At 40.0% G+C, this 144,179-nt stretch overlaps 1 protein-coding gene across 2 annotated transcripts; it reads left to right on the top strand.

The window, feature by feature from the left end:
• The first annotated feature begins 24,091 nt into the window (after positions 1-24,091).
• Positions 24,092-127,605, top strand: LOC139628092 (protein unc-13 homolog C). 2 transcript variants are annotated; one of them, XM_071489452.1, is made up of 33 exons: positions 24,092-25,027; positions 32,029-36,271; positions 44,436-44,458; positions 45,119-45,165; positions 46,328-46,406; positions 49,181-49,234; positions 53,116-53,335; positions 54,415-54,642; positions 58,613-58,754; positions 60,731-60,900; positions 63,463-63,578; positions 63,860-64,023; positions 69,855-70,011; positions 70,460-70,528; positions 77,983-78,072; positions 79,240-79,368; positions 87,378-87,511; positions 89,703-89,788; positions 102,767-102,893; positions 104,364-104,460; positions 104,958-105,101; positions 105,337-105,414; positions 107,900-107,977; positions 108,692-108,718; positions 111,705-111,793; positions 112,159-112,296; positions 113,747-113,870; positions 114,392-114,451; positions 116,549-116,629; positions 119,815-119,962; positions 123,053-123,145; positions 124,948-125,107; positions 125,947-127,605. In XM_071489452.1, the coding sequence occupies exons 2-33, from the start codon at positions 32,197-32,199 to the stop codon at positions 126,230-126,232; spliced, it is 7,713 nt and encodes a 2,570-aa protein (XP_071345553.1). In that variant the 5' UTR covers positions 24,092-25,027; positions 32,029-32,196; the 3' UTR covers positions 126,233-127,605. The 2 variants fall into 2 exon arrangements, with proteins under 2 accessions (XP_071345553.1, XP_071345555.1); XM_071489454.1 differs by lacking the exon at positions 108,692-108,718 and having other exon boundaries at positions 32,027-36,271.
• Positions 127,606-144,179: the final 16,574 nt, after the last annotated feature.

The following is a 144,179-nucleotide window of genomic DNA, read 5'->3' as shown; positions in this document are numbered from 1 at the left end:
AGCAATGTATATCTGTAATTCACATTAATTGTGATATTATTCAGGATTCTAATTGTTCCCCCTCCTCTAGTCAGGACATCTAGGAAAAAATGCTGCAACTTTTGGGGTGCAATGTACATAATATACTTAATACTAAAATTGCATATAAAATTGGAAAAAAACAAGGAAATAACATTTACTTACCAAAAAATAAAATAAATAAATAGGGTACTGGGCTTCTTGGAGAGTCTGTTAGCACAACTAAATGAAGACCATGCCCTAGTTACGTTAAACCACAAATGCCTATTCCAATGAAAACTACAGAAAAATGACAATAAGTACAGAATCAAAACAATGTAAGGTACTCAAGTTCACCAGTGAATGACAATCCAGTATCGTCCAAACAGTCTTAACCAGACCAGTGTTATGTTGAAGTCTGTCTCCTGTCAGTATTTTTCCACTAACCTTATGTGTAATCTTATCCTAACCCTAATCATAACAGGAAACACTGTTGTAATGAGGGGGAAACACTAGACACTGAATAGACAGGTATGGCATGATGTGTATGATGTTGCAGGCCAACTGTCTGTAACGGCAAACCAGTCATTCTCCCGTAGTAGACAGTTGGGCTGCAACAGAGGGAGTGTTGAGATAGAGTCTACGTGATGCCACAACCATCCCTTCAATCATTGCTGCTTAAAGTCCCACTACCCAATAGGGTAACAGACTTCAGCACAACACACAATACAGTCGCTGTCTGCTCAGCAGCTCACAGGTAGCCTAACCGATGGAGCTGCATTATTTGTACATATTGGCCTCAGTGGAGATTATCAGAACCCTGTCAAATGCGACAACAATAGGGTAGCAACCGATTGTTGCAACTCCAAGTATGCATGTTTCTTGCTGCTATGTTCAGATATGATCCTGGTAATAGGAATGTCAATAACCTATTAGAATCATTTTATACATGCTTTTGTTTTTGTTTAATGCAAAGTCAAACTTCTCCTTTAACAGCTGGTCTGATACATGTAGTGGCAACTTGATACCGTTAACACATGTTGGCCAAATGAAACATGTAGAGTAGAAGTCAATATCTTCTTTATGTATGAACTGGACTGAAGAAAAGTCACTTCCAAGTCAAGCTGGAGCTCTGACCAGTATTGACTCCATGGTCAGACTGGGAGGGAAATTCTGCCTTGGAATGGGACCAGGCCACATGAATGATAGTGATGGAGCTGGTAAAAATGTTTATAATTGTATTGATAGGCCAACGGGATTTGAGCTGGTACTCTTCGTGGCCTGTCTGCCTGTGATCTTGTCTTATCTCTTTCTTTGAGACCTTTTTGAATTAAAGTTTGGTTTCTTCAGTGGAAGAAATTTAGGAAGGTCACTTTCACGGGAACACTGCCTACTGCACTGTGCCATATCATCTGTGGGCGGTCACTCTAGCTGTGTCCCAGTCCAGGGCCTGATCCTTCAAAGGATGTGGTCCACAATGTGTGGCCTTTGTAGCTGTTGTATACCACGAAGGCCGAACCAAAATGAGACGGTCAGACAGATTTTTGCTTTGTGTTACCAGCTGTGCCCAATCTTTCCAAACACTCTTCCTGTCAAGCAACCTTGACAACACATAACTTTTTTTTTTTTTTAACAAAAATTTGAGGTTTTAAAGCTCTGTTTTTTTTTTAATAGTTGTGTTGTTAGCTATTCAACTGAGCTGATACTCAGTACTTACTTTTTAAAAGTATAATAATCAGGCTCTCTGTCAACATTGTTTGCTGCCATATTGCTTTCATTACCAGTGCGTTACAATTCTTGGGATAGGACTAGCTATGTGGGATCCAGCCACTGGAGCCATTACTGCCCTCAGAAAGAACCCTACATTTATAAGCTACATTTGAAGAAGCCTTCGAAATGGGACAGTCTATTTGCACCACCATGATGCAATTGGTTCTCAAAATCAGCCTTGTAGGATGCAGTCCCTGAAATTGGGACACAGCTTTTGTGTGTATAAATGTGGGGAGGCGGTTTAACAAGGAGGGACTCACATGCAGTGACACACATACGTGCACTAATTGAATGTGCTGTCAGACTGGATACCAAAACAAAGAACAGAAAAACTCAGATTACAATACACATAGCAGAGGTGTGACTTCATTCTGTCCTCAGGACACCATTACTCTACTATATCTGTACATAGAAAATAGTTGTTCACTGTTATATTACTGTTTCAAATCTTGTGTACAGAACCTTTAAGTAATAAAAAAAAAAACTCACTAAAAGGGTTCTTGATGGTCTCACATACAGGGCTTTGGTTTTATAAACCTTATGGATGATTCAGCTCCTGACCTTCTTTAAGCTTAGGGGACACCAGTTTACAACCACAATCCATCAGAAACTGGAGGCCACAAAGAAGATGGGATATTACAACACAAAAAATACTTTTAGGCTACAAGATGTAGCTTAAAATATGTTATACACTACTGTGTGTGTGTGTTTGTGTGTGTCCATCTCCATGGTTTATTGACTCTTCGAGATGTGTTACTGAATCACATGCTGTACACATATTATCATGATTGATTGCTCAGGAACACTTCTGAAAACCATTGTCTGTGAACACAGTCCATTGCTTCATCCACAAATGCACGTTGAAACTTTACCATGCAAAGAAGAAACTATATCTAAACATGATCAATAAATGTCACCGACTTCTCTGGGCCCGAGCTCATTTAAGATGGTCTGAGGCGAAATGGAAAACTGTCCTGTGGTCTGAAGAATCAAAATTTCAAATCATGGACACCATGTCCTCTGGGCTACAGAGGAGAGGAACCATCCAGCTTGTTATCAGCACACAGTTCAAAAGCCAGCATCCATGATGGTGTGGGGGTGCATTAGAGCCCATGGCTTGGGTAGAATGCACCATTAATGCTGAATGAAACATACAGGTTTTGGAGCAACATATGCTGCCATCCAGACAACGTCTTTTTCAGAGAAGCCTTGCATATTTCAGCAAGACATTGCCAAATCGCATTCGTTGCGTACAACAGCATGGCTCCGTAGTAGAAGTGTCCGGTACACTAAACTTGCCTTCCTGCAGTCCAGACCTCTCGCCTATTGAAAACATTTGGTGTCCTGTCATCATAAATATTACATCGATACAATACATAACCTAAGCTTGTGTTATTAAACAGCCAAGTAAAAATTTGGCATCCATCAAGTCTTTTGTTTGTTAAGACTTACAACCAGCTAATTAAACAAGAAATTTAAATCTTTCAACACATCTTCCACTGTAAAACAATACTCCAAACTCTCTCCATGTCTCTGTTCCAATAATGTGCCTGGGTTGGGTGGGCAAAAGCGTTGTTGATGATTAATCTTTAGGCTATCTGTGCACTGTTTTCTCTTGTTAACCCAACAACCTGTCTACACACAAGTTTTGTTCGCTGTTTATACCTGTCAGAAACATCCAAAGGCATTCCATAAATACAATGAATTAATCTGACAGCTTATTTTATCACACCCAAAAGTAAAAAAAAAGCAAAAACACCCCAACATAATTCTCCACATTGCCGACTCCAGAGTGTTAAACTTGAACACAGCAATGTGGAGGTTAATTCCAAATTACAATTACCAGCAATTACCTTTCCCTCCTTGTGCCTGATGTCCATGTACTGAAGCACTTCTGCACTTGATGATGTGTTTTAGCTGTGGTACGGCGCTACGCTGGCGGAACAGAAAGAGTGATGCTAGGTGACTGTCCAACATGTCCACACTTGGAGTTGCAACAATCTGTTGCTACCCGATGGTTGTCACATTTGACAGGATTCTGATGGTCTCTGCTCAGACCAATATATTGTTAAGTAACATAGCTGCTTTGGTTAGGTTACCTGCAGACTGCTGAGCAGACATTAGTGTAGCATCTGTACTGTGAAATTTTCAACCACCTTCTGGTTCAGTTGCATCGTCTTCAGTTTTAACTGACGTTCTCTTGCCTGATCACAGTATTATGAGGAAGCACTTTATGACTGTGTGAGGTTGTCACTTGTGTATGTGAGAGTGTTTCAGTTCTTTTCACTTATATGTCTGAGGTTTTTTAGTGTAGTATGTGAAGGAGTTTGATTTCATACATGTGTCAGAGACAAACTTTTGCAGCTGTATATCTGAGAGCATTATACTACAGCATTTTCAGTAATATATGTAAATGAGTTCACTAGGTTTTATGAGACCATTTCAGTTGTGTATTTGAGTGCGTCATATTTCAATTATTTGTTGTGTTTGAAACACCATTCCACTTGTATGTGTGTTTTTTAGTATACTCTACTATGTGAAGGAGTTTGGTTTCATATGTGTATACACATGGAAATTCTAGATGCTCCCTCATACATATGCCCCCCTCTCACCACACACTCAATCTTCCACTCGCATCTGAACCAAATTGACAAATTGTGTGCCTCAGCAGACAGGGTTTGTGCTTAGAAACAGAGTGAACCCCCGCTGTCACCCACACAATCAACACACACTCGGTGGGATTTCCTCAAAGTTCAGCAGAGAAATAGCAAGCAGTCAAATTGCTGTTGTTGCTAAAATCTGTTGGCATAAAGGGTGCTGCATGTTAAGTATATTAAGTAAGAACCCACAAATGACTGTGTTTGAGCAATTGTGGTTTGATAGCTTGTGATTTTCAGTCTTCAGCAGATCTGCTTGGAGATATGTTGCGATGAGGGACCTCAGTGAAGGGCTGCAATCCATCCATGCGATCCATCATTTCTCTGGATGCAATCTGACTGCACTCACCCCCAGAGGGGACAAGCGCCATAAATAAGAGAAGATATTGTTTTGTGCATTTAGCAAGACATTAACGAGTCTGCAGTGGAAAATGCCCCCTGCTTTATTTTACTTTTATAAGAGAATTCATTGTTTTGTTGTGAGTAGCCAAGCATGCCAGGAATTCAAAGAAGATAAGGTTTCGCCCGTGGAGTTGTTGTGACAAGGAGAATAATTGCATCATGACCAGTATGACGTGCAGTTCAGTCAAAGAATGCATGTATTAAAATTCACAAGGTTGGATGGTCAGTACTGGTCTCACAGACAACATGCTCAGCAATGCTGAAGAAGCATCAACAAACATGACAGTCAGTGGGCACAACTGAGCCACTGAACAAGAGCATTGTGTGTTTTATCTCACAGAAGAAGACTCTGAATGAGTGCTTTGGATTTTTGGATGGTCTGGTAAAGGTCAAAGTGTAAATGACTTAACACTCTCCGCATCTCTCAACAACTGAGTATGATCCCTGATGATGTAAACAGGTCTGACAATGCCGTTCTTTTCTCAGTATCCTGCATGAGTGGCAGCTTGATCTTTACATGTTAATTTCTTTACAGCTTTTTTTTTTTTTTTTGCAGCATTTTTGTGGATGTTAAGAGGATCCACATTGTCAAGGCAGACTACCTCAACCCTGAATAACACATGTAAATCTGCACACACTCATCTTTCTGTGGGTCTAACAGTTACACATAACTTCTTAAGAAATAATTTAGGAACCTCATGTTTCCTATTGGGAAAGCATCTGTGTTCTAATGATCCCACCCAGTTCATTCTCCACTTCATTATCTCTCTTTCTGTCTAATGAGTCTCATCAATTAATGCATCAATTGTCTCCTTCCTTTAACAGGGTTATGCTAGACACTAACGTTCAGAGTGGGAAACTTATTAATGATGTTTATAATTTTTGAGTAAAGAAAATGTAAAGAAAACATTAATTGTGGCTGGGCAGCCATATACAGTATGTCTCCATTTAGAAGAAAGGAATGCATGATTTTAAAATACAGATATTTTACATAACCAAGAATATGGAAACATAAGAAAGAAACCGTTTATTTATTCAGCATCCCCATCTAATTCACACAAACAGATGAAGAGCAGATTTTTGATGGTAGACTGTCTCTAATTCAGCAAGTGCTGCTTGACTCAGTACTGTGGGAGGCTTACTGACATTGGTTACTTTGAATGCTAATTCTGTTCATCAAGACTAGACTCACAGGTCAGATGTTCTTTAACCCAAGTCACTCTTTCCTCACTCTTAAAGACCACTACAGGCCTTGTCTACTCCAATTGAGAATCAACAAGCTTTCTGCAAGAGCGGATCCTTGTGCTTATTTATGTGCCTGCATGCACCTTCATCAGATTGCAGAGCTTACTTTGTAAATCAAGAGATGTTAAGGTTGTGTAAGGCACAGAGTGGAGGGTAACTGGTGGACTGATGGCCTTGGAAACTGAGGAGTGTTAGAACCTGAAACCAGCAGTAAAATGCCCCAGATGGAGTAATCTGTACAAATGCTAAAGCATGGATTATCCCCTCATATCTAAGACCCAACGATCTTGCAAATATATAGTTATGGGGCTTAGAAAATATGATTTTAATGTAATATTTAATACAACATTGCATTTGAACCTCCATAGGCTCAATGAGCAACAACCTTGTTTAATATATGCAAGCAAGCATGAAAATGAATACAAGAGCAATGCATTAAAAGTAAAGTTTATTTTTCAAATATTATTCAATGTATAATTATCAGGGTTATTATTACATTAATGGGTTATAAAGTCAACACTGTATGTCTTCTACATAATGGAATAGTCTTAATCTATTAATGAAAAACTGATTGGAAAAACTGTGATATGTGATTTTCTACATAACCCATGGTTTTGCCTTCAGGGCTGATAACTAAGAATATATGTGGAGTAGAACTAAATCATGTAGTGAAATAGGCCAAAAAGTCTTTGTAGTTAAATATTGGAAAAAAAAATAATGAGTGTCCAGTGCAATGAGATTCCTGAATAAAGCGACTAATATATATTTCTGAATGTAACTGACGTGCATGAGTCTCCTGTCAGGCCAATTAAAATGAAATGATGAAGAGAGACCTTCAGCTAAAACCGCCTGTGGGGAAAATCAATCAAAATATAAGTAACAGACAGTTTTGGCTGGATTATCTATTTATGGTGCTGATTATTGTTGCTTTGCAGGCATTCTGGACTTTATGATAGCTGAGCTACTAAAACCACCTCTAGAGCTGATCAGGGACAAGTTTGGCACAGACATGTGTCAGTGCAAGGACTTTCAAACCAAATTGAGGAAATTTGTACACACATTAATGTCCACATATGAGGCAGCTCTGATATGTCTTTTGAAAAGCTAATGTTAATCTAAGTTAAGGTAAATTGGTCATTGACATGTATAGAAGATGCTTTTTTTTAGTGAACCTGAGGCACTGGTACAGTACAGAGGTGGAAACTTCATAACTGTGATTGATTGCTCCATGTTCCATTGCTCCATCAAATACCATAACACCAGGGTATTAAGGGAATGGGAATTAAAGAATCTGACTGAGTGCAGGTTGAAGGTCAGTGTACAGGCCACAGTGCACACATGCTCATCATATCCATATAAATCCATCTAGCATATTGTTGCAGAAAACATTTGTTAGCTGTATCCATTGGCCCCCAGCCACTGGAATGGACTCAACCAAGTTTATATTGATAATATTGATTTTTGATTTTGCTTGATAAATGGAGGCCATTGTGATGATTGGAATTGGCTGTTAACTCCTGAATTCCTAAAGCAGCATGTGTACACACACTAATCAAATGTCTTGGTATTGTGTTGATTTTATTCATTGCAGCTGTCGAAGTGGCAGAGGAGTCTGTGTAGTGGCTATCTGAAACAGAACAGAAGGAACCAAACTGAAGCAACAAACAATGGTCCTCCATGAAACAAGTAAAAGTGTTGTGGAGAGCTGAATGCAAGAATACAATATTTTTTTTCCTCCAAAATGCACTGAACTTGGTACAATGAAATGATAAAAAAAGTGCATGTGACAAAGTAAAAGTAAGTTATTGCCATGCGACTCTGGAGATGATGGATGTGTTGGTAATTATTATATTATAAAAAGTTATTTGTCAGAAAAATTGCATGGTAAATTTGTTTCTTTTTAAGATAATGATTACAAATTTCTTTGGGTGAAAACAAGTTTGGTTGTGGCCTCATGCTTCATTGGTTTTAATTAAAATGCAAAGACATTCTGAAATGATTAATCATAATTTAGAGTGTTCCCTTTAGCTTTGCTCCTTCATAAAGTCACTAACTGGAGTTAGTCTGGAGTTAGAGCTTTAGCAGGCACCTTTGTTGTGATCTCACAACCTCAAAAATATAAAACATACAGCGTTCTATTTACTTCTTTTTATTTCTGTAACAATTCACGAGAGCTTTAAGACAAGGCCTACAATTAGTTTATGTTAACAAGGGGAGGTTACACGTTCAGTGAACAAGCTAATTGCTTTTTTACTCTTATGGGGAATGCTTTACATCTCTTGTTTTATTTTCTCTTGCAAATAAAAAAGCTGCTCAAAGGCAGAATGATGACAACAGAACACAGTCTGACTGGTTAGAACTAGTCACCTTTAGCTAAGAGTGAGTTAGACGGATGAACATAATGGGTAGGTTGGAAAATTGCTATTGTTAAGATTAATGTTGGAACAAGGTACTAAGTGTTAAAATTATTTCTTTACTTGATATATATATATTTTTTTTTTTAACTTGTAATGTGAATAATAAGCAAAAACAATTTTATAAAAGGAAGGAACAGCAGAGCAATGTCTCTGTTTCCTAGTTGCAAACAAACAAGAGGCTTAATATCCTGGTCATCTGTGTTTCTCCAAGAAGCACCAGAGTACTGGCTGTGAATATGTGTTTGTGTGTGTGTGTTCATGAAGCCTATGGAGAAAGTCCAGGGAAAGGCCATCTGTTACGATCTCATCTCACCCCTGTTGTTTACCCTCCCACGGCCGCCTCCTCCCTCTACCCTTCAATAACCTGACTAACTACTGCCTGCAAAAAGTAATGGAAATCACAAGCTCTCCATATTGACATAACTTTGTTATATTGTGTCCTTATATACTATTTGGTTAGCATTTATGTTAATTCAAAGGCAACTGCATTTGTTCTTGTAGTCTTGAATGTGTTTTTGCCAATTAGAAGATTTATCAGTTCTACAAATGATCCACTGATCCCGTCTTTGAGACTAAAACAGCTAATCCAGTTGCCTTTGACTTTGTGTAGTTATAGAAATGCTGTGACCCGGATGTAGTGTGTACGTGAATATAGTGTGTTTACACGATGGCTGTGCTGTGGAGAATGCATAGGTTTTTAGTTTTTTGCATTCACTGCTTCTTACCAAAACCCAATATGTGTATTCTGGAAGTCTAACAAATGCTTGAAAGCGTTTCATTCTTCATAAAACATTTGTGAAACCAATATTGGGAATGTTAATGTTATGAGCATGTGTATCCTGGTGTGTAATACAAACACCAACTAGCACTAAACGTAGTATTTATCTTTGACATTGCATAATGATTTTCTGTGCTTTCATAAAACGGAACTAGTTTGACAAAGCAAAACAAATGCTTTGTCAGCCATACCTCTGGTCTCCTTTTGGAAAAACCCTCTTTGCCCTCCCTCCAAATCAGCAAGATGTTACGATGCCCAGAGAAAGCAGCCACTGAACACACAACAAGTACAAATGAATAAAGATAGCCTGTGTACATGAGAGCCAACAAAAAACAATCCAACCACAACCATTAGCCCATACTCATATATTGTTATTGTTATATGTTCCACAGCAATGTTGGCCAGCTAGTGATAGCAAAATTTGCCAAACAAATTCATAATATGTTATCCCACCTACTATAGCCAGTCACTAATGAAAACAGATATGCAACATGTAGCCATCAAGTTACTTACACATCAAGAACAAGAAAAGCCAGTTCTGAAACAAGCTGGAGCCCTTTCGCCATTGGTAGGGTTCAGTGAAGCAGAACAGTATTTGCTGCACAGTTGGTAAGAAATGTAAGAAATTCAGCCTTGGACTTATCTGCTGGGACTGTGCAAGACACGGAGCCGGTGAAACTTTATGGACTTCATGTTTTGAGGGGTCACCAGTCGACTGGGATTTGAGCCGGTAGTCGCATGGCCAGTCTGCCTGTGCTCTTGTCTCATCTCTTTCCTTGTTGGAGACCTTTTTAGCTGAAAAATGCACTAACATGCACATGTACATGCACTAATGTGCACAGTCCCCGACCATTTACCAAAACAAAGAACAGCAAAACTCAGATTACAACGCATACAGTGGGGGGTTGACTTTGTTCTCTGCTAAGGATGCTATTACTCCACTATATCTTTACATAGAAAATAGTTTTTTACTGCTATATTATTGTTTGGAAACTTGTTTACATAACATTTAACAATGTAACATTTACCTCTGTGAATGAATGAATGAATGACAGTGGTCACATGTAGTAATGAAACCAGAAAATATTATCAAGAGATTGTCCTCTGCCCTTTGTTTTAGTCTTCCAGCAACTTCACTGTTTCGATTCACTCACTGCTTTCATCAGCTTTCTTCTCAGCCACAACTAGTAGCTGTTTTCAGGTAAAAGCTCCAAAACTACACTGTATGCTAAATACCTGCCCAGCACAAAATAGCAGACAAAGTTTGCATCTAGCTGGTGAATATAGTGGAGCATTTATCAACTGAATAGCCAGTTATGGCTTTGTTCTTCAGGCAAGTTCTTACATACAGTATATGCAAATACTGTATATATATATGTATATAATATGTTCCTCTTACATGTAGTAATGTGATTGACTGTAACAGCTAGCTAAGGCACTCCACTGGTTCTCCATGTCAATGAGTTGAATCATCCCCCCAACTCTCCACCCCACCTGCACCAGTAGCAAGCTAACACACACTTTGAGCTGCTGGGATTCTTTACGTCAGCTTATTTGTGCCAGTAATTACAGGCTGCAGTAAAACCTATTGGCCGGGAATTGTTCTGTAAATAACCGCAGAAAGTGCTGCATTGTCACAGCAAAGTCAGTGAAGAGATTAATAACACGAGTACATACTGTAGAACTCCATGATAATTGCTCTCAGGGGGAATTCAACTTGGTGTACATGTGTGCATAAATGTGTGTGTGTGTGTGTGTGAGAGAGGGAGAGAGATGGCAAAGCTATGCTATGAATACAGTGAAGGCAGCTGCGAGTAAATCAAAGCTGAGCCACATTTATCACTGGGGCTGAAATGTAATTAGCCTGTTGTAGCGAGGGCAGGCATATTCTCCAATGACAGACATATGCACAGACATTTACAGCTAAATTCTAGCCAGGAACCATCCAGGAGGTTATACTATTAAACAGCACATCCTTCATCTACTGGGTGCCAGGTGTACTTGTATGTGTTTGGTTCGTAAGGTACACAGTATGTGTCTTTCTGTGCACTTGTGCATGCTTGCAGTACCATGTGTGGTAACAGGACTTCTGCATTTACACCAGACTGGGGACATCTTTGCAAAGCCAGGACATTAGATTGGTGTAAATATTGTTCAGATTGGTGCAAATATTGCACATTGGGTATGCAGCACTGATGCTTAAGGTTAGAGTTATGGCACAGGCATGGATGTCAGTGGAGGGATCTCACAAGGACAAAAGTACATCTACTGTATGTATACCTAAGTTTGCACTCACTTGTAATGAATCCGTTCCCGTGGGTGCAATGATGCTTCCCAGTGGAGGCTTTTCTCAGTGTGGGTGGTCCAGGTTAGAAGGAATATATGTTTGCACTCACTCCTAATGAATCCGGTCCCATGGGTGCAGTGATGCTTCCCAATGGAGGCTTTTCACAGTGCAGATAGTACAGGTTAGAATGGCCTCTCTGCTGCTGTTGCGCTCTGTGAAAATTGCAGTTGAACTCTAACGAAGGAAGCAACAGAGAACCCATCCATCAAAAACTGTTCTTTTTTTGAGGAATGGTTGTGACCTTTTAATGGTCTTCTCCAAACAAGTATGCATGTGAACTATGTAAAAATACTCCACATCTACTCTTACTTTCTCATTGAAGATTCTGGATCAGGCCGGTTGTCCTGCCCACCAGTGCTGCTTGCGCTAGGTTGCAGGTGAGTAATGGGTATCAATGTGATGAGCGAAACGTCAGAGAGACTGAGCTACATGTTTGAGCCTCGGTCAGACCCAGCCTCAGATGTGTGTTGTGCGCCAAAATTGGCGACTAACGGACATATCAGAACGGTTAGCGCAGTGTTAGTGGTTGTGCTAATGCAAACTCTAGCTTACTGTACTGACAAGGTTTCAGGTTTATTTTGCCCTCCCTTTGCCCCTGAAAGTTGACAGGATCGGTTACTTAGTTATGTTGCTTATGCCTTCCCATGGATTTCGGGATGGTTGGTCCATCACTTTGGTCCAGATAGAAATATCTCTACTGAAATATCTCAGGACCAAAGATGATGGATTGCCATTAAAGATACTCATGGTCCCCAAAGACTGATTGGCAGTAACTTCGTTCCCCTGGTCATCAGCAGGTAAAAATTTCAGTTTGTCAAGTGCTTACGTGTATCATCAAATACCTACAAAACTGTTGATATTCCCACTAGCCTCAGCTGTACTTTTTCCTTTGTGCAAATGTTAGCATGCTAACATGCAAAACTGATGGCATGCCTACACAGAATGCATTTCAGTTGCGTTTATCAGTTATCAGTCCTTCCTGTACAGATACAGTATGTTTCTATTTTAATCAGCCCAGCTGTCTACACAGGTTGTGTGCCAGCTTGCATTTCACTCATGCTATACGCTCATAACTGTAGCCCTGGGGGTATCTTTACACTTGAAGTCTATTTTCCTCCATTTTATGTGCGTAACTGCAGGGATAGTGTATTGGGTTATGAGTGCTGCCAAAATATGGGTCACCTACAACTCAGTACTGTACCCGAACACATCCCATACTGAAGCAGCTGTTGCTGCTAATGTGTTATTATTTATAGGTTTTGTGCAGTTGAGCACATCTCCTTACGGTTTTGACTGTGCTAGGCTAGCTACACAATAATCAGCATCTTTGCACTGTCATTGCGAGCATGTTCTGATGCTCATGTAAGCGTTTAGCTCAAACACTGCAGTGCAGCTTCACTGACCTACTAGCGTGGCTGTAGACTCTAAGTCTTGTTAATTTATACCTCTTCACAGAGAAAGCGCTAGGAATAGCTTGTACTAGCAGGTTAAGATTCGCAAAAATAGATTGTAAATCATACATTACTGTTTTTAAGTTTTAGTTGTGAATGGATAATCAAAACTGGCTTTCAGCTCTAAAGATGTTTGAAGACATGTTTGGGTGAACAAAGTAGGAATTGTAGCCCTCCTACAGTTTTAGGACAACAATCCTAAAAATACAGAGAAGGAAAGCACAGAGCTTTTAAGCCACCTGCTGCCATGTGGTCATTTGCTGATGACCTGACTAAAGGCAAAAAGCTCAAAAACAATCTTAATTAAAAACGGTAGCAACACAGACCAGTCAGCGCATCACCAGCGTCAGCACAAGCTTCAGCCAGTCACTGACAACAAAGACTTTGAATTCAAGAAACTGAACATAGCGGAAGCACAAGTCCACCTTCAAATTGAAACTGAGAGTCGGCACTTTAAGCTCCTGGTCATTGTTTCATTTCAAATCCACCATACTGGAGTACAGGGCCATCACAATGAAAAATGTCTATCTATTCTAGTACCTCTTGGATGCACACTGTGTATAAGTGTATACACTACAAAGCCCAGAGGAAGAGGACATTTCTTTTATTTTCTTTCCTTTGTGTATATCTAGTTTAGAAATACCATAACCCTTTTGTTTCTCTTAAACACCATACCAAATACATTTTCATGGCATTCAGGACTTCCAAAATGAAATATGGCCACAAAGCTACAACAAACCTGATTCTGTGGTTTGCTATTTAGGGAGCCCACCTCCCTCTCTGGCCTTGGGCCTGCTGTTATTCTTACATCCTTTGGTTTCAGGCAAAACTCCTTATCATCGAAATGTGATCATTCAACCACAAACATGGATCACAATATAAATTTGATGAGTAGCCAAATGCAAGATGAGATAAAAAGGCTAAAACTACTGTAGTTTTTGTGTTTGGTGTATGTTTAACCGGACTGTATGTTGACTGTATTACACACCCACTCATCTCTCTCCCCACTTTCTCCACTATTCCCTCTTTCTCTGTTTAAGAGGGAGTACCATTCTCAGCAGTAATATTGACTGATGCCACATCAGGCAACGACAGTCGCTATGGGGGCCCCAGCACATTTTGTAGCGCTTTTATCTCCCAGCATGCTTTGTGCTGTTGTTATCTGGTGTCTGCAGCCTGCACTGGGACTAAATAGTAAACAGGAAGTGCTGTGCTGACACAGCCATGCCGCTAACGCAGTGGAGAGCCATTGCAGTGCTCAGAGCTAATTTTTATGATAATCAGCTATGCTCTCTCTCATTGTTGGAGCATCAGGCATCCACACCTGAGCAACTCTGTGTTGTGTGTGTGTCTGTATGTGCGTAAGAGAGAGAGAGAGAGAGTGAGTCTGAGATAGAGAGAGACAATAAAAGAAGAAATAGAACATAGCAGCTCTATTGCTGTCTAAATACTGGTATGTGCTTATTTGGCTCTTGGTTACCTTAATGCCAGTGATTTCATGAATCAAATGTCATTCTTGATGACTTATAATTGATGGTTTCTCTTAACCTTGTGTTATGAGACTGTTGAGTGTTCAGAGTGTTGGCATGTGTGTCAGTTACAGTATATTTATGTGTAGTTTCCTTGTTAGTTCCATGCCATTCTTACAGGAGCTGAGAAATCCTGGGTGAAATATTTCACTCTAGTTGTTTATGGTTGAGAACCATGTATTGTGATATTGGGGGTGTGTGTGGGGTCCAGGTATTATTGATGGGGACCTAAATCTGTTTTTCACAGTCACATTATGGGGCCTTGAAAGCAAGTAACATAAAGTTAGGGTTAGAGTTAGACAAGCAGTAGTTAGGGTTAAGATTGGAGTAAGTCTCAAGGAAATTAATGTAAGTCAGTGTAATGTCTTTGGTTAATGGAGACACGACTGTGTGTGTGTGTGTGTGTGTGTGTGTGTGTGTGTGTGTGTGTGTGTGTGTGTGTGTGTGTCTGTTGTAATGACTCAGCTGCAACTAAAGAAGTTAGATGAGCTGAGGACAGGAATAGAAATCAACAGGTTGTCACCTCTGGGCTACTCTATGTTCCCTGATAATTGTGTGTGTGTGTGTGTGTGTGTGTGTGTGTGAGAGAGAGAGAGAGAGAGAGAGAGACATATTGACAGAAAGAGGGGGAAAGAGAGAGAGAACGATGGGCAGGTCGAAGCTCAGGGTGAGGCTGAATCATTCAGCGATACCACTACCCTGTGGTGAGTCACAGTCACCCTCACTGGTAACAAGTTCTCAAATTTTTGGCCAATCTCAAATTGAGGATTAGGTCCTCATTATGAAGTCACATCCAGCCAAATCAAGCCCCCCACTTCACTATTTTTAAAAGAATAATTAGATATTAATCTCCAGACAGCAGTCGGTTAGTTTAGCTTAGCACAAAGACTGGATGCAGGGAAACCAGGATAATGATAGCTGAACATTTAGTTCTTTCACCACTCATCAGCATGATATTATGTCTTACATGCAAGTAAGACTATAAAATTATTGACAAAATGTTTCAGACAGTTTTACATGGTGAAAATATCATTAAGAGGGAAACGTCAAAAGTCAAAACATTATACAACACTGTATGTAATATTTTTTAAATATGCCAACTATGTCCATATCACAGCTAGAGGTCAGACTGTGGAAGTGACAGGTGTCAAACGACACCTCAACCTGCTTCCTATTTGTAACAATCAAGAAAACAACTGTGAAGCTGTGTGGAGTTACCATCATTCATTTACCATTGTGCATTACAGTCTGACAAATCACCTCCAACTCCACACTGACGGCTAATCACAGTTAGGGTGTAAACAGCAGAAGTAATTGAGACAATTTTGCTGTGAGGCCATGTGAGCAGAAAGAATAATTACTGTGATCGTAGCTGTGAAATATTCCACTGAAAAAAGCCAGGGGTTTAAGAGAAGCACAACAGTTTGTTGTTTGCGGCCCGACATGCTGTTTTTCAAGGATAAGCTCTCAGCCCATTAAGGTTTTAAGTGTTGAACCACACTCACTCTCTTGAAACATTCTGGTTTACCTACCACAATCAACGGAAAAGATGATAATTAGCTTAGTGAAGCTGCACAAAGGTACTGCACTGTATGTAAGTGGAGACCAATTACTTTCCTGTGTCTGAATTCTGATGGTATATTCCTAATTTAAACATGAGGCTAAAAATTCTCTACACGCGCAGTATGTGAGGTTTTAATTATCAAATGGCAGTTTCGACAAACCACATCTTATCATTATGGAACCCAAGGGCAATAAACCCAAAGGCTTACATTGTGTTGCATCATTGTTTTTATGCTTCCAGCCCTGGCATTTTTTTTGGGTTGCCGATCCGTACATCTGTCCCATTCTTGTGGATGCGATATCTCAATAACGCCTTGATGGACCTTCTTCAAATTTGGCATAAACATTCACTTGGACTCAAGGATAAAGTGACAGGATTTTGATGGTCAAAGGTCAAGGTCTTGGTCACCTCACAAAACACAGTTTTGGCCTGGTGAATGCAATATCTCAGTAACACCTTGAGGGATTTTCTTCAAATTTGGCATAAACATCCACTTGAACTCAAGGATGAACTGATTCAATTTTTTTGTGGTCAAAGGTCAAGGTCACAGTGACCTCCTAATTCGGTTTTGGCCTTGTGAATGCGATATATCAGTAATACCTTGAGAGAACCTCTTCAAATTTGGCACAAACATTCATTAGGACTCAAGGATGAACTAATTAGAAAGTCAAAGGTCACTCTTACCTCACAAAACACATTATTTTTGCCGTACTGTGATTGTGACACAAATTAATACAAATTTCTAATAGCATAAATTGATGACATTCTATATTCAAATGGTCAAAGGTCAACTTCACTATTAAAACATAATGTTCTGCAAAAACACCTCTGCCTGTTATTCAACCCTGTAACCCAAGGAACAGAAGAAGGGGAGACTGTGACCATGTTTCTTGCAACTTGACCAGTTGGCAGAGTTTCTTTAATGAATTCATTTATTTTACCAGTGTCATGTTGCATTATCATCATCATCATTGTTGTTATTACTATCATTTGTAGTAGTCCTTGTAATAGCAGTTGTAGTTCGGTGTTTTCTTATATCCCAGTCATATCTCAAAACCACATTACCCTGGCATTTTAAATTGTATAAAATCTTTATGTAGATTAAAAATGGTAATCAGCAACTAACAGTTGTTAACTATTTTGGATGTAAACTACTGTATATCAGGCTTCTTCAGCTATGACCTGAATGCAGCATTAAACAAGTAAGGGAGCAACACTAAATAAGCACCAAACTGATTGCTTTAGTGAAAATGTTTAGAGAATTATGTCTTTATTATGTTAATAGAAAAAACATTTATGCCAATGTGTAGTTTTTAGCTGCTGTATGGCTAATGGCTGACAAGCTTAAAAATAACCACAATAATTTCTATATAGAATCCCCATCTCAGTGACATATATAGATGTGTTGTTTCCGATAAAACCAGAGATAGATTACTACTATAACTTCTAGCATGAAAAATTACAGCCCATGTTTTGTAATTTATGATGCTAAATAGACAGTTAAGTCGAGAGCTAGCCTGGTGTTTATTCTGAACTGTACATTTGCCAGATCTCTTACAATTTCATATGATTAAAAAAAACTGATATAAACCTCTGATTTGAGTTTAGGGGGTTAGCTGGTCTCTGATGTGTGTAAAAGGTGTCTAGCAGAGGAGGGTTTTTATCTGCAATGCAGCAGTTGGGCGGATTGAAGAGAGGACTCTGACTCTGCCAGGGACTTAAACACCCTCTGATTGATCCGTGGCATTTCTCTCGACGTCTTGTGAACCCAAACACCACTCTCCCTCTCAAACTGTTGGCTGAAATCCAAACATGTTGATGGTGTTTTATGATCATGCCTGGCAAAAAAAAGAGTAATCATGGGGGTGCAAGAAATCCATATTTGTTTTATAAACTGAAAATGATATCTGAACACAACCATCTTCATCTACTTTATCTTAAATTTGGCACCTTAAACTCACTTGTATCAAAGACCCATTCATGCCCCTTTTTAATACCTTGTATTGTGATACCTTATCTTTTGGTTTTTCACTCACATTGAATTGATCTGATCAGTTGTGAGCTGTCAGGACTGACAGCTCACAACTGACAGACTGACTTGTTACTTGAATGATTAGATACTGTTCATGAGGGATTGTGATGAAGATCATTTTACATTGATTATGTTCTTCTATGAGCATTTTATGTTGTCTCAAAAAATATTCACATTCTGTTGGGAATCTCTCTGGAAATGTGTTTTCTTCGTTCTGCCTGAAGCAACAATAAGACCAAATCCTTCAGATTAAAAGAGCCATGTCCACAATTACAAACTGACTCAAAAAAGCTTACCTTTAGGACAAAAACTACAGAAATTGTATGTCAAATCAGTCCTGCTGTAATGCAATTTTTCACACTATCCTTTAATCGTTTGTTGGTTCCCACACAATGTATCTCTATGGCTTTGGTGATCCCCTAACTTTTACTTTAGTTGCATTTTTTTACCTATCCAATGAAATATATCAACATCTACTGGATGGATTAAAACTCAATTTTGTACAGATATTCCTGGTTCCAAATGGAAGAACCATCAAGTTCAAGGTTGACATTTTTCATGACATTTAGAACATGCATCCATCAGGATGACTAGTGATCCCTTCAGTTTCCATCTAGCACCATCATCAAGTCAATTTTTTTTTTTTTCAGCTCTCATGACCTAATGCCTGCAAAGTGAATGATACTGACACATTTTGTTTAAGGCTAATTAGTAAATGTAATCATACTAAAATACTAAACCAAGAGGTTAAACATTATGCCTGCTAAATCAACATCAACATGTTAGCATTTAGCTCAAAGCACCACTGAAGGAGACAATAGTATAGCCTCACAGAGCTGCTAGCATAGCTATAGACTCTTAGTTTTGTTTCAATGGCGAAATATTTGAGAAAAAAATGGAAACTGTGAGGGCTATGGTCAACAGAACTGGACATATACATTAAGATTTTAAAGTACCTCTGGAAACAAGTTCATTGAATTGCTTCAGGTGTGAATTTACTTGATCTTCAGACATCGTCAGGTTTACATTGATGGGTGCAAAATTTATTCCACTACGACCATTACTCTCTGAGATCCTCCTCATCCTAATTCACAACCATGTTTCTATATTATTCTCTCGACCCTCAGCTACAATATTAAACCCTCTCTGGTTCACCAGGTGCTAATATGATGAATGTTAATCCTGTCCTATAATGCTGAAGGCAGCATGAGTTGATGGCTGTGTGATCTGAATACAGTCATTTAATGTGCTCTCTTTTTTCTCGAGATAAACGAAAATATATTTTTCTTCAAGCTGATGCTCATGTGCTAGATTTAATGTTACATCAGCCCATGGCTATCCCTTTATGCTTCAATGGAATGATTTCAACCACTAACGGGCTATATAAAGGCCATCTGCCTGTCTCATTAGTGCCAACTTTCCTGTGTTTCTGCCTCCAGAGAATAAAGGTCTGTCATTTGAGATGGTTGTGCCATATTTCTGACTCTTCTGGGTTAAGATGAAAGCTTCAACTCTTGTACCATGACCTTTCTTACGCATACAAATCTAGTGTCTGCAAAAGTCAGTGGCACACAGCAGCTCAGCATTTAGCCTCACTTCTGCAGGTCAGAAAACAAAGCAACACGCATACATACACACAAACAAGTGTATACACTGACAAGACTACTCACAGGTATGGTGCTCTGGCTCAGTTTTCTGCAGAGCAGTGATCGCAGCCAAGAGATTAGAAGGGAGGAGGCAACCCTTTACAGAAAAAGAGACATGCTTCACAGACAGAGTCAAAAGACATTCCAGGAGCATACCAATGACAACAAGTGCAATTTAAGATGCTTTTCCAAAACATTGTACTGATTGAGCCTCTCTGAGACTTTTAGTGTTTAAATGTTTCTATGATGATAAGCAGTGATGGGAAAGACACCTCAAATCACATCTAGATTTCAGCCTTGACCCAGAAACAACAAACAGTTCTTGAGAACCTCGCACTCTGTCCATCATTGAGGGCACAACCAACATATGGAGGGGCACCAATGTTAGATGCTGTGACTGTAGCAGGCCAAAATTTGAGTTTTTAACATCTATGAATCACAGCCATGGGTGTTTGAAGGACTGTGCTGTGGTTCACAGTACATCCATAAATTCATCCACAGGTGACTGCAATGAACCCTGACAATGGGCCAGCTTTTATTATATTTATGCAGGGCAGGCTATAGGACACACTATGTATCCTAGCTCATAAGAAAATAAATTACAGGTAAATATTTTTGTGACACAGCCCATAACAAACAAAACTTGAGGATAACTGGACAAAAAAATGAACAAAATTTACGTACTTTGGCTGCATTGTGGATGTCAGCAGAGAACATTATTGACATGGCTAGTATACAATGAAGAATCAGACTGTTTCCAAATCAGCTCTGTATCATTTCACTATTGCGGAAACAAGTATGAAACTATATGCTATGTCAAAATCATTGTACATTTAGGGACATTAAAAGAGACCAGACCAGACCATGTCATGCCAAAAGTAAAGTTTTGAAATAGATCCTAAAGGTGATGGGGAGCCAATGAAGAGACGCTAAACCTGTGTTAACCTAAAATGTGGAGCCTATGCATCTCATTTTTAATAGAGACTGGCTGAAGCAGTGGTGCCAATGCCAATGGTGTGATGGATGACTTTTTCCAATTCTGTAGGTTCAAGCAGGCAGGACTGAATCAATTTGGCATATGACTCAAACTCTAGATGGAGTCAGTTATAATGAAAATATAGTGGGTGTAACATTTTGGCTAGTTAAGTTTGTGTGTTACCAAATCTAGACCAATAAATCCAATATTTTTTCTGTCAGTTTGGTTCCAGAAAATTGTGAGGCATCCATCGTTTATCACACTAGGGCAGTTTAGAATTATATCTAGCTTCATAGAATCAGTAAATTACATTTGCAGTATAGGTGCGTATCATCAGCGTAACAATGGTAAGGGAGCTCAAAAGAGCAAATTATGCGCTTTAAGGGGAGCAACAAGATTATACCAAAGATTGGTCCCTGGGATACATTGAAGAGGCGGACAAAGAATCACAACCATTTTTGGAGGCAGATATTCAAACTATGCATGTCCCTTTTGTATCTCTCAGCCCATCCAACAGGATCAATACTGTCAAATGCAGCACCGATAATGAGAAGAAGCAGCTTGGAGTCTGTCCAAAAAAAATGTCATGAATGACAAAAAGGATGGTAGTTTCTATTGAGTTGTATTTTGCAGAAACCAGATAAGAGTTCACCAAAAATATTGTTGTTTTCCAGAATATACAAGAACTACACAGATGTTATTCTATCTAAGATGGCTGAACAGAAATGGTAGTATGGAGATAGGTCTACAATTCTGTGGGACCAAGGGATCGAAATGGGTTTTTTCAATGAAGGTGCAAACTATACATTGCTTGCTCAAAACGACTCCAAACAAAAGGCAGCATATTGTCAAATTGGCTAGAAGATGGATTGAAATGTTAAAAAATTATGATGATATAGAAAAGGAGAGTTGAATAATTAAAAAGAAAAACAGTCATAGATTTAGTGACGTTTAAAAACCTATTTGATTTCTGGAGAAGAATCCTGGGTTGTTTGTTTTTTTTTTTTGGTCATTTGTGATCGTTCACAGACATAAGCAGATCACACATCCTTAACTTAATGGATGTCCATAGACAGGAGCTATTTGAGAAACAACAGATGTATATCTAGTTTGTTTCTCTTCTATCAGCACTTGGTCTGTCTGAATTTGAACTATGTTGTGGTGTCCTCACAGAGAATGATTGACAACTGGAACAGACCTTGTTTTTAACGGCACACTGGAGTTTTAAGGCTGAGAAGCAATGCTCATTAAATCTGTTTACCAGGTCACTGGGGTGTACAGAGGTTGTTGTGGGTTTCTATTTGCCAAATCAGAATGTTTTGCTGAAAATTTCTGAGTAGATTCACTCTAAATGAGAGCAAATTCTCAGTTTATTTCCCTTTTCCCAGGTGAATCAACAGCAATGACAAAACATTAATAATCAGAGATATGTTTTTCTTTAATGAGTTCAATTTGAAATAAAAAATAAGAAATTCTGAGTGATCATGGTCAGAGACAGAGAACCAGAGAAAGAAATGCATAATATTTGTTGCACGAGCTTGGAAAAGGCGAGGACTGGAGAGAGGAGAGGAGAGTGGGGGATGGAGGTGGAGAGGACCTCGGGAGTCTTGGCTGGCTGTCCCTAGGCAGCTGAAGGCACACACAGGAGCAAGGGTCTGTGTTTCCAGAGAAGACTGAAAGTGGCAGAGTGAAAAACATGAGAGAAAAGGGACGGCTTATGACACTGAAATAGAGAGACAGTAGAATGGGAGAGTAAGGAACCAAACAGTGTGGTGTTAGGCACTGTTTTTTTCCCATTTACAGAAATGGATGTCTGAACTGATATGCATTAACCGTGAGAGGCAGCACTAAATGTTTTACAATTGAAATCCTCCATAATATTATTAACATCTGAATTGCTCATTTAGATTAGTCTAAGATCACATTATACTTGAACTGAACCATGTCAAGTGCTGAAATAAAACAGCATTGCTTTGCTATCTTTGGCTAAACAGAAGTGCGCTGCATTAATTTGGGGGGGGAGGGGGGTCATTTGGGTCAGATTGGCTCAGACACAGCTGAGCTTCCAGGATGCTGACACTCTTATCACCAGCAGGGGGCGAGCAGGAGCCATAGCCTACACATGGAGCGGACTGTCTGCGGACTCTTTAGCTACACATGCATCCTCCCACCACCACCACCACCACCACCATCCCCCCAACTCCCCACTGCGTCCCTACGCGCCTGCGCACACAACCACACACATCTCCCAACACCCTGCCTGCTTCCCATGTGACAGCGAAAGACAGAGAGAGAGAGAGAGAGACAGAGAGACAGAGAGAGAGAGAGAGAGAGAGAGAGGACGGGGGGGGGGGGGGGGATGTGATTTTGCTAGAAGGCCAGACAATTAGTGGCTGTTGGAGGGACGCATGACACACATCTCAGCTGAGAGAGGAGAGCAAGGCTGACAGAGGGAGCAGAGCTGAGAGAGAGAGAGAAAGAGAGAGAGAGAGAGAGAGAGAGAGAGATGTGTTTTATTTGAATGCTTAATCACCACCGTGGCGGGGGGAGTCGGTGAAGATGATGTGGAGTATCATGTGACACTCTACCTGCGATGTTTTCATCTCGCTGTGTCCGTCTTCATTTGTCCATGTCAACTTGAAATTAAAGCCTCAATTAGCGAAATGTCACACAAGGACAAATTAAAGCAATTGGCTACAATTGCCTCTCCTCCCTTGCCCTCCTATTTTGTCGCGGGGTTAGGACTGCGTGTGTTTTTTATTCCAAATAACCTAATTGATTTTTTCCCCCCCACAGCTGTGAAATTCAGCCACATGCATTTCAGGACACTGATGGTGTTTTAATTCACTGGAGAGCATCGATGACTGATCTGCGACGCCAATGAGCGATCATGTATGACGACATCTCCAGTGAGAGACGTCATGAGATGATGAATGTGTGACACAGATGGGATTTGTCTTCTATAGAAACTGGAAGTTGACTCTCATCATATAGTGTGTGTGTGTGTGCGCGCGTGTGTGCCCTCGTGCCCCTCAGGCATGCCCGTGAACGCAGAAGTGGCGCGCGTGCACGTCACATGACGAAAAATGAAAGCAACGTCCCTGAAGCCTGACGTCACTCCTCGGCGTCTGACTGTGGTTTCCGAGGTTTATTGACCTATTACATCAGTCTGTTTCCATCGGAGTGTGTCGCTTTTACAGATCATAGGTTACAGTTGTATTGCCCAATAGAATTTACAAACACACACACGCACACACACACACACACGCACGCACACGCGCGCACACACGCACACACGCACGCACGCACGCACACACACACACACACACACACACAAACACACACGCTCCTTTATCCATTTCATCCTCACGTCTCCTTCCCTCCTTTACTTCTTGCTTCCCCCTCACTCAAGGCATCTCGATCAAGCCTGAGTGTGTGTTTAGCAGTGTCTTGAGCGTGTGTGTGTGTGTGTGTGTGTGTGTGTGTGTGTCTGTGGGCTCAATTCTCTCAGCCCGGCTCAGTGAGCAGAGTGAGAGAGAGAGAGTGAGAGAGAGAGAGAGAGAGAGAGAGAGAGAGAGAGAGAGAGAGAGAGAGAGAGAGAGACTTTTGTACAGGGGAGGGACAGGCATTCTTCAGCCGGGTAGCAGAGTCTCAGTCCAGGCAGTCAGGAACAGCCGCAGCGCTGTCTGCCTCCCCATCAGCACCACCACCACCACCACCACCACCCGTCCGCATCCCGTTTTGGACTAGACACCCCGTGCTGTGACACTGTCTACGGACAGGGTGTGTGTGTGTGTGTGTTTGTGTGTGCGCGTTTGCATGTGTGTGTCAGTCGTGGGGGAAATAAAACCCAGAAGCTTGCGGCATTAAAAGGCAGCATCTTCGGTCCCCCCCCCCCAACCATAACGCGAACACGGGAGCGCAGCAGAGGCGTGAGAGAGGGGGTCCAGAAGGTGGCATGGAGGGGAGGTGTGTGCGTGTGTCTTCGCGGAGGCAGGGCTGTAGGATGTGGTGTCTGATGGACGCGGAGAGATGCTCTGAGCTCTGGTATTAGCAGGCAGCTGCGCACCGAGCCGCTCTCTCCCCTCCCTCCCTGCCCTCTTCAGCATCGCTGGTCTCCTCGCACCGACCATTCGCTGAAACCGGGGGATCGGCTCCACACGGCTGGCTGTGCTCACTGTCGCTGGTGTCCTGCACAGGGATTTGACACAACCAGGTATGTGCAGCGGCGTAGCCTCGTTTTGGCGCCGGATGCGTGTTTGCATGGTGTGGGGATGTTGATTGTTTGACTTCGTCCTAAATCTTCTTGTTGCTTCCCTCCCTCCCTCTGTGGCCCTGTCAGTGGATTAATGAGACGTTATTTGAGACTGATGTGGATAGATGGCATTATCTATCGATGCAGCCGAGGTGAGAAATACAAAGAAATGTGGTGTTAATGGCATTCAATCGCTTTGCTGATTATTCTAAAATCCAGATCTGATAGAAACACTGTCGAGCACACAAATGTCCCATTGCTCTAATTCTCACCTTTCCCCATGTTGTTATGCATAACACTCAACATGCTGTTGTTTCACACTGAACAAATGCGATGAGACTGATTCTCCTCATGCCAGCCAAAGAAATTGTAATATTTTGATTTATGAGGGGAGACAGTCTGTTGTGATGTTGGCTAGTTTCCTAAGGCTGCAGGCAGATATTTCACTGTTGGGAAATACACAGGTTAGGAGAAGGGAGGCAGAATGTAGCTGAGGATGGGCGTGAGGGCAATATGATCTGAGGATGCACACACCCTCCCTCACACTCATCCCCCACTGGTATGATTCCCTTTTCTCTCAGAGCAGCAAATGCATGCTTAAAAGCAACCATGCACGGAGGCATGCACATGTGCACGCACGGCTGCACACACACACACACACACACACACACAGACACATACAGATGCACAGGCATGCACACACACCCACATGTACACTAATCCACACTCATAATCCACAGTCATGTGTTCTGGAGACATGACGTAACACATGAGCATTTCTCATCTATATGCATCCGCTTCTAAAGGTTTGCACAAAAATATTACCCAATCTCACTCGGAGTGATAAGACAATGAACATCACATCACAGCATGCAGTATAATTACTTGCAGCATAATAACCTTAAATTGGAGTACTTGGCTTTTCATCAGGAGAGAAGAGCAGATTGTACTATTGTGAGAAATAGGTTAGCATGCCTCCAACTGACAGTCATTGTCATTAGAAGTAAAGTGGCAGAGATTGTAGGACTGTGAGAAATGGAGTGTTTTAGAGTGCTCTGCTAATCAGATGCATTAGGAAAAATGGGGGGAAGTAGGTCCCTGGACATAAATGCAGACCCTTGGGTAGCAGTGCCTCAGAGCTATAGAGAGTGGGTGTGGCTGAGGTGCTCCCCTTTTCTCTGGAGGTTTCTCTAGTCTGACTCACAAATGGGAGGGGCTCTACCTCAGGACCACAGGAATTCCCAGATTTTGTTTTGTCACAGTTGCTGGCAACTGATATCCGGGAGTTCTTATGTGATCAAGCAAGTTGATTAAAGAACAAGTTATTTTATAACATACTAAGCATGTAGTTGGGGAGTAAGTTGCATACTAACACATCTCCATTGCTACAAATGGAGGTTCAGTGCTTTACTTAAAGGCGCAGAGCCTCTGAATTGTAAAGGGTAATCATGAGGGTAGAAAAACACAAAAAACCTACATATTCATATGCATTTCACAGGCCTATGGAACATGTAACGTTGCTTGAACACATCTTGTTTATATCATAAACCAAAGTATATTATGTACCACGTCCAAAGTATATTATGTACCACCTTATGATGTTAAAACACAGTGGCTACCTAATGTAGGGACTGTACGCACCAGAGAACACCTCATTTGATGGTGGAAGGTGTGTGTGCTATATGCTACTTCCATAAATTTACTGTCTGTGACTCATCTTATTATTAAAACCAATTGCTACTGTCCACTTATCTCTACTTATGTGATACAGAATGAGTCCTACTACGATGTAGCTGCTTGTATTATGCTACTAACTGCCGTCAGAGTGAACAATAGCACAGATTCTGTGCAGATAGATAACCCAAGATAACCCAACATGCAATTTCCTTCTCACATGTGCTTGTCATGATGGCTCTGAATAAATGGTAACATTTCATTTGTGGCCCATTTGCTGCTGAGTGTGCACGTGGAGCCATGTGGAGCCAAATTGATAACACATGCGAGTGGGATAAGGTGATCTAGTAATCTGTCATCCTTTTCTCCTAATTCTTGCATCATTACACTCTAATGGGACGATACAGGCGATACCTCGTGGGCATTATCAAGTCATTTGCGTATCAACTCTAGCTCTGGAAGAGGGTGAATGCTTCATTTGTCAAACCTTAACATGCAGATGTCAGGATGTTGGCTCTGTAAAGAGAAAGGCAGCTCCCTAATTGGTAATCAGCACTCATTAAACACTAGAACTCTTTTAGTGTGATTCGTCTGGACAGAGGGCAGCCACAGTGCAGCACAGTGCTTTATACAATTGATGTCCCAGTGTCTGCTACAGTAAACGGTGACACACTCCAGACGCCATCAGATATGATTGGGGCTGTAGCTCTTTAGTACATCAAGTATGTCACAAAATTGCATTACAGATGCATTGAAATAATTAGTCAGTATTAACCAGCAGTGATCGTTAGGTGTATTTTGTGTGGAGCGCTGTATGATAATAGTCCATAATGGCTGAGTTATTGAATTAGGTATAGCTTTAAGAAAAAAAAAAAAAAGAAGAAACATTAATGTTGAATATACTTTCTAAAATGGGCCATCAATTTTAAAAATTGAAGGGGTAGCATGTAAAATGTTATTCAAAACCTGCTTTGCGGAAGACAGATATATTTTCATGTAATGATGACCAGAAGAAGGAATAGAAAACGGAATCTGGACTTATAAGTGGACTCTATGTGCATTCAAACTCGACAGAATAGTGTTGAGGATCAGTGTGTCCTGCAATTCACAGTAGTTCTTGCAGTTAGCCAGGGTCTTCAAAGAGCTGAGTGATCCACCGCTAAGGGTTGTCACTGTTTGATTTCTTACCAGGGAAGGCCACAGCTCAGTGACAAGAAAGGGTTTAAGAGTGGGAGGCAAACCTGGCAGTCGCTCTATCCTGTTTTTTGGATTTGCAATTCCAGTAAAATAATTATTATAAGTAACAACTGGGCCATGTACTTCAAATATAATATTCACAAAAAAATTCTAAATATTCCTCCTGATCAGATAGCATCCTTTGAAGACTGGGTCCATAAAAATCTGCCATCAACAAACCACACCAAGTATGAAAAATATTTCAGCTTTTTGTCTTAGCACTTGAAGCTATTAATAATGCAATGCGTTTCCTTTCTTTTTTAAACCACACCAAAACCACTGCTTGGCTCAAAGCTAGCTTCAAAGTTACCCTACATTCTGCTTAAGCTGCAACATATTGTATTTTTCCCATGATTAGGTTCATACTTTTTGCTTTGTTGAAATCTATTCCCTTTTCCAGCCACTTTAGAATTTGAAATTCTTTTGCATAGTGTAAAAGATAATGAGGTAATGTTCAAGTATAGCTGGAAGTCATATCTAAACAGTCTCCACCACTCTGCCAATGCCAACAACCACAGAGCAAAATATCCTCAGCCTGGGCCTATGTTCACCCAGAGACAACAACCCCTGTTATGCATGTATCACATGCACCTCTGCAGTCTCTGCAAAGGAAAAACAGAAGTTTGTTTGATCAGGCGAAAAAGCAGCCAAACCTGGGGAAGACTCAGCATTGCTGATACACTGGGTCTGTATCAGAGCCAAGCAAGAACTGCTTAGTCTCAGTAGCCATGACAAACAAACAAATTGAAAAGGCCAACACCAAGTTCTCAGCTCCACATAATATTGAAGGAGACAATACAATATGTTGCCAAAGTTGATGTTAATCTATTATTTGCTCCTTTTGGCTACAAAAGGTCGGCTGTTGTTATAATCATCCACCATAGTCAACTATCTTTTTCACAACCAGCTGATTTAGTTTCTATAATCTGATAATACTGGCATATTACTTTTGCAGTCACTTCATTTAGCTGATTTTAATTCACTATATTCCAGGCATAATTTACTGTATACCTTATACTTATTTCATGCCCTTATTTCATTCTGCTAATTTTTTCCTTTTTTTGTGTGTTTTTCTTTTTGCACGCTAAGAAATCTCTGAAAAGAAAAATAACTCACTAATTTCAGATTGATAGATAATAAATAAAGACCATTTTTCCAATTGTAAAATCAGGCCTCTTACAGTTATATTATTTTTTCCTGTCACAGATATTTTGTATAATCCTGCTGAAAAAATATTTAGCCTCTGTACTTATCAATCAGCAAAGCACTGAACCTAACAGATTGTTGCTCTATTAGAGATAACCATTAACATGCACACAGCAGCATGACTGTTTCATGACTCTTTCCTTAAACAGGGTGTTTATATTTTTATTTGCCTTCCTGTGGTAGAAAGCATCCACCACAGTATTAAAATCCAGGTGTCTTACTACATCTGATTAAATGGCATCAGTGACTCCTCTGGGTCATCTTGTTTCTTAATTCATTCCTCAGTCCTAAGAGAACCATAGCCCACCGACACAGATATTTTCACTTATACTGCCTGATTAAACCTCTGAACTGCATTCACTTCGTTCACAGCATTAGCTCCACCCAACTTCTGCCTGTGCAGAGGTTTAATCAGCCAGAGTAACTGGAAACACCTGTGTGTGTCCCTCCCTCATAGAAAGCTTATTGCTTACTTGTTTTACAGTAGGGGTCCTCCAGGAGGCAGTAGCAGAGAAGCTGCCATCATAATTGTACTACTGATGTGTTCCTCAAACTCAGAAACTTCTTCAAAATGAGTAAATGAGTACGTCTCCATCCACCAGCGATCCACCAATGGTGAAAACCGAGAAAAAATTGAAATATTGAAGAAAATATTGAGAAAAACAAAACAAACAAACAAATAAACGCAAACAGATTTAACTAATAAACTATACTGTACATGAAGCGTGTGACTTACAGTAAATGCCACACTGAGGACATCATAGAAAATATAGAAAAATGGTAGCAGACATTAAACAGTAGACCTGTGAGGGACAATGAAGAGACTGTATCATTCCTCTAATTAATACACTAAACAAATTTCCTGAAAATTTTTTAAATTAATTTTTTTTAAATAAAAATGGTAACAGTGTATGTTTTCCCACCAGCATTACAGATACAACACAGTTAACATGAGCGTGAGGGGGATGTTAATTAAGTACTGTCTGTACATGTCCACAGAGGTGGTCTGATCAGACAACATTAGTGACAGCGCCTGTGTAAGTGTGTAGTGGCTTAAATATTTAACTTAACTGCAAGTGCAATCATTCCTCAAGGATGTTCTCTTGTATCGCAATACCATACTTTATCATTGACAAAACAATCATCTAATATCAAAATGGCCAATTCCCTTTATGGAGTGAGTCAGTAAACCATATTCTCTCCTCCCCTTGAGCAAGGCTCTCGGCTGCTTACTGATTGACACAAGTTGACTTGTGCTGTGACACCTCTCAGTTTTTGAATGGAAGAAGGGGGGGACTTTTGGGTTGTGACCCATCAGTTACAAAAGGCTGCTCTTGGCTTCACCCCAGTCTCCAAGAGAGCTGAGTCATGAACCTCCTCATACCATAAAATATACTGTAATCTTTTTCACCTCATCCTGTTGTCATTCCATTTCTGTAATGCAAAAGAGTGTTTGCTTTGAACAAAGACTCCAGCCTCAGGCCTGCCTCAAACTCTACCCCATGAGGCTAACAAATAGTCAGGCTCCAGGATTCATTCCATCATACAGCGCTGGCAGAAACACATCTATGCTGGCAACCTAGTCTTGAGCTCTATTTGCTAATGCCTGGTCCTTCTTCAGAGCCCAGCAATAAAAGCTAACCGTGATGCTGTGTTTCACAGCTCATTTGAAGTGAGCATGTCTCTGTGGTCATGAGACTGGAGACACATCGAGCTCTAAACCCCAGAACTAATGTGGAGCAGCTGTCAGATCCTCTGCACAACAAACATCCCTCTTTCGACTCAGTTGGCCAGTTCCACTCTATAGAAAACACTCACCTATCAGAGCCACTTCAGGCTGTAAAAGGTTTAATACTATGCAGCATGATTCAAGCAGTCTCTGGTCTTTTTTTCACAGGCCTGAGATGACCATTTTGTCCTCTCTATAACCATACACAGTAGTCTGCTGCACATGTGGTTCAGGTACTGACATCAAATATATGACACAGGTCACTTCATTATTTAAATTAGTGAAAATGTCCGCATCATCCTCGTCATTATAATAGATATATGGAAAATATAGCCAAAAATAAAATTTAGTCTTAATGTTGAACATGATTTCAGAAAATTGATGTGTTGAAAACAAAAAAATAATAATAACTAACTAGCTAACTAAATAAATAAATAATAAAAATAAATTTTATTAAGACCAAATATCAAGTTCTTTATCTCCAGTATTTTTCGTCATTATGATAAACCACACTCTAAAAGCATGATTATGGTTTAGTTTGTTGCTCCTTGTTTCCTGCAAGACTATTGACAGGAGTATTGTAGCACTAAGGCAATTAGAATAATTGGCTATCTCCTGCTTTAGAAGACGGATATATCAATGTAGCCAGTGGGTCTATTGACCTTGACTGACATATACACACATACATTAATGCACACACAGTCATATGTGCAAATGATCTCTCTCTCTCTCTCTCTCTCTCTCTCTCTCTCTCTCTCTCTTTGTCAACACTTCTGGCATATAGTTAAATTGACGTCTAAGTAGGATGTTTGACAGTGTAAGGGTCATGTAGATAAATGGGAGTAGTCCATAAAATAAGAATGAAAAATTATCCCTTGTTGGAATGTTCAAAGGGAGATCTGTTTTTCTTCATGTAAATCATCAGTTTCCTGTATGTAAAGTTTAGAGATTACATAGAGACTTCTGATATTATGCATGTTAAGATTTAAATGATTGGATTAAGCAGGAGAATGGGGTAATAAGTAATAACTTGTATGTCCTTCCTGCCTGTGTTTAAGTGTGATCCAAGAATCTGTAACAAAATTAAAAATAAATATTCTTTTTTTGTCTTTCAGAGAGAGATGATCCTTTTCTGGAGGAAAACCAGTGGATTTAAAAGTATTACTGAGTCTCTACGTGGCCTGTGGTTTTAGTGATTGTGAGCTGGACTCTCACTGTCAAGCACAGGTTGATTGTGCTTGGCTCATCACCTCTGTATAAAAAACAGTCCACAGGATTGCCATCCATGGTTTCTGCCCTAATCAAGACTATATCATCCTACATTGAAAAGATTTGCAAAGGAATGTTTACAAAGAAATTGGCAAACCCAATAAAGAAGAAAGAGAGAAGCGAAAATAAAGAGCCTAAATTGACCACTGATTTGCAAGCACACAATCTAACTCTCTCTACTACACTGAAGACTACAGTGAAAAAGATTTCCAAATGCTCTTCGGCACGTAACATATCGCTTGAAGAAGACGACGGAAAGAACGACTGCTCATCCTTGTCACCCACTTTCAGTTATCGTGTAGCTATAGCAAATGGACTCCCAAAAAACTCTCTTTTTTTGAATAATAATGAAAGCATCTTTCCTGAGGTTCTTTCAATTGATAGTAGTTACTCTGACTCCTTGAGTGAGACAAAACCTGTCAGGAGACTGGATGAGCATAAATCACACACTATGCCTGTAAGAAGAAACAGGAAGAGCCTCATCAGTTTGGCTCCCTCTGATGGCAGTTCTGAGGGTGAACGAGTGGAACGCTCCAGTCTACACACACTTAGACTGGGTGCCCTCCGCAAGTTACGAAAATGGAAAAAGAGTCAGGAATGTGTCTCCTCAGACTCTGAGGTGAGCAATTGGAGGAAAACCCTGGGTATCCGGAGCAAGTCCTTGGACCGTGCTGGACGGCAGCAAAAGAGTTCAACCCTTGAGCCTGGCTCCTCCTCCACAGGTTGCATCAGTCAGACCCAGGATGTTATGGAGATGATCTTTAAGGAGCTTCAAGGGATCAGTCAGATAGAGACAGAACTGTCTGAGCTACGTGGCCATGTCAATGCTCTAAAAAGCTCCATTGATGAGATCTCCAGCAGTGTGGAAGTAGTTCAGAGTGAGATTGAGCAGCTTCGCTCAGGATTTGTCCAGTCTAGAAGGGAAACACGTGATATACATGACTACATAAAACAAATTAGCCACCAGGCCAATAATTCAACCTTGCGGTTCCTCAATGTTCCTGAAGAAAGGTCAGAGAAAACAGACAGTCTAATATATAAAATACTAAAAGACAAAATGGGTTTCATTGATGCCAATAAAACATTAAAAATTGAACTTGCTCATAGGTTAGGGCAACAAAGAGAATGTTCTAATGCAAAACCTCGCCCTATTATTGTCATTTTTGCCACAACCCAAGATAGGGATTTAGTCTTGAAAAAATGCTATAAACTTAAAGGAACAGGCATCACAGTCTCTACTGATAGCTTAACTCACGATGGAAAGGAGAGAAAAGACAAAACCATGTCTTCCTCACAAACATATGAAAGCATGGATCTAAAGGTCTCAGGAAAGGATAAAGTAGTGGAGAGTGATGACTGGGACTCGATGGACAGCGATAAAGAATTAGATGAATTAAGCAGAAATAAATATGCAATGGTGATTTCAAAGCCTGTTCACAAGAGCAAATCAGAGAAGAGGCGATCCCATGACCATAGCCGATCAGGAGAAGAAGCAGGCTACTCAGGCACAGTTCACTATGCTGATGACTCTTACTATGACCCAGACAAGCATGCCAAGGCTTACTACTCTGATTTGACCCCTGGTTGGCTTTCCCAGAGTGACTACTCCACCCCTAAACTCAGCCGCTCTGAGTCTGACTGTTCAAAACTTTGCCAGTCATACTCAGAAGACTTTTCAGAGAGCCAGTACTTTACACGGGCTAATGGCTGCTCCTTGCTGTCCTCCTCAGATCAGGAGCTTTGGCAGAGAAAACAAGAAGACATGGCCTCCTCCTGGTATGCTAGTCCCAGTCACCCACTCAGCCATGAAAATCAAACCTATGAACACAATGAGGTTGAGACAACAGAAACTATTGACAGTGGGGTGAGCAATGGACTTGTCTGCATGTCTGGGGACAGAAGCCACTATAGTGGCTCCCAGCTCTCTCTGCAAGGTGATCTATCACCATGGAAAGACTGGCATCATCTGGAGCAGGGTGCTGACTCTGGCTTGGAAGCCTCCATAGAGGTCAGCAGTCCCTTTGACCCATCAACCATCCCTGGTTTTCCAGAGAACATCACTAAATGTCAAGAGGTTGATTTACAATTTGAAGGAGATGAAGAATTTATGATGCTTGACAGAGAATCTTCTCTGCCACCTATAACCACCCACATCATTCCTCCTATCACCGAGCGGGAGTCTGTCATCAAGACATCCTCTCGGCAGTCTAAAGAGGGCTGTAAGCTTATCGCAAAAGAAAACCCGAAAGTATTACCTAAAGATGCCCCTAAAGCTGCTGCTAAAGTGACACATAAACAAACAAAATTGACTCCTAAAGAAGAAACCACCAAAACACTGCCAAAGGAAAGTCCCAAGGTAACTGCTAAGGTTTCACCCAAAGTGACACCTAAAGCAGCTCCTAAAGAGTCACCTAAAGAGATTCAGAAATCAGCAGCTAAAGAATCATCTCAAACCCTCCCAAAAGAAAGTACTAAACTAACACCTAAAGATGTCACAAAGCCGACTGTCAAAGAGGCATCTAAAACGACATCTAAGGTGACTTCTAGTGAGGCTGTGAAAATAACTCCTAAAGTGGCCCCAAAAGATAGCCCAATAATGACTCCTAAGGAAAGTCCTAAAGAGTCACCTAAGGACAGCCCTAAAATAACCCCAATTGAGAGCCCTGTCTCAACCCCTAAAGAATCCCCCAAAGACTCTCCTAAAGAGTCCCCTAAAGTCATTGCCAAGGAGCCCCCTCAAGTCACATCTAAAGAAGGTCTGAAAGTTGCTGCTAAAGAGGTGACCAAAGAAGCTGCAAAAATACCCCCAAAAGAGGCCCCAAAAGAGATGCCGAAAGCAGCATCCAAGGAAACTGGTAAAGTACCCACTAAAGAAGTTTCTAAAATTCCACCTAAAGAAGCTCCAAAGGTAGCCCCAAAAGAGAGTCCTAAGGTGCCCCCAAAAGACACCTCTAAACCAGCTCCAACAGAAGCCCCTAAAGTAGCACCCAAAGTAGCCTCTAAAGATGCCCCTAAGGAAACCCCCAAAGTAGTACATAAAGACAAATTCCCTGAACTGGATGTCAATCACAGCTTTCACCAGCCCCAGGGTAAGTCTACAACTATGTACCGCAGTCAGAGTGAGATTCGAACAGAGAAAGTTGAGGAGGTTCCCAAGTCTTGGAGCAGCAGGCTCAGCATAGATCTCAGTGAGAAGTCTTTTGGTTTTGGTTTTGGCTCTACACTGCAGAGGGCTAAGTCAGCTCTGGAGGTTGTTTGGAAGTCTGGCTCTCAGACTACACCTGCTCCTCCTGAGGAGCCAACCAACTCCTCTTCATCGTTTATGGGGCGTTTCCGCACTCTGTCCACCTCCACTGTAAATAACTCTAGTACTACAGTGGACTCAGATGCCTACACGGAGCCTGTCTTCTACAAAGCAGAGGAAGAGACAGCAGGTGCAGAAGCAGAAGCTGGTGAACAACCAGTAGACAATGAGACCCACTATGTTGAAGTGATGGAGCAGGTTCTAGCGAACTTGGAGAACAGAACTAATGCTAATGAGGCAGAGGAGACAGATGAGCCTGCACATGAGTGTGAGACTTCTCAGGACTATGATGTGTCTGATGACATTAAGGCATCTCAAGATAATGCCTCTCAGGATTTTGAGGCTTCTCAAGATTTTGAAGTTACAGAGGACTATGAGGCAAATAAGGAGGCACGTGTTCTGGAATATGATTGCAGTTTGGATGAGCAGTATGACGAAGAGTACAGTGAGGAATATGAGACCCAACTCACTGAGGACACTGCTGAATATGATGCAATGGTGGAGTATGTTGACGTAGAAGAACCAGATGAGACTGAGGACAATGATGTGACAGAGGAGATGGAAGAAGGTGATGAGGAGTTAGAGGAGGTAGATGAGATAATCGAAGAGGACGCTGAGGCATCTGAAAAAATGGAGCAACAGCAGGAGGATGAAAACAAAAATGTTCCTGAGGAGAAGCCCACAGAGGCCCCACCCAAGAAGCGTGTTCGACCCACATTCAAAGAAGCGGCACTCAGGGCCTACAGGAAACAGATGGCTGAACTGGAGCAGCAAATTCTGGCAGGGGGTATGACTCTTCATTCCTTTTTGCTTGTCATTTCATATTGTTTTATATAGCTTTACTTTGCCAGTGTATGGCAGTTTTTTTTCTATAGCACACATAAATTACAGTAACTACTCATCAAAAATAAAACTCCTGGGACTTCAATGATTAATTCAGTTTTGTGTGACTATACATCAACTACAAATTGTGATTATTTAACATTAATTTACAGAAATACCCAACATCTCCATAGCAGCTGTTTTGGAAACTCTTTGTTGGCACATTCAAGTTTACTCTCTGATATTTGTCAGAAAAGACAAACAAACAAGTAAAAATGGACATTAGGGAAAGTAAAGTAATGTAAATTTATAATGTCATGTGTAGCATTGAGAAGGTACACCGCTGAACCTTGAACGCAGTTGACAGCAGCATCCTTGAACACAGCAAAAAGAAACTGGCTATGGTTGCAGCTGTACTAAAACATGTTATAAGCAACATTGGCAAAAAAAAAGATAAATCAATAACAAGACAAAGCAAGAAGGAAAATGTGTGGTCGATTTCATAGACCTAACAGATTTTATGTTTTAATGCAGAGAATACATTATTATAATTAGTTAGCTAAAACATACAAAACCATCGGTATGGTCTGTGAGGTTTGTACATCCAGTAGGTCCTTGTAGCAGTTAGTTGATGTCTAAATAATAGTGTACAAATTTAATTTATGTGGCTGAGATAAGCCCAAGACTTTAAACTTGGTGGTTTAATGTTGTTGAATTTATGAGAGCCTTCCACTTTGATCCACTTTAAGGATGACTCTTTGAATCAATAATTTGTTTTAAGATGAAAAACTGAAGAGGGAACTCTCTCTAAAGGTGGATAGCAGTGTTATTTGTGGTATTGTGTCTGTATTTGTATGCTCATTGCGTAGCTTTAGATTCTTTTGTGGTGGACTGTGGCGTTGTGATAAGACTGTCAAACAGGTTTTCTGGAGGTTTGTCATTTATCATCAAAATTTAATACACTCTAAAAGCTACAGTGGGGCTGGACTCCAGCACTACCATCAGTTTTTCAAAATGAATGAAAACATGACTACAGTCTATTATTGGGTGACATTGTGGTGGCAGACAGCTAAAGCTAGTGTGAACATGAAGTCTGCAGATATTGACTTACCACCCAGAATGTTTTGCATGTTACTGATTTTTGCACCATGTTTTGAGTTTGAGATATTGTATTCCCTACATGTAGCACAATATGGGGCCAACTGAATCAAAAATATTGTCTGAATGATGGGTCAAGATTTACTTAACAAGTATGTGTTTTAAAATCAATCATGGCTGTACAAATGGTTGAGATTGATTCAGTTTGAAGGAAGAGATGTTCCTCTACTGGTCTGAAAAAAGAGACTAGGGAATTTCCACCCTTACTTAAAATGAAAAAGCTCTTGACCTACATATGTAACTGCAACTGTGGTGCTCATGGTGAGATAGGCACTGTAGTTCGGGGAATACAGGCTGCACCTAAAGACTGTAACACTGTGTGACAGATGTGTGCACAAACACTTTCAGTTGCCACATTCACCAAACATCCTGCAGAGAATAAATTCAGGACTGTTATTACCTGAAACTCTTAAATTAGGAGATCCTCCTCCTCAGTTATACAGCTGCAAGTGACCAGGCCTACCAGCCTTTTTAAGACCAACAAACTACAGCTAATATGAGATATTACAAGGCAAGATAGAAATGAAAGTACACTATACGTTATCATCTAAATTATTACCATAGTCCTACATATATAATACACCATTATTTAAAATATTCCATTGAATTGAATTTAAATGTAGCACCACAGTTTTAGTGACACATTAATACCTGAGTATCCCCTCAGGGCAACATATATGAGCATGAACATAGGAAGAAGGGATGCATCAATAATTTGTGTAGAAATTAAGGCCCTACTGATAACAGATTTAAAAGCTTATTCAGATAAAAAAATCTGTGAGCCTACATTTGTTATTAACATTACAAATAACAAGCATAGTTATTTAAAAAATGCAAACAATATGTGCTCATTTTAAACAAACTTGTCACACTCTCTTTATTTATGTAATGGCAACATATATCTAAACTAGAGACCATCTTGCGATGAGGTCACACCAGCCGCGATGTGCATCAGCATGTTGAATTCCAACCCATTATTACTACATTATTACACTGATATTCAGTCATTATCTACTACATTATTAGTACTAAGTACTCATGGCTCAGACCACACCCATATTCAAACTTGCCCTTCATTTTCATTTCAACCACACACCTGTAAAGTTTTGTGACTGTATCTTGTACTGTTTCAGCTACAGTAGGTGTCTCCAGGACTACTGCCATGATGACACACACACACACACACACTGATTCACAAGTTGAAAATGGTACCAGACTTGCTGTTGCAGCTGGTACTCATCTCAAGCATTCCTGTACTTCATTGCTGTGAATAGTGTTGCTGCTTTTGTAAGACTACCAGGCAAGAGTTAAAAGTTCATCTGACTCATCGACTGTTCAACTTACTTACTTTTCACCTTACCTCGTTGCCAGGTGAGGTGACCATTCGACTTCACATTTTTATGCACATCATTTATGTAGTAGAAAAGCTTAAAGGTTTGACTATGATGTTTCCACTGTCATCCAAAATAGCCTTGTAAAACATTTTGTTTGTCTACATAAAATATGGTCAATTTTATGTGAAGTCAAAGAACAGTCAGCCCAGTTTTAAACAGTCCTAGAAACTGACATTACTGTCACCTATCTAAACCTTTACTCAAACTCTTCCACTTTCTCTAACAGAGTTGATGGAAACCCATCCAAATGTGTTTTTGTGAAATTGGGGAATTGTTTCAAATTCATGATACTACTGATGGAGATGTAGCTGTAGATGGAAGGACACACATGCACACCCTATACTCCCCCTCATTAGCTTCATGCCTTCATCTCTTGTAGCTGATGTGTGCTCACCATGCTCACGCTCTGAAGCGTGCTGGCTGGTCGGTGTGGGAGCTGTGAGGAGAGTCTCAGCAGTGCTGCCACTCCTGCCAGGCCTGTCTTCAACTGGCTACAGCAGCGTCTGTATTCAGATGCTAATTCACACTCCCAAGGGCATTCTGTAACCAGGTCAGCCTTGCTTGGAATATTTATAGAGGTCTACTGCTAGTGAAGTTTGCTGCTTGCACCTGAGGGAGTAAAGGAGGTAGACCCTCTTTATGCTTAGTGTGCCATTTCCAGAGAAAGTGTTGATATGTAAAATGCAGATGCAGGGAATGAAGAGTCTCTGTTGTTGTTTTAGGAGACACCACCAATTCATGGCACTTACTGATTTTATGTTGCTGTTTTCTCCTGACTGTTGTAAACAGGGAAATCCCTTTCTCCACAGTTTACGCTCACATTTTGGAAGAGCTATTACTCCAGGTTGGAATACATTACCACTGGGTTTCAGGCGCTTAAACACTGCACCCCTTCTCCTATTACAGTGTTGCCAAATCATTCTCATTATCATCATGGTTGTACTTTTCCCCCTAAACTTGGACTAGGATAATTCATTGATAACTCTCATTAAGGCCATAGTTTTGCCTTTATCTGCACAATTCAAATCTCAGTATATAAAACAAGCATATTTCTTTGATCAGATAAGGGGCTATTCCTGGCTCATACTTACAGGGATTCTATTTTTCCACTTAAATTGAACCACGTTAACAGGATTAGGGCAAAACCTAGCATATGGTCAGACTGTGTCCTATTTGCATTCTGCCTAGTGTCAGCTGGCTTGAGCCCTTTACCTGTTTGCTTCGCTTCTACTCAGTGTGCTCGCATATACACAATTCTCATTCAGCCAATACAATTCCAATAAACTGTTTTCATTTACATCTGTTTCACGTGTGAAATAGTGAAATGCAGCCCATTCAGACTACATGTTAACCAGCGGTCACTTCCAAGCTCCTGCCCTGCACCTCTAAAATCCTGATGAAACCTGACAACCACAACAACATCACACAAAATTACCATACACATAAGTTAAAGACAACGGCTGTGCTGTGATTTCAGCTATATTGTAAAACTAACACTCAGAAAAGAAGTAAGAAGCTCATTCACGTCAGCTGCTGCATGGTCAATATAGAGAGGTTTGAGTTTGGAGGGAAATTCCATTAGAATATTCGATATTTTAGAGAACTGAAACACATATAGTGTTAGCCTATTTATCAGTTTCAAACACTGTTGAATTCCTCCAAAAACATCGAGATTATTACATAATGAAAAGAAAAAATACAATTGTCAGTGCCTTCCAGAGAGTATCTGGCAGTTTGGCAGCATGATAAGGTGTAAAGGGTTATAGGTAGAATTTCAAGTTCAGGAAATAGCCATACAGTCAAGATACAGACTTTATCTCAGCAGGTGCATGTGTTCGCTGTCTGGTCTTATCCAGAGCTAGGTAGGGGGTCTTGAGTTTTGACATACCATTGCCATCTCTGTGCATCCAGTGGAGTTGCTGGGCTGAAACATGCTATCTTACATTGCCTGTTCCTGGATCTGAAGTAACTAAAAGGAGTTCAGCTATTCAAAATGCCATGAATAACACCTGTGTCTTTTCTACCATACCATGTCAAAATGTAGGGTGTGAAAAAGTGATTCAGATTTTTTTTTTTTTTTTTTTGTGAATGTAGTAATTTGTTACATAGTTAATTGATTGCTTTCATTGATTGAAGATTCAGAAACCCAGAAGTAGAATACTTTTTGTCAGGCAACTGAAATTGCTTGTTTGAAGTCAGGAAATTAGTGTCCTAAAAGAAGCCAATATTTATTGTTGTTTACAGAAGAAGAAACAGAGTCTGATTCCCAGTTAGAAGCGTTGAATCACATGTACAGAATCACAAATTCATGTCCTGACACTAAATGGAAATGTGGGCTGTTATAAACTCTCTGTAATCCCATGGTAAGGTGAACACTGATCATATGTCATGTCATAAATTTTGACCTAAAGTGCCATTTGTCAGACAGCAGCAGGGATAGAAACATGAAATAGCAGCTTTACAGTACCAGTTAAAAGTTTCCCATGAGAAAGTGTGTCCAAACTTTTCCCTGGGTTGGGGGATTCTGACCCCCCTGGTTAAGACTAAGACTGCCCCAGAAGAGTTAAAAACAACAGTTCAGGGGGGTTGAAACATTTATATATCACACTTATCTGTAATTGTAAATATTACAATATATTTCCCATATTCATGCTTGGGAGACTCTTGTACTACGCTCTCAGGCACCCCTCAAATGGACCATACCATTTCTTTACCTTGATGTTGGCTGAATGTCACGTCTACCTGCCTCACTCCAGTGGTTAGGGTCCGCCAGGTACCCCTCCAGTGCCTCATGTGGACACTGTAGGTAAATGTGAGTAGCAGTGGCTCACTACCTAACTTGTTGAGTGCACTTTACTTTTTACCTACTGAGTATTTGAATTAGACTATCAAGTATCTGTGGATGGACGCTAATATTAGCTAGTTTCTAACTTTACACAAACGTTACAGATAACTAACTAATGTTAGCTTGCTGATAGCGTGGCTTTTCATTTCCAATGATGACTCAGCGTTTCATTACCATTATAAAATATCCAATATTTTATATTTTAGCAAACACCGATGCTCAGTCATGAGCAGTGAGACAAATTAATCAATATTGAGTTTGTTCCATTTGAATAGTCTTTTGTGTGGCTGTAGTGGTTTGGTGAGTCTTTTACTTTTTTATATTAGCCTTTTAAGTGACACCCTGTTTGTTTTCACTTAGGAATTCAGGAGTCTTACCTGGTTGGGTAACTGAACAATATTAAAATCCGTGTCTACTGAAGGCTAGGTAATTGTATTGGTGGTGCTGGACCGTAATTAAGCACATTTAAGTACTGTGCTTAAGTACAATTTTGAGGACCTTGCACTTAAGGATTTCCATTTTATGCTACTCTTTATACTTCTACTCCACTACATTTCAAAGGGAAATATTGTACTTTCATTACATTTGATCGCTTTAGTTCAGCAAGCAAGATAAAATTTTATTATTTTATTTTATTTTTTCGCACTCTACACACACATGTCCTCTCTGCTGAATAGACTTTGTGCACAACGGGCCAAACACAACTTGTGCTCTGATCTGGTGTGTCCAGTTAGAAAAACTGCAGTGAATATACGGCAAAACCTAAAGCAGTGACTAAAACTATATGTTTTACTACTGAGTACAGGCTCATGTTTCAAGCCTATACTGATATGACAATGTGTGATAACAATAGGGATCTGTTACAATTACAATTAAACATTTCCCAAATCTTCTCCAGTGCACCGTGCTTTAAAAGAGCTATTAGAAAGTTTTGGACTTGTATTGAAACTCTGCACCTCAGAGTACCGTTTGTGTGTATGTTTGTGTGCCTCTGTGTAAATGTGTGCTTGACTGTGACCACATAAGAACACGTGTTCCTGTGTGTGTTGGAGCCGGGGTCAGTCTTTTTTGTACTATCGGCCACATGCAGGCTTTTCTGCTCCGATGATCTCTGATCTATGTACAGGGCGACCATGTGTGTCGCATTGAAATTCAGGATTTACTGCTGCTGTTGCTACCTCAACACTTTTGCCAGACACACACACACAGAGGTTTTCAACCAATCAATGACAATTTTGTTCCACAGATTTAAGGTACCTGTAAAATGAGGTTTATATCAGAGCTCTACAGACTGCCTTGTGGTCTGGCTTTATTTAGTGACTTGCTGGTGGAGGAGATGATTCTATCTTGCACAGCCATGCTGAAAGTAGCTGAGCTGATTGCTGTCCATGGTACCCACTTGAAGCTCAGCTCCTCTTTGAGTGCTGTGTTTCTGTGTGCTGCTTTTGGTGTCACCTTACCCATTGACAATGGACTGTTAAGGTTGTACTAAAAATGTAGTGACTTTACAAAAATCTGCCTTTTTAAGAATATTTAAAACCTAATTATCTGTGGAGACTCTCAGTCATCCAGGCCATGGTATTTGTAAGTGAGATTTCATGAAGACGTTTTAACCTCTGATCCATAAGGCTTCTTCAGTTCTAACTGACTGGTGGGGAGTGCCAGGCAGTGAGAGCTGAAGAAGCCTTTCGGATGAGAGGTGAAACAGTTTCAAGAATCTCAGCCAAGTCCAATTTCCTTCATATCACACTTAGAGAGATATACAACCTAATTGTTTCCATGTTGACTAGAATGCACTTTTAATGTTTTTAAAATATCAGTGCCTCCATGAGGACCACTCATCATGAAAAGATGTGCACTTGTGGTGAACACTAATGGCTGTATAAAGCACTTAGGGTAATACCATCCACCAAATACTCAGCACTGTGTTCTCAATCAATGTGCAGGTCCAGAGTTATTGCTGTTGTAATTGTTATCAATTATCAATTAATATTTTTATGATGCAATTTTGTTTTGTTTTTTTTGTCAACTTTCAAGTAAACAGACAAAACAAAGTGAAATAGATACCAGGAAAATTAAAAAAAGAAACAAATTTACCCAGCCTTATACAGTATTAGTAAACAACAAACAGTGTATGATGTCCTTTTAACCAGATCAGTAATTTGATCTTTGTCTTGTAAACAGCTGTTTTCTGTTGTAGCACATTAGATCACGATCATGCTGCCATTTATCACCCATAGATCGATAGCACAGAAATTACACCTCTGCAGTCTTGCATATACAAAGGGCTTGCCATCTCACAGTTCATCTCTGAAATGGCAATATGATCCTGACCGCTTGTGCTTACCTAATGTCCCATGTCTCCATAGCTATGAGTGTTAACACAGGTAACGTTATCGATCAAAGGCATCATTTTTTAATTTGTGCTGCGTTGATGTGAATTATTCTATGTTCCAGGACTGTCATATTTCAACCTTTAGTTGATAACCATTTGTTGTGTAACAGCTTTCTACTGGTTCTACTGTATCCGGTATTCCTCTGTTCATAGCCATTCTCCCTGGGGCACATGTTGACTCTGTCTCCATTTATGCATAAACTGTTTGGCAAAACAGAATTGTGTCATCAGGCGGTAATAGTAGATTAGTGTCCTAAGTGTCCTGACTAAGTGTATGTATTTTCTAGTGAATTGCTCCTGTCTAACTCTCCACCCTCCTGTCATTTTCTCCTTTCAGACACCAGTGCTTTGGATACACAGGTTTTAAGTCATTGTTTATCAGTTATCATATATAAATACTTAGACACTTGTGATTTCCTTGCATGTGCATGTCTGTGTGTATGTTTTTTAATGTGTCTTTGTGTTTTTGTGGTAAATGGTCATATGCTGTATTAGTGTCACATCCACCTGTTTTGTATCTGTGTGTGGTGTGTTTGTTTTACAGTAGATAGATTGAAGTAATATGTGTAGGTATGAAAGGATGAGTGCAGCCTGTGCCTTTGAGCCATCTTGCTGTCACTTTGTGCTGGTTATCCTTTTATTCCTCTCTTTTCAGAAAATGATTTGTGTTTCAAACTGGACATTTTGGTCAGTGAGGAGGGAGCATTACACAATAGGCAAATCTGGCCTGAAGCACCAAGAGCGGCAAAACTCTCTGTCTTGAGCCCACAAATTACATTGATGTGGAATAATTGGGTTTTTTGCCTGTGGTGCTTCCCTCCCTTCTCCCTGTGCTGTACTCCTCCTCGCCTATCATTTATCTTATCCTGGATTGACCTCCAAATGTACTGTATTTTCCCAAGTACATTTTGTCAGACTGTGTTTCTTTTGTTTTAACATTACTGCAATGTGCTTTGTGTTTCGTTGTGTGTGCCTACCTTGTATTTCTAGTCTTACTCTTTGTGTCTCTTCTCTCTACAGTCACGGAGTCTTTTGGATCCCAAATTGCTCGGCTTGCAGTCTGGAGGGTGAGTGGTGACTCATATCCTGATCTGATCACTTCACAGTTACACAAATCTGAGCCACTTTCTACCCCAGTGCTGAGGCAGAAATGTTAATGAAACACGGTGATTCTCTGGCATGCAGCCCTAACTAAGGTATCATGCACCTTGTTTTGTGACATACTACAGAGAGAAGATGAATATACAAGATGTCTGATGCCTTCATAACATCTGTAAAGGAATTTATTCCCCCTTTGGCTTCACATATGTGATTGATTTATGAATGGTTATGAAAGTGTACATGAAAGATGAGTGATCTGAGATCAGTGATGAAGTGTAGACATATGTCGAGATAGAATAATAATCATATTTACCCCAGCCCATGCCATGACTATGTAGCCATCTGCAGCACGCATTGTGCATGAAGGCAGCAAGAGGCAGGGGCCCTCGGGTGATGCAAGGGGCGGTGCAGCTCGTCACGTTGTGTATCTCTCGGCTCATACCACTGATGTTGCTGAGAGGGCTGACGGAAGAGCTTGAGGACCTTTGGTGTGGAGGCATTGGGCCTTGATGTCATGTTGAGGTCATTAGAGAGGCTTTGAGTGACAGTTGAGGTGATGCCACTGAGAGCCTCACGGGAAAGGAAGTAAGGTTGGTGGGAAAGCAGTGAGAAAGCCGTGGATTGTTCACAAGTGAAGTTGGAAGCTGGAGAGAGCAAGATAATAGGAACTGTAGTGTTGTGGAGACAGAGAAATTTTCATCTTAAAATGTCAATTTTTGATGTGTGGAGTCAGTTGTTTGCATAGTTTTTGCTGCTCTGGGCCTTCACTATTTTGTGAAGAACATCTTCAGCATTCACAGTGTGTAATATAAATCCAAGGATAGGTATAATATGTATGAGTAATTGCCATGTCTGCAGAACGACTCTGTACAAATTGAGATAACATGGAAGAGGGGGAGTCTCTGTGAACAACAGAGGGTGAGAGGGATTACAGGGCGCTCCAGTGTGGGTGCTGTGCACCATGCAAAGTGAAGAGGAAGGGGTGAGACAGGTTAGGCAGGAGGCATGATCCATGGTGTTTGCCAGCTGTGTAAATCAAGACCCCCTCCCCTTTTCACCGTAGTAATGTCTCCCCCAGCATGGCATTATTATGATATTAATACACCTTAAATCTGTCTGCTTCTCCAGGGCTGGCAGTATTCTTTATGGTATTGACAGCATGCCAGATTTACGCCGCAAGAGGACAGTGCCTCTTGTCCGAGACCTGGTGAGTCATCTGCTTCAACAAGGTTATGTGTGATTTATGTCAAATCTATCTGAGTGACCCTTACATTATACCACTCTGGTGAAGTCCTGTCCTGTGTGAGTATGGACCCTTGCTGAGGACAATAATAACTTTACTGGCAACCTGATAAAATGTGATTGAGCCTTAGAGTGACACTGATTGTTTCTTGTTTCTTAATATCCTTAGGACTTAAAAAAAATAACCTTGATATTCTTTGAGCTGAAGTCTGTAAAAATAATGATGATTAAAATATAGCTCAGTGTTTGTGATTTTAATTACAAATTTGTTACAGCACACGATGAGGATGATTGAGAATACTTACTTCTCATATGTTAACCTGCTATGCAAAATTAAATAGGTTTTAAAAAAATCACATAAACTTTAATTGTGATTTAAAAAAAAAAAAAAAGAACAAGCCAGTGCCAGTGAAGAGTTGATTGGTGATAAAAGCAACCCCTTAAAACTCTGGGTATTAAGTGTAGAGCACTGCCTTTAGGGAATGTTAAATGTAACCTTAGCCATAACTCTATGGCTTTATTAATTAGCCTAGAGTGGGTGTTTAAGAAATTGCATCAGAGTGATGCTACGTCATTTGTTTTTATTGTGACATAATGTGTTATAACATATCCCACAGAGAGGCCTGTTGTAAGGCAGTCCATTTTAGCACTGTGGCACATGGTTAGTCTTTCTGAAAGACAACAGGCTGTTTTGACGCCAGTAGTATTCATGTCTGTTTGTAACTGTTCATTATGTTCTGCATTAGTATCTGTCTGTCTTGTGTATGCTTGTTTCTCATCTTCATGTATTTTAGCCAGAACAATGGAAATATTATCACACTTTATTAAATTAAGTCTCTTAAGAACAACCTGTTTAATACATTTTACCCTTTAAAGAATTCGATTTTATTGTGAAATAATACAAATAGCATTTTATGCAAATGATAATAGAGCTTGATGTCATACACATAGATGCTGATGAATGTTTATATCACAGTGAACAACATGAGTTGATGCTGTATTTGTCCATATCTCTCATGAAATTAATAACCAACAATGTCTTGGTAAGTATGGGTTGTCGTTTTTTATTTTTTATTTTTTTGGATTTTGCGTGTATATTTGCCATTCAGACATAGACCCATAACAGCTATGGGTGATATTTTTCAGTGAGTTGTCAGATTTCACCCTTGCCGTTGTTTGGCTATTTTCCTTCCATTTTTCCTCTTGTTTTTGTTTTTTGTTTTTCCTTGTTTTTTTTTTTTGTTTTTTTGTTTTGTTTTTTGTTCCTCGGCAGGTGTCGAAAAAATTTGATTCAACTTGAAATGTTGACAACTCAACCCAAAAATATATCTGAGAGACTTCATTGACTTCTGATTTAACTGTGTCTTTTAAAGGCTTTTAAATCATGTAAAAGTGACACTGAGCAAGCCTTTTACACTTGGGATGAAGTCACTAGTCAGCAAACTAATTGGTCCCCTTTCATACCTCTCCTTTGTCAATGTCCCACATTTGCTGTGTGATTGCTTCAGGGCAGCAACAGCGTTTGATTGGAACGGACAGCAGGGTTCCCCCCATATTATGGCGGGATGCAAAAACATAAACGAACCAAAAACTAAAAAATTAAAAAGAAAGTTGAAAATCAATTCACAAAGCACTGGATGCTATATTGTAGCTGGATATATAACATCTGGACAGAGGGTCATATTGTATTGCCTGCAGCAACCTCAGCAGTGCTGGTGCATGTTGATAAACTTACATCAACACTCACAGTTCATGTAGAGGTCACGTTCCCTCCTACATTCTCCATGGCTTCCATGGATCTTTACCATAGCTGGGCTGTACAGACAAGAGGGTCGTGGTAAAGACTGATCCAATATTGTCAGCTGTCCATGTCTGCATTCCTCTGTTACATAATTTCCTCCAGTGTGGGATACATGTTTATCAATTTCTGGTCACCCAGACTCAATGGATATTATTACAAGAGCTAATTTTCATGTGTGTATCCGTGTGCGTCTGTGCGCGTGTGTTACCTGTGTCTGTTTGTGAGAATGCCTTGTGTAGGCGTGCAATGTTTTATGTCACATGTACGTTTGTGAATGTCTGAACAAGATGTGTGTGTGTGCGCGTGTGTGAGTGCAAGTCGGTGTTGTGTAGTACAGCTGGCTTCACCCATACATATGTGTGTGTGTGTGTGTGTCTTGTGTTTCTCTGTTTGTGTCAAACTAATGTGCAGAGCAGACAGCAGAAAATATGATCAAAGCTTCATCCAACAGAGAAGTGAATATAAATGCCAAGCATGACTGCAGTTTAGTAGCCTCCAATGCATGAGTGGATAAAGAATCATGCAACAGCTGTATAGTCTTTCCTGATGAATAGTTGAATCTTTCTAGAGCTCTGTGCCCTAACCAGCAGTCCTGCATGGCAGTTGAGACACCAATGCGCTCAGTATGGATAAATAGCACAGATTCCTCTGCTGTTTGTGCTTTCAGAATTCACCCTCCCACCCCTTGTCTAATTAAATGTCTTTATTTCTTTCATTCTCTATTCATGGCCTCCCCGGAAATCACAGGCTTTGGTAAGCTATACTTTCTGTGTGCACTTTGATCACCCATTCACAAGCCATTTATATAGATGTGTGTTTTTAAATGCCACTATGTATAAATTCACTGAGATGCAGAAAGGTAAAACAGGTCGGTAAATTTATCCCTTTTCATCATCTCTCTTCTCCTCTTCTTCTCTCAGACCCTAACTGCTCGAAAGGCAGGCATCTCGTTTGCTCTGGTGAACCGGTCCACCCTGAATAATGAGGACCTGGTGAGTACTAGCGTGCTTGCATTGCCTGCATGAAAATCAGTGACTGGTTATTGTGGAGTCTTGGTGGGGAATAGAGGATTCTTCAGGGACATGGGATGCTAGTGTTTGGTGTTTGGAGGGCAGGGTGTTGGAAGTCTGACAAATATTTTATAGCTGTGCCGTTTGCTGCAGCCATTGTACTTCAGGGCCGAGATCACGTTGCCAGGAACACAGGGTTCCAAGATGAAAATGAGATGGACTGCATTAGTTACTGGCCTGATTTCTTGAGATGTAGATGCAGCGTGCCATCAACTGTCCGTCCGCCTGTCTCCCTGTCTATGATACCTACCGCAGTTTATTAAAATGGTCTCTGTGGCCAGCTACTCACTCTTTCTCCTGTGGTCCTTCTGTCAGATCATTTGGCTGAGCTCAGAAATGAAGAGATGGTCCCATCCTTTCATCTATACAATCCCCTGCCATTAATGATAAGCACTGTGCATTGAGGAAGACGCAGCTACAGAGAAAGGGCAGAATGCTTCAGTCGATGGTGACAGACACTTTTGTGTTGACCTCCAAAGCTTGCTCTGCATTAATTGATTGCAATTCTTCCCTCCCGGAGGGAAAACGGAGGAGGAGGCAAACAGCAGGAGAAAGCAGTTTCTCAGCAAGACAAACAAGCAGACAATTTCATATCCACTTGTGTGCAACACGGGGCTGCCTAAGCCTACAAGATTACGGGATTCAAATGTGCTCTGTACATCATGCACAAATATTTTATCCTCTCAAACAAGAGGCGTAGCCCACAATTTGTGCACACTGATTTGTGTACTGTTCATATCTCTTATCTATTTCACACACTTGACTTAGTCCTCATGGTACACATGCCCAGTTGCCCTAAAGTGAGAGGGGCTTGGTTGTGTACCAATAGTCATGGGTTTGATTAAAGGGGCTTTAGAGATGAACAGCTCATGTCCCAGATGAGGAAGAAATGATGCGAGTGTTAATTGGTGTATGAATGGAGCTGATTCTTGGGCTGCAGTGGTAAGGAAGGCTTGAACTTTAGGAATAGATGTCCGGTGTTCTGATTCGCAGCAAAGAAGGAAGAGTTTAGTAATTGGTGGTTGAGGGGAGCTGACTTCCGAGCAAATGCAGATTGTGCAGTCTTGGTAAGTAGGACGAACAGATGTCAGAGCTTTATCTGCTGCATTAAGTCCAGGAGAGTGCTTCCCTGTGAGGACTGCGAGAATACTCAGTAAACGACCATATGCAGTTGAAGAGTGTAGAGGAGTTAAGCAGAGGAAAGGAGCGAGAGGAAAGGAAGGAAGTGAGCACTGAATAAGAGATCAGAGCATAGAGTGACAAGTTGTCACCATGATCCCCTGGCCTTGATTTCACTTATCAGGCAGCCATGTCGAACAAAATCCCCTATGGTCCCTGGACAGATGTTTAAAATCTATTTAGAGCGCTTCCTTCTTGCATCCTCGTTTTTTTTTTTTTTTTTTTTTTGTTCCTCTTTCAACTTGATATATTTTAATTAGATTAAAATGTCTTACCCTGCCTCTGGTTTAGCTCTGGATGTATAGACCTCACTCTCAATGCCCTTCTCTTTCTGAGTCATGTTTCCCATGTATCTGCTTTTTAGAGCAGAAAGGAACATTATGTGTGGGCCGGCTAACGGCCCATGTGTCCGCTCAGTGATCTGAGCACCAGAGACTTGTAACTGTGACTGTCAACTTAAACTGGGTCCATGCTTACCTGCTGAGACAAAGGCAGGGACTCACTTGTACAAAGGAAGAAGGAAGCAGCGATCTGACACAGGTCAAAGAGTATCTGGAAATGAAATGTGATGTGTTGCTGTAAGTCAGTTCCGATATCATCAGGCTGGTTGTTACACAGATTTTAAAATACTTGCCTGTGTGATTTTGTTAGGTCTGTGAATCTTGCCGGGGATAAAATTTAGGTAATGTGGATTCTTTGTTCAGACTGAAATTGTACTGTAGTTAACACAAAAGATTACATGCATAGAGGGTTGGTAAACGATGAGGAGGATGGCACTGTCAATGAAGTGGCTGACAAGGACAATAGGTGGTGAAATTGGAAAGGAGGAGGAGAGATTAGATTCTTCTGTGTCACGTTGCTCTCAGGCTGCGGCTGTCAATCAAATCTAGCAGTGTCTTGCACAAAATCACCAGGGTTACCTCACAGTGTAACACATGAGAGTCACACATGCAGCGCTCTTCCCACACATGCAGCACTGTGTGACATGTAGTGTCAGGACTGAGAGTGAGGACACGGAGAGAGGGAGGGAAATTTCAAAAGACCGAAATAGACTGTGGAAATGAAATCAGTGGTAAAATATTATTCACATAGTGGTCAAAGAATGCCGAGGCAGAAAATTAGTTCTACATTTCACATGGGGAGGAGCTTTTAAAATGTTTAGTTGGCTGGTAAAATATAGGCTCAAGTCAGTCAAGTCAATTTACTGATAAAAACAGAGACTGAAAAACAGAGGCTTTGTCAGAATTAGACAATTCAGTATTACATTTGATGAGGAGAAGGTCTCTGGTTTAGCTCATGGGTAAGTTGTGGATAAATCTCAGGCATCTGCTTCATCTCATCGTCCTCAGATTAAAAGCGAATTCTCTGTCTCCCTGTGAGTGTCATTAAAGGTCCCCCAGGGTTCAGCAGCCTCTCTGTTGCATCAGCAAAGTCTCACAATGTTAGATAGCCTTGCTGTCCTGTCATCTGGTGTCATTTAATCATCTCTGCACTTGTGTGTATTCGTGTCTGTATGTGTGTCTGAGTGGGCCGTGCTGTAGTCTGAGTGGTAAAGTGCACAGCTGCTGTTCAGGTGTTAAAGCACATTGTCAACACACTGGGAGCTGACAGCAAAGGGGAGGGGTGGAGGAGAAGGGGTGAGGATCGGAGCGCAGTAGAAGTGGAGTGCAAGTACCTCTCTAGATTTATTTTAACTGCCATACATCTCCTTCTCTTTGTCTGTCACTTTCCCTCCCACTTGCCCTCTCTCTCTCAATCTGGATAATGCTCACTTTTAAAAACCTTATTTACAGCATCCATTGATTCTGCCTTCAAGAATTGGCAAGTCCTGGCGCTTTTTCCGGTCCTTGTGGATAGAAGGGCTGCTGCAGTAAAGCATTCAATTTGAAGAGGCTTCTGTTACACAGCAATCAGCCTAGACAGGCCTGTAGTCGACTTCAGTATTTGGTCTGAAGGAGATTTTGTCAGTAAACCACTCTATGTGAGCAAAGCCTCTGGGCTAACGATGCTGTTAATCTAAGTTTAATGAGATGCAAGTCTGATTTATTCTCATACGGCTGACTTCTCCATTGATGATAAGGTAGTCAGAAAAGGATCAACAAAGCCTCCTTCATGTTATCTCTTGGAATAATGTAATCTGTTGGATCCCTTTCTCCAAGGAAGCTTGAAAAATGCTGCAGTACTGATGAATGATAGCTGCAGTATAGAAAAGTTATACTGTGTAATTGACAAGATTAATGCAGAAGTGTGTTGTTGATTTCATCCAGCTCAGATTGCAGAATAGTTTGCATTAAGCCTGCTGCACCCATGTTTCTGTGGCTCTTATAAACTTTGACTAAAACATATTATATCTGCCCATCGTCGTCCCTCGGCAGGTGGAAAAATATTTCTCTTGATCTCAACATGTATTGAATGTTTGTAAAAAGCAATTTATGTACAAATGTTTTTTTTTAATTAACTTTTGAAGTTGTTATTAAATCTTATTTTTACCAGCTCATGGTGCCATGAGAGTTTAACAACATCAGTCATACCTCCTCTGTTTTTCTCATCCTGACAGCTTTTCCATCATTATCTTTATACCCCAGTAATTCTTGCACTTTCTCAATGCCTTTTCTTTTTTTCAGAAACTACATGTCTTTAAGAAGACTCTCCAGGCCTTGATCTACCCGATTTCATCTACAACACCCCATAACTTTGAGGTGTGGACAGCGACTGCCCCCACCTACTGCCATGAGTGTGAGGGGCTGCTTTGGGGCATTGCCCGTCAGGGCATGCGCTGCTCAGAGTGTGGTGTTAAATGCCATGAGAAGTGCCAGGACCTGCTCAATGCAGATTGTTTACAAAGTAAGGAAGTATGTGAGAGAGAATGAGAGTGTGAGAGAGAGAGCAAGTATGTTTTGTGGTGTAAATGGCATTTTATTAAAAAAATAATTCTTAATAAGCTACATAGATTTAATTCTCATGCTTAATGTTAATTTTCAATTACAATGGATTATTTTTGAATAATTAACAGATAAATCAAAAATCTGTTAAATCTGATAACATATGGTTTGTCTTACCAAACACTGCTGGTGTGGTACTTCAGATAGAAAGATTTTTTCTCCCCTTTACTTTTCCATAAATATCAACAGTACACTGTACAGCCTAGAGCACACATATTATTATGAGGATGTATATAATACATATTGCATACCCCTGCACACTCATTGCTACAAATGACATGGTGTATTCACTCTGCTCAGTCAGTCACTTGCGCTCATTCCAGTCTCCAATCAATGCTTTTTCAATCAAGCTCACCCCTGTTGTTATAATGTAGATTAATAGGAATAACATGGCATGCAGGCTTCAGGATGATCCCCACGGCAATCCTCACACACCTTAAGTGGATTAGCTACACTCTGGCCGTCGTAAAAGTCAGCGTTTTATAACAGTTTGAGACTAGCATAACAATGTTTTATAGTTCAAACTGGATTCATCTTTATCACGTTTCAATCTGCACTCCTGAAAGCACTGCAGATACATGACACTGATACAGGTACAGAGAATTAACCTTTACATGTTCCTCTTTTGTCTCAGAGACACATTCACACAAATGAAGACACGAGATTTCTCATCTTCTGCACACGCTCTCACAGTCACAGTGTGTAGAGTCATAGTGACACACATTAGATCTGATTAGGTGCAGGATGCTTTAACACTGTATTGGACACTCTTCACCCACAAATAAAGATGTACTATGTAAGGAAAAGAAGAAAGTGAGTTACCCTTAGTTATTTAAAAAATGAAACTGTAGGTAAATGTGATGAATACATGTGATGAGTGCCCTGGCACTGGGATGCATCACACCTTTTTATTCAAATTCCTGAGTATCAAATATTCAGACTAGTGGGCCTAGTCACTCTGTCATCCTTGGCTTGTTTCAGGGGCTGTGGAGAAGAGCTCCAAACATGGGGCAGAGGACAAGACCCAGAATATCATCATGGCTATGAAGGAGCGCATGAAGATAAGGGAGAAGAACCGCCCTGAAGTGTTCGAGGTGATCCAGGAGATGTTCCACATCTCCAAAGAGGACTTCACCAGTCACCTGAAGACGGCCAAGCAGGCTGTGCTTGATGGGACCTCCAAGTGGTCTGCCAAAATCAGCATCACAGGCGAGTCTGGTTCCTGTGATTACATCAGAAAGTTCCTTCAAATCATTTAAAATGTGACTGATGCCATAATAGAATCTATCATTTATGATATGACTTTGTTTTTATCAGCTTTAATTGCACATTAATCAGTCAGCCAGAAAGTGACAAATGCCTTGTAACTTGCCCTGACACTGCTGCAGGTGACCCTTGACCTTTGGAGCATGACCTTTAACCCTTTACTCAATCCTCCAATGCCAAAATCAACAAAACTGTCATTACAAGTCAAGCTCATCTGGAATGACAAACACTGTTATTCTGATTAGTATTTACTTGTTATTAACCTTAAGGTCTTGGTCATTAACCTCTGACATGGAGCCACAAACAGAAATGCACATTTAATTAGAAATAGAAACAGAATTTGATCAAGTGGTTTTTAGGAGAAGTAATTTCTTTATAATAATAATAACCATGATCATTGTTTTGTGGGCAGTAATTAATAATTCTTTTGGTGGTCATATAGTTGTGAACTCAGGACACAAATTATTATACTCATCTACTATGCAGTTGACTAATCCACAAAGACAATTACCTGTTTTTAATAACACATGAATTTTAAATTGGACCTCAGTCTGTGACATGTAGTTGTAATGAAAACAAGATACAAGCTGAGCAGTGGCAGAGCTTATCAGGTTGCAATGATGCTTGCCAAATGTTAAACAGTGGCACAGTAAATACAGAGCACCTGAGAGGCTGGTGTAAAGAGGCTATGATGACTTATTATTATAGTTGAAGTACTTGATGCAGCTGACAGAGATCTTTATGTCTTTTTTACAGCTCACTAGCATGCCAAAACAGATATATGGTTATACAGATATGCTGAAAGAACTTTGTTCAGTGTAGTTTGGAAATCAGCCCTTCAGAGTTGCACCGTAAGTTCTCTCTGAGGTGCCAATCAAAATGTCATACCCCCGAGTGCAGTTTGACAGCACAGTGCTTCACAGCAACGATCAGAAGAAATGGGATTTTTTTATTTCTTGAGACATACGTTTTGCTTTTTTAGGGGGGGACTATTAGTTCTTTGGGTTACATAACGATTAATCCAAATTAATGAGTCAGACTGAACATTTTCACTTTTCAGTCTTCTAAAAGGAAAATTGATTAGAACCAAAGTTCTTCCTTTTCTTACCTAACCTTTTTTTGTATTTGTTTACCAGCCCTGTTAGTAAAAGAGAATAAAACTGACCCCATGTACATATTTAAGTCTTATTTTGGTGTTGTTGTGATAACCATTTTGATTCCATAACCTCCTTTGTTTATCCCTATTCCTGTTTTATTTTTCTTTGCTGCCCCACAACCTATTTTTCCAGTGTTCATATTAGTATCATTAGCATTAGCATGTATTTAAAAAAAAACATCAACTTAAGAGGCATTTACACACACACACACACACACACACACACACACACACACACACACACACACAGATGGGCAAAAGGTTATGTTGTCTATAACCTCAAACCTGGACTCTAATCTATCTGTGTGCTATCAGTGCCAGGCCCAACTCGTTTATTGCCCACCGTTTCTTGCTGTGCACAGTGGAGAGAAATAGAAACAGAGCGGAAGGGAGACAAATAGAGATGGAGAAGAAAAGAATTGGATAGGAAATGGAAAAGAGGAAGAGTAGAAGAAAGAAGATAGAGTAAAAAGAGAGGTACATGAGAGTGATAGAGATGTGAGAGAGATCCAGGGTTGCCTTGGTCAATTTCCCTGGGGGGTTATTGAACGCCCCATTTTAGACTGTAGTTATTGAGTTGTTATTTATTTATCATTCATTAGATAAACAAAAACTGGCATTAGCTCTGACAGTGACCATGAGCTCTTGCATATCTGGTGGATGTGCACGCTACAAGGCCTGGCAGTAAATATCAACCTTCAGATCAGAGACACTATAATAAGCTACTATAAAATCTCTGCTAATCACGAATTTTGTTACTGTACCGTAAACACACTAATCACCACATTATCAAACATACAATGAGGAAAGTCTAGTACAATAGTGCATATGCTATGCACTGTGTTTTCATTTACTTACATTATCTGACATTGTCCCATGACATTGTTGCATTTTCTTTTGAATTATATTTTTAAGTATGCAATATAAATATAATATATTTTATACTTAAAGCCTAGCACAGACGCACCCCAAGGTCATTGTATCAATTAGGAAAACATGCACCCAGTCTCCTTTGTCGAGTGACAGTCTTCACACCATAACAATACTTTATCTGTTTATGCCTCTGGATATGCCCTCTTTCTTACTCTGCTCGTTCTCAATCAATAGAAAGTTTTTCACTTTTGTTGTCTCGCCTTTTGTACTTAAGTATAGTTCTTTTATTATAATATACTGTATTGTGTGCTTAACATATGCAGAAGAAGCAATGACATATGTATATTTTTAATTAAAAGAGGATAATAAAAATTCATTTGGTTTTAGGTTTGCAAAAAACTGTCCCCCAGGCCCAGTAAATCTTAAGTTATTAATCTTTTCTCTGTTTTTAGCTGGCAAAAAGCTATGTATAAACCTTTCAACATGCAAAACTTAGTTAGAATGCTTTTAATTATGAATACTTAAATCCAGTTGCATTCAGTAAAGGATCAGAGGCATTTGAATTGGATAAATAGATTCAGCACTGCGTTAGCATACTATCAAATCTCAACTCTGCTGCCACTGTACTTAAGGTGGGGGTATGCTCAACATTTACCCACACTTGAAGTTGGGGAGAAAACCCAGCCTTCATAACGAGTGGTAAGATGTGATAATTCTCATATGGGAATAATGGCTCAGACATTTCAATCTTCACTTGTCTGTACACGGGAAATGTGAATTTGCAGAGTATAAACAGAGAGTGTGAGAGAGAAGGACAACCACGATTACTTTCTCACCACTGTGCATGTAGCGATTCTCGACATTAAGTAGGTGTTTGTGGTGTTGGATTGTCGGTTTTTTAGACAAAATACTGGATGCAGCCACCACAGTTCCTTTATGAAAAGGTGGGCTGAAGGGGGCTTCAGACACTGCTGGATGATCCAATAAGCGCTTCGTTTTAAGCTGACTGAACCCTTTATATATACATGTGACTCTGTCAGACCCCTCCTTTACTACAGGAGGCATTTGATTTTTAGCACTCCTGGAGCAAGCAGGCCATAGCCCTTGAAACCTCTATATCCTGCCCACCAACTCCAGTCAGCATTGAATTGAAGGATATATATGTACCCTGAATTATTTAGCCTGTCACTTATGCATATTTAATGCCCCAGTGTCCTTTTTCCCTTTTATGGCGCTGTGAAATACTACTGTCTCTCCTTCTCTGCACCTTACTCTCTGTGCGTGGAAATAAGATTCTGAATCGCTGATATTTCTTTGAAGCCAAGTATTAGCTCAGCATGGTCATTTTAAAGCAGAGGGCATACATATGGGGGTGTAATCTGCCTATAGCCTGGTTGTAAGAATAGATAAATAATAGATATACTGAGCATATCCAAAAAAGATGAATAATGGCCACTGTCATTGAACCAAAGAGCAGCTTTGTTGCCTCAGCTTTTGGCAAGTGTACAATGTTGTTGTCGGCAGTGTGACAGGGCCTTGATTTTTAGATTGGGACCAAGCAACCAACCAAATAAAGAAAATTCAGGCAACTGACAAGTAAACACAAAAATAAAATATAGGGTCAGATTCATGACTGGATGTGAGGGACTCACTAAAACCTCACCCACCCGCCCAGTGCTTCCTGTTTTTGCCTTCCAAAATAAAATACCCCTGAGAACTGAGTGAATTAAATCATAGGTCAGTTATGTTATAATTAAGTTTGGGACAAGTGACCTTCCATATATGAAATCAAATTTTCTAAACTTTAAGATGATCAGATACTCTGTGCTGCCTGTGGTACTTATTATGACTCTTCACTCTTCTCCAACCCTGTCTTGTTTCCAGTCATGAGCGCACAGGGCTTACAGGCCAAGGATAAAACTGGCTCCAGCGACCCTTACGTAACCGTCCAGGTGGGAAAAACCAAACGCAGGACAAAGACCATCTTTGGCAACCTCAACCCAGTCTGGGATGAGAAGTTCTACTTGTGAGTGCTCTTTATACATTTGACCTCTATCTGACCAGATTATCCCCACTGAGCATAAAGATCATCTGTTCAAGGGAATCTTAAAGATTTTTTTTAATTAAAAGACTCTGGAAATTACTATCAGTTATGACATTGTATATACCAGCTGCACTGCAGAGATTTTGTAGATCCAGACTCTGCTTAACACGGCTTTATGATGGTATCTATCAATGTGGACAACACAGGTCTTAACCCTGTTGTTTCAACAAGAGAATAAATCCTTCTGAGCTTTAGTGCTTAAGAGGCACTTCTCATTCTTTATGGTTTCTTCAGTGTGTGTAGGGTTTTGGCCTTTCATTTTTTAAAAAAATTTTTTTAGCACAGATTGTTCTCCTTGGTCCATATAGGTATGCAATTATCACATGATACTTGCCACTCAGTCTGCTAGTTAATTTTTTTCCCCACACAGCGTCAAATAAAACTGTTGGGCACTAATGAATCAGTTTATAGGTTATCCAGCAGCTCTAACATTAAGTAGTTTGTAATGAATGATTTTGAGTGAGTTTCTAGGAAACTACTTGGAACATTTACTTGACATCCAAAAATGATGAAAATTGGAGCCTTTGCGAGACATGCTCTGCCTACCCCACACAAATAATGTAGACATACAATTTGTCCCAGGTCTGGCTCCTGCCCACAGGGCATCAGCAGAGCATTTGCAATGTTTATTATTCATTCATTTTTGGTTCTTTTTGGTTTCTTTTTTTCCGTTTTTTCCTTTCTTTTAAACTGTCTGTAGGCAGGATCAAAGAGGGTTTGACATGTTGACTTCAACCAAATAGAAAGCAGCTAATGGCTTTTTTTGATTCATACAAGCACTGAGCTTCCCAGGATCACTCCTCTGGAGGTTTCAGGCTATAACTGATATCCATGTGAGAAACTATATTTTATTAAAATGTCAGAGTATTTTTACGTTATAAATGATGAAGAGTACTATTTTGTATGCATATGTCTCAACTCAAAATGTAGACCCTGAATTTATGCTTTAACTGTTATTAATAATATATTTCTTTTATAATTTTAGAAAACTCATAGGGACATGTGTGTACTACTGAGATTTTTTTTTTGTGTGTGTGTCCTACGCCAGTTAAGAGACAAGGCTGAACACCTGTAATGAGACTCCAGTGATGGTTATAATGAAACTCTTTCCCATTACTACAGGGATGTAGATTAATAGAGCGGTACATTGCTGTGTGCTTGGCCTAGAGTAAAGTCCCAGACTAGTGCATCTGCAGCAGCAACCAGTGCTTCCCACAGAAAAGGATTATTAAAAAAATAAATAAATACTGCAGACGCCGTTTCTCTGTTTGTCGCAACCAAGATGTCGTTAAAACAAATGCAATCTGTTGGTTTCAGTTCCAGAGCCAATCAGTCTGACCCCTTCTGAAGCTACAGTAAGAGCTTTGGCCACGTCTGTTCTGTTCAGCAGTATCATCATCGTGGAACACATGGAGGACCAGAGAGATGGACACGAAGCTTTCACAAATACAAAAATCCTTGCTGTGAATGCTACACAGTCATTCTTGTGAAACATTCAGCTCTTCCTTGATGATCTTAGCAGCACTGGGAGAGAATAAACATACAAAGAGGCACAGTAAAGGTCATGCAGTGTCTTGGGGTAATTCTTCCTGCCAGGCAGAGAGCCTTTCTCCACAGTCACACTGTAGGCATGCACACTCACTCCTACCCATCCATGTGTGCACACAAATACACACAATCTCTCATTTGAATCCAGGCAAGAATTATTCTCTCTTACTCTGAAAAGGGTTGGGAAATGTGTCTCTGAACTTATATTTATGCTTGAATTGTGCATTTGAGTGTCACTCTGCTCCACTAACAACCCCAACCCAACGAGCTGCCACTGAATAAGCTGTTGATGTTGTTGTTTGTGTTTTTGTGATTGTTTTAACCGGGTATAATCCTCTTCCAACTTGCAGTGAATGTCACAACGCCACTGACCGCATCAAGGTTCGCGTGTGGGACGAAGACGATGACATCAAATCACGGGTGAAGCAGCACTTCAAGCGCGAGTCAGATGATTTCCTGGGCCAGACCATCATTGAGGTTCGCACTCTCAGTGGAGAGATGGATGTTTGGTACAATCTAGGTATGTTACCTATTTTAGCTGCTTTTTTACTAATAAGACACTGACTAATTTACATGGTGGCAGTTATTATGGCACTTATTCAGATAAAATTATGGTTTTGAAATAAGGGATCTCTCTGTTAGTAATATTTAGTAATAGTTTCAAATTGTTCAATACTAATGCCTATACTATCAACATTTGGTACTGTTACAAAACAAAAAAAAGTTTCAGTACCTTACTGTGAGGAAAAAAAGGTTTTCTACAAAATCCTTTTTATCCATGTAGCAAAAATAACACAACTTCTCAATTGTTGAAAATTGTTTTAACAGACACCCAAGAATTATTCACTTAGCCTAGGAAAACAGATGTGTAATCTCTTCCATGCCTCTGAAAGAACTTTGTCAAGTCTGAGGAAATAACCCTGATCATGTCACAACTCTGTCATCAGGGTTATCTCATCTTGGGATAGCAGACTTGAAATTTGTAATAGAAATCCTATGTTACAAACTGGGTTGTGAAAATTGAAAGTTGTGGATGTTTACCAGGTGATGAGTTAACTGTAATGGCAAATATAGGATCCTGCACTCTCTGAGATTGGCCCATAGTGACCAGACATTCAATTCAAACTTAGAGTACTACAGTTGTCTCCTCTTCTACATATTCCCATTACTCTGACAGGATATGAGGATGAATGTTTGGTCTAGTGTGGAAGTGTGGTCTAGTTGAGGTCATCATTATTGTCCATGTACCAAGAAGCCACAGAGACCTGTGGTTCAGTCTGGGTACTGATTGTGTTGATGCAGGGTTTTTCACTGTTTCTGCTTTCATCCATCACTGGTTTCACCAAACTGCATGAGGTTGAATGGCAGCATAATGGGAGCTCCCACTTCTGTTGAAGTATTATGACTGGCGGGTGCTGTCTCTGTTTGCCTCTCTAGCTAAAAGGAAGCAATTTGTGGTAATAGTGACCCCTGCCCACTGCTGCTGCTCTGTTCCTTTTTAAATGTCCACAATGAATGTCTAAACAGGCCTTTGCTGGTGTGGGTGCCCCCCCTCCCTACAGCTGCTCTCCTCTCTAAGCCTCTTCAGCTGCTCTTCAAGCTTGGCTTTTGCATTTACAGTGCTAGTCTCTGTTGCTTTGTCACGTTATTGTTTTTCAGCTGCCTGTCTCTTGACCAACTTACTGTGGCAGAAATTGTCCCTCATTTGACTCAGAGGAGATGAATTGTGTAGAATATAAGAGCACAGTCGGGGGGCATTTAAGGTCTGTAACAAACCCCTGCAGCTGTGTAGTCATAAGATATCTGGCCTTTCAGCATTCTGTATACCTGCATTTGTGTTTCTTTGTGGCTATGTATGTGTTAATGGTGATATTTTTATTGCAAGCATTTTTTGTACATAGAGATACTGGATGGCTGGGTGCATTTATATGATGTGATTCATGTTTTCTAGCACATGATGCCATGCCACTAATGTCTCTTGTCATTAATGTGTTGTGTTTCAGATGATGTCATTAATGTCTTTTATTTTTAATCTCTTAGAGTTTTATATGTCATGCTGCCATGACGAGGTCAAGGACAGAGTTTTACTGAGGTGGACAATAATGTTGTTTATTGAATTGTACATTGTTTCACTGAGTGGGGTCACTTCTTATGTGCTTGAGCTGAATGTTGTAAATCTTTCACTTGCTGTCGATCACCAATATTGTGAGAACATTTTGAACTCAAACCCTGTGACACACTATTTAGAAAGCTGAGCAGAGAACTAACCAGTCTGGTCTTTCTAGTGTAGCCACTGTACTGCATCATCAGGATGATGAAAACAGAGGGGCAACTCTTTATCTGTTTATCTGTGCTCACGTGTAGAGGATTTTAATATGGCCGAATTTCTCATTTACATGTTTTTCTGTTGTGAGACAACAGAACAGATATGAAATACTGAATGTAACACAGCCCATTAAGACTACATGATAACTTCCAAGCCATTTCCAATCTGCACTGCTAAAATCCTGATTTTACAACTGTGACGTCGCCTGACAAAATCACCAAACACATAAATTAAAGGACGAGGACTCTTGTGTGATTTTTGCTCTATTTACTTGTAAAATGAGCACAGAGAGGTGTGCCAGTGGAGGGAAAGCCCAACCTTGTGTTCGTGGTGCAATTCTGGTGACTGTGAAAGTAGCTAAGGTTAATCCAAAAAGTCACAAGATTAGTTGCCAGGTGCTTTGTTGAAAGAAAAAAAAAAAAGAGGCGCTAAAGGGGTCTGAAAAGTCAGGAAATCTATCTTTGAAGGCACTACGCTGACAACAGTGCTTTTTCACACCAAATCATTTTGAGTAACTAGTGAGGAAACTAAAACACATGGTGGGCTGACCTCTAACTTCATCAGTCAGTCAGTCAGTAAGCGACAGACATTCATGTTCATAGTGCTGGCCCCACTGTTAGGGTACTGCCAAAAATGTTACTTTAACATTGTATTATTGTTTTGTGGATTTAAGAACATTAGCTAACATGTGCCTACCGAGGATGTTTCTTGATGTGGCGATTACCAGTTGTGACTAATTCAGGTTGTGTGTTACAGATAAGAGGACAGACAAGTCTGCTGTGTCTGGTGCCATTAGACTCAAGATCAGCGTGGAGATGAAAGGGGAGGAGAATGTGGTTCCTCCTCATGGCCAGTACACCTGTTTACATGAGGTAATGTGATTCAGCATGATGCAAAATTCCAGCCATCACCTTCGAGGACATAAGCATTAAGTTTGCAAAGACAGTTACTGAAGAAATCATAAATTGTTGTGATTGCACTGGAAAGCAAACAGGGTGATAGTTACTGCACTGCACGAACTTGTGTCCAGCTGTGATAAAGGTCTTTATTTGCTGCCATACATCGCACAAAGAAACGTCTCTTTTATTACTTGTTGTGACACCGTGCTCCATCACAGTAACCTGTTGTGTCTTATCTCTCGTGCCACTCACAGAACCTGTTCCACTACCTGACCGAGGTGAAGAACAGCGGGGTAGTGAAGATCCCGCAGGTGAAAGGGGACGAGGCGTGGAAGGTCTACTTTGACGACGTGTCTCAGGAGATAGTGGATGAGTTCGCCATGAGATACGGAGTGGAGTCCATCTATCAGGCTATGACGTAAGTACCACCCTGATCTATGGCCTTTTACCTCACCGATCTGTCACTGTCTCATTCAGCAGAGTGGAGGAGAGAAGGAGATGAGAGGGGGAGAGCAGAAGAAGAACAGGAGTAGTAAAGATGTCTCCTCAGCAGAATCAGAGCTTGGAGGACTATTGAGCTCCTAAGTTTGAATGATTAATTGCTGGTTCCCTGGAAAAAAGTCCTAACCTGCCTTGGTCACATTGATTATGGATACATATAAACAATCTAATTTCCCCCTCTTTCTGTCTCTCTGATCCTCTGTGACCCTGTCCATCCATAAGTTTCTCTCTCTTTTCCACTTGTTTCCCACACACATTGGCATATGCGAGGACCCACCACTTGAAACATTAAAATCATTAAATATTGATCAAGGTCACACACTGTGCAGTGTTGATGTGTTGGTTACCAGTGCAGAAGTCTGCATCATGTATCTAACCTTACATATATCTATTTGCCAGTGCATTAGTAGCCGCTGCAGCTTTTCTTGTCCTTATGCAGCAAATATTGTCCTCAAATTTAGTATGCCATTTCAGATACAGTATTTCCCACATGTTTGAGTTTTTAATGCAGCCCACTTAAATACGTGCACTTTAGAAACTGATATGATTGGAAAGTCCGCTTAACGTTGCAATTACAGTATCTGACCATTGCACATCACTGGACAAAGAGCATTCAGGGAGTTGTGGCTTGATGGTCATTATATGTGAACTTTAAAATGATGTTCACTAAACTGAACAAGAACTATTGTAGTTGCACTGAGTTACATGGCTGCTGCTACTTGAGAGTCACTGGAGACATCATCCATCTGCTCCGGTCTGAGCTTCCATTGGGGTCACCTCTTTCTCTTTTCGTAGTTTATCACTGGTTGCACAGCTTTTTTAATTTTTTTTTTATTAGCTATATTTTCTGGTTAGCAGCTTAGCATGTCATTGTGTTATGTCTTCTAGCAATACCTACTACTTTGGACAGATTAAAAACCAGAAAATTAATTCAGGTAATAATCTGACTGAACACATACCTGTTCTCTTCAACTTGCTGTTATGCTACTCAATTCTATGTTTGTTTGAGCTTTCATTTTGAGTTGGCTTCAAGCCTTTTATTCTAAAGTTTTTCTTCAAAAAGCAGACTTTCAAATTAGTGTTGCAGAAGATAATCCACTCCAGCCGCTCTCCTCTTAAAGAGAAATGCCAACTTCTGGCAACTGAGTAAATGATGACAACACTACTTGGCAAATAACTAATGAAATTGCAGTGGTTCAATAAGCAATCAAGCTCACTTGACTTTAGATCTGTGCCACAGGCTTTGGGCATGTAAATTGTTGCTTTCCCACACTTGGGGCACTCCACATTGCAACAATGGGGCTGTCCCTAGATAGTGGTTTCTCTGGTCAAGCACAATTTATACACCACTTAAAAACAATTCTGTCCAGTCATTGGTGTTAAATTATGCACTTAATTAAGGACAAGATCAGAATTTTTGCAGTAATTATTGTTGACCCCTTTTACAGCAAACAGATTAGCTGAAGTTGTGGACCATCTCAAAACTGCATGCAAAATGGCAAAGAGAGATTTTAAGATTTGTGGTATTGGCTTTCTCATTTTTGTTATAGACACCTCAGACCAACTTTACATTGATCTGGACCTCCCCAATTGTACAGTATTCAACTTAACTGAGTACACTCAGCTTGGTCAGTATCACCAAAAAAGCAATTACAAATGCTGCCCTTTTGATACATTTTCATTCAATTTTTCAATTAATCTGAAACCAGAAATGTTTTGACTTATTAAACTATAACGAAAGGCCCTAAACTGTTAATATTTTGTACACCTTTATTTTTGAAGACAGATTTGATCCTCCTGTACATGAATGATAACTGCCTTGCACAAATCTGTGAAGAGGTGTTCTGTTATTCTTCACAGATAATTATTTTCAGCTGCTTTTTGGTGAACTTTTGGTTTTTATTTTTTTCTTCTTTAGAAACTCAGTTGGAAAATTCCTCTCCCATCCTCCAGCCTCTTGAGACTGGGAGTCATTTCTTCATTCAGTATTTGAGCATACAGACTTGCATTCATAGCATCATCTATAAATGTCTATTGTACTCATGCAGCCCCATATCAGCACACTCACACCTGACCACGCTCACTCCCACTCCCCATATGACCAAACAATGTGCTGGCAATATTCATCAGGCCTCTTTTCATTAGCAAAGTTTACTTCTGCAGTTTTGTGAGTAATGGTTTTCTTCTTGGATACCTCATCACCACTGCTGCAATTATGTTTCGGCTCATGTTCAGTTGGCTACTGATGCTCTTGTAACCTCTGAAGTCTTACAATCTGGTTTCTTACTTGCAATTCATTATCATGTGGTCCTTGTTGCATCAGAAACAACTCAGGCCAAATCTGAGAAAGCTGTGGTTCACAGCTTCTTTTATGACCTTGTCCATGGAGTTAGCCTTTGGGGCCTGTATTTTCACCATAATTTATCTTACCAGTATGTAGTTCATTATACATAAAATCAAATACCCTACATTGCAATTTAAGAATAATAAAGTATTTGCATTTTTTAACATGGGTGTACTCAGTTTTGCATTATACAACCTGCTTGTTTTTAAAAGACACAATATGTTCAAATGCAAACAAAATATTAAAATCAGTTTTTATTTTTGATTCAGTTTAGATTATAGAAATGTCTGAAGAATAAACAGATACAGATAGCAGCTTTGTGTTACACTCTTCAGCTCTTGTTCATTGTTTGCTTCTGACTGATATAACATTTCACCAATTGAGTGAGTAATAATGAGTTAAGGAGTATCTCTTGCAGCAACACCACATTGTGAATTGAGTCTGTGCTGCTGTTTTAAATCTTAAATCACCTTTTAAGCTCTCTGTCCTTTGCAGAATGCACTTGTTGGGCAGTCCCAGTGGCTGACTATGTAATTAGCTTCTGCCTTAGTAAATCAGACTCTAATTACACACAGATTGTGTTGGTGAAGTGCAGTTCAAATTTGTGCTTTCATGTTTGGAAATCTGGCCACGTGTACAGCTGAGATGAAGCAACACTCTGAAATTCTTTTGCTTTTGCAACTGCTACAACAACACATATAGTGAAAGCGTCTTTGACATGATTGTTTTGGTGCTGCACACTGGCATGAAGCTGCCAGGTGATGGACTGTTGTTTCAGTGTGGCGGGATATACTGCAGCATATGAGGGATTGCAGGGTTATTTAAGTGCAGGCGAGTGAAGCAGTAAGTGGCCTTATTACCAGCTCTCTCAGGTGGAGTTAATGCTTCAGGCTTGAACCTTGTTTAAGTCTGGTGTTTCTCATATCTGCACTTATTATGCTTCATCAGGAATTTATGGAAGGCCCTACCTTTCCGTTTTCTTCATCATAGAACCTTGACTCCCAGTCACTCCCGACATGATGGCTGCATAAATCACAGCAGCTATGGATGCACACCCACCCTCCTGTGCCAACCCCCCCACCACAAGAACCCCCAACATACCCCTCCCTTGTGGTCGTTTTTCTTCATCTCACTCTATCAGCACTCCATACCGCCCCCCTCACCTCCCACCCCTCTGTTTCTCATCATCTTTTCCTCATTTCTCACAGCTATCTGGAACCATGAAATGATATGGGGGAGTGTGCGTGTGTATTGGGTGTAGTATGTCTCATCCTCTGGTAAAAACCAAGGCAGGGTAACGATAGGAGGAGCAACGTCTCCCTCTTGAAAACTGGCTCTTGAGATTCAGCTCTAAAAGCGCCATGGGAATTCAGCGGATGCCATCATCACTCTCTTTGCATCACTCTCTTGCTTGCCTAACCCCAAGTGCTCCTGGGTAATTTGGAGGCTGAAAGCAAAGTAATTAAATAGGCCTCCCGATGAGAGTATGTTTGTGCTTCTATTTGTGCGTGTGTGTGCACACGCATGGGTTTGCACTTACAGGGCGGGGGAGTAAATCTGTAATCATTACTCCACATAACTCTGTGCCTTTTCTAACACTTTGGCTTTATGAAGCAATGACTCACTGAGCAAGATGATCTTAGTATCAAAATCTTTGTACTCCGAGCTCAACATCCAGTGTCATGATACTTGTTGTCACCTGCTCCTTGTAATATACAAAAATATTCATGCAAAAAGATGCTAATTACATACATTTCCCATAATATTACCTGCATAATTCTAAAATGAATACCAGTTTATATTATCCAACCACTAATTTCTGTCCATAGCATCTGAAATTTAAGTTGCAAAAAATATAAACGCTCTTCTTCTCAGCTCAAAGTTCATGGACAACTCAGTTAGTTTTTTCATAGGTTTAAGAGGGATCATTAAACAAATGTTATATTTTTAGATCCCAGCCTACTTTTTCTTGCTTCAAGCTCTCAGGCATCTTTACTGTAAAAAGCATCCAGTGCATCCAGATGTTTGCTTGCTATGGGATATGCTGGCGGATGAGAAGGAAGCCCCTGTGTATATAATTGTCTGCTGCATTAAAGTAAACATACAGAATACTGAGCATATGTGGTATACTATCTAGAATAGCATGATCCTTTATGTGCTATGTGAATGAGGATGGAGCTGGAAGCCTGTCTCTATGTCCACTATAGGCACTGGTGAATAATAACGTAGGAGGCTTTCCATGTGCCTTGTGAAGCTGCAGTATGAGGTGTTAAAATGAGCATATGCTCTTGACTCAGGCAGAGAGCCCTGCTCAAACCAGGTCTCTCAGGCTCCCGCACTTAATTACTGCTGGGTAGTGCTGCTGCTGGTGTGTGTGTGGAGAGAGAGAGAGAGGGAGAGGGAGAGAGAGAGAGAGTGATCATGGCTAATCTGAAGTGACAATGCATGTGCATTTGTTGCTTGTTTAAAGTTTAAAGTTCAGGGAGTTAAAAAGGTGCTGGACAGAGGAGAAAAGGAAATAAGATTTCTTTAAACAGAGGACATCAAGTTTGCAACAGTGAAAGACCCCTGTTTCAGTCCCTCCTTTGGGAAAGGTGACTTGAATAATTTTAGCACACTGCAGTGTACTAAGGTATAGTTTGTGCTGGGCTGCCATATGTGGATTCACCTCAGTAGAAAACATTTACATTGGCAAGTGCACACACTGTGCTCAAGATTGTCTCAGTGGTATTTGTTAAAGAATGAAACAAACAAATAAGTTTAAAGTGACAAAGTAAAATTTATGTTCCTCTCTTCTGCTCCTCTGGATATGATGATATTTCAGCTCCCACAGGAACCCCTGATCTACTGGCTCTACCTTTCTTCATCTATTACTTTGCAGGCTCATGTTGTTATATATATATAGGTTATTCAGCTTAGATTCATGACATCATTTGCTACAGAGAATCACTGAAGACACTTTTTTACTACACTAGCAGAGTTCACCAGAACAGTGAACTTCCAGCAGAAGTAATTGTTTTGGAACATGGAAAATATGCTCTCTCATCAGGAATCAGAAGGTGAAAATAATGAAGAAATACTGCAGTACGTCTGCTCTCCTTTTGTTTTTTACTGCTGTGGTTACTGCAGTGCAGAGCAATGTATAGATAGACAGGATATGACATCTTTCTACTGTATATTTGAAGGGAGTTTTCTGAAGGGCACTTTGATTGCTTAATCATTTTCTCTGTCTATTTCAGTTGTCCAGTTGATATCAGGTCTCATATTGTTGGATCTCATATTGTTTTCTTCATGTGTTTGTTTACTGATCCTCGTTGAAGAAATGATGTCTATGTCGCCCTTAAATGGGCACAGCACTGTCCCTTATACAACGTAAACTAATAGCTGTTTATTTTCCCCTGCAGGCATTTCTCCTGTCTGTCCGCAAAATACATGTGTCCTGGTGTTCCAGCAGTGATGAGCAACCTGCTTGCCAATATCAATGCCTACTTCGCCCACACCACCACCACCACCACAACCACTGCCTCCGCTTCTGACCGATTTGCTGCCTCTAACTTTGGAGTAAGTGCACCTATTCTTGTCTTGTGGTCTAATACTAAATAAAAGTGCGTGGTGTCCTCTTAGACTTAAATAGTATCTGTTGCTGTCATATATTCTGTCTTATATATATTTTTGACATCATTGCTTTTTTCCCTTAATTCATCATCATTCAGTTTATCTGATTATCTATTTATCTAAAAAAAAAAGTTGTGAACTTGAAATCAACAAAATCTCAGAGCCAGGCAGCCCTTTCTGATTCAACTTTTAATAAGATGATGTTGCAAGGCATTAAATAATATTTGATAGAGTCTGGCACAAAGCTAAATCACTACATTTTGTTCTAGGAAGTACAAATGAATCACTGTAGGCAAAGCAATGCTACAGTCCACGCGGTGTTATATATTTTTGGGCTCAGTGCTTTGGGTGCAGTGACACTCTGAACTGAACTATGTCATTCTTATCCTGACAGAGAGAGAAATTTGTCAAATTACTGGATCAGCTGCATAATTCACTGAGGATCGATCTCTCTAAATATCGGGTATGTATGAACTTTTTGCATATGGAGTGTTTACTGAAACCACCTTTATGTTTGTCTGTGGGACTCTGTGGGTCACTTCAATATAAGGATCTTTTTTCTTTTGACGCTTATCTCATGTCCACATTGATAATATCTTGAGAGTCTGCATTCTCACTGGACATTAAAATGTGTTTCTATTTTACACATTACAAGGACAGTTTTCCTTTTCTATGAAAATGCAGGTTGCCGTTTTGACAGAAGTGTCACCATTTAAGCCACCTGCCATCTGCTTGATCTGATATAGGCCTCTAGTTGGATTCAACTCTGTTTACCGTACACTGTGCGCTTTCTTATCTGGCATGAAACAGCAATCCATTTACACTTTGCTGTTAATGCCAAATGTGCGTATGTTGCCCTCCAAACGTGGTTATTGACTGGATCCTCCTCCTTCCTGGATACAGTTCAATCTGTATTTTCTGCCCCATTTGAATCCCACAGTGCTATCACACTAGGTGCACATTAATGCCAGGTGTTAAGGTGTTCTGTCAAATATTGGGATTATGCCGAAGTGTCATTATGTGCTAGTGCCATACCTAGAATGACATTGGGTAATGTCACATGTGCTCCACTCATGTTAAGATTAAGTGCATTCATGAAGTATATGGCTTTTTCGTCCACTGCTCTGGATACATGCTGGGAAGTATAGTAACATTTCATGCCCCAGTGGAGTCGGTCACACTTGTAGGCCTGTTTGTTGTATGAGATAGCATCATTCTTCACGGTCATTCGTTTTGTGATTTTCAGTGAATGATGAGCATAAGCAACATTAGGAAGCCTGACTGTTCTGCTGTATATAGAGAATTTTATGGTTGACCTGTTAAAGACGCATCATGTATGTGCTTGATGTAAACTGCCGACTGTCACTGTTTGACGCATTATTAGGCTAGATGCGACCTGTGTCCATGAATCTCTTTGTGATGTACCATTTAACACAGTCTTGCCTGACATGTTGTCTTGCACTTTTTGCCGTCTATTCACTGCTGGAAATACTGTATCTGCTCATTTGGGAGGTGAACTGGATTAAAATATTAGAATTATATTTTGAATAAAATGACATATTTAGTAAACTAAGATAAAATACATTTAAATTAATTGCTAAATTAGAATGAACAAAAATACATGAAGTTACATACAAGTTTTTGTGCTACCCTGCACTCATTATCAAATTACCCTAATAAAGAGGTGAATGATTTAAAGGATCAATCAAAAGCACTGTTACTCTACCTTTACCCAAAATATATGATAAAAGGTTCCAATCAAACAAATGGTTTAGATTAAATGAGCTACTTTATAAGTTTTCCATTGCTCCATAGCCAGCGTCAGAATAAGATCTGTTTACTTACAAGTCTTGCCAAGAGGTTCAGCTATCGTTGCATTTACAAGACAAGAAATTATAGTAAGCAGCCCACAGTGACGCTACAGTGACTCAGTATCAGAGAGTGATGAGATGGTCTGACTGGGCCAGAGCTAGCTGGTTAGCATGCTAACTTCAGTAGAAGAGAATAAGTGATAGAAATAGAAGCAAAACAAAGCTGCACTTTCCACTGCTGGAGACAGCTCTTGGTGAGTAAAGAAATCCAGTGATGATGCTGAACTCACGATGTTTGTTCTAGACTCATAAGAAAACAGCTGTTAATGCTAACATTGGCTTTGTAGCAATGAGCAATGACAACACTTACAAACAGCTCCTTTAAATAGTCCCAAAAATGGACAAATGATGAAACTGTAATCTTACAACCATAAATTCATGTCTGCCAGAAATCTGCTGCTCTCAGGCCAGTAAGGGTGTCGCTGTATGTTACTCAGGCAGATTGAAATCCTGACATACAGCACATAATCTTCCAGAACAATTCCAGAGGAGGGTAATCCTGTTAGACACCACACACCACCACACACCACCACACACACAAACACAGTCACACACAAATTTGCCTGACCCTGTATACGCACATGTGCATCCATGCACATAAGCGCAGGAACGTAATACAAATGTGCACAGAGCTGCAAATATGCACACATGCTTCTCTCTCTGGCCTCCGCTGTCTCTCTCTCATTCACACATACACACACAGACAAAGCCACGTGTCTCGCACACACTCTCCCAAAGGTGCAGGCGTCCACACTGCTGCTCACTGACTCACACACAGGTATGCACCTGAGCAGCCACACACATCCTCACAGTCCTACCCAGCTGGTGGCATTACACACTGAACTGTAACTGAAAGATGACCCTCTCACCTTTCATGTGACACAAAAGGCAACGTGTCATTGAGTGGGTGATTGCTTTAGTTCCCCTGCTCTTTGTCACGGCTCACTTTGTGAAGCCACTTGTGATTACAGAGACACACCCTGATAGCGGCAGATCCTGCTGTCTGCTTTCAAAGGCAAAAAAAAGACAGGATGAGAGAAGGGACAGCAAGTACATAGTGAGAGAGAGAAAGGACTTGAGTGGGACACAGAATTAAGTTGCAAATAGTGAGGGAGGGAGGAAGAGGATTTGGAAAGGGAGTTGGAAGAGAAGAGACTTGGATAAAGAGTTGGAGGGAAGAAGAGATGAATTTGGAAAGAGGAAGAGAGTAGAGACAGATGAGGAATGAAAGGAAGCATGCTGGGTGGGTGACAGAGAAGGAGAGAGAGGGTTAAGTGAAGGAGAGATGGCCCTCTTGTATTTTCAGATGGCCTGGCTGTGTGGTGATAAAACGTTCACCGAGACCAGTCACAGAATATCACATTGGCTTCACCTGCCAGCACTGCCCCACTGCTCTCTTGTCAAGTCTGCCACAGACCAGTGGTCCATGCACACACACACACACACACACACACACACACAGACAGTTCATACTTTCTGAAGCTGTCCCATAGAGGCTGCCTGCTGCTCTTCGACAGTAATAAGATTCAGATCTGGCTCCTCCGCCCACTCACCGTATGGATTTCCCTATAATGACATTCTGAGGGAGATTGAGTTTGCTTTTGTAAAACAGAGGGCCTGAATCAGCAGGGAGGAGGGTGCCATGCAGCTGCCACTCTACATTTTGCTACATATGTGTTTCTTCACTTTTAACTTTATTCAAACGGCCCTCATACACAGTGACACCTTGTATCAGCAGTCTGTCACAGCTGGGATTTTTGTTGGTTTCTCTGGGCCGGACATAAAATATCAGCATTCAGGACACACTGTGAGGGTTTGGGTCAGTAGCTCAGTTTGATATAAAGTGATGTTTGTTCAGTAAGCAACCCTGGGAGGTGTGCTATTCTCTTGAAAAGGAGCTCTCTGCAGAATTACAGTGGGCCTTTAGAGAAAAGGTTACTTAATGCAAACAACTGATTTGTCACCCTGTGTGGTGCAGAAGACACTGCAGCCTCCTCCACTGAGTGAAATAGTTGTTCCATACTGTACCTGTAGCTCTCCACAGTAGGATTGTATCAGCCACAATGAGCTGCAAATCGATGTAATTTCCACAAGTTTCTCAGCAGCGCCGTCTACTACTATACAACCAGCCTCTGTCGTCCTCACATGACAGACAAAGATCATTTTCATTTGGTGGAGAAGGAAAATGTATAGAGAACAAAGCTGCACATGCATTCCTGCAAATATTTGGGATAATCTTGCTCTTGGCAGAGCAAAACCTGTACAATCCTTAGCTAACCCATTTAAATTTTTGACAGACAATGTGAAAAAGCCAAGCGCAGGAGACAAGCTAGTATTACCTTTCACAGAGAGCAGAAGATAAGACACCTCTGTTCCTACTCTGACAAAGAAATTAATTATAAAAGTTACTGAAAGGGCAAAGAATTCAAAGTCACAAATGTGTGAAGTTTTACTCCTAAAGGAACAATAGGGAAGCACTGATATCCATTGCTCCAAACTAAAAATGTAATGAGGATAATGACATCAGCATTATGTTTTAGTTTTAGAAGATTTCTTTTCTTTTCCCACACACAGAGACACATACTCTGTGACACATGCCTTCGCTCAGGATGGTCAGGATGCGGCTGGTACAGTGTTCCCATGGCAGTTTGAGGTCCAGTGCATCACTGCTTTGATCTCTTTTAACACATGATTACCTGCACTCGCTCCAGTTTTTGCCTGGTGTTTGACCAGCCATTATACAGCCTCTGTAATTTGCACAGAGCATAATAAACACTCATCCTTCTGATTTCAACTTTCAACCGATTGTTACATCATATAAAGACGCTTTAACTGTTAAATGTTAAATTACAGTGTTATTTATACACTGTAACTAGGGTGCATCAGTTGTTTTTCAGTTCTCTTCAAGTTTTCCACATTTTATGTTTCAGACTCATCTTAAATAGATCTAACTGTTTTTCTCATCAGTTTGACAGTATTCCACTATGACAAAGAAAAAATAAATCCTGTAACATATATTGATTAAATTAACTTTTTTTTCAGTTTTTTCTTTATTTTATTTCAAATCCTTTTCATCCAGCAAGCCTTGAAGGCACACTTCTCCCATCCCATGTTCAAGAGTCAGCACGGCACCTAACGTGCAACTATTAGCGCTGTCCATGGTCCTGAAACAACAGCTAAGCAATAGTCATTGGGAAATAAAAGAATGACAGAAAACATGATAGTAAATATGACACAAAATTATTTACATATTTTGATAGTGACAAGAGAGGTACCAGATCACCAGGGCTTTCGTAATTTACACAACATTCCAAAAACCTGTTTTTACTCATTGTGTAAAAAAAAAAAAAAAGTACTGTCTGAGTCTGTAACACAACAAAAATTGGAAAATTTCTGAAAATGTTTTGTATGCACTGTGTGAGGTGGCTAATGTCTATCAAATCATTGTATAAACATGTTAAAGTTGAATATGCCGACCTTTCTTTAATTTGATGATGAACAGTCACTGTTTGAGTTTTGTACTCAGTGTAGGCACAGGCCCAAAAAATATTCAATGTAGAAAAGAAGGAAGACAAGGAAGGAAAAGCTCATCAGCATCACTCAATCTTTGTCCCATCTTATAATGGATGTTCTGTCATCTCTGGACAGCAGTGCTGATGTTGTCTCTACTTTTGACTAAGAGATGGATACTTTGCTTTTTCACTGTGCTTGCCTATAATAAATCTGTCGCTCTTTCCTTTTGTCTTCTGCTGATGATGTTGGAGTTTCTCATCTCTGGTCTTTGCACATTCAGACAGAGAGGCTGTCAGAGCCAGACAGTTTCTACAGAGAGGGACATACTATATCTATGCACTTGTTTAATTTAGACCCTAGGTGAATCAGTTTTGTTTGTCAGCAATAGAGAGGGGCTGAATTACAATTTGCAGTGCATTTTTCAGTTCACAAGTACATGCTGTTTTTAAGCTGTGTAAAATATCCCAAAGGTAATAATGAATGAACTTATGTGAACCCTTACCATTTGCAATCAAAACAGGTTGTCAAATACCAAATTAAATTGGTAGCTGAGATCATAACATTTTGTAAGTAGACATTTGGTTTTTGTGAGGAACCCACCTACCTCCTTTGCAGCATCCATAATGAGTGTCAATGAGCACTTGACTTTACTGTACTTCAGTCACCATAATTACACAGCTAGATTGCCTTTTAATGTCAGAGAATCTACTAATTAAGAGATTGGAAATGCTACACGGTGAACTATTTGTCCATTTAAATGTATAGAATATGATACAAGATTTTGTTGTGGCCTCCACTATCGCTGGAAGGCAGATTGGCAGTAGAGAAAATTGCACCTTTTTCATATGTAATTGCAGAGCTCTGATAAAGGTGTCAGTGCTTCTACTGGAAAAGCAAGAAAGCTCAGATTAGTTGGACTTTACTTCAGGAGTGCAGGTGCTTTAGTGGATTAGCTACCTTTATTTTTCAGAATTACTTTTGAGCAACAAAATAACATTGCACACTTTATTGGTTTCACTCTATAAAAATTGCAATTCTTACACACAAAATACACAGGTAAGAGACATTTTGAACTGTTGCAGTAACTGTTCCAATGTGGTGATTTCAGGAGGTCTACGCACAGCAACGTTTAAGGTTGCGGTGGAAGATATAATATCCAAAGGGACTGATGGTTTCTTATGTGTCTGAAGGCTACACATGCGTGAGGTTATTGTAAGAGAAATGTCAGTGTCAGCAGAAAGGAAAAGGGCAGTGACTGATGGCACCTACGGGCTCCATGCTGTGAGTGAGACAAGTGGCAGCACAGCAGCTGCAAGAAAACTCTTTTCTTTGCCTGTAATTGAAGAATTTTTATTAAGAGGAGTCTGCCGGGGACTGGATGAGACAGGAATCTCAGGTTTCTTAAATCACATTTTAGAATTTTAACTGAATTCAGTCTTTCAGCGAGAAAGAAATTGTGAAATACCCCAACAGCTATAATTTTCACGGAAAAGGCAGTTATGCAAACAGCCTTTTGTGCGAGGCAAGAAACTATCCACTCTGACTGATTTGCTTTCCTTTTTTTCCCATCAGCAGCCAAATATAGTATAACTGGTCCACTTTTGCTTGTGCAAGATGTGTGTCAAGCTTGTTTGCCTGGAGGCAGTTTGGCTTATTTTTATTGGGGGCTACATTTTCACCTCTAAACCAGACTTTTCCTATTAATCATGTGTCTAGAGAAATACACTCTAAACTCTCAGTAGACAGCTGATTGTCTGTGAGGCTTTAAAAGGCCATCTTTTTCTACCCTGTTGGTTAGCTTTGAGGACCAGTTACCAGTTTGTGTTGAACGATTATTCATGAGATCTCTGTTCTCTGCTTTGTGTTTTTTGCTTCCTTGCAAACTGAATCATTATCATGAATAATTTGTCAAAAAAGAAAGAAAGAAAGAAAAAAAAAACAAAACACCACGCTGCTCACGTCCAGAAGATGTTCGGCGAGTTTTCCTTCTGCTGATGGGCCTTGATCTCTGAATGAGCTCTCCTGCTTTTGTGCTGTCAAGCCTACAGGTTGCTGTGAAGATTTGGCTTCATTTCCTGAATCTCTGGTGTGCATTTATTTACAAGGTAGAAGAGGGTTAGAAAACAAGATTATTTTTTTTATTAGAGCACTGAACGCGTAGGAGAAGTAGGATAATGTATGGGGCAGTGACGCTTTTCCTCAGGGCTGTCAGGGCTTTATATGCTCCCCGTCACGGTGCTGTGCACTGCCTGATGACTTCATGGCCCTGAAATAGCGGTTTTCATCAGCAGGGACCTCCCCTGTCCACTAAACGATTAGACAGACAGTCATTTTGTTATGATTGCTGGGCGTCGCTCTGTGATCAATTTCAATGTTTTGGCCTAAACGCTGTGATGTGTTGGGTGGCGGGTTGGTCTGCTTGTGATATTAAAATGCTGTTTTTGACAAGAAGTCCTCTCTCCTCATGTTATTTTCCTCTCTCTCTCTCTCACTCTTTCTCTTTCTCTCTTTCCCTCTCTCTCTCTTACTCCAGGATAATTTCCCTGCAGGAAACCCAGAGCGACTCCAAGATCTGAAGTCTACTGTTGATTTGCTGACCAGCATCACCTTCTTCAGGATGAAGGTAGCCTGTGTGTGTGAGTGTGTGTGTGTGTGTGTGTGTGTGTGTGTGTGTGTGTGTGTGTTAAAGCAAGAGAGAGAGAGAGAGAGAGAGAGAGAGAGAGAGAGTTGTAGGGACAAGGAACATTTTGAAGGGCAATATTGGAACACAATACTCAAGTTAAGAGAAATTGAAAGAAACATAAACATTGCAATAAATGATGATGGAGCACAACAGTAGGTTACCTTTGTAGATCTCTGAAATAGGTGCCAGTCATAACCTTTTATCACAGAAGTGCTGTGCCCTTGACTAATTGACTGAGACCCCTTCAGCACACAGTCAAGACTGTAAAATCTGCAAACATTCATTTATAAACTTAAACCCAGATTGATTTTTGGCACGTTTCCTATATGTGAAATCAATCCAGACTCATAACTCCGAGGAGAACCTGTCCCTCTCAACACCACTTACCATTCAAAACCAAATGATTTATTGTTTCACAAGACTGATGCATCGGGGTTGTGTTTGTGTGAAGTGTGACCTGCATACTACAGTAAGCCTCCATGTTCAAAATGCTCCCAGCTCTGTCTTGTTTTCTCTCCCTCCCTCTCCACCAACTGTATGCGACATGTCTCCCGCTACACGAAAAGCTCCATTCAGTTCTTTAGGTGGGAGTGGGGGTGTAGCGCTGGAGTACTGAGGCATAGCTAAGATGGCAGCTGTGAGCAAAGGAATGAAAACTGTCACTTTAGGTTACTAAAGCTTTCACTCTGTGCCATGACCATGCTGGGCTTTACTGTATATATGCACCGCTGCTCACACACAGGAGCTACAGTGAATGTGCAGTCTAAAATATACTGAACATGCATCTCAGTGCCAGTCTGCCCACATGACATTTATCCTATACATAATACATGTAAGTAGGTAGCTCTTTTCCACAACTAAGTTATATCTTTGTATTAATATTTCAAACATGTAATATGATATCATTACATTATCACTCCACTGATGGATGGTTCTAGACATAGAAATGCATTTAAGATAAAGTAACTGCCATTGATTTGTGTTGCTGAGATCATGTACAGTTTTTGAATGATTGTTATATAGAATAAACCACTGTAAGACTCTGGAGAACAAGTAACCCTGAAAGCATACATTTTAATTATTCATGTTTATTTTTTATTTGTGTAGGTACAAGAGCTCCAGAGTCCACCAAGGGCCAGTATGGTGGTGAAGGACTGCGTGAAAGCATGTCTGGACTCCACGTACAAATACATTTTTGATAACTGTCATGAACTTTACAATCAACTCCTCGACCAGGTAAACAACTTCCACATTTGTTTGATAATTCCTGCTTATCAGCTTTTTTACTTCATGAAAGTCTGACTTGTGTAACACAGGTAAACAGAGACTCCACAGCAGCAGCTCATTTGTCATGCGCAATGTGTGCAGCTGCCAAAATCTTGAGATCTGTATTTCTCAGTTACATTTTGAGCCTGTGAATATTCTCATTTGTCCAGGTCATAGTATCTCAAAGGAGTTTTAAATCGAAAGCAACTGGACTTGGTTATTTGTCTAGGAAGACGTTTCACCTCTCATCCAAGAGGCTTCATCAGTTCTTTCTCGCACCTGACCAGGCTGGGACTGGTCAGTTACATTTTGCAAATGTAGTGATGCACACACTAAATGATGGGCCACTTGTAGGGTTTTTCCATGGGCCTGGGTCGGGCTGCTGTCTGCCATGCCACTACAGATGTTAGCCGGGTCCTGTTTTGGTCCTGTTAGGCAGCAGGGTCGACCACAGCCAACCTGTGACAGTCTCTTCCCTGTCTGTACACCTATGTGACTAGAGGGAAAGTTTTGTTGTATTAGTCTCTCTTTGTTTGGCTGTCAGTACTTTTATATTGTTTACCTGAATCTCTGTGGTTTGGAGTTTAGTGTCACTTCTGCATTCCTGCTTGTTCTTTGATTTGACATATCAGCTTTATTTTACTGATGGCTTTCAGCTGTATCAGAGACGTGTCAAGTTACTCAAGTTTCCCATTGGCAAACTATTGTGAAGTTTTCATTGTGAAGAAGGTAAGAAATGCAACTAGTTTATCACTGAGTTAGCAGGGGTTCACTCTGCAATAAAAACAGCTTGGCCTGTGAATCAGTTCTAAATATTTCAGGGAGGAGTTGTAGAAATGGAAACTACCACAATGAGTTGAAAAGGGCTGCGGGTGACAGGCCTCTGTCACACCTGCAACACCCTCACTTTGTGTGGTGCAGTGGAAAAACACTCATACTATGCCAGTGCAGCTTGACTCATGGCACAGTTCAGCACAACTTTAATGAGAACAACTCACAGCATACCTGCTGTGCAGATTCATACAGTCACATTCAATCTACAAACTAGCGACTTAACATTTTTTAATGAGCTTGGTGGATAAACAACACAAACTAGATAACTGATGCTAAATTAAGTCCTAATTAACTTACTACCTGCATCATTGCAAAAAGTAAGCTGTTTTAGTTTGGTGGTGTAGCTTGCTTTCATCTATGTAGAGGAATTCCTTAAAAATCTGCCTTTAAATACTGATAGTAAAATTTTTTCTTCAAATTTCTGCCAGGTGCCAGAACCCTCCCTCACCTCATATGTTTATATGCTATCAAATGCAGCCTGTCATAAATCTGACATCACTCTTTCCCTTTCAGCTTTACTGTGCTTTGTGTTGATGTGTGACAATGCCAGGAAAATATAAATTCAATCCAGCCTGGCTGGAAATCAATAGACTATATATCATGACTGACATTTACCAGACAGTAAAACTTGTACACCGTGTCTATGGCAAACTTTGCATGAAGGGCTTCAACCTTCTAGGAAAGGAAGAGCCCACAGTAAAGAGACATATAAAAGCAACCAAGCATCAGGCAGCGCTTAACTGATGCAAATCACCATCTCTGCTGTTTAGTACCTTTTTGGCTCTCAACTGTCTGGATGGATATGGTGCAGAAAATAAACTGGACAATATACGTAAACTTGTATCATTAGTGTGTCATGAGCAGCTGGAGGCATGATCTCAAATTGAGAACTCACAGACTTAGTTATTATTATTATTATATTCTAGAAACACAGCATCACCCAGTCCTCAGTTATGGTTTGCTACCTTGAACTCATGAAAAATTTCATGTGCTAGTGCCTGAGTAAATAATCAGGCAACATGCAGCTCCGCCTGATTATTTTACGGTTTACTTCCCAAAGAGAATGGCCTCCACACCACAGAAGATAATGTCTTTTTAGGTCCTAATAAGGTCCAATCCGCTCAAAAGTTGAATAATAAGCTTCCTTTGTTTAAACAGCCTGAGGGGTTGTAAGCAATTACCAAACCGGAGAGATAGACACTTTCCCTAATTACATCTTCGTCCACCACAGTTTCACAGTAGACAGCCTCTCCATCAGTGTCTCCTCCAAGGCAGAAGAAAAAGACATCAGCTTCACCCCAAAGCAAACCTCACCGTGGCTGTAAATTATTATGTTCACACACATTGGTTGCCTTTGACTCAGAAGATAAAACACATTTCAGACCCCAATTCTCCAGTTGCTAACAGTGACTGAGTGCGGCGACAGAACAGCTGACACAGTGGCCACGCGGGCAGTGAAATATCCCAGCCACAGCGAGGCATCTTGCATAACATAACAACAAAGCTCTCTACTTCTGCCAGGGCATAAAATGACTATGGGGTGGGCATGGGCAGGGAGAATCTAGCTAAACTGTTTCTTAAATCCCTGCAGGAGAGGGAGGATTTTGAGGGAGGTCAAAGAAACCAGGGCAAAAGTGTGGCTCTTTCAGTGTGAAGGAAGGTGGAGCAGCAGTGCACGCATGAGAAATGCCCGCTAACATACACATGCATATATGAAAGAAATGTACATATATATGCACACATGCTTCTGCATTATGCAAATATTAATGCATAAGTAGAAGCAATCTGGTGTTGAAGAGGAGGCTAACGCTAACATGTGCACAGGCAGGAATCCACTGAGCAGGAAGTCTACTCCACTTGTTCCTGAGCAAGCAATTCGAATTGATTCAATAAGTATCTCTCTCACCAACATCATCTCATATTTGCAAACATTACCCAAGTGGTTGGTTTAACTGTTTGAAGAAGATGTTTGATTTCAGGAATATGTGTCTTTGAGTGTATTTTCCCATACATGAATTACAATATTTACACATTCAACCTATTTTCACTGCATTGCATTGAATAGCTGTTGCAAGTGCATTCAGTTCTACCCAGGGCTCTCTCTCTTGGGAATTTGATCATTTCCTCCGAGAACATCCTTCAATCAGAGGCTCTGTAATTTGTGTCACAATGTGAGAATTGATGAGGAGCCGGTCGTATGCTAATGTCGATTTCTCCTATACGGGGACTGAGAGTGTTCAACAATAAACATAAACCACTAACTACCCTCTAGAGGAGAGATATGCCGCTTTGAATATTTCTGCTAGTGCCCCCCAATCACTTTGTGCACTGGAGGTAGTGGAAATACACTGCACTCAGTGAAGTATTCACCCCCAAGTACGACTAAGAGTGAAGCCCATGGGTGTGTTGTTGACTGTAAAAAGAGAGCAGGCTACTTAATCACCTTTAACAATTTGTTCGCACCTACTTGAGGTGAATACAGATAAGCAAAGGGAGTCTACACTTTGTTTTACTGGGATGTATGCTGCATCCAATCCAGTAGGGATGACACAACCTTCGGTGTCCTTCATACATGCATACAGTTATGCATGCACACACACAAAGATACACGCACAGGCAGGTTTGTATCGCTGACTTACCTCCTGCAGAGACATTTGTTTCATTATTCATCTCTCCAATTTTACAGAAATTTACCTAAGAGAAGATCTCCCCCTGATGGCCCATACCTCTCATACCAGGCTTTTCTCTTTGAAGTATGCATTACTAATTCCAATTTCATAAACTATGAGTTAGGGGCCAAAATGGATTGTAGGCCTATTTCCCACGTCTTTGATCTAAACTCATGAATTGCTCATTTTCTTTTCACTGGTAATCACTGGTTAATCTCTCAGTATTTTGAATTTCATGATTAATGGTCCAAGCAGCTCTGTCTTTGGGGTTGACTGCCTCAATTTATGATCACACTGAGCAGTGCTGCTTCACTTCTCAGCCATTTTTTAGCAGTTCTAGTGGCACATACTGTCAATGATTTACTCTGTTAGAGAAGTGCAAACATGCATCCAGTTTAAACTGCTCAATACAGTCTTTGAGTTCAGGCTCTGCCTCTTATGAAGCTCGGGCTGCCTCCCTGTTGCCTCCATATTGGAAACCAATGCCTTGCTGTATAGCAAAATAACTGAAAATGCAAATTAGAAAGTCATGAGCCTTTGATGAATGAGCAGTAATCTCTTTTCATGACTATGGCACATAAGATGAGAGACTTAACTTCTGCAGCCCTTTTGCAAATGATTAAAGTCGTGAACCCTGGGTTCACATGATCAGCTGTCGCAGAATCAGCCGTAAGCCCTATCTGTGTTTCTTGTTCCTATGAGATTAAATTCTGTGGCTCCTCCAGCTGCAACGTCTGCAACACATGCAACAGCATTACATGTTCTGCATTACCAGATATTTAAACAAAGAATCAACATCTTCAGCCACAAGTTGATTATTGTAGGAATTGATTAGATTCTTAGGACTGTATTGAGGATAAATGGAATCATGTTGCATTTTCATTTCCCCAGCTCTCCCTCAAACATCTCCTCTGTGTGCTGCGCCAAAGTCAATACACTGAAGGATGATAAATAATTCAACCTGAATAATTCAAGAACTGATTTGAACATGTTTCATTTTTAACACAATTTTCTATTCATCAGAAATACATTTTGCTCCAGTCAGAATTACATACACAAATGAGAAACGGGTGTATTACCCCCTCCTTTAGGGAGGGTGTCTCCCCACAGTCCAAAGTCATATATTTGTGAGTGCATTCGTGTGTGGGTATGTTAGGAATTAATCATGTCCGTGTTTGATACACATCTGATAGTATGGCTGAGTTTGTTCCAGCATGTACACTCACTCAGTTTTGTGTGTTTGTGTGGCTTTGCTTGTTTTCTGTGCAATCTGTGCATGGCACAGTGAAAGCCTGTGACAGTTACTTGCTGACTGGTGGATCAGTGTGGTCGCACTCAGTGTGGGGTGAACAGATGGTCGAGTCAGTGAGTGGTTTTAGATTCAACACCTTTCACCTTGGGACAGCAACACTCTCTGACACACACCCACATCTACATAAACACGTTGCTGAAGAGTGATAACATATTTAAAACTTAGAAGTTGTAAATTGTAAAATGAAGGTGTAAAAGATTTGAGTCCTGACTGATTTTGCAACACCCATCATTACTAGTGGTAAGTTTAAAACTACAGGTCCCGGATTTCTGGGATCAGTAAACACTCATTGAGCTGCTACTTCATCAGGAATCCAACAGGCAAACACACAGTGTATCAGTTTCCAGAGCAACCAAACAAACTCACATTGTTTTAATAAAGAGGTGAGTTTATAATCTGCCATTTCCCAGCATGCCATGAGCAACCATGATCTCATAGATATCCATATATTATAACTAATCCCATGTCAAAAATGCTGAAACTGATCATATCGTGTCAAATACAGTACATTTCCTATGACTGCTTCACAATAATTTTTATGCCTGCAGGAATTTATGTTTCTGTGTCATGGCCAGAGGGCATTACGTTTTCAGGTTGTTCATCCATACATCTGTATCATGCTCAAAGACACAATATCTCAGGAACACCATGAAGGATTTTTTTCAAATTTGGCAGCAACATTCACTTAGACTCAAGCATGGACTGATTAGGTTTAGGTGATCAAAGGTCAAAGGTCACTTTGACCAAACGAAACATGCTCTTGGCCATAACTCAAGACTTCATTTGCTAATTATGACAAAATTTAACACACATGTCTAAGTTAAGCACAAAGACTTCACAACCACTGCACTGCACTGATAATAAATGTGTGTCAAATATGGCTCACTGAAACTGAGGAGGGTTGGTCTCTGGTGAGTTGAGCAGCCTTCTGGCTTCAAACTCAACATCCCTCATCTTCATGCTCGTGTTCAGCTCTCACACCTGAAACAAGGAAAAAAATATGTTGAACAGATTGGACATGTTTGCAGGAGAAATTGGGTGTAATCTAACAGCTGACTCCAAACTCCTGTGAAGTCTGAAGTCAAGGTTGTGGTCTTTAGAGTTTTAGAAGAGGTCTGGTCTCATGCTCATCCTCCCAGAGTATTCAGACTGAAAGAAAACACAAGTTTTGTCTCAACTGTTCCACTAACCCTCATTACAAACAGATTAGTGTGACATAAGCAGAGTTTAGGTTATGTGTGTGTGTGTGTGTGTGTGTGTGTGTCTCAGTTTGCTCTCCTGCACCAGCAGCTTAGTCATGTCTTCACTACTTTTCTGCTGAAGCCTCAAAGTTTCAGCTACCAATGCAGTTTAAACAACATGCCTTCAACCTTCAACAAAGGACACAATGTATGAGATTTTATTTTGGTGTAGGCTGGAAACTAGAATGAGTCTTGTGACTTGTAGTGTCTTGTTGTATCTCATAGCTAGATAAACAACAGCATGACACTGTTGCGTACTCCTATAATACATTGTGCTATATTCTAAGGCACTAGGACGATGGGCTCGCTTGGACAAACATAACAAAATAAATCAAAAATAGCTCAACAGCTATCAGGTCAACTGCAAGCATGATCTTAGGCTTGGATTGATAACAACCTGGAAAATCCACTGTAACATATTACGATGCCAGAGTAAATCACAAACAACAAAGTATATCAGTTTTATAAAAGCTTAGTCAGGAGAGGCCCATGGGCCGTCTACCCTTTGTTTAACAAAACGTCCAAAGTGTATAATTTTTTTAACCTCTTACAATAGAATCTGAACACAAAGTACTACTCATATCCATTAATGGGGGCAGTAGGAACACAATGCATTCTCTGGCAGTGGCATTTGCCATGTGCATCATCAGATTCCACCTGCACAGTAGAACGAGCAATAAGAAACAACTACATTGGATCTGGAACAAGCAAACAATATTTATCCGTTTTGATTGACACTGCACAGGGTTTTGATTTAATAATTAGCAATAAGCATAGATACAAATATTCCACCAGGACTGTAAAATGTGAAGTTTGGATGTGTTGCTTGTTGGCTGACATGAGCGTGTTTTTGTTTAACATTACACTTTCCTTGGCAAAAATTTTCAGCAGCTGTGGGCTGATCTCGGTAACGTCACCGGGTGTTTTGGCCTCTAGTTTTCTAGTTTTGGCACATAATTGTAATATTACAATCATCGTAGCAATTAGATATTTTTATGCCTCCATGCCGTTGCTGGAGAAATTATGTTTTTAGGTTGTCCACCCGTCCCTGTGTCCATCCCATTCTCATGAATGTGATATTTCAGGAGGGAATTCCCTCAAATTTGGCACAAACATTCACTCAGAGGCAAGGATGAACTGAGTAGAATTTGGAGGTCAAAGGTCAATGTCATCCTCTTAAATGTCAACACATAGGATATGGATAGATTATGTATTTGAATTTTATATCCAAGAGGTCAAAGGTCAAATCTGCTGTGAAAAATGTATGTTCTGCAAAAGCAATTTTCTGGCCATTATTTCTGTGACCATACTTCCTGCAACTTGACTGGTTGGCGAAGGCACACAACCACAAGATAGTAATTGTAGTTGCTAACTACCCGCAGTGTGAAATGTTCAGTTTGAATTAGCAATAAATTAGCAGTAAACAGCAAGGCTGATATAGAAGAGTTGAAACACGGACACTGAATTACATTTCCTGTGAATTCCTCATGCATGAGAAGGTAATTTGAATCCTGCGCAGGAATGACAGAGTCTGCCTCTAATAATAAGTGCTGTATTTTGCAATGACAGAATGTACTGAATATATACTGAATGGCTATTGCTGAAAAAGTGCTGACCATCAATAATGTGAAACAGTGTTTGATTTATTCATGAAAATCTGAGGATTATAACTTTTAGAATCTAGTGTTGGATGATCTCTGGGCTCATCTTATATGTACAACAGAACATATAAATGCAGTGATAAGTCCTTTTGTTAAGTGCAACATCCATCTTTGTTTGACTTCCTCTTTCTGATCCCAGCCAACTTTGCATTTTTTCCAAATCCCACAGTTCATTTTTTCTTGTCATCATATAGACTCCCTCACAGTCAACACACTCAAACTGCGGTTTGACTCTCATCATCTTTTTTTTCCTCCTCCACAGAGCCGGAAGCAGGACCTTCCCCGTGAGGAGCAGGGTCCATCGATAAAGAACCTGGACTTCTGGCCAAAACTCATCACTCTCATGGTGTCTGTAATTGATGAGGATCGGACGGCTTACACCCCAGTCATAAACCAGTATGTACTTCTTTCTTACACCACACATGCTTTTTGCCAAGAAATCTGATCAAATACATCAAACTGCCCTTCACTGGTTGCTATGCCATCGTCTGTGGAAAGCACTTAAATATTCTCCACACATATCCATGTTGAAGTTGTGTAAACTTTATAATATTTTCATGTAACTATAGCTTGCCAGAGTATCAACCATATAAATTGCTATAAAAGACCATCCTGAAAGCACACTAACAGAGTGATAGAAGCAGTGTTTTCACTCTAAAGCTTAATTTTGTATTGGATGTATATCTGGTGAGTGTTTTGGTATAGAAGTTTTGTAAAAAAATAGACAACTTGCTGATGCTGTAAGTAATTATTTGACCTTATGCTGATCAAATATTGACTTATTTCTTCAATGTTTGTGTTATTTATTTTGTATTTATTTATTTATTTGGCTTAATTAAGGGATTAAATAGATGAGGAAGATAAATATGTAATAATAAACAAATAATCACCTCTTATTAATTAGTTTTAAGATAAATCTGTTGTTTATTTTTTTAGAGAAAGTAAGGGAAAATAAAAGAAATCATTCCATCAGCTCCTGTAAATTTGAACAATGTTTTTAGTAACTGTGGAGACATGAATGTGAGCACAGTGTTGGACAAGAAGGCTGTGAGGCAGCCAGAGAAGGCAGCAGTGAAAAATACTTTGTATCAGGAGCCATAGTGTGAATGGATAAAAGGGGAACACAGTGTTGCGGAATTACATAACAGATGATTTGTGGGTAGAAAAAAAAATGGGATAGAGGGCTGGTTGTGGTGGTGGTGTTAAGAGAGGTGCAAGGTGGTTGTGTTTGTGTCCTTCAGATGATTTGGTTAATGAAATCAAAGAAATGTTATGACCTGAAGAAAATGGAATGGAGCTCATCTTAGAAGAAATAACATATCCCACTCATACATATCCTCTCACACTTTCGCCTCCCCCTTTCTTCTTTTCTCCTTCCTCTTGCTGATTTACGATGCTTATTAAGACTCTGTTTATGCCCTGAGCTTTCTCTCCTACACTATCTAATGATAGACTTGCAATATTCATGTCCATTTCCTCCACATTCCCCTGGTCAAGTTCCAGAGTGACAGCAACTCTGTTGCTTTTTCACAATAAACCCAGGAGTGGACCTGTTGCCTTTAAATCATAGGAGCTGCTGCCAGAGGAGAAAAAAAAGAAAATGTTAGTCTGTTGCTCTGTACTGAGAATAGTTACATGGGAATCTAGCCTAGAAGTTTAAAAGCCAATAGACTGATCCACAGAATTTATTTTTGATTAGAAAAAGAAAGAAAGTGTAAAGGATAAGAAGCTTTAGTGATCATTTCCAGAAATACTGTAAACCATATAACATCATTTATTCCACCAAACAGAAGTAGACCATCTACAGGCATGCACAGTGGCTGCAGATCTTACAGTCATTTTTGCCAGGAAGGGTTTACATTGTCTGCCTCAACTACAGTACACCATGTGGGTGCGTGGCAAGACTGAAGGATAAGCGAGCTGGAGAGGAAGATTCTCAGAGCAATAGAGATGAGAAAGGACACGATTGTTTTTGGGATTCAGTTTTTCTTCTCCAGTTTTGACTAGGAGCACAAAAGTGTATCTTTGTTTGCGTGTGTGCACACTCGCGCTTTGGTTTCTGCAGGAATGTTCCAGCTGAGAGGATGATTATAGCTTCAATAGTGCACAAATAAATTTGTTGTTCTCAAAACAGGGGTGTCTCCAGCAAAAGTAAAACATTTCCAGATAAATTGAACTTTCTCAGCCCAGGGCCTTGTCATCTATGCATGTCCTCCCATCACTGTCTGAAGATACGGATAATTAAACCATTCAAGCTTTGACTGAAAATCTATAGGCATTCAAAAAAGCAGATTACCTGCCAAATAGGTTGCCACCCTCTGTCTCTTTCCTTTGCCGTGTCATTTCCTCCCACATTTTTTTTCCTGATCTTTAAGTCCCGGGCATGTGTCTCCCATTCCGCCCCAGTTCAACCAGGTTTGGAAATGACAGAGGATTATTAGATTATGAGATTCACCAACCATGTCTTCTTTCACATCTGTTAAGTCGTTTGTTAGAGATTCAGGCTGGGCCAAGCCATCAGGCCACCCAGTCGAGCGTGTCATTATACGGAAATGAATCTGATTGGAATCCGTCTCAATTCCACCAGGTTTCCACAGGAGCTGAATGTGGGCAGGATCAGCGCTGAGATCACGTGGAACCTCTTTGCCCTGGATATGAAGTATGCAATGGAAGGTCAGTAATGCTGCTGATCAGACAATCATCTCTTGAGGGCGTGTGTGTGTGTGTGTGTGTGTGTGTGTGTGTGTGTGTGTGTGTGTGTGTGTGTGTGTGTGTGTGTGTGTGTGTGTGTGTGTTTTTGTATAAGGGAGTGAATGAGAGGTTAAGATAAACGATATAGATTGATTGATTGATGGCAAAGAATCACAGTTAACACTTTACAGTAAGGTTCACCACATTCTAATTTGATGCTCTCTCGTTCCTGTGCAACTACACAGGGATAGGCTTAAAGTGTTGCTGTCTCATACTTCTGTGTATATGAGTGTTGTTTATTGGCTGTCGTCACGGTGTTGTTTATCGGCTGTCTCGCTGTGGTCAGCTCTACTGCCTATCTTGATCACGCTTCCCTGATTTCACTCTAATGAGAAACTGGAACTTCTTGTTATCAAGATAAACAGTTGATCAGTGGCACAATGTTGTGTGTGTCTGTATTTTGTTACCTGTGTGCTGCAAGTGTTTTCACAATTAATATATGATGAGAAAAAAAGTTGAATCTAACCTGAAGAATAGACATTTTATTTTTCAGTAGTTCATGGAGCATTTAAGAGTTTAATGTTCATTATCAGTACTGGAGTGAGGCATGTAGGGGTGAAGGAACAGTTGTGTGTCTCTGACTTAAACGCTAGCGGGAAGCTTTTTGGAACATGAGCTTCAGTAGGCTGTCATTGGAAGGTAGTAGTCAGTCAAACAGTTTGAAATCATATCAAGAAAAATTCCCATAATTATAGATACACAACAGACAGTACACATGTTACTATTATGCTCGCTTCTGTGTCTTTGTTATGGCCAAATAAACATGGTGCTGAACTTATCACAGTGTAAATGTATAGTACATTTACACTGTGATAGCATAGTGATAGAAGAAGAATTTGCCTGCATCTCCTCCATTACCACTCAATGCTCAAGGTGCCATGTAGTGTGTAATTAACATTTATTATTCTTGTAATCTGCAATAATTTAGAACAGATTTTTTCAACAAGGGTTAGTCTTTTTTTTCAAACACAGCAGAGATTCGCAGTGATCAAGCAATAAATCTCCGATCTGCTTCACTGGCAGGAAGACAGATGTTCCCCAGTATAACGTGGGTTTTGACTTCAATCCCCACCCCCTTTTTCTCCGCCTCACCCCCCGAAAGGCAGCAAAAGTCTCCAGGAGGTTATTGATTGAACTAGCTGTTTTTTTTTAGGTTGGAGGCTTCTGTATTGAACGACAGAGGATATCAGGATACATGGAGGGGAGGTGGAATGCAGAAGGGAATTAATGTGACTTGGGTTGTGAATGAATGTTAAAATGGCTGTGTGTGTTTGCACTTAAAGACTCAGCAGGGTAGCATCCTGGGATATGACTTCTTGTGAATGTTTGCTCTTAAGTTTGCCGCTACTGTGTCTCCTAACAGCAGTGAGGATTCTTGAGCTTCATTACTCAGAAATTGTGCAATATGACACCCGTTTGTTTACCAAGTTTACCAAATTCTTATCCCTTCTCTGGTCAGTAAAACAGTTCACTTTCTCTGAACAAGATGCTTATGAGCTGCTCAGTTGGACACACTTTTATGTTTGACTTGAAAGGAGAAGATTACCATTCCTAACACCATTTTGGAAGTCAGATCAAATGTACCACAGCACATATTCAGGATTATATGGCGCGCTTATCTGCTGGGCACAACATTTAACTTGGTGCAGCAGTATTTTTCATACAAATCTTGCCTTGTCCAGGTTGATCCTGTGAATCATGTCCATGTGATATCTGACACTTTGATGTAGGCAAAAGGTGTAGAGAGGAGGTGGTAAGAGGAGCTGGGTGATCTGACTGAGGTCAGAGATTGGAAATCCTCCTTAGACTGCGAGTAAGAGAAAAGGCAGAGATGAACCAAAAAAGCTTATTGGTCAAGTCAGTTTATTTACAGTATCTTTAACAGAAGTAACAGTAACAGAAGTTATCTGAGGATACTTTCATATAGAGCAAGTCCAGACCATACTCTGTACAATATTATTGGTATATATAGCCTTATCTACACAGCACACACTGCTGCTTTCTCCTTACCAAACCATCTTGAGTTGCCATGGCAACTGAAAACTGCAGCACAGCATACAGGAATCATATAGATTCTGTACATACAAGATGAGATGGTTTAATGTGTAATCTGCTTTTTGCCAGAAGAGTATACAGAATGTATATTTCGTATCAAGCATATAACTGTGCCTATGCATCAGATTTTAATGAGACAGGAGCAGATTTATAGGTGTGTGTGCACACACATTGATGTGTATTTCTGTGGTGAGGTAATGAGCAGCTATAAAGCAGCATGTGTGGATTATGTGAGCTGAGATTTATGTGAAATCACTAGTCTCAGTATTTTTATTTTCACAATACCACATCTATATCATTTTTAACATTCACCATGTTGTTGTAAAATTAACAGGGACAGCTTGATAGAATATTTACAGAGAATTAATGAAGGAGCAGTCAACACTATCAGTAGCCTCTGTCTCACACTAGTGGTATTGTTAAAGTTATATATTCTCATACTTCCCCTGCCTTCTGTCAGTAATAGGATGTTGTTACCCCATTGCCTTCCTGTGCCCTTAAGAGAAAATTCAAACTGCCATCAACATTGTTTTATCATCCGGCAATGCAGTATTTTCTGAATCTGCGTACGTGTGTGCGCTGGAAGAACAGTACGAGCTTTACGTTTTGTGTTGTAACACAAACAAGCAGATTTTTCACAGAATCAAATGTAGTAGCATAGTGTGAAATTATCTGGAGAGGGTTGTAGTAAACCAGGGATCTGGATTATGACAACCCTCAAACTGTTAACAATTTCTCTGATAATAAAAAAAGAAAATAAAGTGAATACCTACAAACAATGTGATTTATAAAAGGACAGTTGCTGGTCCAGCTGTAGTCACTAGGCCAGAGCTGGAAAATTGTGTTAGTTCTTCACTGAAAGCTGAACTTCAGTCACAACATTTTTAATATGAATATTTTTATTATGGCTATGAACAAAAGCATCATTAATCCAAAAAATTCAATTATGGGACTCTGTCTTCTGCAGCACATGGTCATTTTTCACAGGTCTTGAGAATAGCATGAATTTAGTCTTATCAAGTTTAATCGCTGAAGGATTGATGCATATATTCAACATCTTATTATATTCAGTGAATAATGGCAGAACAGTGTGTCATCAGCATAAAGCTACACTGTACAATCAGTCAGAGGCAAAATGAAATGAACTTTTAGATAATTAACAAAAGTTGTAACTCTTGGGGGACACTTTTTTATCACTTTCATGAGCAAAGATTGAAAACTACCTACTAGTGCATGTTTATTGATTAAACTACTGACAGACAACTCAGTCAAATGATAACTTAAAGAAGGCTACATTACTCCACGAAAGGTTTATTATTTTCAAGTGGTTTCAAGGCTTTTGTGCTGTTTCAATATAGCACAATAACTCTTTATATGATTTGTCTTTCCACTGTGTGAAGGATAATATACAGAGTGAAGTCAATCAATAAACAGATAGAGCCAGAGAGAGCAGCTGTGACTCTGTGTTTTTAGGTGTACATTTCTGTGTCAGGGCAGCTGGGACATGTGACCACCTAGGGTGCTACTGACTGCTGTCACAGCAGGTTTGGGCAGTGTGAGTGTTTGTGTGTATGTGTGTGTGATTTGCCTGAGGGTGTCTGTGTGACAAAAGGAGACAAGAATCATGGATGCACTCAGTCACATATCCGCTCTTTCTGGCTCCTTGAGCCTGAACCCTCTTCCCCTGCTTTGTCTCCTCTTGCCTAGTCTTGTCAGTACATCACTGCCCGCCCACAGCGACACGTGCCAGGAGGAGGACATGACTGTCATGTTCCTCAAAGGAGCACTTTGTATGAATTATTGCTCATTTCGTGTTGGTCCTGCTGGCTGTTGGAGTTCTAGGTTTGGTTTGGTGGAGACAAGCTAGTAGTTAAATGAAGGAGAGTCTGACAGCTCATAAACCAACAGTGTGGTGCAAACATGCAGACTATAAACCACATTATATGTTTTACTGCACAAACTGTAAAACAACATAAAAAAACAGATGGTGCAAGTTGAAACTTGGCAACTTTACATGAAGCAGCAGAGCCCACTTTATGTTTGACCCGGTGATCACACTGAATACCCTTAGTATGTGAGTATGGTGCATTTTTGACATTAATATCTAACTATCCTGCCTATTAAATGTTATATAGAGCCCCATAATACATTGCTCTTGTGTAACCTGTGTATTTATGTGTCACTTGGATGCTAAACTGACTCTGTGTGAGTCACACTATAAATAATCAAAATTACCACAGAAAAAAAGGAATGTATATCAGATTAGATATTAGATACATAACATGTTTTTTGTTTTGTTTTTTCACTTTCAATCAGTAAGACACTGAGCCTCATGCATCAGCCTCTCCTTACAGAGAGAACAAAGTGCAATTAATGAACCCTCTATAAAGGATTATTGACAGGCAATGTAGGCGAACATTACCCAAATGAAAAGTTCCTAGTGGAAGGATCGACACATGCATGTGTGTGGCACATGTATAGATATGTGTCTGTGATCTATAGAAAAAAATAAAAAACACTTGAGATGTTGTGGAAGAGAACATGAATGGTTATCTGTAAAAGAAAGCATTGAAACCATGCGGGATTTAATTACTGTAGTAACAGCTCACTGCCTTCTCCAAAGATCAGTCACAAAACAATCGTTCAGCTGCACATTCACAGCTAAAAATGGTGAGTGGAACATCAGCAATTGATTGTACTTGACTGTACTTTCAGGGCAGGTAAGACAGTTTTGTGAGGGTCATTTTTGATTCACTGCTTTGCATCCAGTGTGAAGGAGAAGTAGCTACTCAGGAAGCATATTGAGTTTTTTTTTTTTCTTTTAATTTCCTAGTGTTATATTTCCTGTCTCCACCATCACACTGACAAGCACCTTCAGCTAACACGTGTATGTACATGGATGTGTGTGTGTGTGTGTGTGCGTGTGTGTGTGTGTGCATATAGGAAACCTAAAGAAAAGTCCACAAATGGCTCGTATATGTGTATGCAAGGTCATATTTGTAACTTATGCATGCTGTACACATGTACATCCTGCAGCAAGCATGTGTACATTCCTTCATACATTCATGGACTGTATACGCTTTTACACAGTGAAGGGCAGTGATGAGGTGGTACAGGGTAGGTATACTGAGCCAGTCCAGGTTGCTTCTTCTTCTTTCTCATCCAGACAAACGGAAGTAACTCACAGTGACCTGTTTACGTAAGAAGGCACAGAGAACTGGCAGGGCGGCTGACAGAGACACCCTGAAGGAGGCGGGCCAGAATGTCCTGCTTTGTTGGTCTGTGTTTCTCTGTTAGTGTGTGTGTCTGTGCATGCAGGCATGCTTGTCTGTGTATTTGTGCGAGCGTTCAGTTGTGCAAGTAAGTAAGACAGAATGAATGAGAATAAAAGAGGAATCTATGTGTGTGTCTGTGTCTGTGCGCACACATGTGCATGCGCATTACTTAATGAAGTCTTTGATGCATCCTCTGCTTCCTGCTCGGAGGCCTTTGGTGCCAGTGCTGGTGCAGAAATGGATGCTACTAATTTTAGCATCTCTGTGTGGTTCTCTGAATGTGTGAGAGAGTGAGAGAGATAGAGAGAGAGAGAGAGACAGAGAGAGAGAGCGAGAGAAGTGGGGAGGGGGAACAAAAAGAGAAAAGGATAAAATAAGAGACGGAGAAAAGGAGAAGGAGGATGTGAGTGAATGGCTGTAGCTGAACTCACTCCCTCATTCATTTACTCACCATATCCTACAAGGTAAATACTCCACAGAGAAAGACTACTGTAGTTGTAAGACCACTTTTCACACATTTACCATCATTGCATCATTTCCCATGTCCAGTGACAGACAGAATCTCGTGTTATTCAAATTTTAGATTTTTCAGAAACAAAGGTAAAGGAATTACACAGAGAATTTAGACTTGAAGAAATATCAAACTGGCACTTTGAAAAAGGGTTCATATCAATAATTTGACTATGTTTTGGCAACAAAAGGGTGCCTTATCAAGAGGGAAAAATGCAGTGTTACGTCTAGACTTCACAATACTTCTGTGATGAAGTCCCGGAGTACATGCTGTATATCCACTGTATAGCTGTTTAACGGCCGTGGTCTCTGGAGCATGTCATTAAAGATCCAGTGCTCCAGCAACCCATTAACTCATCTTCAGTTTGCTGGAACAGCTTCACTCCTTAGAATATTTTAATTGAATTTCAATTAATATACCTCAGCTGTGGGAGTTTTGTCTCCACAGAAAGACGTTGTTTACGGGGCTCAGGCATGGCTGTAGGGTCTGTGTTACAGTGTGATTTTAATAAGATCTTTTCTCCAACTGTTTGTCTCTGATGCCTCTTTGGAGTTTTCAGCATAGCACTGCACATTTATTTCTGATCTCTCTGTACCTCAGCTAACAGCTTATGGCGTTTTATATTGATAGGATTTAGAAAGCACTGAGGTCCTGTTCAAGCCTTGCAGGTGGTGCATCCATTTTATACATAGAGATCTCATAAATGCTTAATAAAATCTCTCTATCATTCATTGCACAGACCCACCTGCAGCAGTTTTTTGCAAACATTCTGTAAATGCCCGCTCTTGAAGAAATCCTTTTACGGTTTATTTTGGTGTATTTGTTTTGATAATAATTTAATAATTTATAAATGGATCTGTGGATTTGAGGGATTTCACCAATGTTTTGCATTTTATATTTGCAAAACTGTTACACTGATTTACTATACTTAACCAGGGTGGACACTGTAATGTTAGGGAGTCATAAATTTGGCTTTGTCCAAATGCATTATATGTTTGAGTTACATCAACAGGAGTTAGTGCCTCTGTGGGCTATGGTGTTATAGCAGAGCTGTGTCAGTAGGTCCTGTGATACAGCTTAGAAAGCCCTTTGACAAAACTGGGTCAGAAGCCAAGATGAAGGAATTATGTCACAGAGAAAACTATACTTGTCTTGGCTGCCATTCCAGTCCTCCAGTCTCTTTTTTTTTCCTCAACAAATCTAACCACATGCTCCTATAGATATTTGCACTGAATGGTGATTGGAGGATGGTGAGCCACTGCAGTTTGTCATAATATCCATGGCATTTAAATCAATGAGGAAGACAGTGCGTTTGTCAGTCCCTGTGGGCTAAGTCAGACAAGATGACATCCTCACCAGGGACTTTGAGCCTACTCCTCCCTCAGGACAGCCCGCACTGTTTACCACCAGCAGGGCACAAAGACACACACACACATACACACACACACACACACACAGGGTATGAATGCACCAATGTGGACACACACAAGCAAATGCACACACACACTTGCATACACAGATATGAGGGCCCTAATTTAATGGCCTAATTGCAATGCTAGATTATGTGTGTACAGACAATGAGAGCGCATTCAGGCACACTTGATACTTCTGTTTTTATATGTTCATTTGTGCATGTGCACGCTATTTGCAAAAGCACGGATTGAAGTGGAATATAAGTAGGATGGGTACGATGATTAATCATTATCTTCTCAACCAGTCACATTATCTGTTAAACAGCTGTGCAAATCACAATAGTCTGCAATGGAAATGCCTCCCCAAAAGAAGAAGAGAGACGAGACCTACATTTGTGGTTTGCAGCATATAAGACCAGGAAAACAGTGGCCAGTTTGATGTGCACAATAGAAGTGTGGTTACTTCATGACAGCCTGGTGCTGATCCCACGCATACCTCCTTCAAACAGATGGATCAGGCCTCAGTCAAATGATTTAAAGAGAAGGTTGTCATACAGTCTACAGGCAGTTGTGGATGACAGATGCTGCAAATAATTAATTAATTATGTGGACTTTACAGAATGTGCCTCCCTTGCATTCTTGATATAATCACAACAACAAGCATTTTTTATAGTTAAGTTGAAGAATTTGTCATTAAGGTTCTTAACATATTCCACATATTAACAAAGCAGTAAAAAAAACTCCTGGGCATTGGCAATCTATTCTCATTGGACAGTCAAAGTTGGACAGTATAATAATTCAAATACCTGACCTTGTGGTGTCTCATTTGCAGGCAGCTACTGTATTGTTCTGCCTCTGTTCAAACCTTTGCATCATTCACAGGGTGTGGGGCACACACATGCCATACGAATAGATAACGCATGTTTCAAGGTCAGTAAAATAACACATTGTTGTGCTGCTTGCTCCAGTCTTTGTGGTGCCACAAAAATAGCACACATTCAAACATGCACAGGCACGCACATACACAGTATGTGAAATGCTCCTTTTTTTTATTCTTAATGTGTCAGTACGTGTGACACCACGAGGAGGCCTCAGGAGGCTGGATTTGCATAAACAGCATGAATAAATATGAACTGACTTACTTTCCAGAATGACAGATTGTCCATTTGAAAAAATCTGACACCTCGGCTTACAAAATAATTAATCATGGATGTGAAATTCATCAATGAATGATAAATTAATTATATTGATGTTAAACAGCCTGTGATTAAATTTATGAAGAGGCCTTGACAGTTTTTTTAAAACACAAGAATTATCTGTTACCTCCAACATTTTTAGCTGGAATTCTTAGAAAAAAAAAATTCAACCATTTTCTGGAAAAAAGAAAAAGAAAAAAAAAATTGAAGTCTGAAGTTTGACAGTTTCTGTCTGTATATTTTATTGCAGGATTTTTAAAACACTGCTCCCTGCGGCCTCATTTCCCTCAGATTCTCTCCTCTATTCAAACAGTCACATTGGGCCCAGTGAGTGGAAAATTATATCTTTTTGCTTTTATTCAGAGTGTGCAAAGAAGTGCATTCTGTCCCTATGTGCTTCCGTTTTCAAGAGAGAGGATATCAGCTTTATGACTCCTAAACTGAAGAGTTTTGAAAGACGAAAGCCTCTCAAGGACTTATCGCTCTGTTAACCTCTGGCGGATGTTTCTGTCTTCAAACTACAGATTTTGAAGCTTGAAAGAAAAGTGTTGTTTGAGAATATTTTGATGAACCATTCCATTCAGTAAATAAAACACAGTCACAAATGATACAGTAATTTATGTGCTAATACATCAGTAATGTTGATCTAAGACAATGGTGCCATCTCCTCATGCTTTTCCAGGAAATTTGGTTTGATAATTGAATACAGTTTAGTACAATCTCTGTTTGAAAAAAGTATGTGCATAACTTACTGATGGGCTTTATATGAACACTGAAACCATCTAGTTAAACAGAATTGCATTATTTTTGAAAACAACAACAAAAGAAAGGGCAGGAGAATCTTTTTAGACAGTAGAAATTTACACTATACCATTGATTACGTACATGACTGTATATAGTACGTGTTTGAATGGTTATCATAAAACACACACACCTTGCAAACACACATATAGCTAGCTCACGCCTGCTGACCTCTACTTCTCAGTCTTCCAGCTGACCTCCATCTGTTTCCTTTAGGTGACTGTGTAACTGTCAGTGTGTGACAGTGAGTGTGTGCAGTCAGAGCTTAGGGCAGAAAGGTTGACAATCCGCGACTGTGAGTGTAAGTGTGTGCATGTGTGTGTCCACCCCTGTATGTGCATAAGCTGCCTTGCAGTGGCAGCTCAGTTATTAAAGTGGCATTGGCGCTGCCACAGTGGACCCCTCTGTTCAGATTACACAGCCTCTGCAGCAGAATAACTGCAGGTCCTCTCTACAGTAAAAACAATCTCAACTCGATATTCACACTGTTTAAACCACCTGCTCCTTCTATGACACAGACTGACCAGGTGAATCCAGGTGAAACCTAAAATCCCTCTGCAATTTCAGCCATCAAAACCACTTTCACCATGAAGGTTAGGTGTAGATGAAAGCAGTGATCCCAGCCCTTTTCTAGTGTACAGCTCCAACAGACAATAACTGAAAGGTGCTGGGATCATTGTGGCTTTTCATATAAGTAATACGCAGGACACTGTGAAACTTTAAACCGATTGGCACAAAAATTGTCTGTCAAGATGTTAAATTCTGTGTGTGTACGTTGAGTAAACCCACCTCAGACATTTACAGTGTGAGTGGAGAAAATAGCTGAGATAGCCATGATGTTCCACACTATATCTAAAGAGGATACTTCTGAGCTGTTTCTACAATGAATTTCCCTCAGACTACTTGTCGGTCACCTTTGCCAGGTTGTGTTTTTTCTGTTTCTCACACTTTGTTGTGTTAAGCTATGGTGGCTTCGGCAACTGTCAACTTTTTCTCATATTTATCTTCACATCCACTGTTTGCTATAATAAGAAGTATTATTAGAGACAATTTCTCAGAGGCACTGTTACAATGAAATGTGTTGGGGTACGATTGTGTTCCATCCAGTTGGAGTGTGCAGTCCCTCAAATGAGTCATGCTACACTGATATTTGTACTCAGATTTTTTAATTAGGTTTTCTTTGAAGTTCTGTTCTGTTAAGGTCTAACCTCAGTTTCAAAGGCAGGTTTGCAAAGAGCTGCAGTGAACTGACTCGTCCCGTCCAAGGAGTAAAATACTGCATTGTGCATTTGAATACATTGTCATACAGGTAAATATGTTATATACATATATGTAAATGTTTTCCATGGAGCTTAGAGAGGAGTGTGCAGAGGCAGGCGTTGCACTATTCATCAAAGTAAGCACCCAGGTTGTTATCAGGATTAAAGCACGGCAGCTAGGGTGCAATGCAATGGAATTAAACATGTCTTTGATGTTGTGTGGATGTATGTATCTTATATCTGCAAAGGACTGTGAATATGTGTTTCTTATCTCTGCTTTACTATTTAAAAACAAGCTTCTTTAGCCCGGTTGAAGATCTACTGCCTGGTGTCCACACATAGCCACATTTTGTCTGAATTTAGCTAAGATCGATTGCAGTACACACCTTCCAAAAAAAAATGTATCAAATGTGTTTCAAATGACCATTTATGATGAGATGGAGCCTCCACACTCCCCACATTTTATCTGTGGAAAATTGCAATAGCTGCAAAAACTGAAAAGTGGATATCTGCACGTACAGAGAAAAGGATTACATGGCTATTTGCATACTGGTTAAAAAGTAGACAAACAGCAACTCGAAATAAGAAAGAAAAGGTATGACAAAAGAAGAGAACCAAAACAGTGAGGAGTCACAGAGAGAGGGGAAGAGAGACACACACACACACACACATAGGAAAAGGACGGAGTGAGCAAGGGAGAGCTTAGTGATCTACCTCGGGTAAAGACTGCGTTTTGGACATTTGTCCTGCAAAACATATACAAAACTCAGTAGGCGATCACAGAGAGTTGCAGTGTTTGTGTTTTCATGACATTGTAATGTTATAGCACCTATCATGGACTGCAGTATATCTATCCAACCAGGGGTCTTTGTTGCATGAGCACCTCCATTTTATATTACAGGCATTGTATTAAAAAGCCCATTCGCAGATATAGCTGATTACATCATCTTTAGAAATGTCCCTTAAAAACCACAGAGGATTGTACAATTAGTTTGGCAGTATGAGCAGTAATCCCTAAGACAAGTAAATTGATCTTCATGTGTAAAATCAGTGCAGAGGCCCTTTACTGTCAGGTGTCCTCCTACCTGACAAAATAGGATGTTTGTTCCCTCATTTATATGTTGCTTTCTGATCATAACAAAGATTGCGGGAAGATTGTGATCTTGTTAAAAGAAAACAAAACTGTTGGTACGAAATGAGATGCATAGTCTCTTACTATTATTGTTGTCACTATAACAATCAACCATCTCATCTCAACCCCAGCCGGTCCTGGCAGACTGCCCCCACCCTGAGGCTGGTGCTTCCTCCCCACTGTGCTTGCTCATTGTGGGAACTGTTGGGTTTCGCTCCATAATATTGTAAGGTATTGTCCTTACCCTGTAAAGTGCCTTGAGATTATGTATGTTATGATTTGGCGCTATATATGTCAGAGCCAGACACACTGTGAACCCAGCCGCCCACCACCTTCCGCCTTTGTACCTGATACACAACAGCCGTTATTCACATGGCCAACCTGTCATTTTTCCTGATGAAGACAATGGGATGGTTTCCTCTATGTTAATGACAGAACAAATGCTCCAATCATCCTCCATGCTGCCATGATGTTTCCTCATCTCCTCTGTTTCTCCTTCCTGGTGCTGTTGTATAGCATGCAGTAATGTAACAAAGGCAGTTCAGTTTACCCAGTGTTGCAGTTGGAGAATAGTTTTCTAATCATTGGTCTTCCTCCCTTGTGTTTTTCTTCTCTTTCGTCTCACACTCTCACACTGTTTTTGCTTCATTGGTTCTCTTTCTTTTCCCTCATCTCTTCTTTCTTCACTCCCTCCCTGGCGCCATCACCATCCATTCCTCCTCCGGGGGATCGCTTGGAAATGTTTAATTGTTCTGAAATGCTCTACTAAATGACTCAGCAGCCATGTCAGCTGACATGAAAGTCCAATCCATTTTAGCTTCATTTGTTTGTAGTTTGCATTCAATGGCTTTCTTTCTTTTGAAAACAGCTGGACACACACACAAGCTCGTTTTTATTTTCTTATTCTTTGATAGCTCTTGGCTGTACATAATTGAACCCATTAAGATGTCAGATTAGAAGCAACCACTGCTGCCCAGGTCCATTTTATGCTTATTAAGATATTTGTACATTTCTATTACTGTGTGTGTCTATACTTGTGCCTTACATGTTTTTTTTTACAGGAAGAAGCGTTTCAAAGAAGCAACAGAGCAACAGAGCAGATGCAAAATATTTATCATTTTATAGAGCAAAAGTTCGACATTGCAATTTACCATCAGTCCCGAGGTGTTACTATATGTTCGAGACACATAAGTGTTACAACTGTGTTTTCTACTGTGAATGCTAAAATGTGTGTGTCTCCTGTTTTATCTGCATTACAGAGCATGACAAGCATCGCCTATGCAAAAGTACTGAATACATGAATCTTCACTTCAAAGTCAAATGGTTCCATAATGAGTATGTCCGTGACCTGCCAGCCTTCAAGGGTGTTCCTCCTGAGTATTCTCTGTAAGTGTCCTCTCGTTTTCACACACGTGTACAGGCAGAAATGCACAAAGGTGCATTAACATATTTTACAGTATGAACAAAAGTGTGCTGATACACTATTAAGAGAACTTAAGGGCGATACATATATTTAATATACGTGTTTAAGAATTGCTAAAATAGTACAAAGTAGAATGTGATTACAAGTGCATAATAAAACATGAACAGGTTGCCCAAGTTAACAAACAATACAGAAAGCTAAGAGAAAAAGACTGATTAACTCAGATCTGAGAAATGTGCTGCAAATGAAAAGTCAGGTGTCAAATTGCTCAGTTGCTTTAGGATAAAATTGTATTGCCCTTTGAACAAATTAAGATAGAAGATAATAATTTTTTTCACAGCTGCACATTTCACTGGTCGCTTTTGCCTTTAATTATTGCCCACCATTTACACAGTGTAAATAAGGCAGAAAGATAACAGTAAGGGCCCAAAGATTAATCTCTGTGGAACTCCAGCGTTTCCTAGCTTGAGCAAATCAGCATTTAAATTCAATTTAAATCATTTTTCCAGTATTAAACTTTGTGAACATGATGACTATAAACTATACCTCAGACCAGTTTCTGGTTGAATGTGAATCTGTAAAACTGTCATGTTTGGATAATCTGTGCTGGCAAACCTTTAAACAAGCTGTTCATAAACTGTTCTGGATGAGGAAACAAATTTATAGACTGTTTTATAGCATGTTTTTGTTCTTCTTTTCACGTATCTATTTTCCATTGTGCATGCATAATCATGTTTAGCACAGCAGGAATAGCTGTAATACAAACACATATAACACGGACAGGGAACGCAATGCCCTCTCCCATCCTGCCAGTGTGTCAGAGTGATGACTTGCCCTCCCCGTCTCCAACAATGTCTCTCAAACACCATCTCTGGCAGGATTGATTCTTCCAGAGGCATACACATTATACAAACACATACACTTATACACACAGTCTTTCTCTTTTGTATGCCTGTCTCTCTTCTCTTTCTCTTTCGCCACACCCACCTTATTTATTGGCTTTCCCTCCTGTAGCAGTTGCCCTTAACATGAATACAAAGCAGTTTTGGGGGGACAACCGTTGCTTTGAGGACAAGCTCGGGCACTGTATTAAACAAATAAATGGCAAAGTGAAACAGACAAAACAGCATTACTATTCCACTAACAAATGTAGTTCCTTCCCCGACTCATCCGTCGAGGCCTGTCCTGTCCTCTGCTGTACTCTGTCTGAGCCTCTCACTCTACAAACTATCAAGACCTGCAAGAATTGCAGCCTTGATCAAAAGCACTTCTCCCCTAAACACAGTGGTTCTTCAGTAATTTTTAAATAACTAAAAAACTTTGGTCTCTGGTTTGTTCTCATATACATAACCCATACTAATCTAGCTCTCCAGACAGATGAAATAATCCAACTGTGATTGACCCCTCAATGATAGATAGCTTTTCTTTTTCAGGTGGTTTGAGCCATTTGTCATTCAGTGGCTTGATGAGAACGAGGACGTTGCCATGGATTTCCTGAATGGAGCACTGGAAAGGGACAAGAAAGATGGAGTGAGTACAGAATTAAATTATTCCACAAATATGTAGCTTTATATTTAACCATCAGAGCCACTTAAAGCTGCTTTTTTATTCAATGTCTGTTAAGACTGAATTTACCTCTTGGGGAAGAGGGGGCTGGGGAGGGTGGGGATAAAGGAAATTTTACACAGTTAAAAACACTCCTCACCCAGAGACATGACAAGACAGGAATGTGAATAAAATTTCAATTAAAAATTTATTTAAAAAAAAAAACAAAAAAAAACAGGAAGAAAAACATGATTTTTAGGGCAGTAAAAGGCACAGAAGGATATTAGGCAATAATGAGAGGAAATGTGTTCACAATATAAAGTTAGGCACAAAGTTATTGCAGGCTATTGATGCACCTTCACAAGTGTTTGTATGCATGTGTGTTCATTTTTATATGCATTAGGGAAGTATATTTTTCATAACCTATTTTGCATTTAGCATTAACCTCATGTCCTCGTCTTACACTTTCTTTCATGCTACAGTTTCAGCAAACCTCGGAGCACGCCCTCTTCTCTTGTTCGGTGGTGGATGTGTTCACTCAGCTAAACCAGAGTTTTGAGATTATCAAGAAGCTGGAGTGTCCAAACCCACAGGCTCTGGCTCACTTTATGTGCCGCTTTGCAAAGGTCAGGCTCTTTGGAAAGATCCCCCCAGTGAACCCTGAATACTCCTGCTGGGAGTAATAACTTACAGTTAAAGAGTTTGCCATTGATCTAAGGAGAGTCTTTGTTATATTTATTCTGTTTGATTATCTTGTTATTAGCTTGTGACTGCTTAAAGTTTTTCAGTGAGTCCCAGAGATTCAATAATAGAACAGCAAACAAATTGTAATTATGAAACTGTCTCTCTCCCTCCTTGCAGACTATCAACAAAGTTCTTCTGCAATATGCTGCGATCGTATCCAAGGACTTTACTTTGCATTTGAGTAAGGAGAATGTGGTAAGTGCAAACTCAAAGTCTGCTAATGTTGATATCAAAGGTTACATTCATCTATTTTAGTGCAAATACAGATGCAGTAAGTTTGATGATGGTGTTTCCATGATGACTGTCTAACAGCAGTTGGCATGGAGACCATGTAGAAAATGTTTCAGACAGCAGCCCAGTCTTCTCTATACTGAGCCCTGCCGTGTCTTCTGTAATGCTCTTAACAGTCTTCATTAACTGAAATTTAATAATTCATTTCACAGCTCAAAGCTTATGGAGGAAAGTCATTGGTATTTTCTGGGCTCTCTGTCCATTGTTTAATGTGATGGATGACCAAACGCAGAGCCTTGTGAGTGGCCTAATTATTCACACTGGTGTTTGAAGTTGAAGTGAGCGATAACACACAGGGTACTAGCAGGGGAGGCAGATGTTTCTTTACACTGTTGACAGGCTCATTACAATTGTCCCAGAGAAAACATGAAATGTCTCTTCTCCAGACAGGACTGAAGAGACAGATGATGGAAAAAAGGAAGTAGCAGACAGATGGCGTTATACAGTTACATCAAATTAAACCTAATCTGTAATTTGTTAACTGTCACATATACAATACATGACATACATCATAGCCATCTTTACCAAGATCATATGTTGCCAACAAACTTGAATATAAATTAAGAGAGCACAGTAGCAGTATAAGCAAAGATGAGGATCTGGAGCAGTGGTTCCCAACCTTTGCAACTTGTGACCACTTAAAGGTTCCCAGTGGAGTTTTACACCTCTAGTAGCACCATAGAGCAGTTTTTCTATGAGTGGGTACTCATTTTGTTTATCTCATGCACACACACAAAGACGCATGCGCTGGTGACACTTACAGAGTCCTATATAGAGTGGTGGAACTTCATTGCACAGATCAAAACACCACAATGTGCAGCAATGCACCAACAAAGGCAGGGAAGAAGAAGAAGAACCATGCTAGTAAACACAGATTTTAATACTTACAAAATTGGCTTTGCACTGGTTTTATCAGGACAGAAATGCACTTGACATTTTATCAGACTAGAGGTTAGATTAGATAGTGTGTTTTGATGAGTAACACTGAATGTAAACATAACTCAGTATAGCACCTTTAAATCAAATCAGGGTCTACTTGTGATGATGGCCAAAGTGTGGAAATAAATTGTGAAAAGTTTGAGTGTCCAGTTTGTTCAATGATTTTGGATTGTAAGTATTTTTACCTAAAGATTTACCTCTTTAGGTAAAAATAGGAAAAAATAAGTTTCCAGCATTTTACATAAATAAGAAAAAAAAAATGGACAAATGTCAGGATAATAAATGTTGTTTTGTGTAAGAGAAAATTCCTTTAAATTACCTTGTGACCCCTCAGATTTATTCTGGGACCCCTTGTGGAGAACCGCTGATCTCAAAGGTCTGTTTTAGCCTCTCTGCAAACATAGTGCTGATATGAATACATTTCTTGATGTAAATAATATTTCCAGAAAAAACTTGTAGCTTATAGTTATCGTATTAAACTGCATTGCCCCACTGAATACTGTCAGTTGATGATAGATACACATAATTTCACCACTGTGAAATAGCTTTCTTTTTTCCCTTGATATCTATAATCTTGACTGATATCATATCAGCCCCAGACATTTAGCTGATACAAAATACCCAATGCAACCAAATCCCTTATTCTATATTTTTCAAGTTAGACATATGTAGCTGTGGGAAATCTCCACTGATTTCATTCAGATTTAGAATATCTAATCACTCTTATACAAATATGCTCATAAATCTGGTAGAGAGAGCGCCATTGTCTGCTGCTGCAGAGGCACCACTGGCTGCTTTGTGGACTGAAAAACACCAATCATCGCTCTCCTGTGGGGCGCAGAATTATCATTTTAGTGCTATACATTAGCACTACCATAATTTTTTGTCAGTTGTATTGTTGTCAGTGGGTTTTTTGGGGGGAAGATAATGTACATAATATGTGACCGACTGAAAACTGAAGAATTACTCTTAGTGTCCATAAAAAGCAGTGTGATTAATGCCTGTCATCTATTAAACTTGTTGTGGATCTGAAAATCGATAATGCCTGACATATTCAGTGCAGACATTTCTCTCCCTGTTGTGTTATGTATCGCGTTTCCCTGCTGACTGTCGATGTCACACGAAAACCTCGCATCTTTGTATAAATGAAGTGTCAGGAAATCAAAACTGATGGATTTTACTATTGTTACCCCTGTGATTCGTCTGACAATTTGCACTGTGTTTTCAATTATATGGGCTGCTCTATAACAGCTATACTATAACACTGTAAAACAGCTCACAAACCGTTATAGTACAGTGTTAATAGCTCTAAGAACAGGAAATTGAATGTACTAGGATTTTCAAGATGTTAACCGCATCAATGATATATTTGATATTTTTTCTAGCACTTCAGATCATACACTGTAGTTTAGAGGACAATGTAGTTATAATAATTCTTGTACTTTTACAGCCCTGTATCCTCCTCAACAATATTCAGCAGCTCCGTGTCCAACTGGAGAAGATGTTTGAGTCCATGGGAGGCAAACAGGTCTGTGCCTACTTACGTGTATTTGTCTGCTGTGTCTGTGTCAAAGTTTGAGCCAATTCACTTTCAATACAACTCAGATTCCTAAATTGTCAAGTCAAAAATATAATTTTGTCATATAGTATATAAATTATTCTCTGCTTTGATGTGTGTCCTTCCAGTATATGGTCACACCACGAGGTTAGCTAAGGAACAGCATTCCCAGAGCTTCAGATGATTCACTGTTGTACTAAAGGACGCTTCAGCAGGATTGATGCAAGTTAATATGGAGGTTTAAACCTCCATCCTCAGATGAGCTCTCTGCTGGGGAATAAATGCTGTGTCATGATTATGTAAATGATAGTTTTGGATGACATTCATAAGGGAAAGTGAATTGACCCCAACGCTCCCTCCCTCAGTTATGTACTTACCCATCAAATAGACTAATATGTCATGAAGTTGAGTTTGTTGTTATCATCTTTCTGACTTCTGCTACAGTTCCCCTGTAACTTCCTCCTTAAACCCTCTAAATCTGTGTGTTGGGTTTGAAGCACCGTTGAATATTTTCCCTGTCGACATGTCAGTCACTCTAACCTGAGAAGCAGCCGCCACGTTATGACTTACATGCATGTTTCTCTCCAGTATCTAACGCCTGTCTTGCCTTGCGTTTTGTCTCCTGTCATTGTGTCTTCTGTTTCCCCCCCGTTTCCTTTCTGTGCTCTCTCTCTCTGTCTCCAGGAGGAGGGGGTTGTGTCCTTCTGTAAGGTGTGTGCAATAGGACTCGTCAACACCCCTTCCCACCATTTACCGAATGATAGGAAAAAGCACGCCCCCTCCCCCCACAATGCCGCCCCGCCACCCCTCACGCTCCTACGCTTCTCACCCCACCCCCTCCAGCAGCATGTGCCACAGAGCATATGGAATCTGAATTACCCATCACCCCTCTGGACAGGCTACTCAAGCTCACCATCCCCGGCACTCTGGGGATAGTGGTTCAACCCACCCGATCCCATCTTTATTTTTAGCCTGCTTTTTTCTGTCTGCCACTTCTCTATCCATGGCTAATTTAGAAGTGTGATATTTACCTTAGTTCATTGTTAGCTCTTTTTTTACCCAACGCAAAGAGTGGAGTTAGGAGCTCACCAGGTTTCTGGCTATGGTTTTGATCATCTCTATTCATTCTCCAGGCTGCAGCCACAAAATGCTTCAGACAGGAGTTTTCAGACTGTTTAATGAGCTTCTCAAACACTTACAAATCTCTCCAGCTGTGTCCTCAGCTGAGATGCTGCTCCCTCCTCACAGTTAGCACACCTAGACCTGGATCACTCCAAGGCCATTACTGCCTGAGAATAATGACACGAGAGGTCTTTAAATCCCCTCCAAAAGTCAAATAGTGAATATTAACCGTTAATGGATAATCAGGTATATCTTTAAGAACATGTTAGGCAAATCTCTTGAATAATAATTCTATAGCTAAAATGTATTTCTGGTGAAAGTTTTCTATTAGTTTGCTTTCTGCACAGTAGCCTATTCATTACAGAATAGTACCCTATCAGCAATTAACTCCCAGAGAGCCAGTGTAATTACCCAGAGCTGTTATCATAGCATTACCAATAACAGAGATTAGCAATAATCTCTTACGGTGCCCACGTTTATGGAATCATCACAGACTGATCTCCCCAGATTGATATCAGGCTTTGTTTTGGGTGTTGTCCTGTTTGCTGATATGCTTTTCTCACTTTAGTGACGGTGGCTTATTAAACTTTTATTTACTTGGCACTGTTAAGGACAAACTATGTTTCGGCATAACAACCTGCCAGTGAGCAGATATTGTATTGTTGAAACAGACAAAGGGAAGCAAAGCTGAGCTGCGGTTGATAGGCTTTCAGCCAGGGGAGAGTTTGTACACTCTGGAGGGCTCTGGATGCCCGTCAGTGTCAAGTGAAACTAGCTACCATGATAATAGATCCTGTAATTGATGTTTACTTTGCATAAAGTTTAATTACCATTATGAAAAATGTTGTCAATCACTAAGTTCAGTAGATGTTTAAAAACTTCTTGAGTTGTTATTACACATACTGACAATAACTAGTTTCTGACAGTTCAAATGGAGCGTGAGAGACAATAGACACGGGATCTATTCACAGTACTCCAGATACATTTAACATTCATTATTGGATTCCCAATGTTATATCCAATTTCCAGGCTAATCCAGGACCTTATCTTTATCCTGACATTTCAGAAAGTGAAACTTTGATATTTTCAAACTACAAAACTGCCTCACTGGCCAAGTCATAGAAATATCTGCGGCTGCATTTAGATGAAGGCATTTCTGACGGGACTGCAGTCTTCAGGTAGACATTTCACTGGCGCATCAGGTGCATCCTCTCAGGGGGTGGCAGGTGCCTTGGTTTATCTAACAGCGGGATGAATTTCCTTTGCCAGCGTTCCCATTAAGATACAGTGTCCTTGGAAAAAAAAACTGAGAATCTCAATTTCAGAGACTGCCAGGTTGCAGATTAGAGTCCTAAAACTTTCCCCAGGCCAGGGAGAACTGATAAAAGACTACGGCCTACAGTGTTTTTCTGCTATCACTTGAAAAGATATTATCCATTACTCAAACAGTAAAATAACATCTCTAACCTCTATGGGCAATTTTCTCTGTGACAGAAATGTCTTGTATGCTGCAATCACTTCCGTTGAAGTGACAGCAGTATGAACACATGCACACGTGAACACACATTCACACACTTATACTCGTTCATGCTGTAGATAGAGACATGTCTACAGAATAACAATGTCTATAAAAGGTTCAGTTTACACATCCGCTTCCCAGCTGAGCCATCCGCCATTAAAATGTGTGAGATGAAGGGCTCCATGGCTAAGCTTATCGGTTCTAATGTGACGATCTGTCATGCATGTGGTGTGGTGCCTGGCCTCACACATCCATCTCAGGCACTGAGCCTCAGCGACGTGTGTTCTCCACCTCCATCCAAAACATCAATATTTGGACATTTGTACATGGCAAATGTAATTCATAAGCACTGAGTCAAATAGATGCACTCATACATGCAGATACTGACACACACACACACACACACACACACAAATATCCAATGTCCACCCATGCATTTCTCCAGTTCATGGCCACAAACTCAGATAAACACAACACGAACACATCTGCACATCCATCACATGCACATGCATATTTATGGCGCTGCAGAAACCCAAAACATACCATGCATGGGCACATAAATGCTGTGAATAAATTTGTGAATTTTCTTCTTGTAAATAAAAAAGCCAGTCAAAAGATTTCAGCATCAGAACATCTGTATATGGATACAAGACTTTATGTAAAGACGGTGGCTCTATGTCCTGAGATATAACTGACTGACAGCATACTCTTTCTACTGTAACAGGCGTAGTACTCCACAAAAATGTTCCCTTTTGAGAGACCAATAACCTAGATGTCTCTTGGCTGACACCATGTCTCATGACTCGGCAAGTAGTCATCATTGCAGCGCTCGGAGGTGAGCCGTCCATTTGTATTCAGACCGTTGCTTGGCACAGATGGCAGGCAGAATGAGTGGGAGGCCACCAGCGAGGCAGGTTACTCTCCTCTGTGCCTGCCGTCTTCCCTCCTAACACCCCCACCCCATTTGAGGCACCCACCAGAGATACAGAGTCGTAGTCAGTGTGGGCTACTGTATAGAGTGTAATGATGTAGTGACTGTCTGTCTTCCACTGACAGCTGGATGCAGAGGCTAGTGATCTGCTCAAGGAGCTGCAGAATAGACTCAACACGGTGCTGGATGAGCTAAGCGGCGTGTTTGGCTCCAGGTAAGCATTAGTCTGACTCAGTGTGTGTGTGTCTGTATGGGATCATTTTCATTAAGGTTAATGCCTTCATTTATTTCTTGTTCCGTCAAAGCAATTGTACTACAACACTTCTTAGTTATTGACAGACGTGTACTCCAGTTATAATTGATTCAAGTTCTTGCTGTGCACCATGCTTCACGAGCACAGCAAGTTGCAAAACATTTCAGCTTGAACAAAAGACATTCCTACTCTTAACACTTTTTCCAATAATCTAGGAGGACCAGCAGGAGTGAGCTTGCACCTCCTCAAAGTTACTACTGCTGTGGCTTAAAATACACACTTAGCAACAAAGGATTTAAAGTCTTGTTGTGTTTTCCATTGCCTAGTTTCAAACCTGTTATCGAGGACTGTGTGAAGCAGATGAATCAGGAACTGGTCCAGATGAAAGGTTCGGCGAAAGGGAGCAACGCTGCCATGGATGCAGAGACTGTCCTTCGGCCTCTTATGGACCTTTTGGACAAAAAGTGAGTACCCACTGAATACAACATCAGAGTTTTCCCTCTGACATATAAGGCAGGTTTGGCCAATTAGCATCTCCTTCTCTAGCAAGCTAACTGAATGTGTAGGTGTGTATAGCCTTCACTGGTAATTTCCATCAAATTTGAGCGTTTTTTTTCCTGAGGGAGTCTAAACAGTTTGAGCAGTTAGTGTTCATTCTGGTAGAATATGGATGCATCAGAATATAAAAGGTTAGTTTGATTAACAGAAACATGTGGCTGTTGTTATGGATTCAAATTACAGAAGCTTCCCACTTGTGTATTCCCAGCCCTCTTGAAACTAAGCACCATACACTTGTAATGCCAAAGCACCAGCTGACAGATTTTTATGAGGATTATTAAAGATCTGCAAGTGCAGACAGTGGGGCCTCATGTGCAGTACATTGTAAAGGTATAGGGATCAATTATTACCAAGTTATAACACACAAGTAAGTCTATGTAGGTGTTCAGACCAAACGAATATAACCTGTGTTAAATAAATAATACAAAAATATGTAACCTGTGTTAAACCTGTGTTAAAACAATGCAAGGAGCATCATTGCTGGTGGTGTGTTCTACTGTGTCAGGTACCTGTGAGACAGGCAAGTATGATTCAGAAAATTACAGTTGTACTGTAGTTCAAAATACTATGAAGCAGCTCAACAAGGTATTGTGTCATGGTCACAATTATTTTATCATTTGCTGCTATATTCACAATGTGAAAAGTAGAAATGCAGCATTCATATTTTAAAGTGATATACCAAGATTTTTTTTTTTTTTTTTTTTTGCTGGAGCTCTCTGTGTCAGGACCCTTGCTATGTCAACACAGTGATGACATTCATGCAGCCTCACTGACCTGTGCAGAGGTTGAAAAAGCCTCATCCTCAGACATGATGAAGGTTGAGGTCATCGTTACTAATTATATTTCAATTTCTAATTTTACTTCAGTACATTTAAGGCCCTCCAAATGTGTTGGTAAAATAAATACAGCAGTATAATAATCACTACCAGTTTTTGGAAAAAATAAAAAAGGAGACCCCCATTATCTGTGAATGTCTATTAATTCAACCGAGGGTCGGTATTTACTTCTTAGGCATTCTTGAAAGAACCATAGCGATGATATGGTTCAGCAGAGCTCTGGGAATCGCTCTCAACCATTTGTCAAAGCAACATTGAGGCCAATGGGGTATTACAGGGAATCCTCTTAATGATATGGAAATACCAAATCCTTCCTCCTGTCTACTGAGTCCCTGCTTGCACAATGGGGTGAGATTAAAGCATAAAGCTGCTGCATTTATGAATCACAGGTGTTTTTCTTTACTTAATCATATTATTTATGAAGACGTCATCACTTGGAGCCCTCAGCCATGTTGGCTCAGTTTGAGACACGTTCTTCGAGTGTTGACCTGACAAATGCCCTTTTTTTGCCGCTTTGCAGTTTGATGTTATTTGCCAAGATTTGTGAGAAGACAGTGCTGAAACGAGTCCTCAAAGAGCTATGGAAAATCGTGCTGAACACCATCGAGAGAACAATTGTTCTGCCTCCACTGAGTGACCAGAGTGTGAGTTTGATCAATTATCCTGTAACTCTTTTCTTCTCCTTGGCCTTCTCTCATTTCCTCCATCTGTTCATCTCTTTCCTTCTTCTTCATAACACACAAATTACTGTACAGGAGATGAAACAGCATGGCATCTCAAAATCTTCATACACTGAGTTTTTTTAATATCATTAATCCCTTTGTAAAAGCCAGGCTGACATTTTTCATCTCAGGATTGTCTCATTAAAACATTTTTGTTGTTGACCATGGAAACATCCAAGTTTTAAAGCCATCATGTCAAGCAGTTTCTCAAACATTTTCCTCCCACATAAAGTTACCAAAATAACCTGTGCACCTGTTAAACACAATTGCAGTAATGTAGTAATGTAGTAATGTAGTTATTTTTGAGATTTTTCCCATTCATCTTGTGCTCCTTCATTTGTTCATATAATCATTTTACTTTCATATTCATTTATTGAGTGTTTCCGACTTTATTTCCCTCGTGTAGTTTTCCATAACCCAAGAAGTGTCTGTTTCTCCAACAGCAAGGAGCTCAGATGATCTTCAGTGCTGCCAAGGACTTGGGACAGCTGTCCAAACTGAAGGTAATTTCCAGATGGGTCCAAGAAGGATGCTGCACATGTCAACACACAAACATTACACCAACTGTACCCCATAATATCTGATTCCAAAGAGATTTCTCACAGCTGAGCTGAGTTGTTGTCAGCTCAGTAAACAAACACTGAAAGTATATGAGAATCATTATAGATAATAGAGAATACACAGACTAAATGCCTATTAATCCACAATTAAATATATTCATATTGAAAAGGGCCAGATATGGATAGATGGATAATTTCATTTTGAAACATGGTCATGTAAGCTTCTGTAGGCTTTTAATATACAGTACAGCTTATTGCAACCAGGCGGGTGTCTAATTGCTGGTGTTACCAGAGGATGTTTAATCCCTAGAGCTGGGATGCATCAGTGGTTACACTGTGGTTTTACTAACAACCATGGTATGACAGTACCTCAGAGAGGTATTTCAGCTCTGAGTCTGAGTCTGAGGGGTTGCAAACTGAATATGTGTTTATCTGTTGGTGTATTTATACTCATATTTGTGTTTTGTGCGGGATGTCCTTTGAGGCAACATCTGGGTACTGTACACCAGTACACAGATGGATGTGTTTTTGTCTCCCTCCTGAAGCATTCAGGTGGTTTATCATCCTCTTGTTATTGCTGATTATGACTGCTAATCCTCAGAACACTGTACTGAATTTTTCTTTTTTTCCATTATGTGTAAACTGTGATTTAAAAAAAAAAATCAGGTCACTTGTGTTTCTTATTTTATTGGCTACAATTAGCTAAATCCTCATTCAATTAATATCTAATATTATTAATGCATGGCTGTAATCTCATTAACTGAAGGGACTGCTAAATCTGTACCTGTCAAATTATTATTCACATGCTGTGACCTTTGACGCTTGTAATGGCATGGAGTCATGGAACAGCAGAAGAGTAATTTGAGCTGTTATATTGTTTGTCTGTAAGAAATAATGCTGTGTACAGGCCAACTTTGACACCCATGACCTTTGCCCTCCACAAATACCATGGTCATTTCCTGGCAGCACTTAGCCTAAGAAAATATGTTGATGTTTGTTTTTATCTCATTTATCTCCTATATTTGGAAAGAATATAAATATTTCTCTAAAATAATTGTGGACTTATGAGTAATCTTAGAAATGAACAGAAAAATGCTGTTTGAGATATTAAAATTCTTTGGAAAGATGGAAAAAAAATCAACAAATAACAAGCAGAGTTCCTATACATTGGCATCATGGGGTTTTCATTAGAGAGAGATATGTCCTGCCTGCAGGCTTTTGTGATTTTGGGACTCACAGTGACATTGTTTTCATGCATTAGAAAGATTGGAGGATTAGTCAATACAAATCGAGTGAGCCTAGTGGAATTTTAGCATCCAAAAAAGACCACATCTTATGAAGTGTTTTTCATCTCACACCAGTTCTCTAAAATCTGTTTAAAACTGACTTGTGGTTGATTTAATCTAAGTCATACTCAAAAGATATAAAGGTGTATTGCATCCGCAGCCCACAATTTTTATAAAGTTTGTGTATTTTTTACTGCACTGCACATTGTACAAGCTTCTTCCATCGCGGGCTTGGTGATTGATACTTAACAACCAACATTAAACTCGTGTAAAAGTTCACTGAAGTATGCAGACACATGAAACTGTGGACATTAGGACCTACGTTTGTAGTTGAGTTTGCATCAGTGATTTAGTTTCTTCGAAGCCTCTGGTAGTGCCAGAGGTTATTTTCTGTAATAAATTCACAAATCAGGAACTCCAATCACAACTCCAATTAGAATTGACAAAATCTTTTCATGATATATTTGTATATATCGTGTTGTGTATGTGTATGCGTGTGTGTGTGTGTGTGTGTGTGTGTGTGTGTGTGTGTATATATATATATATATATATATATATATATATATATATATATATTGGAGTGCTGGTATGAAACAGCATCAGAGAATCTGCAGTTTAAATGACTGTTTTGTACATCAATCCTAGCTATGTGACCATTATGCTAAAGGAGCCTGTTAAAATTCTGAGCCTTAATGTGAATGTGACTTGTGTTGCTGATTTGCAGAGTATTTAACTTGAACTATTATTCCTCCAGGAGCATGTTATTCGAGAAGAAGCCAGAAGTCTGACTCCACGCCAGTGTGCAGCCATGGACCTTGTGCTTCCCACCATCAAGGTGAGCTTGATGTTGATCATACTGTTGGCCGTAGAGCGAGAAACACCTGGGTTGTTGAGCTTGACCTTTAGATAGGATAAGAGAGCTACATGTGGCTGAGCAAAGATATGAAAAGTGATTTATATATATATATATATATATATATATATATATATATATATATATATATATATATATAGTCGATGTGGCTTGATGAGACACAATGTAGTTGCAAGAAGAAAGAAAATTACCATAAGAGTTTTAGAACCGCATGACAGAATGCCAGTTTAGACCTATGTGAGAAATTTATAATTAAAATCCAAGAATATGGAAAGACACCCAAAGCCTGTCAGAAAAAAGGCAGCATGAAATACAGTATAGCACTGTTAATTTCCTGCTGTGCAACAGTTTGTTGGATATGAGACAGTTTCCAAAGACCAGTTGTACAGGGACAAGAGGAGAGTTATGGTGCCACAGGGGGAACACTGCATCATAAAGTGCTGAGAAAACTAATTGATTGTGTTGTCTCCGAGGAAACTACCTGCAGGTTTAGATCAATCACGTCGCTGGAATTCTTTTCATCAGTATTCCATTGAGATCAGTAAATTAACACAGTTGAGTAATGTGAGATCAGATCATGAATGCTATGTAGAGGGTTACAGACACAATATTTAAATCTGTAATAGCAAAGAGGTAAAGATGGGATGCAATGTGTTGAAAAAGAACTAACTTTGCTGTATGTAGGCCTACCGACAAATATATATTTGGCCACTAGTATTAGTGTGCTCACGAGATGAAGTGTTTCTGCTTGGATTGATGACTAAAGCCAAATGCAATATATCTACTTGGATATTCGGCCGTGATTGCATTTCATGATTATCCCACTGAAAATGAACTGAACTTTGAACCTGTAAAAACTAATGGGTGGGTTAATGTGTAAATGCACTGGACCACAAAGGACATCGTACGAAACAAAGACAGCATGCAGTCCATTTAACAGATCCCCAATAATGCACCATTTGCTCCTTTCTTTGAACTCTGACCTCTGAGTGACTGTAGAAGAAAAGCAGCTGCTTAATCTTTCTCACCAAATTTAGATTTGATGCACTACATAAATTTGCACATACATGGGTGGGCTACATGTGTAGTGTATTTCAGAATACAAAAGATATAAAGACCTATATCACCCGTTTTTCTATAGACAGATATAGGTATTACATACCTATATCTGGCTCTATCTTATATCTTATCTATATCTTCTATCTATCCCATATATCTTCCATATATATGAAAGATATATGGGATTGCGTTCACGTACGTATGTCAAAGACTACAATAAAGAGTGTGATGCCCCATGGTTCACCACCAGATGAAAAGAAATGGTAAGCCTTGAGGACAGAGAAGAAGATAGGATTAAAAGAAAAAAGTACATGAGGAACAAGGAAAGAAATCGATGAAACAAGGACAGATATACGAAAGAACAGGTGGAAAGAAACAGGTGGGAAAAAGACAAGAAAGAAGAAATGGAGGAAAGATGGTATGTTGGCAGGTAATTTTGCCAGAGGCAGGGTGATATTTTGAACATGCAGGTTGATTCTGCTGGGTTGGCTGGTTGGTTTTTCCAGAGAGAATATAGCAGTGCAGCCTAATAGTAACATTGAAAGCCATATTCCAACATGAGGCAGCACTTTCCTGACCAGTACACTTTATCAGTCATGGTGCCGAGACAAGGTGATGTGAATTAAACAGTATAATCACAGCACAAATGCTTGATAATGAATGAGACAAAACTCTTGTATACCCGCATACTGTAAATACTGAACGTCTTGAGTTATGCTGGGAAATCCTGAGGAGTGGTGGTTTAGACCAGTGTAATATTTAAAAAAAAACAAACACTGTACTTCTTTAAGGCTCTCAGAAAGTAACTTTAACTAATCACTACTTACAGTAATCTTAGCCTTGGTTTACATGCTCATTTATGACAGAAAGCATAAACTTGTATTGATAAAATATAGTTATACGTATTTACTGTGTCTTTAAGCTTTTTTGTTTAAATATGTGCAGTTTTTCTTGTAAGTGTGTGCTATTTCTTTTTTTTTTCCCTCTCGTTAAACTCCACCCATGACTCACCCCCTGCATGCCTGATTATGGATGTTTCACGAGAGGCACATGTCAATCAAACTGTGACTCATAAGTCATTGGTTAGGCAGAGAGCAGTGCCTCCTACTGTGTCAAGTCACTGCCAAGTACTCTGACCAGACATGAGTCAGAAAGTATGCACCATCACTTTCTCTTTAGGGGCATCGTTTCATGCCCAATGAAGATCGTGTGTGTACGATGTATGGACCTTATCTCTATTTACTTTATTTAATTAATTGATTATTTTTTTGTCTAGTGGCTCTAAGGATGTGAGATAAATAACAACTGACCCTCCAACAACTTTCTAATATATGTTGCGGGTGTGGCTCAGGAGGTAGAGCAGGTTGGGTCTATTAACCAGAGGGTTGGTGATTCGATCCTCGCCTACTTCAGTCCATATGTTAAAGTGTCCTGAGACCGAACCCCAAATTGCCCCTTATGGCTGTCCCAGCAGTGTATGAGTGTGAGTATGGGTGTGACATATGATTGTGTGTGTGAACGGGTGAATGTGGCATGTATTGTAAAACGCTTGCCTTGGTCTCAAAGACTAGAAAAGCGCTATCTAAGTGCAGTCAAATTATAACAAGCGAAGAGGAATAAGAGATAGAGTGAGTTGAAAAAATCATGTCTCCAAGGACCTATATTCATTGTCACTTCTTTTCAGCAGCGACTTCTTTCTTAAAAAGATCTGTCCTTGGCCACCCTCCCACCTTCCACATGTGGGAGTGGTGACAGCTCTTGAAAAGAAAGCCAAGCCTTGTTTGTCCTCAACTATCAGGCTTATCAGCACAAATGTGTATTAACCATCCAAGCATTGGTGTCAGATTCAAATACACAGTAATTAACTACAAAGGTGACAATTACTGCTGTCTCTTGTCTGGTCTCTCTGCATGTTTGCTCCTCCTAGTAAAATGCATACTGTCCATATAATCCCAGGCTATATCTTAGCCTACAATAACCTGCTGTCATGTGTAAACTCAAAGGAGGCTACCATCATGTTCCCAAGTTATTTCAAAGTTTTCGTTTACCCTGGAAAACTATAAATATGAGCTGGTCTTTTTTTGCAGCAATACTTCCATGCTGGAGGAAACGGGCTGAAGAAAACCTTCCTCGAAAAGAGCCCCGATATGAAGTCCCTCAAATATGCTCTCAGCCTTTACACTCAACCTACAGATGCCTTGATCAAGAAATATATATGCACCCAAACCTCTCAAGGTAAGGATGCTTTTTTGAGCCAATGCTGGGCTCCATTAAGTTTCATTCCAGGGAGTGGAGTCACTTCAGCATGCAAATACTGAAAAGCGTTTCGGTTAAGAGCTCCTTTCTGTCCATAAAAAGCATCCCACATGGGTAGGTTCAGACTGAAAGAAGGTTGCTATGAAAACAAGAATTGCTGAAAAAGATTATGCTGAAAGATGCTTAGATGATGAAAGTGTCCAGAAAGGTGTGAAAAAAGCACAGATTGTGATACTGTTGCTCAGCAGCACATTAGCACTTTTCTGAAGCAGCAGTTCGTAAACATATTCTAATTAAGCTTGATAAACTCTGATGGTGAAGTAGTTATTCACATTTGTTGCTGCTGTTGTTTGCTCACAGTTTATACATTACATGTCTGCAGCCATCCACTTCTATAATCATATACTTATATATAAGCCTTATTATCTCCAAATCACTTGCAGCTTCTATTGTTATTTAGAACTGATTGAAAATAATGTATCTCCAGTCTTGGCTTGTTTAACCTCAACATTGTGCTGTTTTCCCATCAGTCTTAGCTCCCTTTTCATTGGAGTATGTGTGTGCTGAGGATCTCTCTGTGTCACTTTATTTTCTTTAGGCTTATATGCGCAATGGACATTGCAATAATTGCATTTTTTCCCTCAATGTATAAGTCATTTGTCTCTTTCACTGCACATAAAAAAAAAAACTTATCTGTGGCCTTTTCACCCCATACCCTGAAGAGTTTGGTTGCTCCCATGCTCTTTTCTCTCTCCCTCTCTCTCTGATTAGAAACACATAAAACCAATGTCATGACATATTTAAGATATATGTGCAGTGTAAATCTATAAATTCCCCCTTGTGCTCTCTCCTCCTCTCCTCTTTGTGATCCACTTTTATGCGTTGTTGTCTCATTCATCCATCTCTGTATGGAACTTTTTTTTTTTCTGTCTGTTTCTGTAAAAACACAGAAATACCTTCAGGTGTCCAGAGAGATTCGAAAGGGAATTCAGCCCAGTGGGGCGTTGAAGCTTTAAGCTCCTGGTTGCCTCAGTGTGTTCAGCCTTGCAGAACGCTGCATAGGCAGGCGGCAGGAAACAGAATGGCAATGGGAAAAAGCTCATCAGCTAGGCGGCCAGCAGACCAATCAGCGCTGCTGCTCTCACTGACTGGCAGATGGGCATAGACTCACAGTGTTTTGCTGTGTGCTATTTTGAGATTTGCTCGACGTGTTTCTCCTCTTCCTCTCTCTCTAAGTCTCTCCTCCCATCCCTTCCCCCCTTTGAGTTCACACCATATTGTCGTTCTTTATCTGTGGCCGTCTAATGTGATCTCTATAAGTGGAGGCAGTGAGGTGGTTGATGTGCATTAGGTCAGTAAACAGTGTGGAGATGTGCTGATGCTTGATGTAGCACAGTGGACACTGTTTCATTAATCACCAACCCCTGTGCTCTGACAGCGACACATTTAGACCAAGGCATGCACTGGTTTATTCCTGTCAAGAGTGCACTTGGATGCATATGTGTTTGTGTTTGTTAGGAAGCAGGCTGAGGTTTTATAGCTGCTTAATGCCTCAATGGAAGAACAGTACTAACACAATAAACATGTTTTTCTTCATACAGTCATTTCATGTGAATACCACAGCTTCTTTCTTAAGAAGAGATTTTCTGCTGATTTAACACTTGGTGTATAAGCTTATTGGAACATCTTTGACACAGCAAAGACCGAAAAAAAAGTTATGAATTAAACTGCAACAACTGATGCCTAAAATTCCCCTTTCTTATCTGTTAGTTCTTTTGTTCACATTTTTCTCACTTCATCTGTTAACCCTCCTCACTGCCACCATTGTTTTATCTACGTCTGCTTTTCTTTTTTTATGTACCATTCATCTTATTCACACTCTTTTCTTCAATGCCTTTCAATCTGTCTCCTCCAGACTCAGCTGTATTCAAGCCTGACAGTGTCTCGTCTCTGACTTCCATAAAAAAAATTAAAAAAAACAACATTAAAAAACCTATTTATTTATTACATTATTTCAGCTGATAGCTGAGGTAAATGTACTGTAGCATTGCTCCATTAATTTCCCACAAGTCCACTGTTTAATTGTGCAGCAGCAATGTTTTTCAGCCTCCCTCAGCCTCTCAGGGTCTCATTACAATAAATCACAAGGCTTGTTTCTTCATTACCAGCTATAATGGGCACTGCATGTTTGGCACATATTGATTAGCGATTGGATCAACATGCCCCTTCATCAACCACAACGGCACTAGCCTTCCAATGTTCATCTGTTGGTCCCAGACTGGGTGAAACACAAGGCAGTTGTTAGAGGCAGCTAAAATGGGCAGGGCACGCTGCATGTGGCAAAGTGAGACACATGGTCAGCAATCAATTGTAATTGTTTCCTGGCAACAACATGTCCAGTGTGATTGAAACTGTATTGCTGACGTAACTGTGCAGGGTGTAATGTCCAAAAAAGGGTATTTCCCCTCCTTTCCTCCTTTTCGCTCATGTCCTCTCGCTACATACTCTCTGCTGCGTTGTTTTTACTTCCACTCACGTTGTCTGCATGCTGTCAAATCCAGTGCTTTGTTTGTATTTCTGTCAAGTTGAACAGTTTGATGATTTCATCGTGTAAAACATTATTTATTTACTGCATCACCTTACCCCATCTGCCTCTTTCACAGCCTTCAACCCGGGCAGATTATTTCATGTTTCTTGTTTTTTTTTTTTTTTTTTCTTGTTCTTCTTGTTCATGTTCAGCCTGAAGCTAAAGGAAACCCTGGCTCTGCTTGCTGTGGACTGCCATGGGGGTGAAATATACTCTGCTTCCCTTACTGTTGTTTTTGTGGTTCAGTTTTTTTTTTAGTTTTGACACACAGAGCTGTTAATACACCTTTTTTGGATGAATTTATGGATACAAAAAAAAAAAATGCTGCACCCACAGTTTTGGATTCTGTCCTTTCATCCTCTCTCTTTTGTTTCTGTTTCCTGATCTCTCTATTTCTCTGCCCAGCTGCCTCTCCTCCATCCTCTCTGATTTTCACTATGCCTCTGTCCAATTCTCCTGTTGCTGTTTTGGTGTGTGTCCAGGTCAGTCATCCAACGGATCGGTGGGGGAGGTGTCGATGCAAGTGAATCTCATCTCTCACCCTGGCACTGGAGAGCACAAAGTCAGCGTGAAGGGTGAGCTTTTTCCTATACTCAGACCTGCTTTTTCGTCATTTCTATTCAAATGTATTCACACCTGCAAATGTTCAAAGACTCGTCACGGACAGCTCATGGTGGTAATCTCATTTGTGTGATAGTGCTGCTGGGGCCACGGTCAGAAGCATCATTGTATAGTCCTGGAGCTTGTTTCACAGACAAAAAAATTAGGAAATTAGCATCTGGAAGATTGCTGATGCCATAATTAAAGCCATTATATGGAAAACCGAAACCACAGCTAGAGTTGCACTGTAGGTTTCTTTTCTGTTCTTGCTGAGGCTGTAAAAAAGTTGAGGCTTAGCCTATCATTCATGATTTATAGATCTGAATCATCTGTATAAATCATCTGTATAGCTAGCAGCATGGTTTTATGATTGGCCAGTCATTCTATAAGTTGGTCCACAACTTTGGTCCAGACTGAAATATCTCATCGCCTACTGGATGAATTGCACAAAAAATTGGTAGAGACAGGAGGACAAATCCTAGTGGCTTTGATGATCCCCAGACTTTTCCTCTAGCGTGAGGTTGACATTTTTCATTTTGCATAAAATGTCTCAACAGCTATGGGATGTATTGCCATGAAATTTTGTAAACATATCCATGTCTACCTCAGGCTGCATTGTAATAAGTCTGGCCACCCTTTAACTTTTCACCCAGCGCCATCAGCAGGTCAAAATTTTATCAGCCACAGCTGCGTTTAAGCCTAAATGCTAGCATGCTAAAAAGCGAAACTAAGATGGTGAACATGGTAAATATTATACCTGCTTAGCATCAGCATTGTTGTTGTGATCATGTTAGCACGATGACATTGGCATTTAGCTCAAAGCACTACTGTCCCTAACTACAGCCTCACAGAGCCAGTAGACTCGATCTTGTTTCAGACTACAATCCACGAATGATACACAAATTCATTCACCAAATATGTTATCAAAATACAAACGACTGCATTCACTTGTTCAGAAACTCCTTTCATTGTGTTCACAGTGTTCAGATTCCTGTGTAAGTCCCTTGTTTAAATGGGCACTATTGTTTGCCATGTCCATTTCTATAATCACACACTTGATTCTGGCCCTCTCATTTTCAGTAACAAAAATGGACTCAGCTGAAAATATCACCCACACAGCTGCAGAGATATTTGTTGCACCTCCCACAGCAGCTCCATATGCACTACATCAGCTATAATCAGCCAGCAGCTGTAACATGGCAATGTGAATGGCAGTTTGGTTACTATGACAACCACATATGAATGTTTCTATCAAAGGAAAATACATTATTAGCAGATGAAGATCTGCAGTTCAGCTTTTTTTTAATTTTTTTTTTTTTTGTTACATCAATTTTCAACATTTCCCCATTTGTTTTTTTTGGATTTCAACATTTTCCAGAATTACCTTTGTCAACCACTACAAGACAAAATCAAAAAAAAAAAATGAATTTTATTTTATATTTTAAGGATTTATTTCTATAAATTTTTTTCACTGTCACAGCAAATTGAGTCTGGAAAGAAATCTTTGCAGTGTGATCCACAGGCACTGACATCCTGAGATGTTTACCATTAATGTTCCAGACAAGTGGACATGTTTCTGCTATCATATTCTATTGTAGTAGCTCTGACAGTATTTCAGCATCATAAGACATTTTCTACATTTAACCAGTTATCTGTGGGATTAAGATAAACACGCTTCCAAAAATAGAAAACGGGGCCAGGAATACACAGCTTTAACCAGCATATACGTTCTTATATCTGTGATGTTGCTGATTATTATTCCCTCTGCATCTCTCAGTGGTCGGAGTGAACAACCTCATCTGGCAGACCAATGCCATGTTCCGTCCGTTTGTAGAGGTCAACGCCGTGGGACCACACCTGGCTGACAAGAAGCGCAAATTCAGCACCAAGACCAAGAATAACAATTGGTCACCAAAGTACAATGAAACATTCCAGTAGTGAGTAACCCCGCCTCCTTCCTGTTAGTTAAAGAGGTGGAGAGGAGAGGAAGAGTGTTCTTTAAGGCTAGAATCATTATGCAGCATTTTATCTGCCTATATTCACTCTACAAAATATTGGACAGCATAAGGACCTCATGCTGCCACACCTTCAACTTTGTATTCAGTATATTATCTGCACACGACAAAATAGCCAAAGTAGCCCCCCCCCCCACCCCTTTTGCTCTCAGCAATCTATAAGCTTGTCCCCAGCACCTTCAACATTGTAATTCTCAGAGTAAAGCCAAGTAAAGTCACAGAGCTAAAGCGATCTTAGCCTGAGTTGTAGCAGCACCAGCATGATCAGTGCATGCCCAGTGCCATCTGCATATAGATTTACTCCTGGCTTTGTCATTTGAATTTTAAAAAGCCATTGAGTTGATGACTCATTTGAATGGAAACATTCATTTAACTCGCAAGCATGATTGAATTGTCACATCACAGCCACACATACAATAGGAAGGCTTTTCACTGGGTGAATGTCTCCCAGCCAAACTCTTTCTACAGACACATTATATTCAGCTAGGAACAAAGCTGAATGCCAGCGTCCAAGCAGCTGCATTACACTCAGGTGCTTTGAGACTTTGGGCTCTTTATTAAGTTTGGAAGGTCAATGTAATATACTTCTAAGTGACTTACAACTTACTTGACAGCACCTGGTAAACCTTACAGTGTACATTTTATTTAATGCCAGTCACTTTCAGAGCAGTATTTCATAAAAGTAAATAATTTCTAATTGTGTGCCATGAAAACATGTTTGAATTTCACCTCTCTTAATCTCCCTGTGTCATTTCTCCCAGTGTTCTGAGTAATGAGCATGGTCCAGAGGCCTACGAGCTGCATGTTTCAGTAAAAGACTACTGCTTTGCCCGCGAGGACCGCATCATCGGCATGACGGTCATCCAGCTCCGAGAGCTGGCGGACAAGGGCAGCTGCTCCGCCTGCTACCCCCTGGTGAAAAGCATCGCCATGGACGAAACAGGCATCACCATCATGAGGATACTCTCTCAAAGGACCAACGACGAGGTGGCCAAAGAGTTTGTGCGTCTCAAGACAGACACACGCTCAGCAGAGGAAGTGTCGTAATGTGCAGCAAAAATAAAATGCAGTATTAACAGAGTTGTGTTGTCTTAAGTGAGCGATAGAGAGAGAAAAAAGGAGAAGGAGGAGGAAAAAGAGCAGTAGCAACAGTTGTTCTTTCGGAAGAGAGGTTGGAAACAGCATGAGAAAGAGATTGTCCAAAGAAAAGCAGAGGAGGCCGGAATGTGGCGAGGCAGTGTGAGAGAGAGAGAGTTGTGTTTGTTTGTTTGTTTTTGTGCATGTGCGTAAAACATCTGTTGGAATGTTCATTTTAAAACTACAGTATGTACAAGTGTTTACTTACCGTATGCTTACTATTAAGTACTATATTCTACGAGTTATGTTAACGAGACATGAAATACCTTTTGTACAACATTTAGTCTTTTTGAACAGAGATTTGTTCCAATAAAGTGCCAAACCAGTGAAAAAAAAGAACAAAACCAACGTATATGAATTATGGTGAACTTAGTATGTTTGAAATTTGCTCGATTAATTTGTCCGGTGTAAGTCATTTTCTGACAGTGTGGCGTTTTGATTGTTGCAAAGTCTTTCATTTTGCACCCTCGTTTTTCGGCTTCACGTTCTTCCACACAGCACTGTTGTGCATGTCCTCTTCTCGGTCATGTCTCTCCCATGATTCCACAGCGACCACCGAGCAGGGTCCTGTCCCCTTGCCTTCAAACTGTTTGTATTTTAAGTCGACCTGAAAATAGACCATGTTTTTTTAAATGGCGATGACTGCTATGTAAACCTTCATAGGTGTTTGTAATTTTATAACCATGACAACAATGACGACAGCCTCCAGTCCTAACAGTCTTAGCAGAAAGGATGGAAAAGTTCTCTTTTTCTTTGGCTTTTTGTTCTTTGTTTTGGGCCATCGGCTTCCAGCCTTTCTGAATGACCACTGTGAACATGAGCTTTGGAAGGCAAGCTTACATGACATTGCTGACAGTTTGATATTATTGTTTCATATTTTTCCGATAACTTTGTTCCTGATAAACTGCCAAAGTTATATAAAATATTTGTACAAAAGCAATCCATTACATGTATGAAGATATATATGTACATGTGATCTATTACTTTTTCAATGCTTACTATTTGATTGTTGATAGGGTGGTACTAAGATTTTATTTTTTTTATTTCCTGTGAAGCTGTTAACCAATATGAAAGTTGCACATGTTACTTTACACATTAGTTATATCAGCTTCTGTCATTGGATTTATTTTTCTTCATAATGGAAAGAGTCTAACATTTGGTAAATATGCAACATTCCTATGTATTGCACTGATGGCGAATTGTATGTCATGTAAATATATTTAGTGAGATATTGTACAAAAGTCTACTTTTCTTCAATGTGCATAAAGTATGTGCAAATGTGTGATGATCGGGGTCATTTTGAACAATTGTCCGGTAACCTTCCCTTTAACACCTGAACACAAATATTTATCATTTCTGAGGATTTTTATATTTAAAGCATCAAGTTCAAGTGAAATAATTAGAAATAATCTGTTGAGAAATATTTATACAAACTTGCTTCACTTGGTTTCTTGCATTTTGTGTTGAGATCTAAAATATATATAAAAAAAAGACAAATGAGAGTTTGAGAAAATTTGCATGTGGGTCTGTCATGTTTAATATGAAACAGTCTTAGATGGGGTAAAAGAGGTGTATACATTATGACAAAGTGAGTTTTTTAAAGCAAGTTAGGGACCTTTCAAGTCCGTTATTTAACAGAAAAAAGAGGCTGCATTCATTCTGAAAATGATTTTTACTAGTTTCAGATTTGTTTGCGCGTATGCTGCATATTTTAGGGTAGTGACTGATACAGCCACCAAAAATTAGATATCATATTCAAAGAATACTCAATCAAACTTAACTATCTAGAGGAAGTAAAAGTCGTAACAAGGTGTCCGTAGTTGAACCTGCGGAAGGATCATTGCCGTTTCACTGTCAGACTGTTTTTTTTTTTTGTTTGTTTGTTTGTTTTTTTTCAAAAACAGCTAAATTGCTGTTATGAATTACGACAGCTTGGTCTTAAATTCAGGTGTGGTATGATTGTATCAGCTGAGATGAAGGGATACAGAGGTCTTTTCAAACTAGTTTTGGTTTTTGGGCAAGATATGTCATTTGATCCAGTTCAACAGTCTTGGCACGGCTCCCTCTGGAGCCATAAAAAGTCTTTACATCTTTTGACACACGTGCGGTAGTACTGTCAAGACCTGTCAACAGACTTTGGTGTCTTTGATGCACTTTCCCTTTACTTGTTACAAACATCCCTCAATCCACCATCAAGCACATTTTGCACCATTGAGCAAATATTTTATCTTTGCCAATGTTCAAAAGGACATTCACTGACCAGTTGTGCATACTGTATGTGAGATTGTACCTGAACACACACTGCCTCAAAGACAACCCTATTCCAGACTCACACTAAAGAGCATTATAGCGTTTTCATGTGTAAAAAATATCCCGAAAATTAAAGAATCATGACAGGATTTTTTAACTGAAAAGGTTATCATTTTTAATGGCAGTGGGTTTCAGAGTGAGCACTTTCCTCCCCACCTACTGACCAGAGTCTTGTTTGTGGTGCCTGCGCATGGCAACTTAGCTGCAGATATCTGAGACATTTTGTCTTTTGATACACATTCTTTGAAAAACACCTACAGACTCCCACAAGATACTGTAATGCTTTGCACTAAATATGAAGGCTTTGTCAAAGTTTCTCCTTTTTATGATTTCACAGTGTCTGAGATTAATGTTTTCAGATCAGTTATGCTCTACTTACTGTCAGTCATTCAACGCCCACAGGAAGAGATGCACATCTATGGCTGGAAATACTCCATAAAAACATGTCACCTGGCAAAACTTTAGTGCCACGTTTATATATTTTTATTTGGGCCATCTGTATTAGCTCAGAGAGCTAATTTCAGGGAAGATATGAGAACGTAACCTAAAGCACAACATTGTAAAGCCCAATTTAATGAGTTGAAGGCAAGAAAGTATAATCGTATATGACACTACAAAATGGCAATAACTTGTTCTTCAGAGATGACTGAAAAAACTCCCATTCATCAAAATCTGCTTATTCTAGCCACAGGCCATCCCTTGCTCAAAGGCCCACACAGTGTAGCTAATCACCTTGAAACAGTCCATTTGTCAGTGTCACCCTTTTGTCTTTTTGTAGTCTTGTAGTCCAGCCGTGTTTCTAAAGGAGCGAGGGACAAAGAAAATGAGAGATACAAAGAGGTCGACTGAGAGGCGACAGATAGCAACGAAGATACGGAGACACTACAAATAAGGCATAGAGATACAGACAGTGCGGAGGAAGGGAGAGTATGGTTGACATGGGAGATATTTTAGTTATAATATTTGTGGAGATCAGTGAAAGTCTTTTCACACAGACGTGATGACAATGCTTACATTCAAAAAGTGACATGTTTCCCCACAGGGATTTCATTTCTGATAGTTAATGATACATATGTGGTGTGTATATAAAAGTAAATTCTACTTTCAACATCTTTTAAAAGACAAGTCAACAGAAGTGTACAGACACCTGTAAATAGACCTTTTTCACAGAAGAAATTCTGGCATGTCATAGCCAAGAAAAACTCAGAAACACTTTCTACACACACTTTTCTACTCTTGGTAACACACCTGCAAATGCAGTAAAACCAGTGATTAACCTGCTTTAAGCTCAAACACCTGACAGCAAGTCAAATATTTTTGTTAAATATTCCTTCCTTTATGACTAAAGAAGATTGGTACCACATTAGCTTAGCTTAGCATAAAGCCTGGAAACAGACAAGCTAGCCTGGTCTGTGTCCAAAAGTAATACAATAATAATAATAATAATAACTTAAAATCAACGTGTAAAAGCAACAAGCAGAGGTAGCAGGAAGTTAAGGAATAGTTCACCACTTTACCCCCCTCCCATAGGCTGTCGCTTTCCCTCTTATGTTTTTGTACAAATTAAACAAACAGGATGTGGTAATTAGTCAGCTTTAGAGTGATTGGTTCGCAGACATTTTGTTTTTACTTTTGGACAGAGCCAGTTTTCCCTTATTTCCAGTCTTCATGCTAAGCTAAGCTAATTGTCTCCTGGCTTAGTTAGCATACAGATAAGAAAGTGTTATTGATATTCTAATCTTACTCAAAATTCAATAAGTGTATGTCCCAAAATGACAAGAGTGAAGTTATAGAAGTTATATTTTACAAATTATGGTATTTTTGCATCAGTGAAACATTAAATTATACGTATGAGCAAATTAGAATTTGGTTAATGCTATGCTATAAACTAGCATATAAATTTCAGGTTAAAAATAAACCATCTGAATAATCAAATAAGTTTATAGGACAAATGATTAAAATCAATGACATTACAGGGAAATCAACATGATAATACGCAAAGAATGTATATGTGATTTAAAGCCATGAAACTGTAGAATAGCTAACACTAAAGCTAATGCAACAGATACAGTAGAATAGATATGATGCTCCTGATGCTCCAATCCTCCGCCCCACCTGACAAAGTGTATAGAATTTTTTTAATTGTCTGTTATTTTCTTTTCCTGTGCCAATTATGCCAGTCACATCAGCTCATTTCCTAACAATTTCGCCAGAGATTGTGGAAGCAGATAGTTAAAAGAGGAAAACATGCCCAAAAGAGCAAAATGTAGCAGGGGGAGGAAAAGATTGTCGCTCTCATGCATGGACTCCCAGAACAAAGGGGAAACAGAGGAAAACACTAACCTGACTCATCCTACAGTAGAGCTGCCAAGATACAGAATGGCATCGACTTTGACTGCCACAACCTTGACCTCTCATCTGCATAATATCAACTCCTCCAGGATTTTTTAGTCATCAACTGCAGCACATTTCAAAGGACAAACTTATGGTGTGAAAACTTTATGGTAAGATGTCGACCATGTTGTTAAACTCATGGTCTTGTTCTCATGGTCCGGGTGTGTATGTGTGTTGAGTGTATACACACCAGACAAACAGCCAGCCTAGGCAGCTCTTTTCTCTTCATCATGATACTTTGGATTCATTTACTAAAATAAAGCCTAGATGAATTGAACTAATTGAGCGTATGACAGACGGATAAAACAGCACTGAAGCTCAACAAAATTACAACAACATTTTCCAGCAGTTATAGGGCACAAGAACAAGAACATCTCCATCTGTGCAATAATGTAATGCAGCCAGCTGTTATGTATGAGTAACAACCCGACAGACATGAAGCACTCAGCCTGGAATTTTCTGTGTCCTTCAGATCAGGGGGCTGTTTATTCTTCAGGGGAAGATTGATGATGGAGCTCACCTCAGGGGGAGGATTACTCATTCACAGGAGGATTTTTTCAAGCCAGGCCAGAGATCTAAACTGGTGGTTCCAAACCTTTAGGCACATCGTACGTCTTTAAAGTTGCTTTATAAGGTATGAAATTGATTAAAATTACTAAATATCATGTAATATCATCCTATATGACGCAAAATGAAAGAGAACACGACCTGATCCAGTTCTATTAATTATGAAATAATTTATCAAAAATTGGAATGAATACAAAATTAGAATACATTGAAACATAAAGACTATATTAAAATAAAATAAAATAAAATATTAAGCAATGCTATACAATATGGCATAGACATAATATCTATTCTACTGCATTTGATAGCAATAGAGTAAAAGTAAAGCAAGTTCTCCAAGAGGAAACAATCATTAAATGCACTTCAACAAGAAACATTCAAATATCCATCGGTCTACTTTGCATCAATTCAAATGAAACTGAACATGTTGCTACAGGAGGTATGCATATGAATGTTATTGTGATTATGAATTTCAACACTTGTAAATGTTTACGAGCTTTAGGGTAAATATGATTTGAGAAGCCTACGTACCTACAGAGGTTTTTCATTTATTCTGTTCATTTAAGAGAACTTTTTGAAAGCAGGGACTTTGACTAGTCAAACACAGATGTTGCTAACATAATAACATTTATAATGGCTGCATCACACAGTGTTCCACTAACCATCGCTAATGTCATCCCACCCGAACGTGCAGAGTCAAAGGTATGTAAACCAAGCCATCTCTGGACTGATGAATTTACCTGTAGAAAACCTATTGTTGTAGATTATAATTACAGGAATTACCTTTAAACAAAGTAATCTCCTAGGTTACTTTGTTTTCTTACTTTTTTTTCTTGGAAGTTGAGTCTACTCACACACTGTCCGGTGTAAGTGTGACAAGTCATCCAGGTTTCTGCCCCACTTCATCTCCCCACGGCTTTCCCCTTCCCACTCCATCACTGCTGCCTGGTGCTTCTCCCTTTCTCCTCTCACTGCTTTAATAAATCATCAGGACCATGTGTCTGGAGAGGTGTGTGTGTGTGTGTTCATTTATGTGTACTATATACAGTATCTGCTGTGAGAAAGATAACACCGTGTGACCTGCATGTGGATGTACCGTTCCTGTGTTGTGTGCCCATGAACTATATGTAAAGTCTTTGCTTAAATATGTGTTTTGTGTGTGTCCTATGGGTGTACACTTGCCCTGCCCTCCTTAACCATGTCTGGCCGAGTGAAATTACAGCTGTGTGTCTCAGCAGGCAGTGGGAGCCTGCTCCTCCTCCTGCCAAGCAGAGGGAAAGCAGATCTACAACCACAATGGAGAACTAAGCCATTAAAGCACAGAGGTGGTGGCACTATACAGTACTTGTTGAGCACTAAGTAGTGCACCACCAGAGAGACACAATGAGAGATTTCTGCAGCAACCTCTGTAACACCTTGAAAGACAGCAGCCCAGGCATTTTGACCCTGATGGATGAGATGTTGAGCTGATCCATGACATGGAGCAGCCAGCCCTTAGTGTGCAGTTGGCGCAAACAATGCTGTAATTGCTTCTGCTGCTTGACGTTTTTATAGCATACAGACATGATGACAGGGGAGGGGGGAACATAATTTATTTCCCTCTGTGATACAATAATCTTGGTCTAGTTTTCGGCTGACTACACACAGTTTCATTTTGCAGCTTTTGATTGAAAGGAAGTGCCTGCATCTACAATCTGGTCACCAGATCGCTCAGTGGCAAGTATATCACTTTAGTTTGAAAAATCATTACATTTTAAAGCCTGGATCTGTCCTATTTCTATCAAGCAACTTTCTGAAATTCTGGCACTATGGATAACAGTTCAACCAGGGCCAGTGAATATCAACAATCTCATGTTTGTCCCCAAACTGCAGGACGCCTGAATCATTTATGAGCTGCCCCTAAGTACTTTGCATGAAGCTTTATTTAACAATTAAATAAAATTCTCCAAGAATTTCTCCTGTTTTCGTCTCCCTTTTTCTTTCTGTGCATTATCTTAACCTGAAAAATTGCCAGAGTTGGACTGAAATATATGTTTCTGCGCTGGACCACTTGTTACACAGCACACACAACAGAGGCATTATTCATGTACCTCACTCGTAAATCACCCGCGTGATTTCAAAGAGAGAACAAAGGACAAGGCCAGCACAGCAAGCATCTATCCCATTCCATCTTTATCTCATGGGAGTCCACAGAAAGGCACTCAGAAAATGCCAACTACGCTGCACTGGATGCTTTTCTTCCCTCTGCTGCAGTCAGTGAATGCAGCTCTCGTTTAAATCTTAGAAAAACTACATATTTCCATTTTATGCCTGGTAGGAATGCAATATCTCATGAAATACTGTCAGACACATCTTCAGGTTGGGGTATGGCTTCCCTTTGGGAATTTTAAGGCCTCTCAGTGGTATGAGTGCAGGCACAATAATACAACATACAGCCCTGGGACCTACATTATTTGACACAATGCTCAAAGATTGTTAGCTGTGGAGGGCATGATGTTGTGGCTGTTTTTTGTGGCGGAGCTCATTGCTCCAAAGTAACACAGCCGTCTCTCCAACTGTAAGCCGACCTGCCAGCCCCCCATTTACTTTGGACCATAATCTATGAGGAACAATGCTTCGAAGGCAGTGAGAGCTCAGTGCGCTGCAGGTAGCAGGTCTGAGAGAGGGAGGGGTTGAGGGAGGAGAGTCCTCCAGCAAGGCCATCTGTTCATGTGTAATTACAGCTTACGGCCTCAGTTGGATCGCTCTCTGCTCAGTCTGAATCCGGGGGCCCCTGACCAACCTATAGCCTGGCTGAGAGGTAAATGCTGGCTCTGTCTCATGCACCGCAGCTTAGGAGTGAAGTGTTAAATACCTCTCTAACTAAATGGATTTCAGCATGAGGGAAATCTGAACAGGGAGAAAAAAGCAGACAGGGGTTTATAATTTAAGATGATGTCCGTCCAGGTTGGTTTATCGAGAATTTTTCCTGACAAATTATTTATGTGTCAGTTATTTGCAGTTGTTTAGCCCAACAAACCATTGAGATCCCATCTGGTATTTTCTGTCAAAGCTAAAGTAGCGTCATGGATGACTTGCCCATAACGTTTGTAATGCGACATAAAATTCTTTGTACCATGAGGGCTGTCCAACGTGTTCAGTGTAAGTGATGTGACTTGTATGCATGTGCTGCCTCACAAATCGACCGCCAGTGTGACATAGCTTTATAGACTGGAACATAATTATATGCAGGCATTCAGCCATGGCTGTTGCAGTGACAGTTTTGCCATTAATCATAATCACTGGAACAACGCACGTCATACACATGCTGTATGCAAGAGGGTTTTTTGCTCACATTTGACATCTGATGGCTTTTTCTTTTGTATGTGTATATGTTTGCACAGGGTTAAGTGTATATTTATATATGCATGAGTACATCTCTGTGGGTGTGTGTTTGTGCAACATGACATTTGGGATTCAGGCAGGTTGTCAGACTTGCAAATATCAGCAATGACAGTTTAAGACGCATAACTTCCTTGTGGCTACATCTCCCTTTCTGACCATCAATAACCAGGCAGGGATACACTGCCCAGCTGGAAGGTAGCTATGTCTCGGTTTCAACATTAGGTCACCACAGTCTGCCCCTGTTTCTGTCCAGACTGGAGAGTATAGAGGAAAGCCCTGTGGCAGATGGTCAGAGAGAAGGGTCTCATTGCTTTCCACTAAACTACTTACCTGTCTGTGATTCTCGAAATGGACATGTGGCACTGAAGCATCTGAAGCCATTCATTCTAAACTCTACAACATGTCTATTTCACACGTCAAAATCAGAGCAGTAGAAAAAATAGCACTATTAAATAATGTAGGTTGCATTGACATTATTTGGTAAAAAATTTGGACAGACTTTTCCTCTAGCACCCCCAAGAGATAAAGTGAATTGTCTGGACCTATTGAATGGACTGACATAAAATCTGATTACAATTTTATTATACTGTTATTATTATTCAGAATAGTCGGTCACTGTAATTTCAAGTAAGAGACAGAGATCCAACCCTGTGCATTTGGAACATTTTCATCTTTCCCTTGTGATTCATTATGTCAAATACTGCACAATACATGTTTCTATGATTTTCAGGTCATTTTGCCACACTGACTACTGCAACACCAACTGTAAACACCTTATAGTACATCAATTGACCAGAGCCCTCGTAATGATCTGACTTTTACTATATGTTGTGCACTGAAATTTATATCATTTCCAAGACTGATGCAATAGATTGCACCCAGATTCCCAGACACCACAACCCTGGGGCGCCAGAGGCTGACTCTTGAACTGAAAATAATGTCAGTCCTAATGCGAAAGTATAGTGTTGTATTAATGGGAAGTGCCTGGGTAGCAACACACCTATTTACTTATGCCTTTACAATATCTGAATTCTCCCACCAATAATCCTCTGTAGGCTACTACCCTAACAGTATTACCTTCCACTGTTACTGCTGTATATGATTACTCTTGAGAGAAAGACATGGAAATAACCCCATACTTTCCCAAACTTTTTATTTTACTTATCATAATTGTATATGCCTGTGTCCCTGTTGAATACTTGTGCCTTCAAGGATGACTTATTTATTTATTTATTTATTTTGTGGAGCACCAGCCAAACACATCCTCACACAGCTCTGCTCAATAAAGTCACTGTTATGGGCAATATATGGGCACCATACATAGTTTGTTAAGCCTTTGATTTCCTAAAATATTTCATTTATATAAGTAGCTGACAGCAACATGATACATTATAATATACATTGTTATGTCACTTTTCTTTAAAAATGCCAAGCCTGATGGGATGTATGGTCGAGTAATTAGACCTGGGACTTTAGAAATACCCCAAATATCCATATTTTTTGTAATAAATGCCATTCTGTGTAAACAACATGAGGGTGTCCTAGCCAGCCTTATGATTTAAGGGTCACATCTCATTGAGTTGATCCACATAACATTGGCTAAAGAAAGAGGATAGGTTGACTTTACCTGCATTGAAAGACTTGATGATTTGTGACTCGCTGTAGCTCTGGCTCGTCCGTAGGCTTAAATGGATGTCTGGGTCATTAATCTCTATAAGGAGAGGAGATGGCGCAGGTATACAGGCCATGTTAAGGAGCTTCCCTCCTCCAACAATACATCATCACCAGCAGCCTGGCCCCTTGCACACTCATCTTTGTTTCTAGATCTGACAGGATCCCTTAACATCCACAGAGCCTCAGTAAGCCAGAGAGAGGCTAACAAGCGGTAAGACCAACCCAAAATCACTCTCTGGCTGACGAACTCTTGTGAATACAGATAACTGCCATCTTTGTAAGCTGTTATTACTATCATATAGTGAGTGATATCTCTAAGAGGAAGGTGGCAAAATTGCATTGAAGTGATTGTAGGGTTGTCTTCCTCCACCCTACTGGAATTGGGCAGACAAATCATGGATCAAAAAAGACCAGGCTGTTATAAAAGGATAACTTAACTTAAACTTAAAAACTGAGAAAAACAGCTTAACTGTGTCTAATGCAGGTGCTGTCAATGGTTTTCTCTAGTCTCATTACCACTGACAGCCTCTCAAAGGAATACTTTGACATTCCGGGTTTGAAATATGCTTTTAATTAGTTTTCTTGCTGAGAGTTAACTGAGAGGATTAATACAACTCTCATACCTATATGGGAAGTATGGAGCGACAGACAGCAGCCAGTTACCTCTGTTTAGCATACAGATGGGAAACATGAGAAATACAACCCCTTGTGAAACCAAATATGTTGTCTATGCACTTAAATGCTTTTTAAGCACTTTTTGTGTGAATTAAAAAAATTAGATTAAATGTGTTAATTTGTGAGTTTTAAAGGCACTGCTAGGTGGATTTTGTAACCTTTGGACAGAGATAGGTTGGCTGTTTCCCTCTGTTTATGTTATGAACTTTCTTAGTCTCAGTTTTCTTCTCAGTGTTTCCCTGTGTTTGTGTCTCTCTCTCTATCAGTTCTCCCTCGTGTCTCCTCCCCCTTTTCGATGTGTGTGCACTCTCTCTCCCAACAGGGGTGTGGCGCGGCGCTGATTAACCGGCACACCTGCAACTCATTCATCATCAGCCTCAGTATAAGAACCCCTGTCTTCCGCTCAGTCTTAGCCAGATTGTTCTGCTGTCCAAAGTGGTAACGCTCCAGGCCACCTAGTGTTAGCTCTGCAAGATGGCTGCTTGTTTTCTCTCTAGTCTTCTAGATTGTGCTTTACCTGTATCTTTTCTGCGGTGTGCCAGACCCGAGTGCTTCTGCCTACTGCTGTTGGGGAAACTCGCCTGCTGGAATCACTACCATTGCCTGCCACGCCACTCACCTGTCTTCTACCAGACTCCAAACCCTCCTGCTCTCTCAGTCACTATTGAGTAGCTTTTCTCTCGAGACTTTGTGTCCAACACAAGTCCTTATTTTTACCAACAGCTGTGTTGTGCTCTGAATCTGCTCTGGGGTCCTAAATTGAGCTTTAAACTACATGTAACAGTTTAAAGTCTTGTGTCAGCTCCTGATAGCTTCATATTTAACATAAAGGCATGAGCGGTATCAGTCTTTTCATCATACTCAAGGCCTGTTCCCTAAAATGTCAATTTATTTGTCCCATAATGAAGTCACTTTTAAGGCAATGCAGACACCATACAAAAGATTTCTAACTGCTTATCTTATGGATTTGCAAAATTCGAATTATAAAGCATCTTTGTTTCAGAATAACCTGTTTGTTAAAGAGCTCTTCTACTTTTATGTCCCTTTTTTTATTGATCTTTTACCCATTCTTTCACTTTGGAAGGCATACAGAATTCAATTTTAGTTAATAACTTTAGTGACATTTCCAAGGAAGTGAATGTTTGAGATAATGAAGAGTTTTAGCATGTTACACCTTGAGCAGAGAAATGAGAAATCGACTCTGACTAATTAAGGAATAATGCAATTCAAGTCATTAACTACCTCTTTTCAAAATTAGGCTGTGGGGACTAATAATTACGGTGATGTTCTGTGACTTCAAACTAGAATTATCTTCAATTTCTAAATCACCAAAATCACAGGCAGTGAAAAAGGTTGGATTAAAAGGTGAGTAAGTAAGTAAACTTCATTTATAAAGGACTTTTTGAAACCTGGGTCACAATGTAACAGTACAGTGAAAACAAGTCAGGGTTTACTGACAATTCTTTGGTTAAATGTACAAGTGAAGAGAAACTGAATGGTTGAGTAGAGCTGGGATGAGTTTTTTGTTTTTTGTTTTGAGCAAATAGAGCGGGCGAGATGTGACGATATCCAGTGGGGAGCGAGTGACATATCCAGGTTCAGAGATGAGTGTTTATCTTACAGTGGATGATAAATGGAAAAATAGGGAGTAACCTGGCTGTTCTGACTTATAAGTAGCAAATATAGAGGATGGGCTTTCAAAACACAAGTCAACATTTTCATCTGTGTGGTTTTAATGTACTGGAAAACAGCTTAAAGAATGTCCTCATGTCACAGATAAAACAGCAGTCTGCGGGAGCAAGGGTGAATGCAATATCTCAGTAACACCTTAAAGGAACTTCTTCAAATTTGGCACAAACATTCACTTGGACTCAAGGACAAATTGATTAGGTTTTGGTGGCTAAAGGTCAAATGTCAAGGTCACAGTAACCTCACAAAACATGATTTTGGCCTTCTGGAGAACTCCTCAAGGGAATTTGTTCAAACTTGGAACAAATGTCCGCTAGGACTCAAGGACAAACTGAGTAGACTTTGGTGGTCAAAGGTCAAGGTCATAGTGACCTCACAAACTTGGTTTTTACCTTTTTATCATAATATCTGTAACTCCTTGAGGAAGTTTCTTAAAATTTGTTACAAACACTCACTTGGACTCAAGGATGAACTGATTAGATTAGGGTGGTTAAAGGTCAATGTCAGTGTGACCTCACATAACACTTTTTAGCCTTTACTCAAGACTTCACGCAGCAATTATGACAAAATTTCACACAAATTGTTATTTTGTATGACTCTGGATAAACAGGAATGTAATCTGAAAGTAGTCTGAGTTGCAGAGGCCTAAAACCACAAGGCAATAATTCTAGTTTCCAGTGTAACTGCTTAGTTATTGCTGATGATTTAGAATCATTGATGACAATATTTTAATTGCATTATAAGGAGTGACTTTCCCAAAATGTAGTCTGTGGTCAAGTGTTAAAAAAAAGGACAGCACATGTGTTCAATTTGAACACACTGTCTGTGTTTTGAATGTATGTGGCCTAAAACAGGATTTGATTAAGAGTTGATTAAAACAGTGGTTAATGACATGATAATGGGAGCAAGGGCATGACACATACCAATCTGAATGCGACTGCAACAATAAGGCTATGCATATATTCCCAATTTTAGTTGGTGGAAGCAATTATACATTTAGACTTCTAAACTAGACTTCTAAAAACCTCTAATATACCCTGTTGCTAGTGCCAGTAACTGGGGCCCTTGCTACTAATATAACCTTGATTGTCTCTGACTCAATTAAAAGGTAGGCAGGGAGATTTACCCAGGACCAGTCCTCACAGCACTTGGCAGTTTGTTAACTTTACCCTGTGGTGATTACTGTGAAAAGTAAAACCACTGAGTCAATCAATATCTAAACAGCCAGAGCTATAAAGAGGATAGGCCAACCTCACCATCAGTGTTATTGCATCTAACAAAAATACAAATCAGAGAAACTGCTCGGAGAGTCCTCCAGAAATGTCTATTTAGCTCATTGCAGAAAAGAGCAAAGTACAGCTTACCCAACAGAAAATGTTAGAGTGAATTGTTAATGACGACATGGCTGAAAAAGTTTGTTTGTTTCTGCTGGTGAAGTGATGGCACATTAGAAGGTCGTTAGAGATATTGGTTGTATTCAGCCGGGGCTGCTATTGCTGTGCAGTAATAAAATGCTTTGAAATGAGGCCATGATGAGTTGAACAGTGTTAGACTGAAGGAGGACAGCTGCTATATCTCACACTTCCATTGCTGTGCTTTCAGAAGAGCTGCTGTCAGAGTAAATCTTACTGATGACCGTCTAGCTATTGATTATCCTCCATGGTCATTGATAATAAATTGATCCGACAATTCAAGTATACTGAGCAAAAAAGAACATGTCTACAGTGATGTGTCCTTTTATTTTCCATTCACCACATATTTCTATTCAGTGTCATAAGGGCAGGGGATTATTTGAAGCACTGGATGTAAATTGTAAAGGCAAAATCACCCATCAGAGCCAAGACATGATTAAACAAATACATTGATATTTATGCTGATTGGTGGTTTAGAGTCTCTGGTTCACCTGACCTACATGTCCTTAGACTTTAGGAGGAAACTGGAAGGCTTAGAGGAAACCAAAGCAAAGATCCAACGTTCAAGCTTCACACTGAGTAAACCAAAGACAAACATGAGTTTTCAGCCTTTATGTTGCAAGTTAAAGTAATAATAACTGAGCCACCATTTACAAACTACAGACAAATGCAGAAAAAACACCTTAGATGCAATTATAGTACTACTAGTAGTATACTAATAAAAGAAGTAATAAAAAGCAGAAAATGGCAATCATTATTGATTTATCATAACTTTATAACAAAAGCAAAAACCAGGCTCAAAGCACTATTTCTGTTTGTTTTTTTTTTCTGGTCTGTGCACAGATGTGATTGCATGTTAGGTTCACCAAATAGCTCAGGACAGGTCACAGAGGTTGTTCAGATAGAGATTCATTGCCTTTTAGCGTTGGATCATTTGTCCTCCAAATGAAGATTTCTTTAACGAGCCATTGAGAGTTCCTTTGGTGATCTCTTCTTAGCCATGAATTATTGGTACAGGCTGATCAGCAATAAGATGCAGCCCCAATAAACAGCTACATGGCAAAGAAAATGACTTTACAGGACTGAACCTGGTAGGATTAGGTAGAAAGAAGGAGAGTCAATCTTATATTGATTCCTCTCTCTCCCCAGAGGCTTTGCACACAGTTCTTTGGCAAGAGCTGCCCAGGCTCTTGTTGGGAACCACATAGATGAGCTGATAGTGGCTATGCTGTGAAAAGGCCAAGCTCAGGCTGAGATTAGAAACTTGTATAAGAGAATTTAAAATTGTTGGTGCTGTATTGAAATGTGCTGACCAGCTACATAGAAGAGGTCCCAACCCCTTTGAATCCCACCCCTTGAAAGATTGGATCCAAAATGCAGCAGTTAAAAACTCATCTGTCCATGGTCTTGCCATATGGCTGGATGTGGAGTAGTGGAGAAACGCTAATAACCTTTATGGTGCTGCTTGGGGCCCAGAGAGCCACCTGCATAATCATCTCAGCTCAGGCAGAGTGCTGAAATCATAAATCAGCTGAGCATGCTCAAGCTGGGCTTGTGTCCTTGTGGCCTCATGGCACAAGTCATCTGTTTGGCTCAGAGTTGTCTCAGAGCCTTCTCTCTGGGACAATGATATTCTGTTAATGTCCTCACCTGCAAAATCAGTCTGAGATGGGACTTTGTTCACCCTACCTTGAACAGCACAGGGCAGTGTAAAGGTCCAGCCATTATATTATTCAAAAGTCAATATAATAAGCTATACTATAATTGAAAACTTGCAGTACCTACCACTGACACACATTACTCATGGTACTTTTAGCAGTTTTTAACAGTTTCTGGTTGAATGATGTTTCCTGTCAATAGTGTGCAATGTTTTGCAGCAGCCTTTAGAGATATGCTTGGTCTTGTTTAGTGGTTATGTCAGGGGTGAAACCAATACATCTGCAGTGAAAATCAGCTAAGGCAGTGATTTATGTACATACAAGTCCGAATTGCAAGCAACAATCCTCAGAGAACGTTTTGTACCTTTCGACTATATATTTAGTCGTTCAACTAGACTGCAAACTTTCAGTCTTCTCTGGCAATTACTTGAAGCAGAAACCCAGACTGCCATTTACCCACTATTTAGCCACTATAGCAACCAGCTTGAGGATGTAGGATGTTTCACGCACAAGCATTTATGCTGAAATAAGAAAAAAGAAAATGACACCAGTATAATTCACTAGTGTTAGAAACACTTCTGATCTGAATATTCCTGATTCAGTGCATGCCAAATGTCTATGTCTATTAACTTAACTGTGCAACCTGGAATGGACATCCAGATGATGTCTGATGCTGAAGATTTGTTGATAACAAGGTGTAAGGTATTTCTGGGTGCTGGACAGGAGCCCAACCTTGGCTTTACAATATATACAGAAAATGAGGGTAAAGCCCAGGCCGTTCCTGCATTGAGCCTCAGTGAGATTTTCGACAGATGAAAACTGATGACGACGATTCAAATCACCCAGCCTCTGTGCTGTCTGTTTTATTTTAATTGTTATGCACTGCAGATGCTCCCAAGTTGACCCAATAGCAAACAGCCTATTATAGTTTCTAAATTAGAAGTGAAATAATGAAACTGAAATAACATCTTAATGTTCACATACGCCCACTTTTTTCAAGGTTCCTTAAGATCGCTCTCATCTAAAATTCATCAGAGAGTTGCAGACAGATGCAGAACATACAATGCATCTCCCATATGTAGTCAACCTCTTGTTTTGTGTACCTTTCCACACAATGGCTGTTCTTGACAGACAAATGGAAGGAAAGGTGTGCAAAGCATCCTATTATGAATTACACATGCCGTCATTTGAATGTGTGTAATGATTTTCCATATTCAGAAGAATTTTTCATGCTTGCATTTATAGTTATTTATTTTTGCTCGGAACTATACTCGTACAGTACATCTCTCTGTCTAGTATCAAGTATGCTGAAATGGTGTCTACTGAAATGACTGCTCAGTGGTGTTATACTGGTAAAGCTTTGAAAAATGAAGGAGTAAATAATGAAAATCATCATATGACTCCCAGTTTGAGCACCTTCGGTATAAACCTCACAAAATGAGGGCTATACATGGACTCTGTCGATGAGTGATAAGTCTTTAGTCAGCAAGGATACACCATCCTTCACCCTAACAGTCTTTTGCATTATCAATGTAAACCAGATTAGTTACACACACTGTAGATCACACTAAGGAGCTGTTTTCACAGTGGCACTTTGCATCTCATGCATCAAGTCAGGCAAGGAATGTTTTTTTTTCTTTTTTTTTTTACTATACAGGTCATGTCTGCCATTAACCCTAATGACTGATGCAATGCCATGCGGAGGTTGCCAAGTAACAGGACTCTCCACCTCTATAACTATCCCCACACTTTAGCCCCATGTGTGAATAATATGGCTATAATAATAATGGGCCAGATAATACTGCAATTCCATAACACATTTTACAGGCACATGGTCCTAAAAGCACCTCACAGGCATCTAGTATAAATAAGTCAAGCAATAAACAAGCCATGCATAACTTGCTCAGCCCTTGAGCAATTTTCTTGACCGCTTTGTGTGAAACCCTTAGCTCACTGCTTTAACACACTCAAATGTAAATCTAAACTTTACTGCAATTTTCTGTAGCTTGGGAAGGAGCACTCAGCTTGTTATTTATAAGTGTATAAACTGAATACCAGTGAGGTGGGAAACCAGTGAGGGTTCTCATCATCACA

Source organism: Trachinotus anak, unplaced genomic scaffold (genome assembly GCF_046630095.1).
Source record: "Trachinotus anak isolate AG129_WGS33_773 ecotype Australia unplaced genomic scaffold, CSIRO_AGI_Tana_v1 ptg000011l, whole genome shotgun sequence".
Classification (NCBI taxonomy): Eukaryota; Metazoa; Chordata; class Actinopteri; order Carangiformes; family Carangidae; genus Trachinotus; species Trachinotus anak.
Note: the sequence above shows the minus strand (reverse complement) of the source record. Positions and strands in the feature narration are given on the sequence as shown.

Bases quoted from the DNA above. Each gene is read 5' to 3' on its own strand.
- LOC139628092 (XM_071489452.1), top strand. From the start codon at position 32,197: ATGGTTTCTGCCCTAATCAAGACTATATCATCCTACATTGAAAAGATT. The intron at 36,272-44,435 runs GTATGACTCTTC...TTCTCCTTTCAG, and splicing joins GCAGCAAATTCTGGCAGGGG to ACACCAGTGCTTTGGATACA. The intron at 111,794-112,158 runs GTAAGCATTAGT...TCCATTGCCTAG, and splicing joins AGCGGCGTGTTTGGCTCCAG to TTTCAAACCTGTTATCGAGG.